The 121,896-nt window shown below is 45.4% G+C and overlaps 5 protein-coding genes, 1 long non-coding RNA gene and 1 pseudogene across 20 annotated transcripts; 2 read left to right on the forward strand and 5 right to left on the reverse strand.

Moving 5' to 3' along the window:
• Positions 1 to 4,624: 4,624 nt before the first annotated feature.
• On the reverse strand, positions 4,625 to 32,571 carry LOC120820839 (kinesin-like protein KIF20B). Of its 8 annotated transcripts, none has more exons than XM_078104782.1 (35): positions 32,394 to 32,571; positions 31,674 to 31,782; positions 31,312 to 31,401; positions 30,952 to 31,074; positions 30,580 to 30,718; positions 30,119 to 30,303; positions 29,407 to 29,461; positions 28,921 to 29,127; positions 28,383 to 28,494; positions 28,186 to 28,257; positions 27,897 to 28,043; positions 27,399 to 27,561; positions 27,094 to 27,249; positions 26,870 to 26,965; positions 26,339 to 26,478; positions 26,138 to 26,252; positions 25,500 to 25,617; positions 24,534 to 24,679; positions 23,700 to 24,134; positions 22,471 to 23,441; positions 21,786 to 21,924; positions 21,205 to 21,327; positions 21,051 to 21,105; positions 20,471 to 20,596; positions 20,051 to 20,184; positions 19,820 to 19,975; positions 19,426 to 19,602; positions 18,780 to 18,908; positions 18,439 to 18,546; positions 17,715 to 17,924; positions 10,879 to 10,920; positions 7,630 to 7,704; positions 7,255 to 7,372; positions 6,385 to 6,521; positions 4,625 to 5,651 (listed from the first exon to the last, which is right to left on the reverse strand). In XM_078104782.1, exons 2-35 carry the CDS (start codon positions 31,779 to 31,781, stop codon positions 5,571 to 5,573), a joined length of 5,388 nt encoding a protein of 1,795 aa, XP_077960908.1. In that variant the 5' UTR covers position 31,782; positions 32,394 to 32,571; the 3' UTR covers positions 4,625 to 5,570. The 8 variants fall into 8 exon arrangements, with proteins under 8 accessions (XP_077960908.1, XP_077960907.1, XP_077960906.1 ...); XM_078104781.1 differs by having other exon boundaries at positions 23,700 to 24,137; XM_078104780.1 differs by having other exon boundaries at positions 25,467 to 25,617.
• Positions 32,467 to 35,456, reverse strand: LOC120820840 (high affinity choline transporter 1-like; annotated as a pseudogene).
• A 954-nt stretch (positions 35,457 to 36,410) lies between these two features.
• On the reverse strand, positions 36,411 to 41,322 carry LOC120820710 (ankyrin repeat domain-containing protein 1). The gene is made up of 9 exons (XM_040178787.2): positions 41,039 to 41,322; positions 39,973 to 40,149; positions 39,478 to 39,606; positions 38,864 to 38,971; positions 38,638 to 38,736; positions 38,445 to 38,543; positions 38,250 to 38,348; positions 38,036 to 38,134; positions 36,411 to 37,919 (listed from the first exon to the last, which is right to left on the reverse strand). The coding sequence occupies exons 1-9, from the start codon at positions 41,063 to 41,065 to the stop codon at positions 37,842 to 37,844; spliced, it is 915 nt and encodes a 304-aa protein (XP_040034721.2). The 5' UTR covers positions 41,066 to 41,322; the 3' UTR covers positions 36,411 to 37,841.
• Positions 41,323 to 50,821: 9,499 nt separating this feature from the next.
• Positions 50,822 to 61,577, forward strand: LOC120820711 (polycomb group RING finger protein 5-A). 6 transcript variants are annotated; one of them, XM_040178789.2, is made up of 9 exons: positions 50,822 to 51,037; positions 52,972 to 53,703; positions 54,029 to 54,125; positions 54,477 to 54,532; positions 55,117 to 55,176; positions 55,418 to 55,596; positions 55,831 to 55,929; positions 56,813 to 56,902; positions 61,161 to 61,577. In XM_040178789.2, exons 2-9 carry the CDS (start codon positions 53,589 to 53,591, stop codon positions 61,206 to 61,208), a joined length of 744 nt encoding a protein of 247 aa, XP_040034723.1. In that variant the 5' UTR covers positions 50,822 to 51,037; positions 52,972 to 53,588; the 3' UTR covers positions 61,209 to 61,577. The 6 variants fall into 6 exon arrangements, with proteins under 6 accessions (XP_040034723.1, XP_040034725.1, XP_040034728.1 ...); XM_040178791.2 differs by having other exon boundaries at positions 50,859 to 51,083; XM_040178794.2 differs by having other exon boundaries at positions 50,915 to 51,160.
• A 9,169-nt stretch (positions 61,578 to 70,746) lies between these two features.
• On the forward strand, positions 70,747 to 101,193 carry hectd2 (HECT domain containing 2). 3 transcript variants are annotated; one of them, XM_078104787.1, is made up of 23 exons: positions 70,757 to 71,378; positions 74,550 to 74,657; positions 74,694 to 74,763; positions 77,937 to 78,075; positions 78,173 to 78,275; positions 78,510 to 78,599; positions 78,715 to 78,779; positions 78,950 to 78,995; positions 79,733 to 79,842; positions 80,865 to 81,013; positions 81,118 to 81,241; positions 81,672 to 81,768; positions 81,867 to 81,974; positions 83,232 to 83,364; positions 84,467 to 84,555; positions 86,369 to 86,433; positions 86,583 to 86,676; positions 87,933 to 88,007; positions 89,992 to 90,079; positions 90,438 to 90,544; positions 92,548 to 92,663; positions 98,474 to 98,617; positions 99,298 to 101,193. In XM_078104787.1, exons 1-23 carry the CDS (start codon positions 71,295 to 71,297, stop codon positions 99,416 to 99,418), a joined length of 2,325 nt encoding a protein of 774 aa, XP_077960913.1. In that variant the 5' UTR covers positions 70,757 to 71,294; the 3' UTR covers positions 99,419 to 101,193. The 3 variants fall into 3 exon arrangements, with proteins under 3 accessions (XP_040034845.2, XP_077960913.1, XP_077960914.1); XM_078104788.1 differs by having other exon boundaries at positions 74,706 to 74,763; XM_040178911.2 differs by having other exon boundaries at positions 70,747 to 71,378; positions 74,550 to 74,763.
• On the reverse strand, positions 93,117 to 93,641 carry LOC144409500 (uncharacterized). The gene is made up of 2 exons (XR_013467967.1): positions 93,525 to 93,641; positions 93,117 to 93,303 (listed from the first exon to the last, which is right to left on the reverse strand). It is a non-coding gene; the product is annotated as an uncharacterized LOC144409500 (long non-coding RNA).
• Positions 101,194 to 115,467: 14,274 nt separating the features above from the next.
• On the reverse strand, positions 115,468 to 118,154 carry ppp1r3cb (protein phosphatase 1, regulatory subunit 3Cb). The gene is made up of 2 exons (XM_040179225.2): positions 117,950 to 118,154; positions 115,468 to 117,601 (listed from the first exon to the last, which is right to left on the reverse strand). The coding sequence occupies exons 1-2, from the start codon at positions 117,961 to 117,963 to the stop codon at positions 116,566 to 116,568; spliced, it is 1,050 nt and encodes a 349-aa protein (XP_040035159.2). The 5' UTR covers positions 117,964 to 118,154; the 3' UTR covers positions 115,468 to 116,565.
• Between the last annotated feature and the right edge of the window lie 3,742 nt (positions 118,155 to 121,896).

A 121,896-nucleotide genomic window follows, 5' to 3' on the forward strand; every position in this document is an offset into this window, starting at 1 on the left:
TCACGTTGTCTTTGAAAAACGTGGGGACTCTGTGGGCCGTGGTGGGATTGCGGAGCGCTCGTCCCTCTGCTGCCGTGCAGCCCGTCAGAGAGCAGCTCAGAAAACGTCCTCTGAGCTGTGACAGCAAAGAACAGCAACGAGACACAACGTCTCGAGCTGCACCGTCCTCCGAGTGTCGCATCTAATAGTTTTCTCGCGGTGGCGGGTGAGCGGGGGGGGGGGGGTCTGCTGCTAAAGCTTCAATGACTTCAGGACAGGAACCTTCGGCTGTCTTCTTTCCCTGTACTTATATAGAATATATAGAATAGTCAGGCCTCCGTGTCCCACAGCTGGACATCATAAATGACCTGGTCGCATCTCTGATAAAAATGTGCACATGCATCGGAGACTACCGGAGACATCTGTGTCCTTTCACTCAGCCAGATTCCGTGTCATCCATTTCCGCTTCTCTTCTCTTTTCTTTACAGCCATTATTGAAGGCAAAGGCGATTTGGTTTGAGGGGCCAAAAGGTAGATTTCTCTTATCCTGAATGTCAACAACCGCGGTCACCAGAGAGTGACAGAGTTTACACGGACCTGGGGTCACAATTACACACATCACACACTGCGTGTTCATGCTGAAACTTTATCGTCCGGTGCGGTAAACTGTGAATAAAAAGAGCTGTTAGTTTGGACACTGTCAAGCAAATATTTGTGCGAGCACCTCCGACCTCCCCTGACAGCTACTTTCATCCTGTGGCTTCGTGCCGTTACTGCCGCTGTGTGAACCCGGTTCCCCTCCCCGGGGGGGGGGCGGCACGGCCCCCGCAGGGAAGATAAAACGAATTGGAAGGACATTGAGGTTTTTTTGGGGCAGTTTGGTCCAGATGGGAGCCGTTGGCTGTCTGCCGGTAGCCTTTAATCACCCGGGCTGCTGAGTGTGTTGACGCACATCTGCATGTGTGTAAAGCTGTTTATTTTTAAGCAAATCGCTGATTGACAAGTTGCAAACATTCATAATAGACAACAAAAGACACAATCAATGTGTGTGTAAAGAAAAATGGTTGACAGGAAATCAACAAATTAAGCTTTTATGGACAATACGGAATGCAACTTTTAGTATTTTGAATTCTGTGACCTATAAATGCTGATAATATCTTTTATGATACTGCTACTGTCAAAGTAAATATGATCTTAAGAGTCCGATAAAAGCAGAGCTTTGTAGAGGCGGTGTGATCGATGTGTCCTGGTGAAACCATCTGTGAGACCCGTCGAGCCAGAAATAATTCTACGCGACCATTCAGCGTCAACTGCTCCTTCGAATGCCTCAGTGGTGTCGCTCCCTTTAGAATAAATAACCTGCAGCGACACGCCGGCTGCCTGCAGAAAACAAGAGACGCCTCAAAAACTTGGAAGCACATTCAATCCAACGTGATTCAAGTTTTATTCCACATGTTTAGTGGCACATGTGTCACCCGGAAGTGATGCTCAATCCCAACTCGTGTTTTCAAAGTGAACCAAGAGGAGAATGAAGGACAGGGGGCCTCGTGCTGCGTGAGCGCAGTTAAGCATTTTAATCATCACAGCGCACATGATCACGTCTGTGCTCACGGAAAGCGCCCGCGTCTTAACCAGACAGAAGAGCGGGAAATAGAGCCCAGTGTGGAAATAATCCCTTGTTGAGGATCTTCTAAAGTAGATGATCTGGGTTTTTGCAGATACTTGTGATGCGGCAGGCGGAGGGTGGCTGTCGGGTTCTCCCTCTCGCGGCTTTCCCCCGAATCTTGAATCTGAAAACAATCCTCTCCAGCAGAACCCCTGGAAGTCCCTGCAGCTGCTTCAGCTAACTGCAAATTGACATGACAATTATCCATAACTCAAGCTGCCTCACTGCGGGGAGGTGTGTGTGTGTGTTTTCACTCTGGACTTCTTGGGGAATGTTAACAAGCTTTCTTTTGCATATTGGGACATTTTGTTTTGTCGGGGTGCTGTTTTACGTTGTTATCTCATATTGATCTGAGTCTGCACTGTTTGTTGTCTAATTGTGTTTGTGTGCTCTCTTTCTAATGATGCCGATTTGAGTCGGTTCATGACAGCGGTTACATTTTCAGCCACCGTTCGCTGTCATTTCAGCTTTTAGCTCGGTGGCGATCGATGAAAAAAGACCGGAAACACCACAAGTGATCGTTTTCCGGCAACGCGAGATGGACGTCACGAGCGATGTGAGGCGAATGAGATGATGCGAGATCTTGCAAGGAGACCCGATGCTGTTTGCGTGCACGTACAAGGACTATTTCTTCTCTAGAGTAGTGAGATATAACTACTACTCATGCTGAAAGGCAGCTATTTACTTACTATTTATAACTCGGCTGCGTGTCGGGCCTAACAACACCCTCGAGCTGTTACATTATTGGACGATAAAGTACAGCCTCTAGTACCTTATTGCTTAATTAAAGCTAATAGTTCCAGCCAAGTCAATACCTAATTCCCCAAAATCCAATCAAGTAGCAGGAGAAGTGAGAGAACGTTGCTGAGCACCTTTTCTTTGCTGTTATAACGGAGTAATATTCAACAAAAGAACCTGTTTGACTCGTTGAGGACTCCAAACTCGACTTAACGAGTGCAAAGACTCGATACTTAATTAGTACTTTGTCTCAGCTCTTGCTCTGAGAAATAAACTAAGCTGAGCTCCACACACACACACACACACACACACTGTCAGTATGCACTGTTCAGACAGCACAAAGGACCCAGCTGTGTGGGAAGTGATTTCTAAAATTGCATCACGGCAGCCTCTCCATCATTCACCAAAAACACGACTGCTTTTCCTTTCTCTGAGTTCCAGAGCGGAAATAAAACCAGAAAAGCAAAGACTGAGCTGCGTCGGATGTCTCCTTATTTGAACTTCTGCTGCTTTTCAGCCTCGTCCTTCTGTTTCCTGATTTGTTTTCCTCACCTCCCTTGTGTTTCCGCCCTGTTTTGTATGGAGATTATGACGCCCTGCTAATGATGTCTTTTTGGATTAAAGTCTTTGTGACACTCGTACGGTTTCTTCGCTCTGCTGCTTGGAAGGTTTCTGGCAGCACTAATGTGACACAGAGGCAGAAAAATGCAGACGGCAGCTCTATTAAACCTGGTATTCATAGATTAATACTGCAGGAACCACGTGCAGATTAATGCGTAATGAGGTCTGTGCTCCAGCCTCAGTTTCATGACTCGGCCGTTTCATTCTCCAGATGCCGAGTGTAACAAGCTTCATCCTGCAGTCGGATCGATTCATCAAACGCTCGATTAACCGTCAAACCAAGTCTGAGGATCTGAGGATGAAATCTACAAGACTTCTGGGATCTTTTTAATAGTGTTATGATAAATTGTTATTTTTATGATTTACAAAGCTTTCTATGATAAATTATATAAAATATTTATTTAATGTACTAATACTAATTCAACTAGGACCTGTTTGTGACCTTTTAGTAATGTATGCTGCCAATACTAATTGCCGATTATGGATGCAAATGTTCTATATGCTGCAGACTAACAACCCGGAAAAAACCTTTTACGCGTTTCTTTCCCTCATAAAAAACACCGACTAAATCACAAGTAAATAAACGGTTTATTCGTGTTAATGATTCATTTTTAAAATGCTTAGATCTGAGCGTACAAAGGCCACTGTGTATTATTAAACACAATTTCACACAGATTAATGTTAAACTGTGTAATTAATCCACGGCTTGATTGTGATTAATTAATAATGTAACTAATAAATGAATCACAGATGAGCGGCGTCCGTTACACGATGGAACGGCTTTTAAAGACGTCAGACGCGATACAGTGTGACCGGTTTCATGGCTCCGTGCGCTGACATTTAAATGGCAGTTTTTGGTGACTATATGATCTTAGTCACACATTAATAATATATTTCATGGCATAGTACACTATACTTTTATTGTTTTACGACTAAGAGCTGCCGGTGGTTGGAAGTTAACTAACGGCTGCAGAGAACTAAGGACAAACATTACACACAAACTCTGTGTCGTTATCCAACAGGTGACGATATACAAGTCGAGTCGGTGACCTCGCTGGTCAACACTCGGTTTAATATTGTTCCGTGAATACTTCTCAATACTTTTTAGTGAAATATGTTTACTTTCTTCACTCACAAGAGCAACTCAGCTGCAGTCCACCGACCAACACAAGCCAACGGGGGGGTTAAAAACCCTTGTTTTGCAACAAGGGTTTTCAACTGCAATGTCAAAACAGACAAATATAAGCTAAAACAAACAGCAAATGTTCTGTAACTAATTACTATGTTGATTTTTATTGTTATAATATTTAGGGGGTAAAAGATCCTGATGGTAATATTCTCAGAGCATAAAACATAACTTATCTTGTACACAGTGTGCGGAGGACCACCACTGTGTCCCTAAAGGCCGTGGTGTGAAAACGTTCTGGCTAAATGTGATTGTTGGCGCTTCAAACACATCCGTCACATGATGGAGGTGAGAGCAAAGAGCACGAGGACGGCAGGAAGAGTCGCTGGTTCAACGCCTTCCACGCGGTGGAATTCTGCCTCCAAGAGGGTCAAATGTGTGTAGTTTTGTGTTTAAAATACAATTAAAAGAAATACACGCTTTCTAGAGTGAACTTTTCATTTTAATTAATCGCGATTAATAGTTTATTTTCTTTAATCTATTGACAGCGCTAGTAATTGATCTTAAAATATGAAACAGAAAAACAGCATCAAATGTTTATTTGTAAATTACCAATTATACCTACAGAACAAATCAAAATAAAGAAAAACATGATGGTATGACAGTAGTAGTATGTATGTAGTAAATCTTTTGAAAAATAAGCAAAAAATACAAGTGCAAATTTCAGAAAACGGAGATAGAAAAAAAACTTTTTTTTTACTTTTGAGGTTTGACAGGATTTTCTTGTACAAAAGAAAAAATGTTCTTTGCTCTAATAGCAGCTTCAACAAACACTTTCTGAAAGAAAGTAAGTGGTGGGTTGAAAATCAGTTAAAAAAAAAAAAAAGATGGAGAGGATTGGAAGATGAAACTCAAATATAACTGTTGTAGCTTACATCAAATAAACACAAAACATTGCACATCCGAATAAAGAATCAGTGTATTTTGTCTATAAAGTGGAGAAGATATACAAACTTAGAGTGCCTACTATCTAACGGAGCCTATATAGTGCCTACTATCTAAAGGAGATTAAGACTCTTAATGTTTGTGCATTAAGACTGAAAGCAAAGGGAAACCGTCCGGCTCGGGTTGTACATGTAGGCAGAGCGCTGATGGATGAACTGTTTCAGCTTATATCTCCTCCTGAAGTACGAGCCATGGTTCAGTTTTGTTCAGCGGATCGATTTAGTTGGCGTCTCTTTAGCTTATCTTACATCGGGCCGCTCTGAGCCCACATATACATAAACAGTACAGCAGTGACTTTGAAATACATTTTTAGATTAAATAAGATAACCGAGTTCTAAGTTAAGTTTGGGGATTTCTCAGCCACCACGACACAAAAAGAAAGCGTGTAGGCATCTAAATGCCTCCTTCATTGAGTTATGATTGACACACGGAGTATCATTTCACCAGCCTGGAGCGAAGGCGCCTCTTAATGATGTGATGGTCACTCTCCTTCTCCTCCGGCTCTCTGCTGATTATCTACAAGGAGAGAAGCGTCTGTTTAAAATGTGCACATCTTCTATTAACTGTAGGCGAGTCGTACGATCACTGTTCTAGTTGGGATTAATAGAGCGAGGTAACGAGAACGAGGTAACGTAATGATTAGTATGTCATTTGACATACTAATCATTACCTTCGCTTGATGAATATAATGTTGTCTGCTCGTCCGGCTCTCATATTTCCCCACCGTGCACAACAAATCCGTGTGGAAATCGGCAGGAAGAGCGACAACAACAGCTAACGGCCATTATTATGACGGCTGTTCCATTCAGTGCCATTATGGTGCATTCATGCCTCGTTCGGTAAAATCACTACGAGGAAGCAGAAAGAAACTAAATCACTGCTATTGTGATGGGATTCAAATGTAATCTCGGGAAGAAGCAAATTTGACAAGAAACTTGAATACGGTTCTTGAAGGAGAGGTTATCACAGCAATACAAAACAGATATTAGAGATTTTATTATGAGCTGTTTAACTTGCAAACATTAGCTCTGAGCAGCGAATTATACATGATCAAAACGGAAAATGCCAAGATTAAAAACAAAAATACAATCTTTTAAATGATTTAACAAAGTAAAAGAGGTTAGATGATTGTAAATACTTCATAGTGTATCCATAATATCAAGATAATGATCTGATATTATCAAAATAATATACTCAGGCTGAGCATGTGAGTGCTGTGAGGACTGGACGCATGTTTAATGACACTTACTGGGTGGGGGGGCATGTCCATGGGCGAGGAGATCTCAGGCCTGTACAGTTTCTTTTTGTTCTTCTTTGCTCTCAGACTGAGCGACGAAGAGGAGGCCGCATCCCCCCGACCGCTCACCAGACTCATCATCTTCTTGGCTGCAGGGACGCAAACGATTAGAGACGAGCGGAACATGGTCAATACACGCTTTAGACGGCTTAAGATCAATATTTGTTGTATTCATGCCACGATTTCACATTGGTTAACCATTTGATGAAGATGTGCATTCATGTCTTACGGTTTTCTTAATTAGTTTGATTACTAAAGACAGTTCACTGCTCAAAGGACGAAACCAGCAGGATGGTGTTGATCTTTCCAGAGGAATGAAAAGTTACGTTATTTTATCCTTCAATATCCTGTTCACATGGCGGGAAAAGGAACAATCAGAGGATTAAAAGCATATGAAAGCGAGGAGAAAGAAGGATGACCAGTAGCAATGGGTGGAGTAAAGGGGAAAAGACTGAGGATTTTGTGGAAGTAAATAACAGAAATAGCCGACAATAACTGACAGCGGAGCGAGGCAGCGAGGGAGGGAGAACCCCAGGGCGACTAATAATTGACGGAGTGAAAGTGTCCCCCGTTGATACCGATATGTTTCCCGTCTTAACTTTCCCCTTCAGGACATCATTAGTGTCCCAAACCCGGCTGCCCTTGCCCGGTTCCTCTGTCCAACCTGCGATGGTTTCTAAATCACTCAGACAAAGATTTGTCCTGGTTTCTCCTCCGTTGTCTTTGCGCACAAAAGTTCTCTTTGTTGCCTAAACTTTTTTTTTTGGTTTGTTTGTTTGAAATTATGCAGCTTCAGATCAACGTGAAGAATCTCACACTGACCTTTACTTCCGAGCAGCGTGGGAGAACCCTGTAGGAAGTCTCCGATCTTCTGCAGAGTTCCTTCCTTTCTGCTGCGGATGCTGCTCTTGGAGTCATGGCGACCAGCTGGAGAGGATCTCTGATCAGAGACGGTAAGCTGTGGTTAGTCTCTTCCCATGTGCAGTGTAACATGCTGCACGTGGTCAAACAAGCTGACCTCACGTAGGAATACGAGGACTTCAGGATTGCAGTGACCTACTATATGTTCTCTGAAAGTCTTTATGATACGTTGAGGCTGTAGCTTGGGGTTATTGGTCTTAATACATGCAAAGGACATACGAGAGGACGTCTGCATGCTGGTGCATGAGCCGGTGTGTGTTACTGTGCGGTGGTCACCTCCTCTTGGTGTGGGGTCAGCTTCGGCGTCAGCTTGGTGCGCGTGTTCCTCTTGTTTTCTGCCTCCATCTCTTCCTGTCACACACACACACAGCACACACAGAATGAGGACCCACTCGCTGAGTTCATGGCACAGATGACTCAGTAAATACTTAGAGGGGTTAGAATAAGCGCCAATTGAGGGCGATTTACGTTCCTTCGGGGCTTAACTGCTACCTGCCCAAAAGCATCGTGTGGCTGTCTGAGAACAAGATCCTGAGTCAGTGGCGCTATTGTCGACCATGTGTGGAAGACCTTTCGTTAACTCTACAGGAGGGGAAACAAATGAGTGACATATTTGCTTTGTACAGCGGAGGCGTATTAATGAGATCATACCGTCCGGAAGCCGGCAAGGAATTTATGTAATTATGAAAATAAAAAAAAAGGTTCTCTTGAAAAAGTACGGCAGCGCAGTGAATCCCTGGACGGATTTCTGACTCACGCCTCGCCGGCGGGGACGGGAGGGCGGCTAACCGACCGAGTGGGCTCGCTGAACGCTCCACTTTGAAGGAAAAGGGTCAAAACACGGAAAGTCATCGGTGATTCAGTGGACGGTTTTAAAAATAATCTGAGGGGAGGACGACTGGAACCGAGAGGGACGAGGGCCCAAGAAGAGATCGGTACGGACAAACAGGTGTTTGTAGAAAGGGCACAATGGGGCGCCGGTGTGTTTGTGAAGAAGAAAGAAGCGCTCGGGTAACGAGGAGTCGTGTAGCGATAAAACTGGAATTGGAGTTTGAGTGCGGAGAAAGTAAACAGGATGAAGTGTCTGCGATGGAGGGATGAGAGAGAGAGAGATTAGATGAGATGATAGTGGGAGCGTGTGGAGAAAGTAAATCAGAGATAATGGGAATCAAGACTCGGGACGAAGTAAGATGCAGACAGATAGCGAGGAGCGGAGTTGTGCTGTGCGGTTTCTTTTTTGACACAAACTACGTTGTGTTTTTTAGATATTCACATATTTGCAAATACTTTGCGTAGTCGTTGCAATTCAATGTTAGTCCCAGGGTATTCGTTCTTTGGTTAATCTTTCTAGTCAGTCACAATTCTAATGATCCAAAGAAATGAAAACAGAGCCTTGTGTTTCCAATCAAAAAGGAGCGAGTTAGTCATCAATTATATCTTTGACACCTTTCTTATTAGCAGAAAAATGTACTATACAAATGTCTTGAAATAACCTCAAATATCCCTATATATATATATATATATATATATCACACACACACACGTTGCACAAATGCGCTGACAAGAAGTCAAAAGTTAGTTCTCCATATAATGTAATTGTCTAAGAAATGACACAGACATTTCTATGAAAAAGGGCCACAGTCATCACGATGAGTCATCTAAACACGCTGCGACTTTGCCCACTAGAATACAGGCGGAGAACAAAACGACAGAATGCTCTCCTATAAGAAGACACCAGCGACGCACAACATCCAAATCATCATCATCATCATCATCATCACTACAAATCCAGATGAAGACTTTCTGGGGTTACGGCCACGTCTCCTCTAAAGAAAAGACGCCACATTGTCAATAAATCGTTACGAAATGATCCGCTGCGAGAGACGAGGCTTTATGTGCGGCTGGAGGAAAAGCTGAAAGAGGTTAAAAGGACTGAAAGAGAACAAAATGGAGGGGAAGAAAAAAATGATTGTGTGCAAAGATAAAAGCAGGAGCAGCTGTTTTTTTTTTTTTTGCTTGCTTGTGTCCACAATGGGCCAGTTTACATGTTCCAGCCAACAGTCCATTATCTCAGAGGAAAATGGACTGGCTGATGAAATGGGTCGGCGTGTCGCTGCCTACAGATGTCAGACCCATCAGATAAGAAACTAATTCACCATCAAAATCGCCACCCGCTTTGTACACACATGAAATCCAAGCACTCCACTTGAAAGGGGACCATTTCAATCCACATTATTACATTGATTGACAATGTAATTACTTCAGAAGATGAGAGAAGATGTCGAGAAGACTAAAAAGTCTCCTTCACATAAAAGCAGGAACACTGCTCGTGTGGCATTTATGAGTAGTCCTAGTTATGACATTATGACTCATACTAAATAAGAGAAACAGATTACAGGAATCTTGTATTAATACAAATCACAGCAGGTGATCTCATCTTTTAAGAGTGAGCACCACATACTAAGCAGTGGACGCGGATGAAAATTAGCCTGCATGGTCAAATTTGGCCCATTTACATGGTTCCCCTGGGGAAATGCAGCGGTACAGGACTAATTGATTTCATTAGCTGCTCCCCACTCAGCTGGGAGTAGCGTGGTCACATCAGCGACCTTGTTATAATAATAATTTAACAATTTGACCCAGAGTTAATCCGCTCAAGGGTCCCTGAACAAGAACCTGAATCAACCAAAATGCCCATGCATAATCATGAGTGAGGTATGCAGACGGGAAAGAATCTATACTCAACTTCTGCCCCATCTCGACAACTTACGGCACAAAAATAAGGTTGGAGAGCAAGCTTATACCGTACCAAGAGGTTATAGCACATTAGCATGGTGGAATAAATGTGTTTTTGAAGGAGAACCCCGGAAGGCATCTGTGACATTGCAGAATAATTGTACAGGGTGTCAAGGAGCATTAGTCACTTTGCTCTGTAGGATGGAAACAGGTAAATAATGGAAAGCTCCAACATGCGAGGCCAGTAGCCATCCTCACTGTCTGATGTCTTATCGGCTATAATCACATTATAAGAGTAAATGTAGCCTCTCTCTCTCTCTACTTGAGAACGAGAGGCAGCGAGACGATTATGCCATCTGTTTTCAAATCATTTCTGATGCAGGGAAGGTCGGGCGAACACGTGCAGCTTCATGAATCATATCCCCGCCTGCATCCTTTCCTGCATCTACTGTTGGCGAGGATCCAATGAACAGGCTGGAGGGGAGAGACGCTGCTGAAGGACAACAAGTCTGTCTCTGGCGAAAGGTCCCTCAGTACTCTGCTGGGTTTTTCATTCAGGCCTGCGGCCCTCTTGCTAGAAAGACGCTCCGCGTTTGCATTCCTGCCGTACAGGAAGTTGTTGCATACTTTTATTCATAAAAATGATTTAACATATCAAGATGAGTAAGGACGAAGGTGGAACATTTTGAGGAGGAGATGAAAACTAAACTAGTTAAATGATGACGAATGATGACTGAGTCATTGACTGCTAACGGCTACGGAGGAATGACAATACGATGGTTTTTGTACCTGACGTGTCGCTGGTCGTTTACTCCTCCTGAAAATGGGAGACTTGAGAAAAAGAAAACCTCGTTAAAAGCAGTGCACTAAAGTACGCATTTGCAAAACCATTTACTGAAATCAAAACAGGAGAAAGGGAAATGGTGTGAAACGCATCGGTATCGTTGCTCTCTTTGCAAACAGAGAGCCCACTTTGCACGGTTCAAATTGCTGCTTGAAGAATGTTTCTCGGCTATAACGATTAGGACAAATATTAACCGCCCAAGCCTGAGCAGCAGCAGGGTGGCAGCGCCATCCTCTAAGGCCTAGTTTATGGTTGTGCGTTTTCAAAGCAACGGCACGCACACGCGAGCGCCCCCTGTATGCTTTTTTATTTATTTATTTTTTTATCCTTCTCGCGTGCGTCGACCCATTTTCTAGAATAGCGTCAAAAGCTACGCAGCCTCTCGCAGGCCGCAAGGCTGCGATTGGTCAGCAACTACATCCTTTATGGAGTCTCACATTTCCAGGTTTCACAACACAATACGCTATTTTTAAAAAGGAAGATTTTTGAAGAGAGAATGAATCAGATTGAAGAGCTTTTGTGGGAAGAAATGCGTAAATATGACCACTTCTACAACCCGTCATCGGCGGACTATAAGGACGCGCAAATGGCCTCCGATTCACGGAGGGGGATCGCCGCAAAGGTCGCAGTAAATAAACAAACCAACGACTTCCACACACAAAGACGGCATTCTCTAAATAAGAACATTATTCCCCCCGTCGTTCTGGCGGTGAATTGCTCTGCAACCCGCGGAAGCCTTTTAGAACCATGAATTGAAACGAGTCCATCGACACGTCAGCGCGAAAAGCCGCAGACGCAGAAGCACGCCAGCGCCTTAAGACTCACTCAGTTTGACAATATAATTACTTGAGAAAACAACAACTCCAGTAAACTAGAAGAACTTGCAGAGAACAGATTGCATGAAATGGGGTATTGGCACCTTCCTTGCAAACCCTCAATCATAGATATGCTGAGAGCTGCCAAATAAGCCCTTCAAGAAATAAAACAATGCAGCCATCTGGTTTAAAGGCTTTGGGTCGATGTGATAAACTAACATTGGCATTTTGTATTGACCAGGGAGGATAATAACAAGGAGAGTAGCAGTAGTAGTTTGTTTGTTCACTCTTTGCAAAGCACTTAACTTGTTAAGTGGGGAAACAAATACACACACACACACACACAGAAGTAACACTATGTTTTGGTGCTCCATTCACAGACCAACGACATGGTCTCATTGCTGTCATTGTAAACGTTTATTTAGCCATTTAGTCTCATTGCAGACATTTATTTAGTGCAGGTCCTGATGGGATTGGGTATGAAGTCTCTTCTTTGTTGGACCACCGGGGTCCCACTGCTCCGTGTTCAACGCTTAAAACCAACAGGCTGCGTGTGTTTGCAGACGGGTGTTGCTCATGTAAACGGTGCGTTGCAACGTATTCCCATTTACCGAGAGGTTGGGTTAGTTTTGTAATGTCTCCCCGTTCACCATCTTAAAGTTAATTCCATCATCAGTAGGTAAATAAATCGATGCAGTACGTTTTCAGGACGTTCCCTCACAGTTGGATTCACGCGTCACAACTGCAGCCAATCAGAAACGCACCCACTCTCAACTAATGAAGGGCGAAACGGATGGAGATGGATGGGTGGCGGTTTACATTTGACCGACATGAGAAATTGCAAATCCGCGCTGGCTGCTGCCAGCGGCGAGGACTCCAGTGTCCGTCTGTCTCCTCGGTCCCCCTGACCCGCGCGAGGCTCTATCAAGTGTCTCATTAATCAACGGGGAACCGGCTCCGTGCGCCTGCTGACTCTCGGTTGGATCAAGGATAAGCAAAGATCCTTCTGGCTGACAATCCCGCCCCCCGAGAGAAGGATGGACTGGACTTGGACAGAGACATGTTTTTCAGATTTAAAATGTCCTCTGGCCCACATTCCGCGTACCTTCAAATAACACTGGATTTGAGTAACTTAGTACAACATAACGTTCCCACTGTAGAAATTATTAGTCTCAAAAGAAGCTTTTTACGATCAGCAGGAACAGAAAAAGAAAATCGTTATGTTCCACTACGACAATAACTCGATATGACAGAACTACGATTATGCAGATTCTCGTCTTGAGCCAGAGGGCAGATGGAGAAAAGTAACATTGCTCTATCAAGCTGCATGTGACACTAACTCCACAGTATGCAGACAGATCATCCGTCATGTGGAGTCATATCTGTGTGCACGTGAACGACCTACGGCCAACGTTCACGTTCTGTGAGGTCGGGTTGGATTTTCCAAAAAAAAACCAAACCCTCCAAACAGGCGCAGCTCCTCTCTTGGGCACAAGTTGTGTTGGTGCATCTCCCGTGTTTTCATGTAGCATGAAAGCGCAGCATGTAGAGTTACTTCTTGCTGTGAGCTTCTGCTTCTGCTGGGCCAGTTTTATAAATGTACAACTAGTGTTTGTTATTCATTGTCGTTACAAAGTTATAACCACGACTCAATCTCAACACACGTCAGACGAGTAGCTCCGACCGCTGGACGCTCCACCAGGACGTGTAGAGAAATAAATTCTGCAGAATTTGATGGTGAATTCACTGTACTTATTTCTCAGTGAGCCTGCGTGACCAGCTGTGTAACGGCACGGTGGGAGCAGCTGGGATCCACAACATGCTGTTGATGGGAACAAGAGGTGTGAGTCAGCGTGGAGAGTGTGACGTCCTCCCGGGAGGTTCTGTGTGTGTACACACACACACACACACAGCGTATCTGCAGACTGCTCGAAGGTTTCCCATATTGCAATAACTGGTCAGTGCAGATATGTGACGGAGCAATACGCGTGGTTCTCTAACGAAAGTCTATGGCTACATCTTGTAGCAACCTACACAACAATGTGGCAAACTGGCCATGTGACAAGTTGCAGAGTTTCCAGCGGTTCCAATCATCACTCTTCATTTCAAAGGTGTGACTGGGTGATGGAGCGGTCTGTGCTCAGGATGTGCACATCAAGTGTAGGCTGTGCGGTTACACTCACTTCAGATCTAAAGTTCCCGCTGTGTGAGCTTCTTCCGCTCCCTTCTTCTCTCCTCCATTGCTTTGTATTGTCTCATCTACCCCCTAACAACATATCTGCTTCTCTCTCGACCCGGTTTTCTTCCCTCTTCCTCAGACCCTCCTCTTCACTGCTGTGCTCCCTCGGGTATCTTTGTCCATCCGTCCTACTTACCAGTCTTTCATTTCACCTCCCTGGCTGACATTTACTCCCTCTAACCCTTAACTTATCTCTCCGAGTGGATTCTTTACGTGCTGCCTCCACCTCCCTTGGCACTCGTTTCCTCAATATATTTTGGGCCACGTCTCCCGTGGTTGAAAGCTGCCTCTCTCGGTTTCTCTACACCTTGTCTCACTTGTCTCTTAATTCAGCCTACGTTACTGGCCTGCTACTGTGTGACGGCTGACAGGGTCACGGATGTGTTGACAGTCCTTTGACCCTCAGCTCGACACTTCAAACCCCCTCACGGGATTTTTGGTGACAAGGGGACCACTTCTTTCCAAACGGAAACTGGGTCAATGCGCCAATACGAGTAGAGGAATGTGTTGGGAGAACAAGATGCAGGGAAAAAAAAAAAAAATGTAATTTTGAGCATCCACATCGAACCTCTGTTCCAGTTCCCTGCTGATCCCAGGTCAGTCCAAAGAGCCGCAGCCGTTAGTGGAATTACCTTATCGCGAGGAACCCCCCCCCCCTCCGTGTAAATACCCCCACAGCTGGTTATGGAAAGACAACATGTTGTCATACCCGGCGAAGGAGCCTGGTCCCACTGGGGGGCCCGAGGGGCGTTCAGCTAATTGCCAGTGTAATAAATCAAAGTCTCATGAGGAGCTTTCAGAAATCTGGAATACAATAAAACCGAGCACAGGTTTGGAACGAGGGGATTAAGTGATTAGTCACATCATCAATGTAACAATGGCCTCCTTCCTGCTCAACAGCAGAAAGAATGAGGCACATTAACAATAATATTATAAAACAACTATTCCTCACGGCCTCTCGAGATCGACTCATTACGCTGATGTTAAAACAACTTAAATCAAAACCTAACTTCTAATTATAAAAAGGAATGTCAAGCTAATAATGAACTCATTTTTAATGCAGACTTGGCGCTTAAGTAGCCACAAATATCACAAACTCACAGAATTAAATGAGTCATTTCTTTTTTAATTTTTTTATTATAAAATAGTCATGGATGATCTGTTTTGGGGATAAATTCAAAGAAGTGGTTTTGTACAAAAAACATATTGGTATTCCTTAAAGTTTGATACTAAATAAAAGTGCGGACTCTAGTCTCTAAAATATCCCCCTCATATGAACCTTTCTCTTCCTCCTGCCTTGCCAACACAGTTTTCCTTTTGGCATCATCCCAAAATGGTCCTCATCTTTTATTCAGCGAGGTTCACCTTCCATCACTGCAAATTCAAGATGCATCTGGAGAACTGATGCTGAAGGACATTTACATATCGTCAGTAATTACCGTTTTCGGTTAAAAAATAAATAAATTAAAAAAAGGCGTCGTATGCCAGCTGCTGCAATCAAGATAACCAGCTTTCACTTTTCAAACTAGAATTTTCTTTGCAATCAAAAGTAGATTTTGACACTCTGATAAACATGCACCTAAATGGAAAGGGAACAAAATATTGACCTCATTGAGGAGCTTAATATTGTTACACTACATGTACAAAGGAAATATGCAAACAGTATTATGCTTATAAACATAGGACGATGATGCTCATCGGATTTAACCTAAAACACTTTCAACTCAATATCCGGACTTCCTTTGAACATAAACTTGAAACACCACTGTTAGATTTAGAATATAGATTCAATCTCAGCTGGCTAAAATTATAATCTGACCAAACATTTTTGAAAGGATAAAAGCAAAAATCATTCAAATCTTGTTATAGATTATTATTATTATTATATACATAACACGGTATATTTTGTTTTTTCATTAAATATCAAACAAATAACTAGTTTTCAGGTGAAACGGTTTGCAACATTTATCAAGCGATCACATAAGAGCGGCTACACTCGTCAAATATTGTCTCTGTCACAACCGTCGAGCATGCCGCCTCCTTTATTTGTCCCTCTAATATCTTTGCATTATCATTTCATCGTGCATGAAATTGTCTTGATGACTTGCATTGCAGTTTTCATCAAATTAACATCGGTCAATCACCGGTATGCAGCGTTTTCATGCCTAAGAATAATCAGCACATCTCAAGCACCTCGCCACTTGAGATTATGCGGAAACAAGGCAAATAAATAGAGTCAACAAAAAGAGTCGATGAGTGAAGCTAGTTTAAAATCCCCATTGCCTTTGGAAAATCTTGTACTTCACTTCTGTCCTGACAATTCCTATTTGGGGCATTTTGTGGAAACATGTAGGTGTTTGATTGCCAAAAAGAAGAAAAAAGAAAAAGGTGCTGAAACAGAGGAGTTGAACAAGCTGCAACCAGCATTAACCTTTGTAGACAGTGACAGAGGGACAGCGAGGTGACAAGTGAACTGCAGCCGACCTCGTTTCTCCCGACCGGGAAGCTTCAGTGTGTTCAGAGGGAGCGTGAGCGTGAGTGTGTGTGTGTGTGTGTGTGTGTGTGTGTGTCTTAAGTGAGCAGTCCTCCCTGTAAGTTATATTTATGATTGATGAACTGTTGCCTCACCCATATGTGGATGTTACCCCAGTGAGTGTTTTGACTGATTGTACTGTGTGTTTTATATCCAGAGGAAAATCCGGTGTTACCAGTTCTAATTTTTTTCAGGTTTAAATAACAATATTTCTTCAAAATTAAGGACACATGCACATGAAGCAAAAATATAGCATTGAATTATGCAAAACATCTTTTCTTATTTAAGATTAAATTGGTTTTCTGTCCACCCCTATTTAGGCTGGCAGGAACTATAAAATATCCAGAAGGGCAGATGGGTCTGTGAACTGTGTGATTTGGCAGAGGTCCTGTTATTGTTCCATGTATTACACAGAGTGTCAATTCCTCATGAGCACAACTGAAATATTCTTGTGTACAAATAGAATGGCTGCTAAATGTGTCCATTGAATGAGACAGCGTGCGCAAACTTTGGACTGGTGCTGTAAATCTCCTGTTCATCAATAGGAATTAAATCAAATCCAAGTGAGGCGGTGCCTTGAAAACTACCGTTGGCCCGTTATCTCTGCAGTGCAGTTTCACATTTCTGCGGTCCGTCTGAGTCGGCTCCTATCTGCCGAACCACTTGGCTAATCTGGGATTAGTTGAATACAATGCAGGATTTACAATTGGTTTAACAGAACATCCAGAGTATCGCCTAGTTCACAGGTTGCTTGTTGACATTGTGTTAGTAGCGCATCGCCTCGCAGGATGCAAAGTGCATGCGTCGTGTTGAATAAGCCAAACCAGAATTTTCAATCAGCTTGCTCAAAAGCGGTTTGTAAGAGAATCCTTCACTGCCTGTGCTGCATTGATATTTTGTGAAACATCTCTGAAAATAACTGAAAAGGCCAACATCCGAGGTGCCTGTGCGTTTTACTCATCCAGGGTATTTTTAGGAAATCTGAAGGGAAGCACTGCGAACAAATGTAGGTTCTTACAGTGGGATGATTCCACATGCATCGTTTTTATAGTTGGACAGATGGAGGGAAATCGATTCATATCTCAAACCTCCGCAGTGATGATTAACAACGTTCAACTAGCTCTTGCTTTGGGTGTGGAAACAACTTCAAGCTCCCTGTGGATGTGTGGTAACGCTGCTTCTCTTTGATCTTACCTTCTCCATCTCTCCGCTCTTCCTCTTGCGTGCCGAGCGTGTGATTTTGATGGTCACAGCGCTCTCCTCTCCCTGGCGTCTCAAAGCCATGCGGTTGGGCTGCAGAGGGCTGAAGGAGATCTCCATCTCCGGGCGGGGGAAGCGGCTCGTCCTGCCGTTCTCCGTGGAAATCTCAGAGGATTCGAGCACTGACGGAAAGCCAGCGGAGCCCTGTGAGACCACACATGGCAGCAGGTTAAAGGTCATCTCCTGGCCACTCAGGAGAGAAATGAGTCCAGGTGAGAATACAGGCTTGTGAAAGGAAGACGAGGTGGGGGGTGGGGGGGGGGGGTTGTAAGTGGCTGCTAGCGGGATTGCTAGAATATAAAACTGGCGGGCCGCACTAACATTAAACTTTCAAATTAAGGTAGGGGCCACAAAATATCGGCCTGAGAGCCGCAATTGGCCTGCGACTTTGAGCCCCCGGGTCTAGATCCATCGGTAATTAGTATTGTCCGGCAACAAAAAAGATCAGCTATCTATACATTTTCTTTTCTTTTGTGCTGATTTGATCTATGATGCCGAACAGGAATTTTGCATTGCACCACTACTTAGTAATGTAAAAAAAATGAAACTAAATTTGTAATCCAAAAATATGTTTTCAACCAGTGTTGAAAAATACAAAATTAAAGTTTTTGACCGATTCTCTCATCGCTTCTATTTCCATATCTTCTTGTGAGCGTACCTGACTGCTTACTGATGCCCTGGTTTCCCTCCTTCCTCCTGATTTCCTGTTAATAGTGTCACACTGTGGTTTCCCGACCACTGCAGCAGGGCTCGCATGGCTTTCAATCTGGCACAGGCGGAATTTGAAAGAAAATCACATGAATCATGATTACAAGTAGAATACTCTTTCACATGAAATTGCATGCCAACTGACAAAGTTGAATTTATCTCAGCTAACTCATTTAAACTTGTCTGCACCCTGAGAACACAGTAGGAGAAATACATGCAGGGTGACCACCTCTCTAGCAGGCCTGGGGCTTTAAATCCAGTGAGTAATTATGTGTTTGCCTTGAGACCGACCTGTGTGCCTGCATCCTGCGTGGCAGCGAAGGCCTGGAGCTCTTCCTTCAGTCGGAGGATCTGGGCCTCCCTTTCACACAGAGCAGCCTGCAGCTCTGCCACACGGACGCCATCACCAGCGCCATCACACTGTAACAGGCAGAAGGGACACTGAGAATGTTTCCTGTTGCCAGCCCTCCATTGTTATGCTCTTTAGCCAAAATGTGATCCAGAGCTTTAGTCAATTAATGCAATAGATTATGGGAATTTGGGGACCAAAAGTGGAATATTCTCTTGTGCTAAATAAACTGTTGTGCAACATTAGAGGAACCAGGTACCGAACTCTTATTCATCTTCATTGGTTGAATTATGTTACTAACTGGGTTCCAAAGCTGCCCTTTCCCTCCTGGGGTAAGGTGTCGGTGAGAGAAGTTTCAGAAAGGTCTGCTCTCCCCGTGAATCCCACCCAGGGGTCGATCAACGTGGAATGAAACGGGGCAAAACGTGTTGATGTGGTTCAAACTTCCAGTAAAGTTTCCCCTTCAAGGATTTTGCGGCAGATGTTTTGCCTCGATGGATGATGGAAACAAGTGGCCAGTAGCAGCCAGTTGTGACAGCTTCCCTCTTCAGTAAGTGGTCCCTGTATGCGTTGTTAAGTCATACTGACCTCTTGTGGTGGCTGTTTATCATTCTGTCGAAGCTGTTGGATGAGTTTGTCTTTCTCTGCTTGGCTGGAGAGAAGCTTCTGTAGCTGGACCTCCAAAGCTGCTACCAGGGCGTCTCTCTCCTTCCTCCATTTCTCCATGGTCTGCTCCTTCTCAGCCAGCTGGGATGAAGTGGACTCCTGACAAAGATGGAGATGACATGCGAGGGGACCATGTGGGGGAAATTCCAATTATGTAAAGTTTGAGTGAGGAAAGTATTCTTCAATATTAACAGTCAAACACCGCCAAGGCTGCTATGATCATTAAAACAGAAAAAACAAGCCTGCTACATCAATACATATGTGGGATTTGATTTTTAGGGTCATTAACCGTGTTTAAATAGGATCCTTTTCCTACCAACTGGCTCTGCTGTCGAGCGTGGCGTTCTCTGTTTTCGGCAAACTTCCTCATTTCCTGGTTCCTCTTGTCCTCAGCCTCTTTGGCTTGGCCAATCAGGGACAGCTTTTCCTCCAGCCACTTTTTGCGTTCGGCCTGGTGTTTCTCTGCACACAGCTGCACGCAAAACGGTCATTGTCGGTTATTCGGGAGCGACTACGTAAATCGACATTTGAAAATAAATTTCATTACCTTCAAGCTTTCCTGGACCTGTGCGGTTTCTTGCTTGGCAAGTTTGAGGTCATCTGATGGAGTATCTACCTCAAGGTGTGTGGCGTTTCCACGTCGGTCCTGCTGCAATAAGATCCCTTTCAATTTCTCCACCTCTGTAACGGTTGAAATCAGAGAAAAATGTGTAAATTAAAAATGAATAATTGGATTGCAATCAGATAAACGTTTTCCGTGTTTGCATCGTAGCTCGGTGTGTTGTGCTTCACACTCTACATTGATTGACTTACTGAATGTGTTATTCCTGTGAAGAAACACACTCACTCAAGTCTCAGTTTCATTAAATGTCTTCTATGAACATTTGGGTTTCTCTGCAGCTTTCAAGCACAAGAGGATTAGACTAAGCTGTCCGTGGGCTGAACCCCTTAGAAAACGAATCCTTACCGCTAGTGAGTTCCTGGATGAGGTTAAGTTTCTCTTCCAAGACCTGCTCCATCTGGTCCTGCGTCTCCTCCTGCTCAGTCAGAGCTAAACGCATGTCTTCCATTACAAGCTCCTTGGTTTCAAGTTCTACAAAAGGAACAAAAACACACACGGCCACACACACACACACACACACAACGGTACAGGTTTACACACAGAACGCCATAGTCAACCAGCACACTGTTGGTCTCCTAGGGAGGCCAGAAACGGGTAACAGCAGAGGAAGACGGCAAGTTCAGAGTTTGAGGACCTTTCAAAGTGAATATTCACATTAACAGCCATACCAGTATTTGTAACTATGAAGGCTGTGGCAAGTTAACAAGTGGGTGTCCTTTAGTTTTAAGTGTTATCAAGAAAGAATTAGCAATATGAAGATGTCACCTTCAGCTCTGAGAATTTTGGGAGATTACTATTTCTTAAGTTGTTACACACAAAATGATTACAATACCAACAATGTTCGTTTCATTAAGAATATTGTCTGGGATGATTTGAAAAAAACATCATTCCACAAACACCACAAAACGTTTTCCCTCTGGTTTACCTTTACAGGCCTTCTGGTAGAGCAGCTGGTCGGACTTTGTGTCAGATGATTGCTCCTACAGTAGGGAGAGAGATGAGCCGAGGAAGCGGACACATCAATAAACTAACATGTAGGACTTAGACTCATAACTTTTGGATTTGATAGATCATCTCACCACTTTGAGCAGCTGGATGGTTCGGTCTCTATTGGCAACGTCAGACTGAAGCTGCCGTTTGGCTTTCTCCAGGTCAGCCAGCTTTTGCCTCAAAAGCTTTTCTTCTTCTCTCATGGCAGATATCTTCAGAAAAAAACCAATGTTATCACATCTGCTGTTCATATCAGTGTCCAATTAGAAGCCAGTGATCCAACGTTTGTTTTCTCGTATCCTTTAATTAAATTTGTCTTGATCACTGAATCTACTCTACTCAAGCGAGGGTGAAAATGTTATAATAGTAGACTTATGTAAATACGTATGTTAATGATGAATATGAAGTGCTGTGTCAGTGGGCTCAGATATTCTGGATGGTGCGTGTCGGCTTCCGTTAACATCCTCGACGTTGTAGCAGTGTGTGTGTGAGGCATGAGGCCACAGTGTGACCTCTGCAGAGGCCCTGTACACAGAAGCTGGGGCATCTAAGGCAAGCACTTTATTTAAAAATGTGTAAAAGCGGCTATTGGCAAATTACGTGCTGACCTTGTCGGAAAGACATTTCTTTGGTTTAAAGTAGTGAGGCGAGACATAAATAAATGATGCACCTCCTTCTGGACTTGCTGGACCTGCTTCTTGTAGTCGGCTAGTTTCTCTCGGAGGTCTGAAGTATCGTCCTCCTTCCTCTGAAGGTCGCGGCTGAGGCTCTTTACTCTGTCAGAGTCCTGCTTGCTGTTCTCTTTTAGTCTGGGAGAGCGAGACAAGATAACAAGGAACTGCAACAAATTCTTTAAACTAGACAGGACAGAATATATTGGTCCAGGGCGGCACTATTGCTCTTTAATGCGGCGGCTGGATGGAGTGCTGGATTATTAAAGCACTCCCCGGGCCCAATGTACTGCTGGAGAGGTGACAGGCACAGTAATAAAGAGAAAATGTATTTACAGTGAGAGAATAGATCCAAACTAGACCCAAATTGTTTTCCTCCTTTATTATCCTTCATTACAGTAAGATTCTCATCTTCGGGCCGGACTCAAACTAAAAAGTAAAAGAACTCAACTAAAGTTTTTAATCGTTAACCTTGAATAAACCGTCCTGGGCGACAGATACAACAGCAAAATCAGGTTCCGGCGGAGCATAAATAGGAATACTGCATCCAGATGGATGTGGAGGTTTGATTAGATATCAAATTGAATAGAGTTGTGTAGCACAACGTCTTTAATAAGCTGGCTAGGATCTTCCATCAACAATTCTCATTATGATCTAATCTTCCTGCAAAGGAAACGGCCGTACCTGCTGATCTCCTCGGCTTTCTTCTCCAGCTCGGAGTCCTTCTGAGCAATGGCCTCGTGCGCCACAGCCAGCAGCTCCCTGCGCCTCTCCACCTCCCTGCGCCGAGCCTCCTGGACCGCCTGCATCTCCTCTTCCTCCCGCTGCTCCTGCGCCTTCTCCAGCCTCTTCTGCAGGGATGCTGCCTCTGCTGCCTTTTCCAGCAGCTTTTCCTGCAGCTCTGCAGACACTTTCGCCGCCTCGGCCAGCTTCTCCTCCGTCCGTTTGTTGTTTTCTTTTAGCGCCTCTTCAAATTCTGACGAGGCGAGCCGAGCTTCAGTTTTGCAGCGAGTTTCCTCCATGTTGCAAAGCTTTAACTTCAGGGATGCAATTTCAGTCTGGAGATCAGAGTTCAACCTCTTCAGATCCTCTTTGGCAGCAGAACTATAAGAATTAGTTTCTTCTACTTCGGCCTTGAGTTTTTCAGCTTGATCCTGCTCTCTCACCTTTAGTAGGAGATGTTGAAGTTTGCAGAGGTTTTCTTTTTGTTTGGAAAGTATGGCTTCGTAGTCTAATTTGTCTTGTTGTTGTGCCTCTGCCTTTTGTTCCTCTAGGTTTATTTTGAAATTCTCTAAGTACAAAGTTGGTTCCTCACGCTTTGCCCTCCACTCATTTACTAATGCTTCTAAAGCGTTTTCTTGGCAATCGAGCTGGTGGTGAAATTCTAGCATTATTCTGTCTTTGCTCTCATTTTTCTCCTTTTCCTCAGCCAGATGAATCCTTGGCGCCGACACTTCCTCTGTCAGCTGATCATTAACAGCGTCAGACGATGTCGCTGAAGTCCGCAGTTCCTGTTTCAGGCTTTGAACTTCGTGGGTCAGCGTGTGGATCTGTGAAGCTTTCTCCAGGACTTCGATAGAGCACTTGTCCAGTTGTGCCTGAGCAGTTTGTTGTTGGATCAACACTTGTTCAGCTCGCTCTGTGCTGCTGGTCACCTGTGGTTATTTACAAAAATGTATACCTTAATGTAGTCTACTAGCAGCAAGATGGTTTCATTAAAACACCGATAACACACCATTACAGGACAAATGCTCAACAACCTCACGGCAATACTCAAAACGCTGAGGTCAGTTCAGAACTCAAGTATCACATCTTGTACATACATGCTAGAAAGCTAAACAATTTAACGTGAATAGAACAGCTTGAGAAAAGCGTTGTTTCATAGTTCATGGGACAAAATCGTTGTTGCCCACCTGGTGCTCTGAAGCTTCCAGTCTGGCAGCGAGCGCTCGGACTTCCTGGCGAAGAGCATCGGTCTCCTGTTGCCTCTTCTCTCTCTCTGCCTTCAGAGCAGACTGAGCCTCCTCTTTGCTGCTCCTCTCTCGACCAAGGGCAGCAATTATGTCCAGTCTGCATTGCTTCTCTTCTGAATGGGCTGCCATGGACGCCTCCCTGGCTCTCCTTTCCGCTTCAAGGGCTGCCGTGGCTTTCTTGTTACCTTCCCTCTCCTCTCCAAGGGATGCTTGCACCTCCTCTTTGCTCTGCTGGAGCTCCCGGAGTTTGGCAAGGGCCTCCTCCTTTGCTTTAATCTCTTCCTGTAAGGATGCCAGTGCCTCCTCTCTTTCCAGAGTCCGGTGATCCAAACAAGATTCGGCTCTGGCTCTCTTTTCCTTCTCGACAGCAATCGCCTGCTGAGTGACAGAAGCAATGAGTATTTACTGTGGTGGAAATGAGCAGATAACGCCGTCGTGAGAAATCTAAAGTATCTTGCTTCTTGGCTTCAAGAGAAGGTTTAATACACATCAGAGAGGATTGTGTTGCCGAATGACAAGGACTTCAGCGGGGGAACAGGAGTGGAGGAATAGACACTTTGACCCCCACCCCCCTCAGTGTGGCCATAGACAATCCTTGTTTGATAGACAGATAAAAGACAATAAAATACTGGCTTTGTGAATCAGTTTGGTCCAGAATGTAGGTGACGGAGTTAATGAGAGAGCCATAGTGTGCATTAGATGAACTCTCCCCCAACACTAAGATGTAATTAGCGGTCCCACCAACGTGTTCTCCTTTCTCCGGCGGTGTCTTACCTGCAGCCGCTCTTCCTCACGTGAACTCCCCTCCTCCGGCAACTTCTGCAGGTCTCTCACTTGTTTCTCCAGCCGGTCGATCTCCAACGACTTCTCCTGGAGCTCAGAGAGAAGCCTTCTTTTCTCTTCACGCTCTAATCCACTGGCTTCACATAGGAAATAAGACAAAATAAATGCAGCACAATGTTAGAAGCAGACCAGAGGTGACATCGCTGGTATCTAACAATTTCGCTTATAATACCCATCAAGCAACCTTTGTGAAGAAACATGTGGACAAATCATTTTGAAAATGGTGCATTTCAGCCATGGATTCGACCACCTACTAAATGTGCTGAAAGACTATATTTAATTTATATATATATATATATATATATATATATATATATATATTACACACACACACACACATTACAATCTGGTGGCCATTTAAAGTGATGTTTATAATATAAGTAATGTATTAAGTATTACAATGCTCATCAACTAGACTAAAATATTTTCATATTATAAAACAAGAAACATATAAACATCAGACTCCCAAAAAGCAAAAGCTTTAAATAGGCTATTAGACTAAAAGGAAACTCTTATGCCATCAAATATATGCCAACATAAATGCCAATTACTTCTGGAATTGTTTCATGCGGCTCCGCTTTCTCGTCCAGACAGCTTGAAAGCAGCAGGAACTTGAGTGGGCTGAAGTGGGCTTTTTTCCTTTGGCCAGTAATTGGTGTGTGTGGGGGATACATTTGATGGTGCGTCAGCATGTTGAATCGGTTTATGGGTGGAGTGCTATTTAAATGCTTTCTAGGTCTAACAGAAGCCCTTTAAACTACAATGTGAAGGCAGATAAGCAGTTTTTCCACGTCCACTCGATGGATTCATTTGCGTTTGTGTGTTTGTGTGGCATCAGCCCTCGGACTTTCAGCTGGTGCTCACTCCGTTGCAGCAGCTTTCTCTCCAGCTCCTCACCCGTTTCTCCCCTCTCTCCCTGAGCCTCTGCTCGGACTGAACCCAGACGTGCATGAGGAGGCTCAGCTGCCTGCTTTGGGCCTTCCATTTCAGGCGAGTGGGAGTCCAGAGATGTGTCCTGAGGCCAGTAGGAAGAATTGAACAAATCAGTCACGGAGATTAGTGAGCCCATCTCCAGTTATAACATCCAGATGTGGTGCCATGGCACGGCTCCACCACACATACCTAAAGATATAATTGCTCGAGTAAGCAAATACTTTTTGCATAGTGATATTTCTTAGTGCTCATTTAGGGAGTCACTGTCTCATCCTGGTTGAGAAGTGCAAGGTCAGAGAGCAAAGCAGAAAGTGCCAACCAGGCAGACACGGGTCTGGTAAGGATGAGAGTTAGAGACACACCAAGCACCATACGACACTCACGCTTTGTTTGTTATGTTCACATTAATCTACCAGAACGAGAAAAGTTGTTTGGCTGAATTCCCCCAGACGTCCCAACCAGGCTTCCAATTTTGATCATTAGGTAACACATAATGTGTAGATAATCCACATAATTGTTTTTTCAGAAATCATTTTTAGCATTCGTAGTATTTCCTCAAACAGAATATATGAAGTGTGACCCAAGGAGTGGAATGTTGTTACCTGGGCCTCTAGACTGGGTCCAGCTCTGGCCATTTTGTCCATGAGGCCCTTGAAGATCTCCATCCTCCTTTCTGCTCGCTCCTCTAAGATATCGCTCTCCCTCGCCAGGCGGTTACTAAAGACACACACAGGCGCGCGTTTGCATGACCTCATTTTTCAAGCCCCAAGCTTCCCTGGTAGCATCATATGTGCGAGTCTCACTTGTAGTCAATCTGCATCTCGGAGAAGATCTCCGAGAACTCCCTGCTGATTTCCTCTCGGAGTCGCGCCTCCATGAGCAGGCTCTCCGCTCGCTCCTTCTTCAGCTGCATCTGCAGCTGCTTCAACAGCGCCAAATGCCTCTGAGGGATGGGACACAAAACGCTGTCAGAAAGAGTTTTCATGTACAAAAAATAAATATTCTACCACTGACAACATTAGGAATATATCCTATTTGTTTGAAGTTAAGAAGCTAAACCTATCTGTCAAAAGGAACAGGCAACAAAAACAATACAGCACCAGCAGGGAATTCAGGGTTGTGTTGACAGCAGCACACTGAGCATCCTGCCTTTAGCAATTAGATGAAAACAAATGCTCATTGCTCAGACAACAAGGCCTTGTGATTCAGACAAAATGACTAAATAGTAAAAAAGAATCTCACTCAATCTTGCTCATCAATTTAAGAACAATATAAAATAAAGTTTTGATGGAATTTTTGGCCTTAATGGGTCCTAACATTCTTTAGGGACCGACCTGGTTTTTCTCATCAGCTTCTTCTTCAATGGCTGTTTGATCCATTGTGACTTCCATCAGGCTGTTTTCTTCCTCATACTCATCATCTTCATCCTCCTGGATGAACAATTTAAACAATGTTGACAAACTATTTCAACTGATAATCCAAGTAAAAAGAGCACCAACATATTAAAGAGATGGTAATGAAGCAAAAGCCTCATGATGTGACTCAGACCCCGCCCCACCTGTACGTCTTCCAGGCTAGTATCCCAGCCAATCACAGAGCTCCTCCTGCTGCCCCGCGCAGTCTTTGTCTCAGCATTGTTGATGATGAAGGATATCTCACCAGCAGACCTCTCGGGCAGGACAATGGGAGGCGGCCTGGTAGACAGGACAACCACCTGGAAAGGGACCGGAAACAATTAAAAAATATATATAATATATTAAATAACAAAATGTAACATAATTCTAAACAATTACACGCATAGGAAAGGGGGGACTCCCAGAAAGCAAAGCACAACATAGAGAGAAGATGAAAACGTGTCTGCACCTTCTGTGCCACGGCGGAGAACTTGAGGACGTTGAGGGTCTCGTCGTACATGGAGGCACACTGGTTGATGTTGACGATCATGCAGGCTTTTCCTCGACCACGGAAGAAGCTCTGCAGGTAGTGGGTCAGCTTGCTTTCCCTGAAGGGAACGTGCTGAAGCAGCCTGAGGGAGGGACCAGATTAGCCGGCATTGATTCCTGTGCTTTGTGAACGGTTTGTGCGGCTACACTTTTGAAGTTAAATTGATGCTTAACTTGTAGAATTTGTAACTTGTGTAGAATGTTTTATTCAATGTTTCACCCAAAAGGGGCAGAATGACAAAAAAAAGCCACCAAATCCTGTATATCCTTATAAAAGTGTTACAACTAACGCGCTTCAAACGTTCGTTTCAAGAGCAATAATACCGGCAGAGTGAAGCAACACTATGGGATGACGCTTTTATATTCCACAAAGACTACTAATTCATTAACATGAGATGAGAAGAAAGGGAATACTCACTTGGCCTGCTGATTGTGTCGCAGTGCGTTGATGCATTTTCCCAGAATGAGCAGGGAGGTGTTGATGTTTCCGGCTTCTTTGAGACGCTCTCCTCTATTCTGGGTCTTAGCGCATCGCTCCGATCCAGCCAGGTCACACAGACACAACCTGAGGACAAGCACATTTATCCAACCCGGACCCATAAAGCAGGCCCGGAAAATCCACGTTCAACACTTAATGCTTCAAAAAACTAAATAATGAAGGTTGCACATATATAAACCATGTTTAAATGAGCCACTCAGACACTCACTCGCTGACTGCGTGGACCCGCAGAGACCCAATGTCCTCAATCCTCAATACACGAATGGAGAAAATACTGTGACTGCAGGGATAGAAAATGGAGCATTCATTCAGTAACTTTGTATTAAGATGGAATAAACATGTTCTCTCAGGAGAGAAAGAGCTCTGAGCGGAGTATCTGTGTACGCTTCTGGCTGACACCCTCACCTCCTACTGGAGAGCTGGTTGAGCCGGGTGGAGGAGAAGCTCTGGTTCTTCTTGCCAAGCTTCATCACTTTGTAAGCCTCCTCTGCACTACTCACCTGAATCCATCGCAGATCTAAATACACATTTGATAAAGCAGGAGATTCGTATGAAACTGAGAGGTCACAGCAGTCATTTCTTTACGGCACAGTAATAAAAGCTGATGAATACCAAATTGTTTTTAACCATTAGTTTGAGCAACATGGCATTCATTCAAAGTTTGCAAATTACATTTTTTAAGAGGTTGTAATGGGTGCCTCTGGTCAAAAAGAGAAAAGTACACCAACCCATAAGTACAGCACAGGGAGACATTTTAATCATGAGAGCTAGTGGTGCAGTAAATTTGGTGTGGTCCCTAAATAAAAAAATTAAAAAATCAATCAACTTTGATGGGAACCGATCAATCGACTACGAGACAACTTACTACACAGATCGAATTTATACCTAAATAATTTGCATTGTTTTAGGAACACATTGCCTGCTCCCGCCCGACCCTTCAGACCTCTGACAAAGGCGTTGCCCTTGACGTCCTGTGACAGCCGCAGCGCCGTCCTCCTGGTCGCTCCGTTGGGTGTCACCTCGAGGAGGTCGTGAATGTTCTCATTGTAGATTTCACAGAAAGAAACCCAAACAGAGAACTTTGTGTGGGGTTCTACTGCCAGGCTGATTTTGTCCCCTGCTTCTACGGTCATGCCCAGCGTGGAGGACCCTGGAACAAAGGCATACGAGGAAAGTCATTCCCCTGTAGTGACAGGCTCAACAGTGCATGGAATAACTCTATAATGGTATTCATTTGTGCTTTACTCTTCTATACAAGAGAAAGCAGTGAGATATCTTGAAATTCCTGCCCTAATGTTAAGCGGTACATTTTGATCAAAGTGGACGGGTGCTTTCAGTGTAAGATTTTAGGCTGCTGCATTTAGAAAAAAAGAAACAAAATGGCAGGAAAACAACCAATAATAGATCGAAAGAAAAATCTATATCTTGCCTTCAAGAAGAGTCTTGTTGGTCGAGTTCAACAGGCTGGAATTGCTCTTCTCACTCTAAAGAAAAAATGCATCAGTTTTAATAACTTATGTATTTATTTATTAAGTATATCTTTTTGGAAACTCTTTGGAGCAATGTTACAAAGTGCTTTACATGAGTAATTACTAAAAACAAATTGTATAGTCTCTACACAAGAGACATCCTCCATCCAGGTACCCTCACCTCAGTCCAGAAAAAAAATAGCCAAAAACCTGAGGAGAGGAACAGAGGAGGGATTCCACTCCCAGGTCATGTATAACGAATGAACATCATAACATATTTACAACACATTAAGTGCAGATGACAGAAATTATTCATACCATGTGATAAGGCTGTCAACGAATTCTATATTCTAATATATATATATATATATATATATATATATATATATAGTTGTTAAAAACAACTATTCGAATGTGAAAAATAATATTCAAATGTAAAAACATCTGCTTGGCGGTTGGGCGCTCATCTGACTACTGATTACCAATCCAAGTAGTTATGTCTCGTTGTATAAATCTATCCTGTTATTGACATTCCTAATGCGCAACCAGATATTCAAATGTGAGGGTTTTTTTGCTTCATGGGCTGGAAGTGACAGGGATCTTTTACGTGGATGTTAAATCTTTAACTTAAATGAACATGAGTTTAGCTTGGTACTAGGTTACAAGGGTCACCTCTTTAAATTGACTGAAGAAGTTTCTCTTGTACGTCGCTTCTTCAATCTGCTGCTCCCTGGTGAGCTTCGTAAACTCTCGGCAGCGCTGAGGTTTGACGCTCATCTCAGTGAAAACCTGTTCCTCAATGCTGCTGAAAATGACTTGGAGAGACCTGGGCAGGACACCAGCATCAGCATCTGGACCTGAGGGACAAGAGTAGATCATTAGAGTAGATACTCGTAGGGATGCAAGATTTAAATCAGGCCAGATAAATCCTTATCAATTAATAATAATTAATTAATTAACAGCTGACTATGAAAAATCACAGTAGGTGGCAATATGTACCTTCATTTCAGGTTCAGCAAAGGCAGAGCAGTAATTCAGTTCACTTACTTCTTGACAATAAGCCAAGCTTAGGTTGTGTGGTCCAAAGAAAGCAATAACTACAATACAATCTACAATAACAAAGAGAAGCCCACCTAAGAATGTGAATGTCTTGCCAGCGTTGGTGACTCCATAAGTGAAAACCAGAGAGTTCCCCCCTTCGAGAACCTCTTTCACCAAATCCTTTACTGTGCCTTGAAAAAGCTCTTTCTGCATTGTCTCAGGACCAAACACCTAAAAGGAAGATAAGAAGTGGGAATTTATTACAAACCAAGACTTTTTTTATGCCAATTTATGCCCCTTTCCTAGACCCGTTTTTCAGCTCAAGAAAAAAAATGGTGGCATGCCAAAATGTATTGCATACAAGTAACGATATATTAAAAAGAAATTTCTGATGACAATAAAATCAGGAAACGTTGATACACATCAAACTTTGTTGTCTCTCTCATCTGCCAGGAAACACCAACCTGAGAGAACTGAAAGCGCTGGCCCGTCTGTGGAAGTGACTTGTCAGCACTAAGCCTCGCCGAGAGGGACAACCTGGGAGGCCTCAGCAGAACTGTGTCTGGGGACTCAATGGTCACACAGTCCTGTTTAAAAAAGAAAGAGCAATGCAGATTCAATTTAGTGTTTAATGTATTTAAATGGACATACGCTGCATCAACAATGTTATCAGAGAAGTTCAGATATATTTACTGGAGAATAATTAAGCTGAAAAGCAAAGCCTGTTCTGAATCATCATTTTCTAAGTAACAGAGTTTTGACAATCACAAAACCCTGCAGATAAAAAGTATTCTGGCAACTCTGTGTACATTGTGCATTCTTACCTGTGACTCTCCATTATTGTTCTCTTCTGAGCTGAAGGGTCGGATACGAAGGTAGACCTGAAGGTGCTCTCGCTCCTCAATGCTGGAATGCTGCAACATCACGTCAGGATTTGATTGGAAGAAAGAAAAGAAAGAAAAAAAGTGAAGGACTACATTTGGGCAAAAAAACTCAGTTTTCAAAGTCTGCTCTGCTTGCTGTAAAGATTTCTCTGTAAGATCTTTTAGAATGCACTTTTAACATAAAATACGGGGGGTGGGGGGGGCCAAACCCCGAAACCACGTTCTGGGTAAAAATATATATTTCATATATAACGTTGATGTCTAAGTGACAATGTGTAGAAAATGGCTCTTGCAACACAGACCTGCAGGTCTGGTATTGGGCTGAATTCCGATGAGAGATCTCTCTTCAAATCGTCCACTTCTACCTGTTCCCGTGTGTCGGCCTTGTTGTTCAGGCATGATTCCATCATCCTGAAACAAATGGATTTAAGCGAATCGAAAAAAGTGACAATAATCAAACAATGCAAAGCGATCAAATACTAGCTCACATTAAAAAAAAAGCACTTGGTAAACGGAGAGTAACGTTCAGTCACGCCCTTCAAAAATCTGGCACAGAGAGAGTTGCATTTCATGTCAAAACTTTTGCAAACCTCCGAGGGCTCATCGTCAATTTGGCGTACGAGTTATTCATCAACAGTTCTTGAATCAACGTTAGCTAAAAGGCAAAAAGTTGGTTTAAGTGTAACCACGTCGCGTGTCCGACGTTAACGCGTCAGAAGGAAATGTCGCGAGGTGTCGACGTGGGTACGATTGGCTTCCAGCCGAAGGCCCGTTGTGTCGGTACTTAGTTAACGTTATTATCTGTGTTTAACAGTTCGTAAACGGTTGGACGTTTTTTTTGACAAACGTTTGAATCGTTAACTCTAAACGTCTCTTGGTTAAGCTAGCGGACGAGCTCAGTTAGCTACCTGGAGACGTTGAGATGACTAACGTCAGCGACCCCTCACCTGTCAACTTCAGACGTCAATTATTGTTACAAAGACCGTTTAGGAAAAGAAGTAAACGACAACCAAAACACGTACCTGGCAGTTATGTGTGGAACATTAGGTGAGGAACAAGTATTGGTAGCAGTATTTTTTGTGTGCTAACAGTTAGCTAACCTAAGACAAAAACACAACACGGCCGCGGTCTGAGTTTTGAAACGGACCAATCGGATTCGAGCAGAAACTGCGCATGCGTAGTTTCGTTTTTCTTCCTTCTTTGTTCTGGCCGTTGGCTACACAATAAAACATGGACGCGCATTACCGCCACCAGCTGGTGTGGAGTGTTACACGGTGGACAACTGTTATTCGCTTCAATCTGCATATACGTTTATCTGAAAGAAGCCAGGACGACGGGATAGACATGAGTTAATACATTAATAATCACAACAACGTACATGGATAGTGTTGTTTGTTCATTGTTTTAATTTGGATTTTAGCTAACTCCGATACTCAGACAGAGAAAGGCCACTTCAGGGTATTAATGAATAAATCAGCCCATCAGGCATTAAAAACCTCCAAAGTCAATATTTGACTGATTTCTTAATTTTTCTGAAAGATATGCCCAAAAATGATACGATAGCGTTGATGCTGCTGTGGACTAATTGGACTTCCAAGTTGTATGATTAATTGGGATTGCTGTCAAATTTGAAAACCTGTTATTATAAACCCAAACAACATTTTCAAAGCTTGACAATAAATCACTGGTTCCTCAGCCAAAAGCAACGTGATCACACCTGGTCCAGTTATTTTTTTTCAGTCCTCCTCCTCCAGGATAAGCTTTTATCCTGTTCATAAAAAAATAAAATACAGCAGCTTAAACATTCCAAAAGAAACCCCTTGCATGTCAATAATATTAATGCGGTACTTATATCGAATTGCGGCACTGACAATTTTTAACAAGTGGTGGTAATCATCGGCCGTGACGCGTCTCGGGGAGATTCCATTTCATCGAGTGTTTCCTTCTCTTTCGGTTCTCCTGTTGTGGTCGGCCGGTGTCGGCGTTCGGGCCGAGCTCTGGTCTTCCACTCTGCACACGTCCCACTTCTCGGGAAGAAGCCCTTTGTTGAAAAGCGCCGAGGCCAGGTAGGAGAACAGCAAGTTGGCAGCGATGGCGGACAGCACGGAGATGGTCCTCACTGGGGAGTACTGAACATAGATGCCGTCCTCCAGAGTGTAACCCGGAAAGTGTATGACTGGTGCTGCACCCACAGACGGCTCTCCACTCACCAACGGGATGATGCTGTTTTTAAGGTTGGTGAGCGATGCGCCCATCAAGCCGGCCACCACCACCGCAGCTCGGATCGCCCACTGGGTTTCTCTCTGCGAGGCCTAAATGAAAAGGAAACAGCAGGAAAATGTTTTGTCTGGAAATGTGAATTCAAGAAACCATCTTAGTTGTTCTCACTTGCGGCCTCAGGAGAGTCTTGTAGATGTTGCAAGTCGGCCGACGACATGGCGGCGGCAGAAATGGCGGCGGTTTCCGACGATGGAGACGACGGTCGGGGTGAGGTGGCTAAGGACTAGGACCGTGGCTGCCTCGCCACGTTCCAGCGGAGACGGAGAGCCGTAAGAAGTGAGGTTCCAGTCTGACGCGGCAAGCAAAGAGACGATGAAGCAAACGTCAGACCAGCTTTGCTCACCGGAATTTACCATTTGAGCTTTTTGCGTTTGAGTTCAAGGAGCTCCTCGTCCTCCTCCGTCTCTCTCCCTCTTCCACAAAGAGTCACAAAAACTCTCACACACAGTCTGTTTTACTAAACAATTTTCTTTTCTCCATTGACATGTGGCTTGTTTCAGTTATCTTTGGAAACACACACAATCAAAGTGCTTTTACTGAAGTTACATGCGTGTTTTTAATGAAGTTAAAAATGTTTAATATCTTCAGAAGCTCTTTTTACCAGCCACTGCCCCAAATAGTACGGGTGGTATTCCAAATATCAAGATAGTGAGAGCTGCAACAAAGCACGCGGTCCCTGCAGACTGAAGTTTCTGTACATTTTGGAGAAAATCTAAATGAATTCATTTTTGTGTGCCGACCTGTCAAAAGTCTGTTTGCTACATACATGAAATGCAAATTCCATGTTGGAGTTTGCTAATTAGTTGTTAATGGGCCGCTTATCTCTATTGTTTGTCTGCAGGACTTAACGTAAACCCTGGAAACCTGCTCTGTTGCAACAGCAGCTTCCAGCGTGCACCGCCTCATCGTAAAGATCCCGACAGCCTTCTTTACGCCGCGGTTCCCCAGCAGGGCCATCTCGATCTTGTCGGCTGCACTTCTGCTCGCCTCTCTTTTGTACTTGACAGAAGCCCAGATGCCGACCCCGAGCACCGGCAGGTAAAAGAGCAGCATCGCCGTCAACCCGGGAATGTTGACGGCCATATTGAACCTGAAGACAAAGGAGACTCTGCACTCAAAATCTGGCTTTAAAATGAAATTTTAGGTTTAAACTAAAGGGCTTTGCTGTAATAAGTAAAACAACAATGTCAGACAAACACATTCAATCACAACCCTTGGATTTAATGACATGAACTACAAAGTATATCACGTTACAAGTCACTAAAAAAATGCTTTTTAAGCATATTTTTAAAAAAAGAGAAGAAAGAGAACCTACCGAGTCCGTCACCGATCAGTTTGGCCTCTCGGGTCGGTCTCTTTGGGAAGAAAGGCCCAGGTGAGCTTCCACCCCGTGATATGGCCCTAATGGTCGGTTCCCTGCCTTCCCACGCCTTACATGTTGCTTCTCTGGCTTAGAGTTGGCTGAGAAGATGCATAATACTAAACTTTAACTACGAAGGAGCTGGATGGTGGATGACTTGTTGGGCAAGTCTGATGCGCAGGGACAGGGAAGACTTCCAGTCACTTTCCGCCTGACAAAAGAATTTTCCTCCATCACATTGCTCATAGCCGGGTGCCCCAGTGCCAGAGCTAATGAGCTGTTAGAGAACCGCTTAGAGCGACTGCACCCCTCAATCAAAGCGTCCACACGCTTAATGGACAACTTTACATAATTTAAATTATTTTTAGGCTCGTAGGTTTGCTTCATTTTCAGCACCGACGATCGCTATGTTTCATCAGTTAAATCCTCTCCCATGTGTTCCTTACTTACTATATATATATATATATATATATATATATATAGCGGTTGTGCGTCTGCAGTACAATGATGATGGCTGCTGATCCAAATCACTTGTCCTTTATTAAGAGCGGAATTCCACGTCGTGGTGTTCAAGCCCAACGTTGTAATTGGAGCAAATAAGTTACTGGTACTGAGTTATTGATCAAAACACTACTGCAGTTAATGCTGCATCGCCGTAAGGGATTTAATAAACATGGTCGAGGGACTGAAAGCGATGCATTTTCTCATTTTGGGCGTAGATTACATCCATTGACCCGACCTGCCACACAACTATCTGGGAAACCTTCATTGGAAACGGTTGACATTTTTGTAATTTTTTTGTAATAAAAATTAGTTTTCAGTCTGGAATTTTCCAATAGCTACTTACGCTCTCCTTAAAATCACTTGAACATGTTTACGGTTTTCATATTTAGAAAAAAAAAAAAAATCCTTCTCCAATTTCAACCTGTGCGTTTGTGGTGTGAGAGATTAATTACATGTATTGTTAATGTGTAATGCATGAGATATACCTTTCACATATGGTAACATTCAATAACAATGAAGCTCAAAACAAGAGACATGTATTTAAGGGGGTCTGGGAAAAATAAAAACCTCTTCCCATATATACCTACTTGTATTAATGTCATTTTGACATATCATTTTTAAAGGGCACATAAATGATTCATTCCTAAAAAATTGGCATAAAAGTAACTGTGCTCTTCTTTTTAGTATTTCATTCAAATGGATTGGTTTTTTTTGTCAGTTGGGATACATTTATTTTGGCTTGTTCAATCAAACTCGAGCAGAGATTTGGTACTTAAATAAATAGTTGAAATCACCAATATGAGAAAAAGAGGGCAATTATTCACTCAACTCCCTCAATCATTTCTCTTTGTCTGTCTCTCTCTCTCTCTCTCTCTCTGAATCAAAGAAGCTTAAATTGAAAATAGATTTTATTCAAACATCCATAAACACGAGGCAAATTGCACGTACGTCTTTGACCATAAAACATGATTCGTAAAGACTTCTTTCCCCATAAACACTTGTCAAACATCCTCTGAACCAACATTGACTTTTTAGCTTAGTCCCTCCCGCACTGTGTGTGTGTGTGTGTGTGTGTGTGTGTGTGTGTGTGTGTGTGTGTGTGTGTGTGTGTGTGTGATGTCAGCTGTGGCCAGTTGAGGCCTGCGTGTCCCTGAGGTGACCTTTGATAAGGTGACGCTCAAATTAAAACACCTTTAAAAGAAACTGGCAAAAGGGTTTGTCGGAAGGTCGTCTGGACTGAACGTCCAGACAAAACGTGAGGAGCGCAGATAACAATTTGAAGCTCTTTTTCACAATGAGGGTTTTTTTTAAATTTGAAAGGGAGAAAAAAAAGTAACTAAACTTACTTCAAGCCACGATTAAGATGAGTCAAAATACTTGTGTGTAGGTCAAGCGTTTCTTTTACTTGCTGCTCATTTCAAAAAACGCAGTAAAGGTATTTGGTAAAACTGCTGATCACACACATTAACAATTAATCAATAGTAAGTGGAGAGGTTATCCCATCCTGATCCAAAAACCTTCTTCATCGTGTCTCAACTCTCAATCTTAAAATTCATAAAACCAAAGAACTTTTAAAGAACTTGGTTAAAGTCTTCTGAATGTTTAAGTGTAACACGCACAACCTGCCAGCAAGGTGAGGCTCAGTTCCTCCCGTTGCCCTTTAAACAATTTACACCGAGCTGGAGCCATTTTGTACAAATAAAGGACTTTCTTACACTTGGTTCAATCCACAAACTGTTCCTATAGAACTGTGAGGGAAATGTGAACCAGAGAAAAACACACACTACGTTCCAGTTTGAGCAAATGAAAATCAATTAAATAATTAAATCTAACCATAAACATGAACGAAACCCTCAAACACTCGGTTCACCCCTACAGTGACTTGCTTATTATGTCTATGGTAAAAACACTTTAGGTTAATTGATTACAATGATCATGAATCAATAAATACATGATTTCTCGATGCACTTCAACCCAGTTTAAATTAAACATTAAGAAAAGAAGAAAAAAAAACATCTCCCTGTTGTCGGCCGAGACATTGTCCAGCAATATTTGGCAAACAGTTCATCTATCTCTGCTATTTATCACATTATAAACAACCTGATTAGATTTCACATTGTTGATCAAAGGCTCCTTCAGGGCTCTGCTGCCCACGTGGCCGTAAGATGCTCAAACATGTAGTGTGAGAAATGGAACTCGGCCATTAACATTCAAAATGCTGGAACCGGGTGAGAAAGACACGCGTGCCTCTTGAACAATAAATGGATCAGTAAAGATCTTCTGGGTCTCACGTTGATTCCCTGCCGTCGGCGGAATGCGTTGGATTCTACTGGCTGAAGTTACACAGGAGGCTCTTGGCGCCGTTCTGCCACGAATTCAGTGTCTCCAGTGGAGTTTTTCCATCCTGCGCAGGAGAAACAAACACGCCGGTCATCCAAAGGTCGCCCCTCGCAGACAAGTGAGGCCGCAGTGGTCTCTCATTAAGCACACAGAGAGGATGCCGAGCCGCTCTGAACTTACACAGTTCTTGCTTTTCAGGCTGGCCCCGTACATCATCAGCAGCTTGATCATCTTGAACCGGTTTATCCTCACAGCGTCGTGCATGGGCGTGTCTCCGTCCTGCAGGGGGGGGGATAACAGAGCACTCAGCATCACTTTGAGCGCTCGGGGGCCGCGTGAGGGGCGTGAGGGGCGCGAGGAGCGCGGGGATCCCTGCGCCGCGTCTGGTGCTCACCCTGTCCTTGGCGTTGACGTCGGCGCCGCAGTGAATGAGGTGCTCGGCGCACTCGCAGTGTCCCGTCCGCACGGCGACGTGAAGGGGAGTGCTGTGCAACTTGAGGGGGAGGAGAGAGACTCTCAGTTTTCTCAGTTCACTCCAGATGCCTTTTCTCTGCTGTGCATTGAAAAGCTTGCGTGCGTCCGTACCGACCTTGTCTCTGTCGGTGAACTTGGCTCCCTGGTCGAGGAGGAGCTGCAGGGCCGGCAGGCTGCCTCCTCTGCAGGCCCAGTGGACCGCTGTGGCCTCCAGCTGAGACACACACACACACACACACACACAGAGCCGTTAGACTGACGCCGTGTGTCGCGTGAGCTGCAGATGAGCGCTTTTTAATCCCCCTCACCTTGTCTTTTTTCCCGATGGAAGCTCCGGCTTCCAGGAGTCTTTTCATGACCTCCACGTGTCCTTTGAATGAGGCTTTGTGCAGAGCTGTTCTCTGGAACTGGACATTGAATGGATTAAAGTCTGTTTAAAGTCAAGTGTATTTAACTGATGATTAAATGCTTGGCTGAAAAGAGCTTGATGCATTCAATGCTTAAAAAAAGAAATTAGCATGTTTCAACACTCACGTGGTCGGCTGCGTTGGGGTTCCCTCCATCGGTCAGGTACTTCTCCACCACGGGCAGTTTGTTCTCCGTGGTTGCCGTCAGAAACAGCTGATCATCCACAGTCTCTGGCTAGAAAATACAAAAGAAAACACATTCAATTCAATTCATTTTATTTTGTGTGGCCCAAAATTGCAAATGAGAAATTTGCCTCAGAGGGCTTTACAGTCTGAACACACACGACATCCACCAAAGGTGAAGGGACAGTTTTCTCATTTCAAACCTCAGTGTGAAGCTTCTGACGTACAATTCAATTTCTTTCATCTTTTTTTATCACATTAGATGGCTTTTATCCAAAGCGACATTGGAAGAGCAAGAAAGGGCAATTTCATCAAATAAGCCATTTTACAATTCGCTATAGATTAGAGCCATTGTAAGTACAATTTAAGTGCTACAATTTGTTAGTCGTGTCTTTAGTTTGCGGTGGAAGATGTGAAGGCTCTCTGCGGTCCTGATGTCTTCAGAGAGCTCGTTCCACCATTTCGGAGCAAAGCGTCGTGATCTTGTCGAGTGTTCTGCTCTCAGTGAAAGTAGAAGTCAGAGAAAATAACACCTGCACTCCATCAATGTAGTCTCACCACGCTCTCCGGCTGCGGCTGCTGTTTCTTATGGACGGGCGCCTTCCTCTCCCTTCTCCTCTTCCTCAGCTGCAGGATGTTGAACAGGTCGTCCACCGTCTCCAACTTCAGCCGGCCGCTTTTATCCGTCTGACGGGGCGGAGACGTGACGCAGAGCACTTTAAATACAAACTACTCACATGTACATGTTCTGATCAACTTCAAACGCAAAGACCAAAATCCTAAAGGTTTAGAACGTTACACTCCTGCAACTGACTGCCACTGCCTGCAGGTGGCAGCGTAGACCAAGAGATCGATGAGGTGTGTGGTCCTGGCCATTATTTATCTTTCCTCCAGACCAGTGCTACTGCTCACTCAGTAATGCATCAATACTATGGATTCAATGGTAAAACGTAGTCCAGTCCTTATATTTTGTTCTTTGGGTCCATTTTGCTGATACTTGTTGTATTGGAGTAACCATGTCAAACAGTCGGTACAGAGGGCGCGTGTTCTTACGTGGAGATCTGCCACACTGACGTGTTCCTGCTCGCTGCCGCTGTCGGCCTCCTCTGAAAGACCTGCGTCCACCTCGTGGGACCGCCGGTCATCCCGCTTCTCTAGATTGACAGCCGCCTCGTACACGCCGCCTTGGAAGTCGTCTGTCTCTTTGCCCTCTGACCTCTTACCGGACACCTGAGGGCGAGAAGAGATGGAGATGTTGTACACGCCGAGCCAACTGATTTCTGTTGTTTTAATACTTTTTTTCCTATTGAAAGTTCAATGAATTTGCATTTTGAGAAGGGAAAGAAAACACAACTTTAAGATTTGTTGGGGGGAAAAGGTCCCGACGGTAATTTCTGTCAATCCGTGTGTACGCGTGTCAATAAACACACATACACACAGCAACACTTCACTGTTACAACTGTGTTTGTGTTCACATGTGATTGCAATTGTCCGCTCATGTAATTTTTTGAACTACTTTTGTTTGTTTTCGTGTTCTCTTTAACATTTAGTCATCAGGGATCAATCAGGGATTAACTGCAGCAACATCAGCGAGGGCTGAAGGACCTTAATGACATTCTTACCTTCATCTAAGTTGAATTGTAAATAAGCAGCCAGAAGTAGCTTTCAAAGTAAAAGGTAATAAAGCAGTTAAATGAGGTGATTTAAGAAGAGATCAATTAGGTAATTAAGGATTGCTGTATTTCCACATTAGTGCTGAAATGAGTTTCCCTAACAGAAGTAGGTTGTCTTCTTCTTGTTCTACCTCCCACCCAACGCCACGCCACATGGTACGTGGTATTAATACAAATCAACATGATGCACACTGTACATGTAAATAGCAAAACAATGAAAACAAACAGATGAGTTACTCTGAGCGTGGTCCGTTTCCATCACAGCATCACTAAACAGTATTTCAAAGCGCTCCTTTTCTTAAAAAAGACATTTGTTTTACAATTGCAAGCAGAGAAAAATTATTATTATTTTAAAATAATTCCACATATCATATCCTATCCTTTAGGGTACCGATCTGTTTTTTCTCCTTCCTCTCATATTTGCTATAAACTTAATTTACACTCACCAGTTCCTCCACGCTGTGCAGTCCCATCCCGCTCCTCGTCTCGCCGTGGTGGTTTATTAGCACTGTGGGTAACTGAAGGCCGCGTTAAGTCCCCTGGTGGTCCGCTGGGATGATCAGTGTCATCTGGTCAGTGTCTCTCCGGGTGTCTCCTCTGCCTGCGGTCGGAGCCTCGGCCTCTTATATAGATCCGTCACACCTCGGCACAAAAAAATAAAAGAGGGGCCCCTGTCACTCAAGCCGACCCCGCTACTGTCCTCGTGTGCTCATTTGGCCCGCTCGGCTCTACCGGCAACTGCGGCCCGTCTCCACCTCCGTACCCAGTCCCTCCCACCACCGGCTCTGCCCAGTATGGGCTGCTGGTGGGGGACAGCGTCTCCGTCCCCATGCAGAGACAAGCGGTACGAGGGGTCACTCTGCCTCACATTCGTGGGCTCTGAGACGATGAGGAGAACAACATGAGCGACCAGCAGGCGTTTAGGCGTATGTATGGTAAAATACACTCGTAGGAGGAAATTACACGCGTTATGGTTATTGTCCTCTTGAAGTGAACCTTTTTGGGTGTTTTCTATTAAGCTCAGAGTGATTCATCTTCCCAAACATAGAGCGTCCTCCGCGGTGTCTCGTCACGCCCGGCATGTGCTCACAGAAATGCAGTGATGTCACTGCGAGGAGATAAATAGTCACCCTTCCTGAAACATCCTCCCACTTCACTGTGGCCTGTCACAGCTCGAGGTCAGAGGTCGGCGGGCCGCCGGGGAGAGTTTGATTGACAGGTGGCAAGGGGCTGACGTCGCGTCAGATGCTTTTTGTTGCTGCCGTTAAATGCGCTGGAAATGTGACATCGCACATCTCGCAGTGATGACGGCTGACGGGCAGCGGCGGTCACACGCCGCGTGACCTCACCGTCCACCAATCAGGTGCCAGAGAATGATGATGCATAAAAAAACTACTTTTCACATTTTTGCTAAAACTATTTAAAAGAAAGCAACCCTCCGAAAGGGTTTTTCCAACAGACACGGGCAATAAAACAAAGTTAATTTTACAAAAATCTTATCAAAAAGAATCGTGGCCTCTCCAGAATATCGGGTATAACGGAAATAAATAAGCTTAAGAACAAGGCGGTTCCTTCAGAACTAGGCCACCACTCAGCCCTGTTGTCCACTTCAGACAGTGAAGTCATAGCTGAGAGCTATTCTTAAAACGGACCGTGTGACGGAAATAGGTGGTGAAGGGGGAAACTCTCGTGGACGGATGGAGACCTTGAAAGTTGTTGCACAATACTTTCACATCTCCCTGTGTTGTGCACTCGAGCAGGAAGGACACGGTGCAGCTGTGACACATTTAGAGGAATTAATGGTGAGCAGGAATACAGGAATCACCGCTGTCAGTTTGTTCATTGAGAAAGAGATAGTTGAGGTATACAGGCGAGCAGTTTCTGAGGCAATAGTCCCTGTGTGTGCTACTTTAGTTCACCAAGGTCAACATCTTGTAGTGAATTAAAACAATACGATGACCTCAAGAAGAGAACGGCCCCTCAGGGGGAGAACACGTGAAGCCTTTTGTGTCTCTCGAGTGGACTTTGCGATGTCCAATACGCCTCGAGCGATGTCACTGTTGGTTTGAGTCGAAAATCTAAGGCAGAAATATCTGGAGGTTTGGATTTAGAGAGACGTGAGCAAACCAAACCTCTGACAGCTGCTCACATCTGCTGCCACAGGCTCCAGGCTGCACTCAAATAAAACACCCCAATCTGTGACACAACTATCGCCAGTCAAGCTGCATTGTGGGTAATATAGGTGCACGTTATTGGGTAAGGAATGGGTGCAATAAAGAGTGTGATATCTGTGATTCGCCTGCATGGATTTTAAGACTTTTGGTTTTAATATTGTAAAGGTCAACAGGGGCTTGAGGCAGGAAGACGTCTACCAAATCTATAATATTAACTGTTTGTTGCCTAAAGCTAAAGGCGCCAATCCAATATTTACCCAGAAGCAAATTCTAGCTGTTTGTTGCCACTGAAAGTAATCCACATACCAAGTACATTTCTTTCAAATGTACTTGGTAAAAGAAATAAGTGGAATACAAGTGTCACGTCTAAGCGACAAGTTGCATTACGACTGTGTTACTTTCTCTCCACTGGTAATAAATCTTAAAATCAGAACCTGTAACTTGACATTTTATTGAAAAATGTGAGGACGGAGCCGAACCGAGGTGCCACCCTTTCAACAGGGTGACGGACCGTCGTTGCGTGTGGCAGAGATAACAAATAAGGTGTAATCTTTTCAGAGTCAGTCACACAAAAACAGCACTTTTAACATCCAGCACAGGGGATGTTTTACACACGAGGCCTCGTGTTCTGCAGCAGCCACTTAACCAACCTTTGCTGTACTTTCATTACACTCGTGGCGCCTGATGTTGCAATTGTACAAAATAATTGGATGCGCAGCAGATTGGAAACACGCTGTGACCGATTTTCAAACTTGTTCCCGTATCTGACAAAAGAGACAAAAAAAAATGTGTTAATCTGAAGAACGTTGTGAAAATTACTGTATTGGATCACAGTAGTTCTGAAGTGCGGAGATCCTTTCTACCTACAACCACAGAAAACTAATTGCACTCAGCTTCAACCCGATAGTTTTAAAAACATGTTAGACGTTAAACAGCATGCATGTGTGATTCAAACTTTGTATTTATTAAGGCCTGTTCCCTACGAGCATGAGCACCCTGACTCTAAAGTCATCTACTCGCGTGATCAGCAATACCTTTTGATTCAGCTATTTCAGTGCCGTCATGGAGTCTGTGACTCGCTTGCTGACAGCTTTCACATCACGGTCACGAACAGAAATATCACGTTGCATTCGCTCGGCACCAACAGAGAGCCCAAATAAAGAAAGGTGCACATCGGCAAAATAAAGTACCGTGGGCCTATTTCAGTGGCCAGTCCTTCTTGGACACGCACACCTAATAACCGTCCCTCTTGTTTGTCAGATGGCTAAAGGAGAGTGTAAAGGCATCATCTTAAAACTGCATGTGTGTGTGTGTGTGTGTGTGTGTGTGAGTGTGTGTGAGTTCCTTTTGCTCAGCGACTTGTCCGACATTTGGCTCTAAACCACGAGAGATGCCTCAAAGGCTTCTGTAATTATAAATAGTCGACATGCAGAATTCCTTCTCTGGAAATAAATCAAGTTTATTATTAGCCGAATAAATCCTCCTCCCACCCGACATCCCGAATTGAAGAGGCACTGTGTCCCCCCCCCCCCCCCCCCCCGTGCAGCACCTCGCAAACTGTTTATGAGTGTGTCATCAAATGAAGATAATCCTTCACTCAGAGAGACGATCCGTCCGGCCGTAACTCACGAGGCTGTTTGCTTTCCGAGGAGCGGCCGCGGGCTCAGCAGCCCTCAGCTCAGGCCCCAGCCGCCCCCCCCAGACCGCCCTCCATCCGTCTGCCTGGGGGAGCTGTGACTGACAGCGCTGAAATTCAAAGGTGATTTGTCACGCCGCTGCAGACATGACAGGGGAAACGAGATGAGATTAAAAGAAACTTCTGTTGGTAGAAAGGTAGTGCTTGGTCTTCATGTAAGGTGCTTTGTGTACTCGTGGAATATAACCCTGTAACCCTTTAATTTATGATTAATGCGTGTTGTCCCTTAACTCATAACTACAATGCAACAAATGATTTGATAATCAATGTTCACAACATTCACACCTTTATATCGGTCGACACCTCAACCTGGACGACTCAAACTTATTGAATATGAATAAATACTAAATGCATATTCATTATTGTCTAAGGCTTGATTTGGCTTTTTACTAACTTGTTTTAATTGGATTCAATTAGTGAACTATTGAATTAGAACGGGTGGTGAAGCTTTGGTGGGGGGAGGAAAACGGGGCACAGATCCTGGTGGTTATGAAGGGAGTGACAGCAGACGAGAGGATGACATGTGATTGGTTTTCAGGAAGCTGGTGCAGAATCTGGTTGGTTGATATAAAAGTCCACGTCAACGATGAGCTGATATAACAAAGCCAGTAAACACTCCCGAGAACTCGAGTCTTCGTTACTTCTGACTCACATTAAAGACCTCGGCGTGATTCAGTGCCCGTCGGCTCCTTCAACTCCGTTGCTGACGCATGTTTTACCGGCTGGTCGTGCAGAGGTGTGAAAGTACATCTCCCTTTGTTTCATTCTTCACACAGCAAACGGCCGAGTGCAACATCATGATCGAGGAGTGACTGCAACGTTATTCCCATTCAAACGCTCTGGTATGATGAGACTTTCTTATCTGCCGACAACAACGGCCTTGATTTCCCTCTTTTTTTAATGCCACGCACCCCACAAACGAACTTGTTCTGTGAGCTCTGGTAGAGTTTAAGCATTTAAAATGCTCCCGGACGGGCTGGGATCGCTCCGCTGCTGCTCAATGTCGACGTGTCCTTGGACGGGACGTGTTTGACTGTGACTGAGGGGCCGGTGGTGAATGATGCCGTGAAGTGTTTAAAGCGCTTTGAGAAAAGCACTGGTTAACATTAACACATCAGCGCTCATAGAGGTTGACTCACTGCTGGAGGGTGAATGTGAATGTGTGTGTGTGTGTACATGTGATCATCCTCATAAAAGTGGGGGGAAAGGTCAAGTGCAACAAACCAGCACCTGCTGTAACCACACACACACATGCTGCCACACAATACCCTACACGAGTTATTTCCGTCGGACACGTCTGATTGTAAACAATCCATAACCCGCCTCTAATCTCCCTCACGCCTCAAACAAAGTTCCACCCAACACGCAGCGGATGAACACATGGACGTCCAGCTGTGGAGGGAAATACATCAGATGATCTCTGGGAGAAAAGTCTTTATGTGAATCCCTTTGCAGCACACGCAGAAAGCTGCGTGGACCAGAAGATGTCCGGTCTATAATATAAATTAGAGAGTAATAAAGAAGAATGTCTACAGGGCACAGCCCTCCCACACAGTACACGCTGTGTTAAGCTTGTCTTTATTTTTAAACATAATGAGGACTGTGGACTCCTCCAATCTACATTTGGGGACACGAGGATTGTTTTAAGATAGATGTGACAGAATGTGAAGCTCTCCTTTAAAAACTTGTCTTAGTTGTGTCTGTGTCCATGTGCATGAGTTTGGCTGTGTGAGTGTGTGTTTTCACTGAGTGCCAACTGCTCGCCAGGAACAGGTGGAAGCGGCGCAGCAAACGCGGCGCCGGAAGGCCGCGAGGTGCAGAAAGGCTCGCCACCGGCGAACGGGAGCTCCAGGGGGATCAGTGCGGATCGCCGGGTTCAAGGTTAAAGACGGGGAGGGAGGGTGGGCCGAGCTAATGGGCGGATTAATAATGTAATACGCTGCCAGGGCGTCATGTGACACGCCTCTGCAGCGCCGTCAGCGCCAGACCATCGGAGGAATAACACAAACACAAACTTTGGTTTGTTTACACTGGTTTGTGATCATCTGTTTTTCCGCAAAACAATTCAAACTTTTAAAAAGTCACAAAAAACTCCAAGGAGCACCTTTGATTTGATCCGAAAGCCTCCCGAGACGATTTTCATTGTGACGGAGTGAGCCGACTCCTCCTGGAAAGGTTTATTCTTATTTCACTACTCTGATGAAACAGTTTGATGTGATGCATGAAGTTGACATTAGGCGCCATAAACCACCTGTGTGATCATGTAAGAATGTGGCTGCAAAACCAGTTTTGTTTGTTCTAGTAGTGAACAAAGGTGTGTTTCCAGTTCGATGTGTGACGTATGAACAAGATTCAACCGTGTCGTCTTCTCCTCAAAAGTGACCGAGGGAAAGCGTGGAGGACAACGTTCTGGGAGCAGAGCTTCAGTGCTGAAGGAACCCGTCGCACCCTGAAAATAATCCCAGTATATTTTATAAACTGGGACTCAGCTGCTGTCCAGCTGCCGCTGGCTTCATTCGAAGGGTCGGGCCTTCATTCGACAACACGACTCAAAGCTGGGTTTAAATAAGCTTCGAACCAAATGAACACAATACACATACATTTACGTGGCAAAATGACTATGAGGGTTTAAATAATGAGTCAATCCAAGTGCAATAATGATGAGTCAGTCAGGCAGTCGCTCACCTGCTAAAGGACAGAAAGTAAAGATGGATGGTGGATGAAGAGATGGGGATTAAAGACATGGAAAAGAAAAACAATTATTTTCAAATTAGAGGTTTAGATTTTGAAAGATGAGGAAAATAATGGAGAAGATGCAGCGGGACAGAAGGACGAAAGAGGAAACGGTAGCAGGGAGCATGAGAAGAAAGAGACGGGGGCCAAATGGGCTGAAAGAGAAGAATGAGGAAACCGAGTTCATCCGAATGGAGAGGAATGAAAAGAAAGATGATCCCGGTTCCTGTACAGTGATGATATGGAGCAGCAATGGCTGCCGGGCAAAGACACTCCAGACGAGAGAGATGAGGAGGACCGATTCTTCTTCACTATGTACTCGTTTACATTCCCCCCGAGGAAGGTTGGCACGTACCAATACGTCCATACTTTCTTCAATCAGCCATCAGCCTCCCTTTGTTCATCATCTGGTCTTTTGGCAACATGTCTCGCAGGGATGTCAGCGTGGGTCCATTGGACACTTAGATGTGTAATATTTGACAATGTACATACATTTAGCTTCTGTATCCATGTAGACTAGCGTGCCCGTTGCACAATAACGTGTGACTGGGTGAGATTTAAATAAACAGATAAAAATAACTGGTGAAACTGTTGCCATGTTATAAAGCATCCAGAGTAGACAGCTGAGTCTCTGCCACACACACACACACACACACATTCTATCTGTCTTGTGGAATCGTCTCTTTTTCTTTGCAGCTGTCTTCTGGTGATATCCAGCTACTGTATCTGTGTCCCGTCACGTTCGTTGTCGTCCTCCGTCTGTCCCACTTCCTCTTTGTGTTTTTTTCTTCTCTTTTCAACAGTTCCGCCCTCGATTCTTTCACCACGTTTCAGCTTTTCCGTCTGGTTCCACTTCTCGTTATCGTAGACGTACAGTATAACATTTCCCTGCTGTCACTTTCCCTTTGATTGTCTCTCGGTTCCCTTTCTCTTGTATGTCGCTATGTCTTACTATGTGTATTTTCCCTGAGAACCGTCTCCTGTCTTGTTCTCTCAGTTGTAACCTCTTGTCTCTCCTAATTCGGACGGACATGAGCTTCGCTACTAATCCTACGAATTGGCACTAATTTGTGTAATGAGAGCACCAAGAACCAAGAACAGCGAAACATTACATCATTGGTATTAAACCAATATATTTTAAACATTTAATTATTGCCACTTTTGCCATAATTATTCTCCATGGACAGTGTCACAATGTCCCAGATTAACAACCATTGTTTTTGTTATTTTACTTTCAGTTGCCCGTCTGTTATTATGAGAAAGCTTTCGTGTTACCACTTAATAATAATAATAATAATACATTTAATTTGTAATGCACTTTATATTTAAGAAAATCCCAAAGTGCTACATGATAAAACAGGTAAGTGCTAATGACTTATGCTTTATTATATTCCTATTTTAACCTATATTCCTATTGTGTGCCAGATCCCTTATGGTTGCTATGGTTTCCCTGTGTTCCCGTGTCCCTGTCCGTGTCCCTGTCTCTGTGCTTGGGTGGTCATCATACTCACCTGTCTGTAATTGGCTCACCTGTCCCTCATCAGCTCTTCGTCCTGCACTGCAGACCTTTTCATTGCTGGGACGATAAAAGCTTTGGTCGAAGTCCAAGCAACTGGAAACCTGTAAGGCAGAGAAGGCGCATTCAGAATGTTCTGTTATTAAGTTGGAAAGGGGTACCCGTGCAGACCGGGCCCCTTCATCCCCAAAACAAACACTCTTACTTTAGAGCCTCTGTCTGTGTGGCTTGTGGCAATGGAAGCGTTGCATCAACAGTTACCATTCATAACTTCAAAAATGCCGCACTATTCATCGGGGACGACTCGCGAGTCACTCTCTTTGGTGAAAAGTCGTTATTTCCCATTTAGTCAGCTCATTTGGCAGGTAGGAATTAACGCATGGCGTCCGCGGGCGAGTTTGATGGGAGCGATCTGCGCCTCCGGAGACGGGCGGGAACGGATTCATCAAACCATGCGGAGTCGTTGCCCCTCGAGAGCAAAAGAAACACTGTTTGCAGGGAAAAAATGTCATTTGGGAATTTACAATGCAAAGAACTGTCCGGCTGTGTGAAAGGGAACTGTGTTGCCGTGGTGATACATTCCACTTCCCAAAACAGGAGGTCGTATCCCACAGGGTGATGTCACTGAAGGCTCCGTTATCCCGCCAGCGGCCCCTCGCTGGATGCGTGTCAGTGCTGCACCAACGACTCTGCTAAAAGCAAAGTAAAAAAAATAAAAACGTCAGGCATCGCTACGCTCCTTTTGAGTCAAACTCGCACAAGAGGAAGAAGAGAAGGTTTGTACTCTGGATTGCAGGCCAACAAGACGTGGCGTCAGGTACGACGTCACGTGAGGCCTGCAGATTGAACCAAAGATGGTAAATACTAAAGCAGCGCTATGGGCTACATGCTAACATCAGCGCCGTCATTGCGAGTATGTTTCGATGGCATTGGTATTTAGTTTAAAGCAGAACAGAGCCGTCACATCTGCAGACTCATCACGCCTGCACTTAATCTCTCATCAATTGACCACAGTGGGGGAAAGTTCTACATGATGACAAACGCTTAATGTGATTTAGTTTTGAGATTTCACCCTCAAAACTGTGACGTAATGTTCTCAAAAACACAAACTGGTGTTTGCTCAAATATTTAGCAAGGGGAGCGAGAGAGACGGTTCAAAACAAAGTCAGGCATCAGCACGGCGAACTCTCCCATGAAAGATTAATTGGGTAGCGCTTTATTTGATATTGGGCCATCGCGTGTTCATTGGGACTGTGAATAATGTAAATACTAAATGGTAATAAGGCATCTCAGACAAGTAGGTTCTTCCATAAGGTCTGAAGTCTGCCTATTATTTATTTTTTCTGCATCATTAATACTTTTATCATACATTTTTGCTTCTCATTCTGTCTGTGATCGGATGCTACTTGTTCGCTTCCAGGTCTCTGAAGCGAGCTAAAAAGATGGTAGCCGACCCCTCTCACCCCGGACAAAACCTGTTTGTGCTCCTTCCATCTGGCAGGAGGCTGAGGTCCATCAGGACTAAGACCTCCCGCCACACCAACGGTTTCTTCCCGTCGGCAGTCGGGCTCATGAACAGAGCCCAGTCCCCCACTGACTGACTCTCGACCGGTCACTCCCCTTCACACTGCACATGTCACTTTAACTGTCATTTCTCACTTTGTTCTCACTCCTCACTTTGTCACTTGTTCGATAGTGCACTTTATTTTTTTATATTTTTTAACTTTTAAATATTTTTAATTTTTAACTTTATTCTTATTTCATACTAACCCATAGCCTTATTCTACTAACCCATTGCATTAGCATTTTATTTTATTACTTGTGCACTGCTGTCTTGTTGTCTATTGTCACACTGTCTACTGTCACGCACCAACCAAGACAAATCCCTTGTATGTTTGACATATTTTGGCAATAAATGTTTCCTGATTCCGGATGAGGACCGGTGGTAGGAACATGTGTATTTCATGTTAATGACACGTACCACATGTGCAACGTTTCAAAAATGAAAATGAAACCAAACCCAACTTGTTTGAGCTGCCCGCGCTGCGTCCCTGCTCATCACCACACACACGACAACGCGTGTGTGCGTGTGCGCGCGCGCGCGCGCGCGTTGTAGGCCAATAGTCACCGAGTTACACAACCGCTTTCAGTTTCCGAGCCCTGCTTTGGCTGCCTGGTGGCTCCCCGCCCACCGCCGCTCTCTCTCCCCGCGCCGCCCGCCCGCCCGCCCGCCCGACCGACCGACCGCCCGCCCGCTGGGCGGACCGGGGCGCATCCGAGCCGAACAGTTCCGCGTCCTCCCTCCTCGGCCGGCGCACGGACCAGAGTGAGCGCACACGAAGTGTCATGGTGGACATTCCGGCCCATCCGCGGTATCCGTAACTCCGCGGGGTGGGGGGGAGGGGAGCGAGGGGTGCGGGGGGTTAGAAGAGGGAAAGTGTGGGCGCAGGTGAGGAATGTGGTGTTATCTCTTTATTGTTCCTGCGCGGATGACGAATTCATCCGCGGCGCGCACGTCGGTCGCGAGACGTTACGGCCAAACTTTGACGCTGCCGGCTGGACCTCCTCTCTCTCTCCCCCTCCCTCTCTCTCTCCCTCCCTCTCCCCCTTCCTCTCCCCTCTCTCTCTCTCTCTCTCTCTCCTGAAACGCAAAGTGCGTCGCCGCGCACACTCGCATGCGGGATCACGGTACGTTCACGCAAACGGCGAACACCCCCGCGCTCGCGGCGCGCGCTTCCCGTCGGTGCCTCTTTAAAAAAGAAAAAAAAAAAAAAAAAAAAAAGGCCGTGAGACGAAGCTCCGCAACTTTTACCGTCGATACGTTCCGCGCGCGAGCGTAGATGAGGTGGAGCTGCGACGTCGTTTTAACGCATCGGCGTATGTCGCCGTAATGTCCGCGTGTCGTCCATTGATGTTGTTTTGACGCGGGTGACGTAGGCGTGACGCGCCTACGAGGCGAGGCGACAAGCGGATCGGCTGCGCGTGATTAGAGGACCGTGCCCCGGTGACGGACACCGACCGGAGGGTTTTCAGAGCTGCGCACTTGGGGATTATTTATTTTTTTTTCGAGCAAAAAAAAAAAAAAAAAAAGCAGACGTCTGGAGCGGAGTGCACAACATTTCCTCCGTGTGTAGTTTGTTTGTGCTGCGGGTAAGCCGCCTGAAACCACATCCCCGCGCGCTCAGCGCTGTGAACACACCTGACGTGCTCCGCTCAACGTGCAGCTCGCGTGACGTCGTTTCAAAGTAATAGAAGTTGCACATGAGAATCAGGTATACCCTCAATTAAAAGAAGCCAGTTCTGGTGTTAGGGCAGGTGGATATAAAGCCAAATACATACAGGGAATAACATTTGTATTCATTTGGAAATGTTTAATTTCTTTAGTTTCAGCATGGATTAAGGGACAGGTGAGTCAGTCTCTGTTGGGGTTGCAGGAACTTTAAAGATATTTCCTCATTTGACAAAGAAGTGTTGACATCTGTCAACATTTTTAAAGATGTATCACATAATTGGGGAGATTCACCCATTTTGGGCTTTTATTTTGTTTAGTATTCCTACTGTAACTCGTATCACTGTCCATTATTGATGAGTTATCCCTGCTGTATTGTGTTGCCTTCTGGCTCAATTAAATATTGTGGCATCCCCCTACTACTAATCTATTAATACATTAGTAGATTTTAGTATTATAAAGGTGAACCCACCGAAAAACTAATTTAGTCTATTGGTTGCATTCATTGTGAAAATCACATGCGAACTCCATCAGAATAAAAGGCTTTGCACACCAGAGACGACACTTCTGAATGGAATTTCGTCCACCACTCTGAAGCTTAATGTTGTATTGTATTATGTATTGTATATTAAGATGTTTGAAATAGGGCAGCCAACATTCATTCAAATCCATCCAAATGGGGATGGATTTGGATTCATAGGGGTGGTAATCCAGAGACTAATGCATTTAAATCAAAACCGCAACAATCCCATGACTTTTTTTTTTACTCAGAATTTTCAATTGCGGTCGGAGAGAAATAGTCATCCCTCGAAAGTCACTATACAAATATAGGTCTATTTAATGGGTGATGTTATTCAGTTATATGGGACTCTAGTTTAAATATTCATTTTGATTGCTTCTTTTATTGGGTCTTAAATTGTTTAATGTTGTGTATGTGTCTTTGAATATCTGCATCTTTCAATTCATGTTTTTTTATGTGTAGATTTTAATCAGGACACTTCCTTATGTTTGATTATTATTGTCTCTACTAGGTAACTTCAGTTTGAGGTCAAAAGGTCATCAAACAAGAAGAAGAAGAAGGAAGACGTCAACAGCACCATGAAGACGAATGAACTGACTTGCGAAGAGGCGGACTTCGCAGAAGTCTTTGGCCTCAATGTCGTCAGCTGACCTCTGACCCCTTGTGGATTAAAAATGGCACTTTGGCCGGGACAGGGAAGGAAGCGCTACATCTCACTCACCGGGAACAAACGTGGTTGTTTGAAACAGGATTACACAGACTAGACAAACCTGTGGTCTTTGTTCGATGGGAGAAACATGTTTAATTGAGGATGCAATAAGATCTGTGTGGGAGACGTTGCAAAAGGAAAACTGATTACAAAATAGAAATCGGATCAAGGATGGAGCAGGATTTCACACAGCAGGCTCTCTCGTTTCTCTCGTAACTTGCGGATAACGGACATTTACATCCACTAGCCTGGACTAACATTAGCCGGTGTTGGTGAAGATACCTTGACACGCAGCTTACGTCCCTTCCTTCCTGTCTGTGAATGCACTGACTCTTCTAAAGCCACACGGTGACCTTTAACCTCAGCTTTGAACTGTGACTCCTGGTTAGTATACGTCGTTAAAAAAAAAGACTCCAAACATGGCTGCCACGGGAAGGAAGCACTTGGTGAAGGACTTTAACCATTTCATCACCTGTTACCTGTGCCGAGGTTACCTGATAAAGCCGACCACGGTCACCGAGTGCCTGCACACCTGTGAGTGAAACCACAAACGCCTTTTTCTTTGTGGCACGACACATTTCAACAAGCTCAAATCCACCGAGGCAGTTTGACACCATGTAGTTTGTTTAGAAGTGCCCCACAGTGCATTGTGGGAGCACAATAATAGCCCGTCACCTTGAAGGCTAACGAGTAAGCTAACTTGCTAATGAGCAAGATTGAACGCTAACTAGCTTGTGGCCGGTATTGTTTCTTTTGTGCTTCGGAATCGTTCAACAACGTGACGTTGAGCGGTCTTGACGAGGAGCAGCCGTTACTAACCGAACCCCAATAAATCCTGTTCATGTTGTTTCTCCTGCAGTCTGTAAGAGCTGTATTGTGCAGCACTTTGAGGACAGCAATGACTGTCCTAAATGTGGCATTCAGGTCCATGAGACAAACCCCCTGGAGATGCTCAGGTACCTCGTCCTCTCTGTTATTTGAATGAGCTCATTTCTTATTTTTTTCACTGGTTTCTCTGTTTCAATGCAGTGCCACACATTTCACTCCATTCATTTCCATTTGATTTGCTACGTTGTGTTCTTTCTACTTTTTAACCATCTCATCTGTTCCTTATTAACATATCTCAGTCTTATCTTCCTTCTGGTTGTTTCTTTGTGTTATTAACAGCGATTCTTCATTCATTTGTAACTACTCACCTGTTGAACCAACGTATCCTCCTCTCTATTATATCTTTTATTTTTCTCTAATCTTTTATAAATTCTTGACTTTCTGCACAGCTGATCCCTCTCTCCTCTCCTATCACTCAGGTTGGACAACACCCTGGAGGAGATCATCTTCAAGCTGGTGCCTGGACTCAGAGAAAGTGAGTTTTCCAGATGGTTCGATTGATCTTCTCGGTTTGCAGCGCATGTTTAATTATACAACACTTCGTGGGGGGGTGGACTTTTCTTTTAGTCAATAACAGTACTCTGATCACAGAAGAGAAGCCAAGTCGAAACGTCCAACTAAAGCTGTGACGGTGCCAGAATTTTACGACTCCATAACTCCACCTCCGGTGACGGAGCGCTCCGGCAGCTGATTGACACCATTTTTATTTCATTGTTCATTAGAGGCTATAATATACTTTAAACACTGTGTGTAATAAAATGACTCAATCATTGACACGTGGCTCACTAAAACAACAAAGATGATTGTTTAAGTTGGACTGTAGTTGTAGTTTTGCTATAACAAAAAAATATATTAGCCATATGCTATGCAGTGCTTTATATCTTTTATTGTCAAATGAGTGAAGTTTATAGCAGAAAACACACACGGTTTAACCACACGGTGTGTGTATTACACAAGATATCAATCAGTGCACCGGCCAATGCAGCATCTTCTTTTTAGAATCACTTCTCCGCGCTGCCTCTTTATATGTCCTTCTTCTCGTCTGTTCGTGTGAACCAGGAGAGGAACAGCAGGAAGTTGAATTCTGGAAGAAGAACCAACCCAGAGAAAACGGTCAAGGTGAGCTTCCCGTCACACTTCAACCTTGTGATCCTGCACATGATACAATAAATAACCCCCTCGCTGGCTTTGTAGTGGAAGATCATTTAGTATTCTCATACATCGATGACATTTTAAAACTTCAACTTATATTCAAATCAACCTTTTCTAATTTTCAAAGAAGATTTGAGGACGTCACGGGTCACTTATTTAGGCTCTGTAACATTTGCCTGAGCGCGTGAACGCTTGTCTCGTCCCGCAGCCGAAACTGTGGTGTGTCAGCGCGTCGGGGGGCCTGATGCCGGAGGCGATTACGGTGGCGGAGGCGGTGATGATGGTGACGACGGCGACGACGAAGATTACCACAGGAGCGACCCTCAGATAGCCATCTGTCTGGACTGCCTGCGCAACGGGGGACAGTCGGGGGAGAGCACTGTCACGGTGTGTGTGTGTGTGTGTTTCCTTGTGTGCAATGTTTTCATCAACAAGTCTTTGGATAATCAGTAAGTCAGCGTATTGAATGCAGCTGTGTTTGTAAAATGGCTCAAAGCTTTACAGACTGCGGGGATCTTAATCTCTCGCAAAGGTTGGAATCTGTTTTGGGGTCTTTTCCTGGAAAAAAGTACAATAATCTTTCGGGTTACAGTCTAACGGCGTTGTCTCTCGTCCGTTTAGGATTTGATGAAGAGGTTCATCCGCTGCTCCAGTAGAGTCACAGTGGGAACGATTAAGAAGTTCCTCAGTCTTAAACTAAAGCTGCCGAGCTCTTATGAGGTAAGGAACAGATTCAATTACCATCTAAATTAGGGTGCACGCACTTGAGCTCCCTTAATTGAAATTTATTCGCAAATTAACAAATGACGTTCACGCATAAACAACAGAGACGCCGTCTTTGAACACATCATACAACTCAAACAAAAAACCTAGTTATGTTTTATTATTGGGAAATGCACACATATGATGTGTGTATATGTTTATATCATATCTGTATATATCTCGATTCAATTTGATAAGTTGCATCAGAAACTATAGTATAATTTAAATTGGTTGGCTGGTTATCAAAACGCAACATCTTTCAAAGCTTGGAAAACTACATTATTACTTTTACAAATGAAAATTCCCATGAGTTCTATGCTGTAATTAACATCTATGTAAAGTTTCTAGAGCCAGCGCTTGTCCGTGTTGTTTTGCTGACTACTGTTTACACAATGCAAAAAGATTGTTATTCAGCAGGAAGCAAAAAGTTTTATTATTATTTTAAGCCACAGAAAATTCAGCATTGGTATATAATTGATAACACAAAAATACAAATAAAATAAAGTATAAAGTATCCCACTTTAAGAAAATAAACCAAACATCCAAAGAATGAAAGTCAGCTTGGATTCTAAACTGACGGCTTCCACGTTTGCTTGAGCCGGAGCTTCAAACAGTCACCGCGCAGCCTCCCACTCAAAACCACAGAGAACTTCCCTTCTTCTTTCACTGTGTGCAACTGGATTTAAGATTTCTTTTTCATTTCCTTTGTCAACGTATGTGACACATCATCCTTTCAGGCTTTTGCACGGCATCTTGCTCTGTCATTTTGAGCCTTTTATTAAATTAAATAGTTTATCTGATTGTTCTTAAATCTTTTTTCTCCTTCTTCTGCTGTCTCCAGCTGGATGTGCTGTGCAACGGAGAGATCATGGGAAGAGATCACACTCTGGAGTTCATCTACATGACCCGATGGAGGCTACATGGAGAGAATGTAAGACCCCCTCACTTCCTGTTTATGTGTGCGTGCTTGCATGCTCATGTGTAGATGCACGGGGGGGGGGGAAAGAAACGTGCGTGTGTGTGTGTGTGTGTGTGTGTGTGTGTGTGTGTGTGTGTGTGTGCGCCATGCATTCATGCACACATTGTGGGTACTCAACTCTACACAGAGGCACTAAACGCAAACCACAGCAGAGGTTTAGAATTAGGCTCAAGTAAAGATCAGCTGTGAGGTTGAAGCGTGTTCGTTTAGTGATAAGAATGGAAGTCTATAGAATATTCTGTGTGTGTGCGCGTACAGCGACTGAGGAGCGTGGACAGGTGGCATCCGATAGCAGGTCAGAGCAAGGAGAGGAGGATGATAGGAGGAGGAAGAGGACCAGGGACGAGTAGAGGGGATTAGTTAGTTCTTTGATGGTTGGTTAGAAAGTTCATCATTGTTTCAATGGCTACATTTTAATCAGTATTTGAAATACAGGTGTGATGCTGTGATGTTATTGCAGCCTAAACCTTTAAAAAAAACCTTTAGCACAGTATCCCAAATGTTTACATGTGCTTTGAAATCCCCCGTCAGTCTCTCTCTCTGGTCTGCATGTACCATACGTGTACCATATGGTGCAGGAATCACATTGACTGGAGGTTCAGGTTTTGCATTTCAATGTATTTGAAGCACTGAATTTGAAAGCTTTTCGTCATGCAGCTTCTTTATTAGAAAAATCTTTCCTTCGCTGTATTTCCTCCACCCCCTTTTTTTCCCCCCGAGCTCCCACGCTCCTAAACAACAAACATAAATCAGTCCGTCAGAATTATTTATGTTCCCCCCCCTGGTGAGTCAGAAGGACGAACACCAAGATCTCCTGTCCGGTTAAGGATAAAGTAACGGGAGAAGAGGAGTGACAGACTGATTTAAAGCATGAAAGTCAGGAACGGAGGCCGAAGAGTCAGAGAAAGCAGATCCGAGTCGTTCATCAGTCTCATCCTGCCGTCTGCTACGCATGTCTTGATTTTCCCTCCAGCACGCGGCCACTATTACCCGCTCCGTTTACTCTGTTCAGACGAAGGTCAAATCCCTCTCAGATTAGATTAAGAAGAGCACTCACATTGTTTGGTTGGATCGGGATCAGACGAGGTCTCCCGTTGCATCTGTGGCAGTCGTTCCATCCGCCCCTTTTATTTCAGTAGCAGGAGACTCAGGCCTCTTCAGAAGCGGGACCATTTTAAGGGAAGGAATAGTTCCTTGACTCATTGATGCACCTGAAGAAATGGAATCTGCAGAAATGTGAAAAGAAAAACTCGTGAGATAATGCTGAGGTTTTCCCACTGAAACAGAGAAAACCACATATTCTGGGAGCTTAATATGCATTCTCTTTCTTTTGAGTAGCGATACAAAGTGGGGCGAGTGTGTTGGCCAGCGTTTCATTTAATCATGTAATGTCCGTTTCACATATCTGTTCAAATCCTTTTCTGAATCTGTTGCTTTGTCTCCCCTGCTTTGCTCTTACTCATCGTTTCGCCATAGAAAAAAAGCTCTTTTAACCGAAAGTTGGATGAGGTCCCGCAACGGGCTTTGTTGTCATGAATCCACACAGACCTCTGACATCACTATACAACTCTTGCGTAATGTACCTTTAAGCGGCCGTGTATTCCTGGAATGAGGAATGAGAAGCCTGTCGTGAATCACGTCCCTTCGCTTCCCGAGAAAAGAGAATAAATAACTTTTACATCCAGCGAATGATTGTTTGACCTGACAGCAGGTACAAGTTGAAATTATTAGAGGTTGAAAAGCTCTGCAGGATGATTCCCAGTGATCACTCCTAGCCTCTTTCCTTTAGCATTGATTTTTTTGTGAATTGTCATGGTCCCCAGTGGAAAAACATTATATTTAGATTAGATTAGATTAGAGTGTGTGGCAGTCAAGCCAGGGTGGAGGGGGGAAGTACAGCCACTGAGGGAGATGTGGGGGTGGGGGGCAGAGTTCAGAGTTCAGGGGCGGCAGAGTTCAGTAGAGTGACAGCCGCAGGGATGAAGCTGTTCCTGAACCTGCTGGTCCGGGAACGGAGCACCCTGTAGCGCCTCCCAGAGGGGAGGAGGGCAAACAGTCTGTGGCTGGGGTGAGAGCCGCGTGCCCTCCGCAGACATCTCTTGCTCTGGACGGCCTCGATGGTGGGGAGTGAGGATCCGGCGATGCGTTGGGCGGTTTTCACCACCCTCTGCAGTGATTTACGGTCCGCGACAGAGCAGCTGCCGTACCATACTGAGATGCAGTTTGTAAGGATGCTCTCTATGGTACAGCGGTAGAAATTCTCTAGAATCTGAGGAGACAGATGGGCCTTCTTCAGTCTCCTCAGGAAGAAGAGACGCTGGTGTGCTTTCTTTACCAGGGATGAGGTGTTGAGGTTCCAAGAGAGGTCCTCAGAGATGTGGACACCCAGGAACTTGAAGCTGGCGACACGCTCAACCTCCGTCCCGTTGATATGGACGGGGATGTGTGTGCCAGTTTTCTTCCGGAAGTCCACAATTAGCTCTTTGGTCTTCTTGGTGTTGAGGGCCAGGTTGTTGTCGGCGCACCACACCGCCAGATGCTGGACCTCCTCTCTGTAGGCCAACTCATCGTTGTCACTGATGAGGCCAATCACCGTTGTGTCGTCTGCAAACTTGACAATGGTATTAGAACCGTGTGCAGGTGTGCAGTCATAGGTGAAGAGGGAGTAGAGGACTTAGCACACAGCCCTGTGGCACGCCGGTGTTCAGGATGAGGGTTGAGGAGGTGTGGTTCTCTACCCTAACAGACTGGGGTCTGTTGGATATATTTACATTGAGTCATACCCACATGCTCACGTTGGAAATGTACAATAGAAAAGTAGGTGTAGGGTAATTCTGTCACTTCTGGCTGCACCAAACAATATTTTACAGCAAATTTAGCTTTCAGTATTTTCCCTTCCTGGAGCAGGTCGGAGAGTCCTACATTCGACATTTAACACTTGAACAAAAGCCCTCCAACGATGCTGACAGAAGAAAGAATGCGTTTCTGCAGGATTATTCAAGTGTTTTTGGAAAGCTGAATGCCGAGTGAAAGACTCTCGGAGACACAAACGGCTCAGTGAGAAGCTGCTCGGGTCGGATACAGCGGCGTCCTTTATTTCCGAGGCATGATGCAGCAAAACGCAGAACGCCAGAGGAGACGACAGCAGCTGTGCTCTGCTGCAGCAGCAGCCTCCAGCTGCCAGAAACACTAGACGGGCTCCAGAAACAGGAGACAGAGTCTTCCCTCTGCACCTGCTTCCACAAACACCCACTCTGTGAATTCTCCACGAAAAGGGGCAGCTCACGTCACTCGACCCTTTAGGAAGCACGTCACGACCAAAAGGAGGCAACGTGCACCTGATGGACATTTCTGTTTGTCATCCAGAATGACGGATTACTTAAAGGGCCGCCAGGCCACGCAGGGACCTGAGAGGTCAAGGGTCGCCTGCGCCGAGCCATCTAAATACTGAGTGTTGACTTGTGAGAAAGGGACGACCTGATCTTTCATCGCCAGGACGCTGCACGGCAGACGGTGACGCGACGTTCGGTTCGTCGCAGTTGCACAGATTGTATTATTTGTGTCTGCGCTCATTACCCTCATTACCTGGTCGCCTGACAGCGTTCTAAAGAGTCGAGGAGAAGCAACGTCGTGAACAAGCTCGGACAGCCAAGGAGGGATCCGGGAAACCAATCAGTAACGTGTACCGACCCCTCTGCGTCGGCCTGGCTTGTTACACAGCTCTGTGTATCGCACATACGTTGAGCGATAAACCTTTAAATGGAGCGGCAGCAGCGCGAGCCACTTGTGGCTCCTGCGCATCCCGGGCGGCTCAATGGAAAGGGGCGCACATTCTTCTTTGGCTACGTAGTGTAGGAAAAACCTGCAGTTTGACGTCAGGCGAAATGGGAGTCGGTGTCTCGCTCCGCCGGTCGCACTTCTTATGGCTGAAAGTGTCGCTGCTGCGGATTTGTGCGTCGTGTGGAATCGGGTTGGAGATGCATGTTGTTATCGTTACGACTGTTCTTGCACCCTAAACGTAAAAAAACGCTCCAAAAGCCTTTTACAATAAACGATGACCTACGCAGAGGATGTTCTCTCTTCAGTAATCCAGCACTTAATTCTTCCCCTCGGGGCCCCGGCGGCCATGTGGTGAACGTTTACGTCGTGGAGACCAAAAGGCCGATGGTCTTCTCTGAAACGCTTTCTCCTTTTTCTCTCTCTCCCTCAGACGTATCCCATGGTTCTTGAGTACCGCCCACGGATCGACTTTGGCTGAACCACAGCTGCAAGAAGAGGACCACACACACACACACACACACAGACACACACACATACACATACACAAATGCAGACATTCATAACCAGTATGGAAAACATTAGCAGCACCTACATTTGCGTTTGGACAAAGACAAATACAAACATGATGTGCAGAGAAAGAAAGATTAAATGTATTTTTGTACAGCCAATGATGAAGTGCATACGTTGTCATGGTAAAGAGGTTTTATGCTACATAGAATAATATATGCTATTATATATATGATATTTTTAAATGTTTGTCCCTGTGCCTAAAAACCTGTTTGAATGAAGTATGACCATATCTTCACTTTGCCTGTCTAACTAGAATAAATGTTGATTTTCTACTGTTGATGGCTGTTTTTTTGTCTTCCTGTGGCGTCTTTAGGGCGTCTTTAGATGAGAACACACGGAAACATCATAGAAAATATTATATGTTTCCCATCAACCAATGCCAGAAATATAAGACGCTACCTGGACATATAGAATATTTTTGCAAAGTTTAAAACATATCTGAAGGGAGAACAATTAGGTCCAAATGAACGATGCACTTACAGTTTTTCTCATTTTCTCACCCTGTTGGTAGATGATGTAACACTTGCCATGAACTGCATAATGCATGACCTCATTTATTTAGTGACATCGTTTTCCATCGAAAAAACCCAAATCATTTCCATCCCTTGTTCCAGCGCTCACTGCTCTTCCTGTTCATCTCGGTTGTGATGACTCACGGCTCAGTGAGTGACTGACAGCATCTCTCTGCAATAACGTGGCACCATTTATCCACACGGGCATTTTGATAAAGGGACGGCAAAATATTCGTTTTTACCTCGGGATGAATGAAAATACACACACACACACACACAGGACGTGTTTTAAGTGGGCCGGGTGAGGCGGGCAGTTTATCTGCTCACTAAAAAAGTCACAAGGTGAATAAAGTGTGTGTCTACGAATGCAGAAAGCACAGAACGGAATCTGAGTACACACACGCACGCGCGAGCACACACACCTAAAGACGACCTATACACACACACGCACACGCACACTGCAGTAGATCATAGCTTCCACCCACATGTGCCATCTTCACCTCGCACTCGCCTTTTCATGTCCGTTGTGTAATTACAGTATGTTTACACAAATAAATGATCTACTTCAGACTTGTCTGCTTCGTCTAAACCGAGTCCCACATTTCCCACAATGCAATTTACAGTACGAACAAGGGGGCCTTGTGATCGACACGTATGCAGAGTGAGAATGAGCTTCATCGATACCGAAAGTAACAAGAAGAAACCAATTAGTGTTTCCATCTGTGAAGAGGAGAAGGAGGGGAAACACTTGCGTCAGTTCTCAGAACACAACCTGGTTCAGGGAAGCTGCAGTGTCTGTCGCCATTTTCCAGCAAAGCATTGAACTACAGGACTGAAAAAAGCAATGAATTAACAGGTAGATTAAATCACGCGCAATTAGAGAACAAACAAATAAAACCCCCATGAAAAAATAAAGCGATTAAATAAACTATTGATAGTTTAGCATTTAATAGTAATAGGATGCAACTAACTGAAGAAAGACTGGACCTTCACTTAAGACATGTTTGTCACAATACATCATCAGGTCACTCGTACTTGGTTCAAAATATCAAAATGTTACTGTTTACTACACAGCGGGTTGAAGCATCACTCTGTGGCAAATTAAAGCCATTCATGCCAGATAGTTAAATAATCACAGCACAAAAAAGCAGCCACAGAAAGGAATGTGTTATTTTCTCGCATAAAATTAACCAGTAAATACTTTACTAGAGTAAATAAACTTTGACTTAGAGAAACTAAAAAAACGGGGTGATCTGAAAAAAAAAACTCCATTGATCAGTTACTTTTAATTGAGTCAGATATCCTTTGTCACGTCCCTCTGGAGGCTGAAGCCGAGTCCTTCGGCTCTGGACTCAATTAAAAGTAACTGATCAATGAAGTCGTCGGTCAGAGAGAAGCGACGCATCAGTGATACCGAAGGCACCAGAAAGGACCTTGTTTCAACCTCGAATCCAGCCATGTGAATATATTGTCCTCAATGTGTTAAATATATATTACCCTCAACTGGTCTCTACTCAAACACTCAGTGAGGGTAAAAGTCTTTTCTTGACCTTGGATGCTCCCCTCGACTTCCTCCGTACCAAAGCGTCAGAGTTTGTTCGCTCATCTAGTTGATGGAAATGCAGAAAACAACCAAGGTCAGAGAGAGAAGGCCGCCTCAGCTCCGCCGTAGAAAACCTCCGTTGCTCAACGGTTCACATGTGCGGATCACCCAAGTTGAATTCCCGTCAATCATCCGATCACTGACGTGGCCTCCTCTCCAGCACATTCCACCGGGGCGAACCCGAGCAGGCCTGTGTGGTGGTACCTCACCCCGAGACCGTCCTGCCGCCGGGCGTCGGCCCTGCACACAGATATCAGTGGGTGTCAAAGGTCGGGCCCGGTTACAGCGCAGATGTCCCGGCAACGTCCCTCGGTGAGTCTGCTCGGAAGAACAGCAGTCTGATGCCAGACAACAGTCACGGGCGGTTATAAATATTCATCTGCTCTTGTTTCAAGTCATTTTTTATTCTGAATTTAAGTGAATGAATTGTGAAATAAGTGGATTCAGATTGAAGGTCGAACAGAAGATGACTATGTAAGTTATTTTCACATAAGTGACATAAGGATGTGTCCCTTGTACTTTGACTTTTAAAAAGGTGACGCGGACGTTTTTGGAAAGTGAGGGGCGTCCTCCGGCATGTTGTCAGGATTAGCGTTGGACATTCGTGTTTGATGTATGTTTTCGTCATGTGACATTCTTTGTGACACGGCTGCAGTATGTATGCCACGAATGCGCGAATGCGAGTCAATGTCAAAGCTTTGATCCACGAATAACCGCGAGACATGCGTGCATGCAGATGTTTGTGTGCGTCTGACGTCACAACACACCTGAGCTCAAGAGCAACCAAATGACTGAAGGTGCTCTTCCTTCAGTTATGACGGCCTGAGTCCGTCGCTTTAAACGGACGTGACTTCATCTCGCCCCGTCCCGTCTGTGGGTACGTCTCTTTGGACATAGCCGGCTGAGGATGCCAGAGGAGTGACTGCATGGCTGCAGGCGCGCTGCGGGTCAGAGGTCGTTCTGATTTTTTTTTTTAAACGGGGTGTGACGACTCAGCAGGTTTCAGGCTGCAGTGGTGACGGTGGGCAGCAGCTCACAGGTCAACTTTAACACTATGCATTGTGTTGCGTGGAGAACAGCAAGCTGTTATCTGTGAGAAAGGTGGAGAAAAGAGGCAAAGAGGAAAGCAGGCGCCTCATCACACGATCCAGATGGGGACGGTTTGTTCTGCCTCCTAATGAGCTCTAAATCGCAACGAATACCTGGAAACCCTTTACGCACACTTATTGGTCCTCTGGCACACGCGTACGTTGTTGTGTGTTTACCGTCCCCGAGGAGTCGCTATCTGCGAGAGTCCGAAATAAATTATGCAAAAGCGCTTCTCTGCATTCTGCTCCAACGTAATGGGAGCAGCAGCAGCAGCAGCAGGGTGATTTAAAAACGAAAGCGGTGCTCTTTCTCCCGGTGAGTTTGGAGTGGGAATAAAGGGTCTGGTGGCAGATTCAATAAAGAGCTGTCCTTGCAAGATGCAAATGAGTCTGGCCCATGAACCTGCTGATTGGGTTCTGGGCTGATGCCTCCGAAGGGCTCCTGCCGAAAGATTGACTTTGTTTGCCCATTAACTACAGTTAAATTAAGCCTTTTTGTTATTCTCCATAAATGTACTTTTTGCTTCATGTGTTTACTCTGGTTTTTGTTTAAATCCCTATTTATTTTCCTTAGGTGCATCATCACAAGTAGAAATGTTCTGCATATACAGTTTGGAATATTTAGAGAGTCCACATAATCTGTGACGGGCTGGTAAAGAACATAATGCTCTGACCGGCGGCCTGATGAAGACGTGTGTGTGTGTGTGCGTGTGTGTGCGTGTGTGACATTTTAATGGCAGCAGGTGTGTGACAGCATGTAGTGTATATGTGAAATATGCTGTTACTTCCACGCCCATGTAATTCTGTCTGCGCTGGCCATTGTGTGTGTGTGAGTGTCAGTGCGTGTGTGTGTGTGTGTGTGTGTGTCAGTGCATGTATCGTGCTTTTAGTAGTCAACTACACAAAGATTTAACATTTAACACATTTAATACACGTTTTATTATCAAATAATCAAGATGAGTCAGTAGAAATAATAATAAAGTTATTGTGAATCATAATGTATTTCAGTCCATCGTCTTGTTTGGAGAAATGTGAATTACAACTAGTATCTTTGGACATTATTACAGAAAATTGGCTTAGATTATTCTGGACAGCCCATGTGAACATTTCCCGAAATATCTGAACTTGTAAATAACAATAAAACAAAATAAAGTGAGCTAATTAAAGGTGTTTTCATTTACACATCATCACATATTTGAAAAAGTGCGACAAAGCTACAAATTAGCTACAAATTAGCATTGATCATGACTTTACACATCAACGATGTGCTCATTGATGTTGTTTTTTAACAATTGTGGTGGAAAATGTGGGCATCCGCTAAAGTGATCCACTGAAGTGAATTCCATCCATTGCCTCAAGCCTTAACACCCCGAACCGACATATAAAGCACCTTAAAAGGGAGTGTGGATCACACATGCCGACTGGTGATCGCGCCGTCTGCCGTACTCGATGACTTTGAGTGAGCTGCATCTTTTACACCGTCGAGATGTTCTCCTTGACGCATGTCTGTCACCTCGCCGAGCGGCAGAGATCTCTCTCCCTCTCGCTACGCGATCGCCTTTCACCGGATTGCTCTTCAACATCTCAGCCCCACATACCCGGCAGTGAGTCATCGTCGCCGTGCACATTCACAGCCGAACACGTGCGTGACATCAGCACCCAGGAATGCACCTTATCTCCAAACTCAGAGGAAACGAACCGGACAGAGGGAACGAGTGAGTTAATGTACTGAAATGTACCCAAGTTGTCCCTTCAGGCGTGCAGATCGTTTTGGTTTGGTTGGATGAGAATAAAAAGGAACATTTGTTATTTCAGAAGCCGCTTCGGGATCTCACACCTCACAGAGATTTTATTGTCACTATTTCAACGTGTGGCGTTTCCAGGCATTTTTATTACATGCAATGTTCAATCAATGATCCAAGGGCCCGAAAACGGAGAAGCCTGCGGACACCTAGCCTCCCACGGTATTTACGCTGTGTTGTAGAAATGTTGAGGTCCAGTTCACCTCGAAACACCGATGCTGCCGACCTGCGCCAGGTCCAAAGGGAATCATTTGAATAGCAACACCAGTTTAGACCTCCAGAAGCAGAAATGTCCCACGTGATCTTGTCAAATTTTGCCGCTCGGGCAGAAGCCTTTTGCATACTTTCAGAAACAGTCTGACTGGCGCTGCTCATCAGATACCGAGGATGTCTTACAGCCCTGGCTTCAATCCGCCACGACCTTCCTCCACCATCGGTTTTGGACATGTCAGCGATGGGGTGAGAGTCTATTCCAGTTCACTGACGTCTGATGAGATGAATTAGATCAGGGTTTAGGCAACAAAAACACCCTCAAATGAAGTAATTGAAGTTCCTTTGACGTTCCATGAGTAGTCCAGTGTCTTTTGTCCCCTCACGCAGACCTCCCGTCCGCCCTGAGAGGCCTTCGCGTACTCACTCGTACGTCTGACGATGAGTTCAGGCTCCGCTGAAGGGCCGCTGCCCCTCCGGCCTTGTGCCTCGCTATCAGGACCCAGAGGTAAAGTGCTGGTGCCTGACGTCCTGAGAGGGAGACCAGGCCGGGACGTTGCTTGAATTGACATGAATTAATCATCCGATCAGGGGATGTTACTGTAAATTTGGCTATAATAGAACTTAGAACTCAAAGGTCCAAAAAAATTTGAAACCGTTGACACTCAAACGCATCAGAATGTGAGACATGGCGAGGAGACGTATGGATGACATACAGTCACTCGGCGCATGTTGACGTGGGACAACTAAGCGCAGGGCGAGACGGCCATAAAACGTATACATATCCCGCTATAAATACGCCTTCCATACAGTGGAAAACATCATGAAGGTTTACGGTCACCGGCATGCGTTTCAGTCACATGAAAAGCGCCACAATGACATCTGAAGGTACAACAGAGACACTTTAAAGAAGATCAGGAAAGCGGGACTTTGAGTGACGGCAAAGAAATGTGTTTATCTGTTAGAAGATCTAGCAGAATCAAAATATTTTATGTCAAAAGTCATATTATTGGCAGAAGGAATACTTCTTTAATTGATTGTACAGCCTTAAATCTTTAGCTCGCGTCAACAAGTTTTAATCACAAGTGCAGCAATATAGTTTCTACTAATAAGGACACACACACACACACGCACGGCTTTGGTTCTAGTACACTAGAATCCTAGTTGGGACACTGACCTTGACCCTGAAAAATGAACCATTCGTCAAATGTGTGTTAATTCTGGAGTCCTTGGCAAAGACAGTGTTTTGTAACCATGGAGGGCGTTTCAATGGTCTCGTGGCCTTGCAGCTTGTCATCTCAGGAACGAGACCCTGTGCATGATGGGTAAACGGCGGCCTCTGGTGGAGACGGAATTGTTCGAGTTTAACGACTTGGACAGATGTTAAGCCGGTGGAACCTCTTGACCCTCATTCAAATCTGATAAGAACATTTTTTTTAAAAGGGACAATCACAAGCAGAGGAATCCTGCGGATGTATTTTTATTCTTTGTTTCTCCTTCAGCTTCACATTTACTGTACTTTTTTTCTTTTGATACACACATTTGGAAATACTCTCCCCCTGTTTTACTTTCACTTATTTCCCCATCTTCATTTCTTTAGACGTTTGTGGGCTGAAAGGTTCTGAGCGGATACAGAAACACACCCTCCAGTGCAGGAAATGTGCGCAGCATTCACCCTCCTCCTCCTCCTCCTCTCTCCCCCTTTCTCCCTGTCTCTCTCTCCCTGTCACACACACACACACACACACAGACGGCTCTCGGTTGAACTAAAGTAACCTCTGTGCTTCTTGAGGAAAGGCGTGTGTGTGTGTTGCTGCCAAGCGGTCTGAATGGAAGATTCTTCTTCTCTCTCCCAGATGTTCTTCTCTCTCTCTCTGAGTTTGAGGGCGTTGCTATGAATAAAACCAAATATTCCACCTGACAACTGATGCCCCTCCCTCATCAGTTGTTCTGCTCTCCGAGTGGATGAAGAGGAAACGTGTTACTCAGTTTGCTCATGTTCTATTCGGCGTTCTCTCCCCCTAAACGTGTCACACCGTGTCACATAAATCGACGCCAGTTTTGGTCTCGACATCGAGACTCCTTCCTGGCGTCAGACGGGATGAAACTTAATTCATTACGTCTGTAACGTCTGTAAACTGAAGATTTATCGTACCCTTTCCACAGAGGAGCACGATGGAAATAAAGCCTTTTATCTTTACTGTGTTTTTCATCCTTATCACTCGCGATCACTCGAGGTTCAGTATCCGTCCTGCTGAGGCGATTAAATCTTAAAACTTTTTCTCTCGCAGGGCCTTTCTGCAGGATCGTTGTGGAAAACCCGAAGGCAGGGTTCTGTTTTTCTTTTCTTTTTTCCTAAAGGCAATTTTCTCCAGGAGTGCCCAGGCTTTTAAAAAGTTGTGTAGGTCAGCAGCTTTGATGCTTGTGTGGGTTAAAAATACTGCAGAGTTTCCTCTGTGCCAACTGGTTCCATACAGTCCCTCCAACCACTGTTCAGCTTGAGGAACGCTCACTGTCACACAGAGGAGGAGATGGCATCAAAAGTGTGGATGTTATCCATCTGCATCCTCCACGCCTCCATTACAATTTGTTTTTATTCATAACGGCCTGATTCTTGCTTCTTAAATATTCATTGTATGGTTTTGTTACTCCTCAGTGGCAGCAATCAGAATAACTTTGAGTTGTGGACAATTGAAGACATCTGGGGATTAATTACCCATAAAAACATGTATTCCTTTTTCCTTCCATCATCTCTTTGTCTGGTGTTTCCACATCAGGTGCACGGGGCTGCAGAGAGGCTGCACTGAGAGTTTGAGGCCCAGACGCCATTAAAAAACTGAAGCAAAACACATCTGCCGCTACAGTAACACACTACAGTGCTGCTGCAGAACAGACTGAGCTGCAAAAACAAACAGCTCAACGCGACGGCGCCAATATTAGAAACGCTGAGCTGTGATTTTTTCAATGAAGAATAAATGGGAGCGTGTTTTCTGTTGCTTTTCCCCATTGTGCTCCAAAATAAACCATTCGAGCTCATTAAGTTGCTGAGGCCTTTCTAACATTTGGTCTCGATGTTTCGAACAAGGCAGAGAGGTTAAACTTTCCATTTGGCCTTAAAATACGACAAAAAAAGGAAAGCTGTCATTACGAGAACGTAATCTGTCCTCCAGGACCTGCAGAAACACTGAAGCTGAGTTTAGGAAACCAGACGAGAAAGTTTAGATGATCTCAACTTTACCGAGCAACCACACACACACACACACACACACACACACACACACACACACACACACATCAGCAACATCAGGGGCCCTTTGGTTTCTTAATGTTCAGTGAGAATTGGCCTGCAGCCCGGATCCTGTTGCTCACTAATTATGGACAGAAGTTAAATTGCAGCTGTGACGCAGTCAGCAGTCAAGACAGAATCGATCACCGCTCATCACTTCCTCACACGACTGTCAAAATAAAAGTCCTACTGAGGGCGGGGGAGTAATAGCGTGAAGTTATTTTTTTTTAAAGCATTAGGGAAACACGTTGAAGATTTTGAATGTATGATCTATGTTTGTCCACAATCCACAGCTCTGGTTGGAGAATCAGTGAAGGATTCATTCAAACCAAAGCGTCAGCAGCAAGTGTATTTTATTATTATATAATTATAATGTAATATTTCTCCCAGCAAGAGCTGACAGGAATGTGAGCTGAAACGTACCTTTGACACATTTCTGAAACAAATAAAAGGATTTTCTCTGCGGTTAATGGCAATGGTTGTTATAACCTTGCCCAAAATATTCTATTATCTTTGATTATTTTTTGATTAATTAGTGTCAGCAGTCAATGAAACAACTATTATGACAAATAAATATACAAAAATATTTTGTCATGAGGGAAACAAGTATTCAGATAATAAGTCACGATCAAACTCTGAATTGTTTTTACTGTTTAAGTAAAGAGTACATGACATCATATTCTTAGTTAGATTTTGAAGTCATTATTTTAAAAGTTTTAAAAGACAATGAAATGACCATGACGTTTTTTCATATTTAGGGAAGAATATACTTTTATCATTTGTATTTGTATAATTCCCAACATCGCATTTATTTTGTTTTTTTTGGGGGGTTTACTATTCCTGCACTTTTTTCCCTTTTTTTTTAATTCCCCACTTTTATTGTGAATCCAATACTCGCATTTCCCGTTATTCACCCCCTCTCTCTCCCTCTCTCCCCCTCTCCGTGTGTGTGCGCGTGTGCGCTCCGCCGTCTCCAGGCTGTGTTCTCCAGGCGCCTCCTCCTCCTCCTCCTCCACCTCCTCCAAACATGGCGCCGCTCCGCAGCATTGCAGCTCCCCCGACGCGCAACGCAGAGCGGGACCGAAGGAGGAGGACGAGAAGCGGCTAGCGGTTCATCTCCAACGCGTCCCACACACTCTTTTGACACCGACACAACTCTCTCGCTCTTTTCCACGGAGACGCAACGTGGAGCTTTTGGAGACGTTTACGCGTCAGGCTGGGCGCGGAGCGGAGAGCCCACCTGTCCGACGGAGGTAGACCTCAGTCCTGTGGATGAAGGATGTGAGCGTCTCTGATTCCTGTGAGACAAGGAGGCACACCGAGCGGACACGCGCGCGTGGCTCGTCGTCAGGCGGGCTCCGGTAAAAACATGTGCGGCCCCGTGAGGAGCCGAAACACGGAGGCTGTAGAGGACTGAGTCTTTCCAGGGGGGGGACGGGGGGGGGGGGGGGGGGGGGGGGCACATACTTTTTCCTCTCTTCCACTACAAGAGGATGGATGGAGAACATTACGCGCTGTCAGGAGTCGAGAGGGAACGAGAGAGGCTTCCACCAATTTACAACAGCTCCGCTCCTGCTGTAAGAAAACTGCATTTCTCCGTATTTATTCTTAATATATATATGTGAAGAAAATACGGACGTGTGTCTCTGTGTTGAAAAGTACTGGTTTACTTCACAGTGGGGAAAGAAAACCTAACATTGCATACAATATGCAACTTTATATTTTTATAGTAATAATAAATTATAAAGTTATTAAACCAAATATTGGTAAAAATTGCCAAAATTGATCCTTTTAAATAATGTAATTAAATATTTTTTAAGGAAACATATTTTATAACAAAAATAACATATTTTATAGGAAACATAAATGATTAAAAAAAGAAGGAAAGCACCATAATATGATTTGATACAAGCGGCATACGGTTTATTAACTTTTAGTGTGATAAGTATCCTGTTTTTTCAGTATAAAAACACATCATTAGGGAGTCGGGCACAACTGTACTACATGATCATATAAATGTGCATTTTTATACAAATTATGAATCAAATGTGTGTCCCTCACTCGACTCCAATTCGACCTTGCGATTTAACCGAGCCTGCTGCTGAACCTCTGAAGGATCGACTTGACATGAAGCGACGGCACACTGAAGCAAAACGGTGCTTCTCTCCCTGTGGAAAAAGTGATGCCGCCGTCTTACGTAACGCCTTCTGACATATTCGGCTGTCCACCGGTGTTTCTTTAAGTGCATAGCAGCGGTGGGCTGTTTATCAGAGCGATTTGGCTCTCGGTGTTCCTCCCCGGAGCAGACCGGCGGCCTACAGGCCGGCCCGTGATGTCATCTCCATAGTGTCAGAGGGCAGGAATGTGCGGATCAGACGGTTTTGACCAATAAACAGTCTGTCATTGCTCAGGCCCACTCTGGTTGTGTCTGGAAATGCAATAAAGTGGCCGCATGCATTCTCCGCCTGCAGCTCGTTTCCCCGAGACTTCAGTCAGGCTGATTCTCTGATTCCTCCGCAGAAGTCTTCTGACTCCGTTGAGATGATCCCAGGAGATTCAGGCTTAATGGTCGGATAGAAGAAAAAAAAGGTCCAACACTGGATGCATGTCCAATAAAAAGAGAAGAATTTAAGTTTAAAAGATGTCAGACCAGAGCTCAGGCTGGATCTGCATTTCTTAGTGGTATCATTGCCTCGTAGGAAGATAAATATGGGAAATACGAAATGAAAGGAAGTGAAGAGGCTCGGCAGAGCAAGGTGAGCTCGGAGCGCCTCAGGTGGGGATCTTCTCTGGGTGACAGCATCTCCTCTCAGACTCAATGACTGGCCAGAGGTACGAACATCACAAGACTCAGACAAAAACATTTTAAAAAGTGCTGCTGAAACTTGTCAGATGTGAGGACGTAGTGTGTGTTTATGAGCTGCGTGAAATCTATGTCTGCGGACGACTAAAGACCAAGCTGTGACTTATTTGGATTCAGCCTCTCTTGTTCACTTCTCCCAGAGATCGCCTGTCAATCATCAGCTGAGGGCTCTTGTGTTGATGATGTGAAGCAGAGAGAAAAAAGCGAGAGAGGAGAGTAACGATCCTTATAGGTGCTGTATTTTGGCACAAAAAGAGTTAAAGCAAAATACTAAACATCAGCCTGCTAATATATGTTCACACAACGACAGATTCAGTCAATACTTTTCATTTAAACCAAAAGCTTTTAACCTCATGATGTGGCGACAGATTCAAACTAACATGGATGATAAATCACATGAAAGCGAACAACTTTCATTTCCACCAGTCGAGATGGTGCAATGAGTCATTTCCCGTTTACGAGAGAAATAAGGAGTAAGCTTAAATGATGACAAACGTGGCTCTTCTCCTCGTTCATCATCTTTGGATCCACCCGGCTCTGCGTTGACCCCACAGATGTTGTTCATCTGTTTAATGAAACCGTGCATTCAACAATGCATCCCTCTAGTGCTCTGCAGACAGATGGCTTCTGTTCGCAGACACAAAATGCATGTGCGCTCGTGTAGCTTATGTCTCTTTCGCGCGTTGTGTCATAACTGAAAACACAACCTGTTACCGCTGAGGTCGCTTCCTCTAAGACAAACCGTCCTTTGTTTTCTCTCCGTGTGCTGCTGAGAAAATAATATAATGTCATGGAAACAGTAGAAAGCATGTGTCTGTCGTGTCTGTTGTGTGTCTTGTGTGTGCGTCGTGCATGTCTGGGTGTGTGTGTGTGTGTGTTGACGCCCAGGTTGGGATTTTGCTCAGATTCTTCCTTGAGGTCTTGTTTCTTTGGTTAGTGATTCATTTCTAACGGCAGAATAACGGTCTCTGTGCTCCTTCTGTCCTGCAGCCCCTGAACACATCGCTGCACGAGTGTGTGTCAGTGTGTGTTTGTGTGTCTTTGCTGCAGTCAGAAGCGGCTGCTGTGCATCTGTTGATCTCTCCACCTCTCATCCCTCTTCCTCTCCTCTCGCCTCTTATGTTTTCTGCTCCTTTCATTGTACTTTGTGTTCTCGTCTCCTTCAGTCCTTCATTTATTTCACTTTTCCCCCTTTTATTCCTCCTCCTTTCTCTTCCCTCTCTTAATTCTCCCTCCCTGCTCTCCTCCCTCCTTCTCAGCAATTGTCCCCTTCATCTCACTCTCCTCCCCTGAGCCCTTTTATCTTGTCTTTGTTTTATTTCAACCCTCGTATCTCCCTTCCCGCCTTGCCTCATTCACTCTCTTCCTTTTGTGATATAATTGTCCCCGTCCTTCCTCTCCTCCTCACCTCCTCCTCCTCCTCCTCCTCTGGGTGCACTTGTGGCTCTTCTGCAGCTCGCAGCGTTCAGAAGCTGATTCAACTCAGGGCCCATTCAGTAAATGTTGCGTTGGATGCATCGGCTCACTTATCATTATGTTGTCATTGTATATTCATGCAGCTGAGGGACGGATTGATTTAAGGCTTTAAGGCGTTTCCACTCTGTGGAGATCTCCACATCTGAGAGTGGATATTTTAGTATTAGGATACATTATATTAGTAATAGTAGCTGATTGGTGTTTGTTGAGAATCTCATGTGTGTATTTAAAAAAGTATTTAAAAGATTTGACAATGTCATATATACATGAAACAATTTTGTTGAAATGGAAAATTGGAAAGTTTTGCTGTAGTTGTACTTAATATAATAATAATAATAATAATAATAATAATAATAATACATTTGTCTTCTCTGTTTCCCCTGGTGTCGATGTCGTCCTCCTGCAAAAGGCCTTTGGGCGAGGAGCTAAGCAGCCGTTTCCTTCTCTGGGCTCCTTCATCTCCACTCTGAGCCAGCGGAGGGAGGCGGGGGGACGGGGCGTTGCTGGCGGCATGACGGGCACCCTGAGCGGCACCCTGAGCGGCACCCTGAGCGGCACCCTGAGCGGCACCCTGAGCGGCACCCTGAGCGGCACCCTGAGCGGCACCCAGTGGCTCAGACATGGTGAGCGCACCGCATTCATTTTTTGTTCTTCAATCTAAATGAGCTCATTTAAATGTTTCCTTTGTGGTTACCACACGCATGCTTGCTGCACTCATTCTAACATTCAACATGAGACCCGACGAGGTTTTGTCCTTCTGTTTCTCTCATCTTTGGAACTCGCCTGGATCAATATCGTGTTTATTGGTTTGGCTTTGGCTGTAAGAGGAAGACGGGAAAGTGTACCTAAAAAAAAAAACCACGCTAACGCCAGCTAACATCTGGCTTTTATCCTCCGTGGGAAAGGATACAATCGGCATCATTTCCCCGGGACAAGCGAGTGATGGAAACGTGACACCCGGTGGACACCAACTCTTTCTCCGTCATCCAAGCGACGACTTTGTCCGTCTTTCGGTGAAAAAACACTATCGCCTAATTAAAGTAGATTTTACCGCATTCAGAGGAGTATAAGTTTGTAAATTCTCAAACCCAACATGCTTTCTTATTGGCCTCCGTAGAAGTTCCTTTCCAATCACAGCGAAGCTGCTGATTGGCACCAGACTGTAGCTTGAAAGTCAGCGGTTCCTCGTGCTCTCCGTCTCGTCTCGGAGGTAATGACGTGTTACTTCCTCTATTTACAGTACGCTTGATGTATGTGCTCAAACTGTTTACGTTGAGCCGCGAGCATCGACATCAGCGCTGGCGGCGACTCTCTCCCCCAAAATGGAAGGTTTTCGGAATAAAAACCGAGAGGAGAAGAAAAAAAGAAGAAGAAAAAAAAAAAAGCGGCCCATGTTTTCCAGTCGAGGCGAGGGTGCAGTTAAAGAGTCTCTCAGTGTGCAGGAAATGACAGGATCACACTTCTAATTAGAAAGCAACAGGCGTTTTTAGGTCGCAGCTGAAAATAAGCTCCTCTGTCATTTCACCATCGTGCTCCCAGAAGAAATGAAGAAAAACACACACACACACACACACACACACGCTTCACTGAATGCGATGGAGCTCAGAGTTCTCTGTGAAAGTTTGAGAGAGGAGACGGGTAAAAAAAAAAAAAGAGTCAAGATGCACAACCAGTCCCGGGCTTGTGTTTTATTTATTTGTCGCCAGGGTTTGAATGCGAAGGGAACGCCGCGTCCTGTTGAACGGCGAGGTTATTCCTGACTGCCGTGAGAACGCCGGCCCGGCGCAGCGCTCACCCGCCCGCTTTGTCACCACGGCTACCGATGCCAGAATAATTATGCAAACCTCCGCCCCAAATGAAAACCATATGAAAGTAAAAGCAATGAACACACACACACACAAGATAGTGCAGCATTCATCCGGCCCGCCGGATAATTGCCACAATTCGCTATTTCATCTGTAAAGTATTAACGGAGGTTTCTAAATCCTTTTAATATTGTCAAGTTTGGCGTTGTGTGCCGAGGGCGAGCTGAGCAGCGATCTGTTTCACTTCAAGATCAAAGAACAACTGACACCTTTTTTTAGAAAGTTGTTACGGCGAAGGATTCAAACGTAGCAGGAGAACTGAGGCGCTGCTGCCGGACGGAGGGATTGTAAAGACAGAAGGATCTGTCTTCTCTCTTGTTCCTGGAAGAAGATCATTTATAAAGGAGGAAAAACACCTGACATCCAGATAACATGTCCATGGGCCTGAATTGCTGTTAATTAATAAGTAATCAGGAACATATAACACATACAGACCGATATATTACGGAACACTTTGTGCTTACCCTCAGCTGTGAATTCTCACTTAATTAACTGGATTTCTTATAATATATATTTTATGTTTTTAAACTGCACAGGATGGATATTCAGGGTTAACCGCTCATCTCCAGTCTGATTCATTCATTAAGCATCAGCTGGAAAACTAATTAATGGACGGTACTTGAGGCAGACAACAAGGTTGTCATCGTCTCACCTCACTTTGTCAAAAGACATCAAAGGACTTGTTGGTGTGGACTTGAATGAAAGAGGAGGGAGGAGAACGTCCTCAGAGGTCTCGAAGGTGACTCCTTGAACTAGAAGGCCGTCGTGACGACCGATACTTGTCTGTCAGGGCGAAATTGGGTGACACACAAACTGACAAAGCAGAGGTCATTATAAAGCAGTGATGGAGGAGGCGAGAGGACACGGGGGCAGAAATGGGAGGAGGGAGGAGCATTTCTTCCTCTTATTAGTCTCATCGGTCTCTCTTCGTGTCCTCTTGAGGTCGTGATCTGACGACACTTTTCCGCCTGCTTCCATCGGCTAAATTGTTGAACACTTTTCGTGGCCCGGTTGCTGTGACATGAGTGGAGTGCTCGTGCTCCCCAGAGGATTATTCACGGTGGTTCTGACTTGTTTCCTTAACTGGCGCTTTGATTGAGGAGGTGGTGAATCCAAAAGTAAAAGATGCATTTGCGTGAAATGACACCAGAGGAGGAATCTTATTATATGAAAAGTCATATAATAGACACATGTCAATTGACATGCAATTCATAAATGATTGTATTTATTTAGGCTTTAGATTAGAAAGGCTGTATTGATAAATGGAAATCAAACAGCCCAAACATTTCCACGACCTTACGACCTTCAGCCTAAAGCAGGTCCACAAACACGAGGGGCCCTGTGATGTAACACCTGCTCTCATTGTCATGCGCCCACCCGCCTCCGTACCCGTGTCCCTTTCATCTGCATTCATGGCTGCAAAATGAGCACCCACAATGCACCTGGACAGGTCTGCTCATGGGTACTGTTGTTACCGTGGAGACGGAGACAAAAGCAGGGGCTCATCATAAACCGAATGAATAGACGGACCAAGTGTGTGAGGAAGCGACATCATCAACGCCGTCGCTGTCTCGGCCTGAAATATCTTCCGCTCCCATTTGTCTCCGACCACCAAATGTCAGAATGATTCCTCCGTTTCGGCCTCTCCAAAAAGATACTCATCCTTGTTCAAGTCCAAACAAGAAACTGTTTTTTTTAACCTCTCAACCGCATTCATTACTGATTAACAATGATCTTTACGCCAATGAAATCATGCTAATTAAACAAAAACACTCAATGGTTGTTACACTCAATGGCTCGGTTCAGACTCCAGATCTATTTCAGAGAACCTTTTATTTAAAGAGGTATTTAAAACAAGCCGTTCTCAATCGGTTCCTCCTCCATGTCTTAGTTAATCGGCGGTTTGTGTGTCTGTTTTTTTCTCCCCCCAGGGAGGGAGCTCCCTCCCATCTGCAGCGACGTGCGACAAAAGCATCGGCTCTCCATTGACACTCTTCCCCCGGAGGTCAAAGCTCCGTTCCCCTCGGACCCCATCCTCCCCCCGCGCACCAAGACCACCAAGGAGTTCCAGTGAGTTTCTCCTCCCAGGACACGGGTCGCGCGGCCGCGTTGGCGCCCGGGGTGTGGTGTCTCTTTTGCAGCTGTTTTGTGCGTTTGTGTTTGCCAGGGAGGACATGGAGCGAGCCGTCCAATCGGGGGACTGGAGGGAGGTCCGAGAGTTTTACCTCACCACCTTCGACTCCTTCATCGAAATCAACGCCGCCTTCAAGGTAGAAGACACACACACACACACACACACACACACGCGCACGCAGACACACAGTCTGGCTCTCAGCAGAATGCCTGTTGGGAGAAAAAACGTTTTAGATGCCGTTAAAACGTCGCCAGGCGCCTGCAGCCTTTTACTAGGTGAAAGCTTATTTTGTTTTTCTGCTGTTTTCCTCCCTTGCGCTCTTTCCTCGTTTCCTCGTTGTGGTGTCCTCCCTCCCTCGCCCGATACCCAGCGAGAGGCGAACGGATCCTTCAACACCATCGACGACTCGGGAGTCAACGCCAAGTTTGTCAACGCTGTTTACGACGCGCTGCTCAGCACAGTAAGACCAGGACGCCTCGTCCGCAGACACACATCCGTCACCGGAACACCTTCTAGATCTGCTCGCCCATCGACCTTCAGAGCTGTTTCTGACGTGTGTGTGTGTGTGTGTTTAGCCTCAGGACATCCAGAAGTCGGTGTTGAAAGGGATCATCAACAGTCTGCTGAGGGAGTGGAAAGGGTGAGAACTCAATCTGCATCTTATTTTTATTCTTTTGACTTTAACGTGATTCAAACAACACAGATTTGAGTGGGATGGGATCGATTGCCCAGCGGTGAGATGTGAGTTCGGTTCTGTCGTGCGTGTCCTTCTCTGTCGTGTGACGGTTTGTGTGGTTTTTCTGTCTTCAGGCCTCGGACGAAAGACGACCTTCGAGCTTATTTCATTCTCGTTCAGGTGAGTCTGAAGGTCAAAAGGTCCCTTTGCTGCTTTTAAAATGAAGACATGCAGCAAGGCAGCGTTGCTCACAGTGACGAGCTGTCAATAAATCCACATCTGTTGGCAGCTGTGGAAACACAGGAATGAACTCTCTCTCCTTTCTGATCTCCATATGTGTTTTTGAGGTTTTAAATCAGATGAAGACCAGGATTTAAAGTAGCTCCAACAAACACACACACACACACAACAAATGTCTGATTTGACTGTGAGGACTCGGCTCGTCTTCCAACTCTCCTGAGAACACAACCGCACACGCACACACACACACACACACACACGCGCAGGCTGGGATTGGGCGAGGTCACGGTGGAGTTGAGGACTACTGGTTCCCTTTCTGGTGACGACTCTGCAAGCTTCACGTTCAGCTCTTTTCTTTCACTACTTGGATGTTAACAGCCAGTGAAAGCTGAGCGACGTCCCCTGGATTATCTCCCTCATTATTCCATCTGTTGTTATTCATTCAGCCATGTGTGCTTGTCTGAAGATTTGATCCGTCTGGATTTGCTTTTAAGTGACTCCTCTCTCTGTTCACTGGTCCGGCTGTTATTTCACAATTTGTCCTCGGCGGTGTCCCACTTCTACCATTTAAAGACATGTTCTCATCAGTATTGATGAACGCTTTTTGTTCAAAAATATAATGCAAAGAAGAAATGGGAACTCAGTCTGTGTGTGTGTGTGTGTGTGTGTGTGTGTAGAACCCGCAGTACTCAAGCACCAGCACCTATGTGATCTACGCTCACCTGCTGAGGCAGATTGCAGCTCTTTCCGAGGCAGACCACCACTTCCTGGTTCATTGGCTCAAAAAGTAAGTGTGCGTGCGTGTGTGTGTGTGTGTGTGTGTGTGTGTGTAGGTGTGTGTGCGTGTGTGTGATGTGATTTTTATGTTGGCTCGCAGCCAAGTTGCCACAGCTTTCTCTGTCCGTTTGTCTTCCCCTCCATCAACCTGTGGTCCTCTTTGTGTCGTCACTGTGTGTCCATCAGCGGGATTAAAGCAAAGGCCTTGGGGGGGGGGCGGGGCAGGGGAGGGGAGGGGGGCACGGGAGGGGTTCAGGGGGGGACAGGGCAGGGGACGGGGCAGGTGGGGTTTCAGAAGAACAGATTGTAAACTCTTTTAAGGGAAATATGTGCTTTGCGTCTCCGTCCTGTAACCTCTGGGCGTGTAGGCCGGTGGCCTCTTGTCATCTGCTCTCTGCAGCAGAGTTCTCTGGTGATGGATTGCGTGATAGGAAGGTCAATTTAAAGTGTTCTAGTGTATCTAGAAATATTTTGCTCTCGTCGGTTCGCCGGTGCATTTATCACACTTAGCTTCCACTGGGGAGAAATCTCTCGTCATTCTGACAAACTGCAGCGGCTGCTTTTTATTTTCCACTATTGATGTCAAAAGCAGGATGCGTTTTTTTTTTTTTTTGTGCAGCCGCCTGCTCGCTTTAACCCTGTTAAAGTTATTTAACTTCTATTTGCAGCGCCTTAGTTTGGTACATTACCAAAGAAACATCCTGCTGCATCTGCATGGGTTTTGTTTGGAGGAGGTCAATGACTGCCAGACGGTTTTATCAAACCTTAGAGCTTTTAAAAGTTGACATAAAGCCCTCAATCCCAAACCCCAGCCACCCCCGTCTGAAGTCAGAAGGATACGTCCTCTGCTTGGTGATGATTTACAAGGGAGCTGCTTTAAATTACAAGTTGTGTTCAGTTCTTCTCCCTCCAGCGCCGCTATTTCTTCCCTCGTGAACAGTCTATTTTTATGCATTTCAGGACGTGTGCAGTTGATGCTGTTTCTTTCTTCCTGTGTGCGTGTGTGTGTGTGTGCGTGTGTGTGCGCGCCAGGCTGTCGGCGCGGCGCTTCAGGCAGCCGGTGGAGCGCCTCCTGCAGTTCATCTCCACCCGACTGTTTCCCGCAGAACCAGATGAACTTCCTCCTCTGGCCAAGTGCTCCTGGTGGATTCCCTCCGCCACCAAAGTGCTCGGCCTGTTCAGTGAGTCGCACACACACACACACACACACACACACACACACACACACGGGCGCAGAAGATCACGTTGTCACATCCGACTCTCCTTCTTCCGCTGCTGTCTTCAGACGCAGCCAACAGCGTCTCCTCTGCTCCCATCATGCCCTTCACGGACTTCTACAACATCACGCTGGAGCACATCGACTTCATGGAGGAGTACCGGACCTGGCAGAACTACGGCAACTCAAACAGGTCCGATCACGTGTGTCTTTCTCCTCGTCTCTTCAGGTTGCTTCTCTTGTTCGCTGCAGCGTTGCTGGTGGACGCTGAGCAGTGACCTTTTCCAGGGAAGGCGTCCCTGTTCTTAAGGAACCGGGGGGATGCTAACAGGCGCGTGGGCTCGACTCACTGCCCAGACGACCCGGGGCGACGCCTGACGCTCCCCGAGACGTTTCTCCGCCTGCGCAGGGACGAAGTGACGTTCCCACTCAGGTGCAGCTCATCCTGAAGGGTGGAAGCTCTTCCAGAAGCTCGCTAACGTCTGACGAAGGAGGCGGATCCAAAGTGCACACCTCTGAAACTCATTTTATGGATCGTGTTGATTGTTGGTGTTGATTTCAGAGCCTGCTGATGCGTTTCCGGTTTATTACCTTTCCCATAATTCCACCCGTCCTTTCTTTAGGTTTTCCTTCTGTCAGTTCCCCTTCATCCTTTCAACAGTGGTGAAGAAAGCCATCATCCAGAAGGACTCTGAGCAGCAGATGATCAGCCAGGCCAGGGTGAGACAACACACACACACACACACACACACACGCGCACACACACACACATGCACACGCGTGTCCACACGATTGAAACGTGCTCATGTGTTTCACAGCAAAGCCTCGTCAGCAAGGTGTCTCGCCGGCAGAGAGTGGACATGAACCTTCTGTTTCTCAACATTAAAGTACGACGGGCACAACTCCTGAGTGACTCACTGGATGAGGTCAGCGCACACACACACACACACACACACACACACGCATATATGATACGCTGTACTCATTAAAGCTCTATTAAATAACAAGGGCTCCCTCTGTGTATGGAAAATAATAAAGAACAAAAATAATCATGTTTCCTCTGCAGGGAATCAATTACTGTTTGAGGACTTAATTCTGTCCCTCGAGGCAAACACGAGCGCACGAGAACCGCTTTAAACGTCGAGACTTGTGCGAACATGAACATGTGTTTTTCTTTTTCAAACTCGCCCCCCGAAAGAAAGCTGGAAAAAACAATTAACATGTTTGAGATTTAAATACCGGATAAAACTTTTTGTTGTGAGTAGAACTGTGGTGGTTTTGTTAAATGTGTTTTTGAGGCCTCACAGCCAATAAACTGGTCCAGTGCCAACTAATTATTTATTATAAAAACCTACTTTAATTATCCGTTCAAAGTTCGTGAAACAAACCCCCAAGTCTCAAGATGAATCTGATTTTCTCCTGTCAAGTCTTTTATAAACAAAACATTATATAATATATTTATATCTAGCATTGTACATTTTCCAGCTGTATGTTATACAGACCTTTCTGTGTTTATATGATACGCAAAAGACCTCTTTCCTGTATAATCGACCACACAGGCACCGCAAGTCTCCACGAGGAAAAAACAAAATAAAACAACAACAATCTTTTAAAAAACAGAAAAGACAAATGGCTCGATGCTGGTTGGAACGGGACTGAGATCATCCCAGATGTTCTCTGGGCACATCTGCCTGTTGGTGGTGTTTTAACATCTGTCACATGCAAGCGAGTGTCTTGGGAAACAAATGTAAATTTGAGGACGTTTTTGAGGTTGTTTTTTTTTATCGTGATCAAAAACAGTTAAAAAAAAACCTGCAACATCGTTCTGTCTGTGAACACGGAGATGAACTGAAGAAGCATTCATGAGGACGGGCGAGTGGCGAGCGTTTAATGCCCCACATTCATGTGCGAACCTCAGACTCTGAGTTAAGAGACCTAAACTGTAAATCTCACGTGAATCCTTAAATCAATGTGACTTTCCTCGAGAAGGAAGATCCAGCCCCAAACGTCTCCCGTTTTACAATTGTCCTCGCTGTTCTGCCCTTTTTTTCCTGGACAAGTTTTAAGAATGAAGGACCTTTTATGAGGTTGCGATGAACCGTAAAACGTAAAATTTATTTAATTTAAGATTTATTTTTTTTGCTCAACGGCGCTCAACATCCCCCCCCCCTTTGGGCCCGTAGTTGACGAGGAAGCGGTGCGACCTGAAGAAGAAGCTGCGGGTGACGTTTGTCGGGGAGGCGGGGCTGGACATGGGCGGCCTGACGAAGGAGTGGTTCCTGCTGCTGGTCCGACAGATCTTCCACACGGACTACGGTGAGACACAAAGACCCCGCCGACGGGAAGATGAGGCGGAGGCCTCCGTGGAAAAAGCTCTGTTAGCTCTCAGGCGCGGCAGCAATAAGTGTCGAATGGCTGATGCGAGCGGCCAGTGTTGTTTTTTGGAAACTGGAGCAGCTCCTGTTATGACTGTCTTCTTCTCTCCATCTGTTTCCCTTTTCAGTTCTCCGCCGCCCGCCTCTAGTTATCTCCACACGTGTGTCACTGTGACGGTGCAGCCGTGTCTCTTTTCCCCTCGTCGGCCTTCTCCAATCAGGATATTATAAAAACACAACGCTGCATCCTGTCAGTGTCGAATGAGACTCGCTCATTGGCGGATCGGAAACTGAACATACTGATGATCATTTTGTAGTTTGGTAGACGGCGGCCAGGGAGCCGTTATTCGAATCCAAATCCAAATTGTGTGTTTCCACCGCTGTCGGTTCAAAACGTCTTTTAAACTCAATCCCTTTACGATATTGACGTGGATTGTTACGCTGCATAGAAGGACACTTTTTTATCTCTCTCTCTCTCTCCTCCGTTTGTTATTTCCATCGTCTTCTCCATCTTTCCGCGGTCGTCTGTGTTTCTTCGTGCCAGCGGACGTCGGCCCAAAGCAACACACTCAATGAAAGCAGTGTTCCCCTCGTTAGCGGCGCAGGGAAAGCCCCGGCTCTGCCCCACACACACACACACACACACACACACACACACACATGCAGGTGCACACACACACACACACCGGCTGTGTAATGGCTGACGCGGTGTCAGATTCTGGCGTTCAGAGATGTGAGCGGTCCAGATGTGTCTCAGAACAGACCGCTGCTGTTTCTCTCTGTCGGAGCTGGAAAGCTTCAGCATCCTGCCGAGTTTATTCTCCTCAACTACCTGCTCCTCCCTTTTTGTTCAAGTGATGAATCCCCCCCCCCGACTGAATACATTACAACGGAAATGAACGATAAAACATCATTTCTTCATATTAGTTCACGTGATCTTTTCTCATCTCGCCTCGACTTATTTCCTCTCCTTCCTCCGTGAGTCCCGTCTCATTGACTTATTGACCAGCAGAAATGGGCTGAACCTCATTGTCTCTTTCCAGGAATGTTCACCTACATGAGGGACTCGCGCTGCCATTGGTTCAGCAGTTGGAAGTGTGACAACTATTCAGAGTTCCAGTTGGTCGGGACCGTATCCTTCAGTAGAGCCTGTTCCCGACTCCTCGTCTGAGAAGGAGGCCGGGTTCACTTTCCGCCGGTAGACGGACCGCGTGGGCCGGAAGCCTGCGGCCTTCATAGAATGCTGACAATAACTAGTTAAAAGTATAGTTGAAGTAAGTATAGTTGTATTTAAGACAACGGTTGATGCCTTCAGCCCTGCACGGATCAGTTTAATGTTACTAAAAAACACGTTACGCCCGGCAGGGGGACATTTGCTCCTTATTATGTTAGTAAAAACACAACCTGGTGGTGTTATTTTTCTTCATTAAATAGTGTTTTATAATTTATAATAATAAAAGCCATTTCTTAGTGACAGCTTCAGCACGCGCTGCCTCAGACTGCTGCACATTTTTTCCTCCACTTGCAGCTTGTTTAACAGGAAATGAGTCTATTTCTACCGACACTTACAAGAACTCCTCTAAATGTATCTATTGGGAACATTCACACAGGATTCTCTCTCAAATACTGCAGGTTAACCGCTGTTGTTCTTATTTAAATGTAAAATGTGTGTGTGTCTACAGTGCATGTGTGTGTGTGTGTGTGTGTGTGTGTGTAGAGAGAACGATCCAGCACTTAGCACTTAGTTACTGGCCAGCTGGGAACTGTCAAAAGGTTATATAACCTAATAGCTGCCTTTTCCTCGCCAGGTTATTGTGTGTCTGTGTGTGTGTGTGTGTGTGTGTGTGTGCGTGCTCCTGGGTGTTCCACATGTGTGCTCGTGCTAAGAGCTAATTTATCAGTCGCCGTGGTTCCTGTTTGGTCGCCATGGTAGCTTTGCGTCAGCATGAGGATGCAAAGGGAGCGGCGGAGAGACGCAGCAGAAAGGACGACAGAAAGACTGCAAGCAGATGTAAACAGAAGTGAACAAACAGCCATGAGAAAGTGGAGAGTTGAGATTGAGGCATTGCGGCTGGGAATGCGCAACATAAACGCACGATAGCACCTTTTAATGAAGAAGAACTGGATCCCAACATTAGAAAGCACGAAAAGAAGGTAAACTACCCGATGGACGTAGCGACAGCAGAAAAGGGAGAGTGAACTTCAGGCTTTTGGGGCCTCCGGGGATTTCAACAATAAACAGGAGAAGGTGACGGGAAGGTCGAGAGAGAGGGAGAGAGAGAGAGAGAGAGAGAGGGAGCTTTATTCATGCCTGTCTCATAAAGAGGGAATATATGAAGCGGGACCTCTAAATGCTTTTCTACTCTCTTTGATATCTGTGTGTGTGTGTTTTGACTTCATAAAGACCTTGCGGTAATTGTATGGGTGGATATTTATTTTCGTGTGTGTGTGTCACCCACCTGAAGATGATATCTGATGTTGATTTGTCATCGTGGAAACCGAGTCAAAGTCACTTATCGGGTGGAGGACGATGCTGTAACAGAACGACAACCTAACAGAGATGAGCGCTCCCCTCCACCATCGGCTCTCCAACAGCGACGTCCCAAGAGTCTAGTTCCTGTTAGAATGACGTCATCTGTTTGTTTTCCGAAGTCCAAAGTGAAAGCCGAGCCGGTGGAGCGTAGGTCAGTGTGCGGCGCCGCTCCGACAGCGTGTGACGGGTGTTGTTTTCGTCTGGTGAGCCGTGTGGAATCTTCGTCATGACGTAATGTGGTCGAGTTTGAAGGGGTGCGGTTAAAGCAAAAGGCACCAAGGTGCCGACTGAGGAAACGACAGATCTGTGGTCACACTCACGTAAAAGCTGCTTGACACAGACGCACAAACAAATAAAGGATAATCAAATAAGAATAAAAGGTGACCATCTCCTTAACCTGCTGTGTTATCAGCTGATGGGCTTAGCCGTTTACAACAGCATTGCTCTGGACATCCACTTCCCCCTCTACTGTTACAGGTAAGAGAGTGTGTGTGTGTGTGTGTGTGTGTGTGTGTGTGTGTGTGTGTGTGCGTCCCTATAAGTACTGCAAAAGTCAAGATACGGGAATATACAATACATGGAAATTTATAAATGTTAAAAAGTGATCTTTGTGTGTCCTCTTACAGGAAGCTCCTGACTCCGCCCACTGTACCGTGTGACCAAAATGCCCCTGTCGGCATGGCAACTGCCACCTTGGACGACCTGCAGCAGATCATGCCGGTATGTGTCTCAGGTTGACATGTCAGTGTTAAAAAAAAAAAGTTGTGAGATATGATCTTAAATGTGTAAAAATTCTTATCTTTGCTAAATTTCTATTCTGCTGTTTGAGGCACATTTTATTGGGGCAGTAGGATACTCCCCAAAGCACATTTACACTTGGATTTCTCTTCACTGCCACCAGATGGAGCCAAAGCTCAACTTTTGATGCCTCTTTGAAAAGTTTGAGATTATGAGTGTCTTTTTCTAGAATAAGTTTTCTCATCATTGCTGCACGCTCATATTTGGGTACATTATTCTCTATGAATAAATTTGCTACAGATGTCAAACACGCTACAGCTTTTTAAAATAGATTTCTGTATTTCTTTACGTAAAGTCCCCATGTGATAATAAATGGATTTAACAAAGAGTTACAATGTTTAGTTTTGATCGTTAGGTGAAATAAATATCGTTTTAATATTTTTTTGATTTAAAGAGCTGCTTTCATGGTACATAGATGCATACAAACATACATACACATACCCGATACATGCGTACACACACACACACACAGACATGATCATTGCGATGCTGCTACAGAGCCACCTATCGGCAAAATGCCACATCGTCGGTCATGGACTCACATATCTACATATGGGCACCAAATGTTGTCGACAGCCTCGCCTCCACCATCTTAACCGTCAGAACCATCTTAACCATCATAATCATCTTAACCATCATAACCATCTTAACCCCCACACACCTGCTGGAGGGTCCAAAGGTGCAAATAGCGTTTTTCACTTTTTGTCTTTGAGTGACAGATGGAACTCTTCTGCCTCATTGAGCAACAGAGGGGAAGGTCACTCGCCCAAAGTTACCTGATCCTAAAGCTGTTTCACATCCACAACCTTTCACACACACACACACACACACACACACACACACACACACACACACACACACACACACACACACACACACACACACACACACAGAGGATAGCCTGACCCAAGACAAGCTGACAACATTTTTCATCAGATACATACTGTACGTCTTTACCACGTAGTGAAGCTTTGCCTCCTTGTATTCACTCATCTTAAATAGTGACATAAACAGGTGCCACATGTTTGTTCCTCGTTTAAACGGACGATAAAATAAAACCCTGACTTGCTCCTGTCTGTGTGAGAACGTTCGCTTTTTCAAATGTTGAATCAATTAACCTGTAAATCCTGTCACTTTATTCGGTATTTTCCTGAACTGTTGTGTTCTTTGCTTTGCAGGAGCTGGCTCATGGTTTGGGAGAGCTGCTGAGCTACGAGGGGAACGTAGAGGAGGACTTCTACCTCATGTTCCAGGTAGAAAGGTTGATTTAAAGTCTGGGGTGGAGGGTCAGGATGCAAGGTCGCTTTGAATTTGGCAATAACAAAGTAAACAGTTCATCCGTAACACGCTTTTTTTTCAAATTCATAAAAGCACAAACAACATCCACTGTAATGTCACTTAACTGTGTCTTTGTGGTCATTTTATTTCATTATGTTGGTTGTTTATTCACGGCGTGATATAATAAATTAAATTCTACACCAAATGGCAATGTTGATCAGCCCCAATTTGATCATACAGCTGATTGAAAACTCCCCAGATGAGGCTGATTCTACCAACAAATGACTGGGATGAATGAAGTACCTGAATTAATAACTGAATACTAAAAGGATCCTTAATCGATTTCCAGAGCGCTCATGTGGCAGCAGAAGCCTGTTGCACCAGAGCAGAGAGAGTGTAGTAATGTCACTCTCACTGTGTGCGTTGTAACCCGAGCATCCCTCCGCCTTGTTGACACAGCCTGGCGGTACGTGCACGCTGGCTAAGAGAGGCGGCGCTCTCTGGGTGGTGTTACGGCTGGTCATTGAGGCCCCCCCCCGCCCCCCTCTGTCCCCTCTCACGTGAACACTGGCAGCGCTGTTGTTGTTTTCACTGTTTGCAAGCCGCCAATTAGCATCTCTGCGCTTCTTGTCTCAAAAACTGTTCTTTATAATGCTGGACATTTTTTAAACAATATGATGACGACCTTTGAATTATGCCGATTGTATGAGTTACATCTGTACAAACTATGAACTGAAAGCTTGAGCTAAAATCGAGATGCAAACAGGCGCTGCAGACTGAATTGACCTAAAAACGCTCCACTTCCTGGTGAGACTTGTGGACTGATCATCATCTCCGGACCAGCACAGGAATGCCGACCGACTGCTCGCCTTAGCCGCCCTGAAACTAAATACACCACGAGGATCTCTGGCCTCTCGGAGCCATTGTGGGTTTGTAACCATGGAAACAGATGTTGACACTGTCTCCTCGGGGGCCAATCGCCTCGTCCCGTAGCCCTCCGGCGTCCTACTACACGCTCGCCTCGCCAGACTGGTTTCAGTCGGTTGCTTAACCCCCCCCCACATGCTGGACCTTTTAAAGCTCCTCGCGCTGGGTTTTACATTACATGACATCGGCATGTTTGATGTACAAGCGCTTCATGTTGCACGTGAAGCTGGAGCACATATGAGGAGAGACGTTTGTGTTGGAGCTCGAATGCAGGTGTTATTTTTTCCGTGGGAGCCGACTGTGAGCTGCAGGCGGGTGGATGAACCCAACGACCTCCGTCCTGCTCCCAGCAATGCATGTGTGTGTATGTTTGTTCATCAATGTGTGTCTCTTTTACTGCATGTACACGCCACTATTTCTTGAACACATAGTAGTTTGTACTGCTCACTTAGAAAATGATTCTCTCTAAACTTAACTTAATTATAACCCTCAACCCAAACTTTATTTACTTTATAAACCGCATGGACTCATACTTTGGGAAATCCGCTTTTTTCCTTATTTTAGTCAAGTTAAAGTTTTGTTTCCATAGTCCAATATCCAAAATGTTCCTTGGTGGGCTTTTACAATCCATACAGCCCACAATGCACTCTGCTCATAGATCGTCAGTGGAGCAAACCCCCCCCCTGACAGACGGCATGCCATGAGATCAATACAAAGCTCTAAATAACAATCGAGAGCACATTTAGGGCGGGGCTACTGTATGATTGATTTGTTGCTACCGCGTCATTATCCGGTCTGTATTTTCAACTTTAGTTGCCTTTACAACGGTGGCACTCGGCACGCCACCGTATTCCTGCTGACGGTCAGCTGACCCTCGGTTGGGGGGGCGTGCTGCCGCTGGTTAATGACAGGCTCATACATGTTACATTGCTTTGGGTAAAAGCACATTAGAAACGCAGCAGCCGCTGCCTGAGAGGATAAGAAGTATTTGCGACTTGCCAACCCACCGTGTGACATTCTTCTGTGTTGCAGGTCTTTCAGGAAGAAATGGGCGTGGTCAAGTCCCACAACCTGAAGCCCGGAGGAGACAAAATTCCCGTCACCAAGCACAACAGGAAGGGTGGGTGCGCACTGTGATTCGCGCTCGTTGCCAACGATAAAGAGCAGACGGTCCCAAGCGGAAACAAAGTGCCTCTCACAAACACGGCCGTGGCTCAACTCTCAGGCCCCGACCAACGCCGGCGACCTTCGTCCACGTAGCGGTTTGAGTCAATGAGCCCTTTAACTTCACCGAACACAGCAACGCACCTCGGCTGAAAAGCTTCTGTGTTCTTTTTTTAATTATTTCCCCCCATAAAAGCGCCGTGTTCCAGGTCCCGCTCTGTGCGCGGAGCGACCGGGCCGAGGCTGGAGGGCGAGCCGGTAAAGGCTCGTAATGGAAAATGTTGTTAAAAGTGTTTTTCCTCCTGTTTCCACAGAATACGTCCAGCTCTACATCGACTTCCTGCTGAATAAATCCATCTGTAAACAGTTTGCGGCCTTCTACCACGGCTTCCACAGCGTGTGTGCCTCTGACGCTCTCATGGTGAGTGTGTGTGTGTGTGTGTGCTTAATGAAACAGACTTGTTTATTACACAAATATTACACTACATTACGTGAACTTTCCCCGCGGCCAAAAATCCTCCTCAGTGTTTGTCAGCAGCAGCGTGCACTCGTTCAAAATCAAAACGCAGTGGCATCCGTTTGCATATCTGCCAAATGGACTTTCCTTCCTCCCCTTCTCGGACGAAGACGTTTGCTCAGGCAGTAAATTCCACATGTCTTCATCCTCAGTCAAAGGTTATCGCTCCCTGCTGGAGAGCAGCTGATTGTGTTGTTTTTATTGACCTCTGATGAGGGTCAAAGGTCCCAGAGGGACGCAAATCTTTACTGTATAGAAATCCACAAATAGAACGTAATTCCGTCATTCCTTAAAAGTAATCACAAAGAGTTTTCATCTAACCTTTTTTTTCTTGTTATTTGCTCTGCTGTTTTTTCTCAAAAAAATTGTTTTATTTTGTTCTAAAAATGATCATAACGAATTCATTTTTTGGCATTTATAATGTCTTGAAAAACTATAAGTAAGTTATATTGCAATCAGTTTGACAGTTTCACGAACACGCATATTGTTGTTGTAGTTGTTGTTATTTTCAATAATATTACTAAGTTAATTTATTTCTGCATTTCCTTTATAAATTTGAATTTGGATTTTTCTGGAATTACTACCTTTAAAGATTTTTTTTTTTTAAATACAGGATTTCTAAAATGGTCGTCATTGTTTATGATTGAAGGTCAAAGGGTCAAGTTGGCGCTGATCCATGCAGGACTGTGTGCACGTTTTTTTTAAAGAGGTCGATTGGGCAGCGGAGGCAACGCGGTGAAATAATGTCCGGCTGCAGCTGAGTGGACAGATGGACAGTTTGTCTGCAGGTTATCAGCTGAAAGCACGATTCAGGGTCAGAGGCGGGACGGGCTGATCGGAACATCTGGGACACTGAAGTCTCGCTCTCCGCTGTGCAGATAATCACTCACCAGCCCACACCCCCAACACACACACACACACAACTTTCAAAATCATGTTTGCATTTTGAGTTGATTATTAACTGGGAGACGTTAACATTGAAGCTCAAAATAGATTCATGCCGGTTTGCATTTGATCATTCAGTCACGTCCTGGTCTGGGGCCCTTGTCTCGGGTGCTGGTTTCAGTCTCGGGTCCTGGTCTCGTGTCCTGGTCTGTGGCCCTGATTTCAGTCCCTGGTCTTAGGTCCTGCTCTGTGGCCCTGGTTTTAGTCCCTGGTCTCGGTCCTTGTCTCGGGTCCTGGTCTGTGGCCTTGTTTTCAGTCCCTGGTCTCGGATCCTGGTCTTAGGTCCTGCTCTGTGGCCCTGGTTTTAGTCCCTGGTCTCGGGTCCTGGTCTGTGGCCCTAAGATCATCTCACCATCCTGTCGGAGAAACTACACAACAAGTGAAATTCTATACATGTCCATGAATATAGAACTATATGCTGTTTTATTAACTTTTTAACACTTCTTAATATACTTCTCAATACGTTTGACATTAAGTTATTATAAATCAAATCCATCATACGGTTTCATTCTCAATGACTGGACGTGACAAAGAAAACCCCCCATGAAGATGCCTTTTTGACACACAACTCGTTTATCAGCTGCTCCGCTGAACCACAACTTCCTGTCGCCGCTGCTGTTTACTGGTTGTGACGCTCTTGCGCGTTTTCTTTCGCAAATTGATTGTTGCCGCAGACGGCGGTTGTGTAGGAGAGGAAATTCTCCGCTGCGACGTCCATCTGATTTCACACTGCCTGATTTACAACAAATGCCCTCATTTTGTAACTTAGTTAGTCTAGTTAGTTTAGTTATGAACACCAGTTTGAAGATGTGTGTGGTCCCATCGAGGAGGCAGGAAGTAGGACATACAATGCAAATCTATAAAAGTCATTTTAAATTGAATTGTACACCAAATCTGCACCACACACACAGACACACACTGCGCCTGTAGCGCGCGTTCCATGTTTTCCCTTCTTCTTGCAGCTGCTGCGGCCGGAGGAGGTGGAGATGTTGGTGTGCGGGATTCCGGAGCTGGACATGAGCGCTCTGCAGAAAGCCGCCCAGTACGAAGGATACGGCAAGACCGAGACCACCGTCCGGTGAGACGCCCGGGACGTCCTGTCCGCTCGCTGCGGGACACTGAGCCGAAACACACACACACTCAACAAACCTCTTCTTCTATTTAACAGACCGATCCCGCCGTGTGGGAGACGGACAGACGGCTACTGTTGTATTTCTTAGAGTGTATATATATTTCAATAAATGTGTGCGTTTACAAATAAGAGGCAGAAAAGTATACCATTTTTGAAGTTTTCTGAAAAGTGGCCCAATTCAAACACACTGTGCAAATCTAAGTATTGCTGATAATAATAATTATTATGGCCCATTCGGTTTCTCTGCTCAAATGAAGGTCAGTGATAATGACGACTGATGTTTTTCCTTTTGTTTATGCCGCAAATATTTGCATGGAAGGCATTCATTTCTTAACAGGAAATAGCTCTCTTTCTCTTTTACACACACACTGTCAGGTATTGAAACACGGAACAGAGGGGTGAGTTTCAAATGCAGCTTTATTGTTGCAGACGTCGAGAGGAAAGTAGGTTGTAAGACACGGGGTGAATGGAGAATCTTAGCTGAAAGGCGAGGAGTCCTGCTTGCTCTGTGACGGATGAAGACGCCGATGGAGGTGGTGAACAGCTGATGATGACGCATGGAGTTTCAGGAAGCTCAGGAGGGTATCTGGGAAGACACGGAAGTGAGCTCGAAGAGTCTGTAGTCATGGAAAGACGAGATCAGACAACGGGTGAGTGATGCATGTTGGGTTATAAAGGAGTGCTGGTGATTAGGCTCAGGTGAAGGTGATTAGTAGTCAGGTGACCGGGTGATTGAATGAGAGGGAGGAGAATGGAATTGAGTGGGAGGCGATGTTGAACGGGATGAGGGTGGAATCCTGACAGTACCCCCTCCTCCCGAGGCGGCTCTTGACGCCTGCGAAGGATGTTGTCGGCGACGAGGTCTACCCCGACCTCTGGGTGCAGGACGATCCGGATGTTCCTCGTGAAACAGAGAGAGGAGCGTCGGATCTAGGACGTCATCACGAAGTACCCAGCATCGTTCCTCAGGTCCGTAATCCTCCCAGTCGATGAGGTACTCCAGTCGGGGACCTCGCCGCCGAGAGTCCAAGATGGTCCGGATCCCATAGATGGGTTCATCCTCCACAGGCACCGGAGGAGGAGGTACATCCACCGAGGGGTCATCTGAGGGACAAGGGGAGACCGGTTCAATGAAGGGTTTTAACAGCGAAACATGAAATGAGGGAGATATACGATACTGTCGGGGTAGCTTGAGTCTGTAGGTGACTTCGTTCAACTGCCTCTCGATGGGGAATGGTCCAATGAACCGAGGATTCAGCTTACGACAGGGCAGTCTGAGTCGAATATTTCTAGTAGAGAGCCAAACCTTCTGTCCTGGTTGATAAATAGGAGTTTTTAGTCTTCGACGGTCAGCTTGTGTTTTGTGCCTTCTGACTGCCTGTTGGAGTTGAACGTGAGCCGAGTCCCATACCCCCTCGCTCTGATGGAACCAGAAGTCGACAGCTGGAACCTCCGAGGGCTCACCCGACCAGGGGAAGAGAGGTGGCTGGTATCCTAGTATGCATTGAAATGGGGTGAGCCCGGTGGTGGACTGTCGCAGGGAATTTTGGGCATATTCCGCCCAGGGGAGGTATTGGTTCCAGCTGTCCTGGTACTGGTGGCAGTAGGTCCGCAGATATCGACCAATCTCTTGGATCTTGCGTTCAGTTTGGCCATTAGTCTGTGGATGGTATCCTGATGAAAGGCTGACAGTTACCCCGAGGAGCCGGAAGAAGGCACGCCAGACTCTGGAGATGAACTGGGGTCCCCTGTCCGAGACTATGTCTTCTGGAATTCCGAAGTTCCGGAAGACATTATGGAAGAGGGCTTCTGCGGTCACGAGTGCAGTAGGGAGGCCAGCTAGCGGGATTAACTTGCAGCCCTTTGAGAAACGATCCACCACTACTAGTACACACGTGAAACCATCAGAAGGAGGAAGGTCGGTCATGAAGTCGATTCCGATGTGGGACCATGGACGACGCGGAATCGGTAGAGGCAATAATTTTCCCTCAGGCAGTCTCCTCGGGGTATTGACGATGGCACAGACTGAACATCCTTTGACGAACCTTGCGACGTCCTCCGAGATGGTGGGCCACCAGTACCGTTGACGGAGGAGTGAGAGGGTCCGCTTGCTACCCGGATGTCCAGTGCCCGGAACAGAGTGGGCCGAGTCCAGAAGGGGGGTTCTCAGGTGTTCAGGGACGAATTTGCTCCCGTCTGGCCCTCCCGGCGGAGCAGGATGGAGAAGGTTTTCCTGATTGATCTGGTCGTCAAGGTCCCAGATGATCGGACTAATGAAGAGAGCTGGAGGGAGGATAGGAACCGGTTCGGCCTCGTCCGAGGAAGCATGATGGATTCGGGAGAGGGCATCTGCCCTGCAATTCTTACTTCCAGGGCGATATGATACCATGAAGTCGAAGCGGGTGAAGAAGAGAGCCCAGCGGGCTTGTCTTGGATTCAGTCTTTTAGTTTCACGAAGGTATTCAAGGTTTCTGTGGTCAGTAATTACCTCAAACTGGTGATTAGCCCCCTCCAGCCAGTGTCTCCATTCCTCAAGGGCTAGCTTGATGGCGAGTAGCTCACGGTTTCCAATATCATAATTCTGCTCCGCCGGGGCAAGTTTCCTGGAGAAGAAGGCGCATGGATGGAGTATGGGGGGTTCGCCCTGCCGCTGAGACAGTACTGCTCCTACACCAGTAGATGAAGCATCAACTTCCACGATGAACGGAAGTTCTGGGTTGGGATGAGCTAAAACAGGTGCAGAGGAGAAAGAGTCCTTTAGTTGTTGGAATGCTTCCATGGCTGCGGGTGTCAAGGACAGGGACTTGGGCCGGCCCTTCAGAGCAGATGTGAGGGGAGAGCTGAGGTGACTGTAGTTTTGGATGAAACGTCTGTAGAAATTTGCAAATCCTAGGAAGCGCTGGAGTTCTTTAATGGTGGCTGGCATGGGCCAGTCCTGAATGGCGTCTACCTTCCTCGGGTCCATTTGGATTCCCTCTTGGCTGATGATGTATCCCAGGAACTGGACGGTTGAAGTGTGGAACTCGCACTTCTCCAATTTGAGGTATAGTTGGTGTTCTCGTAGCTTTCGTAGTACTTGAAGGACATGATTATGATGCTCAGATCTGGAAGAAGAATAGATTAGTATGTCGTCGATGTACACAATGACAAACCGGTTGAGGAAGGGCCGGAGAACTTCGTTCATGTAGCTCTGGAAGACAGCAGGAGTGTTGGATAAGCCGAACGGCATTACCTGATACTCGTAGTGGCCTGAGGGGGTCACGAAGGCAGTCTTCCATTCATCGCCATGACGGATTCGTATCAGATTGTAGGCACTTCTCAAGTCTAGCTTGGAAAAGAGGCGGGCGCCACGTAGCTGTTCCAGAGCGGCAGGGACCAGAGGAAGGGGATAGCGGAATTTGATGGTTTGTGAATTCAGGTGACGATAGTCAATGCAGGGCCGCAAGCCCCCGTCCTTCTTAGCCACGAAGAAAAAGCTTGAGGCGGCCGGGGAGATGGATGGACGTATGAACTCTTGCTGTAATGCCTCTGCCACATACTCCTCCATGGCCCTTTGTTCCGGGATGGACAAAGGATATATTCGGCCCTTAGGAAGTGTAGCTCCGGGTAGCAGGTCAATTGCACAGTCCCCTGGCCGATGAGGTGGTAACTTGGTTGCCAGTGCTTTACTGAAGACGTCCTGGAACGTCCGGTACTCCACTGGAATTTCACATTGGACGTGGGTCTGGGAGCTGGTTTCAACTGCAGATAACACAGGAACCGCGGCCTCGGAGTCGTCTGGCGAGGAAGAGGAAGAAGAGATTTTCTTAACAGACTTCAAACAGGAGTGGTGACAGTCATTACCCCATCGGAGGATTTCGCCGGTTTTCCAGCAGAGTACGGGTTGATGTTGGATCAACCAGGGTCGTCCCAGGATGAGTTCAGCGGTAGACTCCTCCAGCACCATAAAGGAAATTTTCTCGGAATGCAGACATCCTATTTGAAGAGTGATTACGGGGGAGCAGTAACGGATACGACCTCGGCCTAGCGGTTTGCCTTGGATGGTGTTAATAGAGAGATCGTGATCTAGTCGTTTTCTGCTGAGATTCATCTTCTGAAGGCAGGTGAAGGAGATGAAGTTCCCCGCGGAGCCTGAATCGATGAGGGCTTGCGCTGGAAAACACAGTTTATGGGTTAGGAGATGTACTCGTGTTTTCACTAGATGTTCTACTGGAGGGGCTACAGTAATTGAACTCACTGCTAGGCGCGGAGGTCGAACGGGGCAGTTGCTGAGCATATGCTGGTCAGAAGCACAGTATAGACATAGATGTTGTTGCATTCGTCGCAGGCGCTCAGAAGGGGAGAGATGAGAGGCGTCGACTTCCATAGGAATTGGAGCCGGAGGAGAGGCCGGGGAGGAGTCTGTTGCCGGCAGCGGGGAAGGTCTCATGTGTGTGGGCCGATCGCAAGCAGTGAGTAGTTGTGCAACTCGAATGGTTTTCTGGATGAGATTTTCGATGCCCATGACATCATCATACACCACAATCAGCTGACGAACCGTCGGGTTTAACCCCTGGCGGAATGCGGTGATTAACGCGGGCTCGTTCCATCCACTAGCTGCGGCGAGGGTGCGGAAGCGAAGAGCGTAGGCGTTCACGGAAGAATTCCCTTGTTAAAGTTGGAACAATTGATCGTGAACAGATAATGAAGCCACTGTTTGGCCAAACACCTCTTTAAAGTGACGGAGAAAATCAGGGAGAGATTTAATTACCGGAGAATCGGATTGCCACAAGGCTTGAGCCCATTGAAGAGCGGGGCCGGACAACAGTGATATGAGGAAGGCCACCCGAGCAGGATCGCCACTGAATTGATGTTCATTCATGGTGAAGTATAGAGATGTTTGTAAGAGAAACCCACTGCAATCCTCCGCCTCACCGGAGTAGGGCGCGGGCCGGGCCATGGGACTCGAAGAGGCAGAGAACAAAGCTGCGGGTGTACGCGGGAGGGACTCCGCTGCCAGAGGAGCTGAAGCCGGGGGAATTGGTAGCGGTGGATCCTCTCGTGCATCCGTAGAGCGTTGCATATTGCGGTCTGATCTTCTGTCAGGTATTGAAACACGGAACAGAGGGGTGAGTTTCAAATGCAGCTTTATTGTTGCAGACGTCGAGAGGAAAGTAGGTTGTAAGACACGGGGTGAATGGAGAATCTTAGCTGAAAGGCGAGGAGTCCTGCTTGCTCTGTGACGGATGAAGACGCCGATGGAGGTGGTGAACAGCTGATGATGACGCATGGAGTTTCAGGAAGCTCAGGAGGGTATCTGGGAAGACACGGAAGTGAGCTCGAAGAGTCTGTAGTCATGGAAAGACGAGATCAGACAACGGGTGAGTGATGCATGTTGGGTTATAAAGGAGTGCTGGTGATTAGGCTCAGGTGAAGGTGATTAGTAGTCAGGTGACCGGGTGATTGAATGAGAGGGAGGAGAATGGAATTGAGTGGGAGGCGATGTTGAACGGGATGAGGGTGGAATCCTGACACACACACACACACACACACATGTCCCTTTGTTTCATGCAGCAGAGAGGAAGATGTCTCGCTGTCACCTGTTTCTTTCTCATCTATCATTTAGCCATTTGCCTGCAAACATCCTGCTTGTGTTTTGTGTTCCTCGTCCGCGGTGCAATCTGCAGTTTTACTCTGAATGAGAAACACTGGGGGTCATGAAGCGACTGCAGTCGCTGCAGAGCTAATGTAGAGCCCGCTGGTCTGTGTTGCACCAGGTGCTTCTGGGACGTGGTGCTGGCCTTCCCTCTGGAGCTACAGAAGAAGCTCCTCCACTTCGCCACAGGAAGTGACCGCGTCCCCGTGGGAGGAATGGCTGACCTGAACTTCAAAATCTCCAAGATCGACGTTCCAACGGACTGGTATGTTCCAGAAGTTTGGAGCAGAACGTTGAGTAACCGGGTGACACAGTAGTAGAAGGCGATCGTCCCGAAGGAAACTGGAGATGAGTGATGCACGTACATGGAACACATCCAAGTGTACAAGTGTACAAAAATATACGCAGAAGCTCGGGTAGCTCATTCGTTCTTACCTTTCACAATAAGAGACCTGTGCACCGCGTGGCCGTTCACTAGTGGGACCTCGAGTTCACTCTGAGGATTTCCCTTGAAAGGAAAAGTCCATTAAGGGGTTTACAGTCGCTTCGGCTTTACAATAACAAACCTCAGACTGGCAGGCGGCCGCGGGTCTGAGGTTTGTTATGTTCACTCGGCGCGGGTCCTCTACTTCTGAACTAACTGCAGTGGATAAAAGCCCACGGCTGAACTTTAACAGGAAGGACCCCTGAATCTGGGTCAGGGAACGGACCGGCGGCCCCTCTGCGATGCTTCCACGCACACACACACACACACACATACACGTTTGTGTTTCTATGGCTATTAGGGCCCCTCATCAGCATAACACATTCCGCAGCCCCCAGACCAAAACCTTTTTTTTTAACCCTGAAAACACTAAGCCGGACCCTTTTCCAGTGACTTTGATGTGTCCAGAAGTTGTGGTTTCATATCTCACGTCCCTCTTTCTCTCCTTTTTCTCCGTGCAGGTTGCCGATCTCTCACACCTGCTTTAATCAGATCTGTTTGCCTCCTTATCGAACCAGGAAGGAGTTAAAGCAGAAACTCACCATCGCCATCTCCAACGCCGAAGGCTTTGGCCTGGAGTGACGCGCCTGCACACACACACACACACACACACACACACACACACACTGAAACACACACAAACATGTGTAGACTGTTGTGATGTCAACTTTATATCACAACTACCACAACACATGTGGCGGCTGGTTAGATGAACTGGATGTCAACTAATGGCTCAAACAGTTATTGTGTTGTTATTTTGTTGAACCCGTCCGTTTGCCGTTGTCATGCTTTGTTCATTTGCAGCCGAGAAACACAATGTTCTCCCTTTTGATTTGCACCGTGTGAGCTCTAATTTAAGGCCACGCCGTATCGAACACGGTGTCATTCTTTATTTATTTGTCGCCGTCTGTAATGTCATTTAAAGGAACATGTCGTTCCGTGTCGGCCTCCCAGAGACGTAACCGGTGAAGCACTACTTCCTCTTTGGTGACTTTTAGATGTCGCTGGTCCCGTAGCGTTAGCGTGGGTTGAACGTTGTGTCACCAAAACAGTGGACTTTTGTGGAATTGTAACAGGATGCTGATTTACTCAGGAAATGATTATGTTACTGTTTGTTTTCACGGACTTACAGGGGTTCTCATTGGCATTTCATTTTGTGAAACTTAAATTAAACGATCCAGAGTAAACTGAGCGTAAACGCCTCCATAAATGAAGAAAGAAAAGCTCAATGATTTTGAGGTAAAGGATTAAAAGAGAGAAGTCATTTCATGCCACAGAAAACAAACGTTTCATATTTCCTGTCATGTGCTCATTCTTACTTACACTGCATTGGTAACTTTTCCAATATATGTTTTTGAATGCATAGGAAACATGTTGCGTATCACTCCGCTTTGTGTGCAGCCCACTGTCAGGATATTAAGCTTAGCTGGGAGAACAACGCTGGTGTTTCTTCACGGGATAAAGATCGTCTTTGTTACTGTTGTTTCTTTTCGACGTTGCTGCCTGTGTTATTGAACAAAAGGCTTCAGCAGAAATGTTTTGACTTTGTTTCAAACGTCGTGACTGCGGTTGGTTTACGATAACTGTCGGTGACGCATCGGCGAACCCGCTGGACGCTGACTTGCTGGCCGTCGGTCGGAGGATGAAGCAGGTTGTCGTGTTGCTGCACCCGAAGAGTCAGACTGCTCTTCGCGAGTATTCGATTGCACCGAAGATCCGCGTTTGGGCCTCCCCGGGCCTCCTCTTTTTTTCAGACACTCGGCGCTGACGCGTGTAGCGTTTCCATGGCGAGGCGTCTGGAGCCCCGACGATCAACTGACAAAAGAGCCCAGAAGTTACCAAGCAACAGTCACAGCATCTCACACGGGTCGAATCCGGGCGCCTCCTTCCACAACAGAGGCGCTTTGAGAAGGACCTCATTCCACATTCACACCACGAATTCTGGGTCTCCAAATGGGACGGGAAGCCTTCTCGGTCGAGCGGGATAGCGTGAGGTCAGAAAAGTTGTTGCTTTTGATGTGTGGATACCAGCCCGGCGTGTTTGTGGGACCAAACTGTGTCAGGTTATACAGTGGGACGGCGCTTTGAGAATAGCTCAAAACCGCTTCAAAAGAATTCGTTGAGATGTAATTATTTTCACTCGTCCGATGTCACGAGAGCGCGTAAAAAGTCAAGAAAGGTCACGTGTTTCTGATGTGTTTTTAATTATTAATATTTAATGGTGGTTTATCATGTTGTGGACACGTAGTTCTGTTCTGTTTTACCACTCAAAGACGTGTGTAATGCTTCTCTGTTGTCTGTTTATACTGCAGCTTTTCCACAAGTAGGTACAGTAAAAAGTGGAAGAGGGCTCATCACTGCTGACTGTGCTTGTTTTTTTTGGGGGGGGGGGCACGCACACCCTCACATTCACGCTGGAAGCTGCACCGTTTTCTCAGCAGTATTTAGAGAAAAGCTGCACCGAGCAAAGCACGAGGAGCAGGATGGAAAGTCACACCAGAGAATATCTTTAGCACTGAATCCAGCTTGTACCGACACAAACGCATCCTCGGTTTCTTTCTCCGGTGATGTTTACGCCACTTGAGGCTCAACAAAAGTCTGTTTCCCTTTCGGCAGTGAGCACTGAGTTTACTTGAATGCAGGGGAGAAGAAAGTAGGTCATGGCCAGTGCCGCTCGGCCACTCAGTGACCCGCCGACAGTCCACCATTATCCGCCCGTCTCTAACAGAAGAGCCGTCTGCTGACGGAGCAAATTCCATCTCATTAATTCTCTAAATAATCACCCGGCAGCGCCAACTGACCCGACGGCGACGCTTTCTCCATTCGTCGTTGTGGTTTTAAGCGTCGTTTAAATCCTCGAAGTGTTCATTCGCATTACGGCTCACCCGCGTATTGATCCGTCACGTTCAGTCGGGGGATTTGATATTGACAGATAACACATTCCCGCAAACACACTTTCACTAAAGGTCAAAGTCCCTTTTTTGTTTTTGTGTGTCCTCTGGCCTGGAATATGGATCCTGTGGAGGGCAGCCAACCTTCCACCACAACACAGTGAGGCATCGGCTTCTGTAATGTTCGTGACCGGGATTCCAGCCAATTGTGCATTTTGGAAGATGATCCCGGCTGTAAATAAATACTGATATAAATTGTAAGGATATAATATCTATAAGATCTATAAGGGCTGTCAGTCTTATTGTCAGCAACAACCCTCATCAGTAACTTTGACTTACTGCTTATTTTACACGCAGGTTTGTTAGGATCGTTCCATGAAACCGTGAACAACGTTCTTGAAAACCTCGATACGTGGACCAAAGCGGGAGTCTTTGTTGATTGTTGCAGATATGAATGAATGATGCCGTTCTCTTCAAACACACGTCACTGTTAACACACGTTTATGTGTTTTCACTTTCTCCTGTAGCCTTTCATTAGAACAAATATTGATGGTTCTCAGCGGAATTACATAATTCTTCAATTGATTCTGTTTCATCTCATTCTGCCAACCTCATTCGCACAACTTCTCAGTGGAAATTCGTAGTTGATTTAGTGGAAAGTTGGTCCACAGTTGATAAACAGTGTACGTTCCTCGAACAGACGTTACATACAGTAACATAATCAGGCTCACCTGGCTACATATGTTTTGACACGTAGCCTGAATTTCATGACATGGTGCAACATTGTTTGCTTAAAACCTCCATCTGCCCCCCCCGGCTCCCCGAGGACAGTGACCCTCTGGCTCCGGCCTCCAGGCCTCCAGGCCTCCAGCACCTCGCTCTCTCTCCCGACCCGTCAGATATAATCTAAACGTGACACGCAGCCGGCAGCACATGAGGGACGGGTGGACAGGTGGTGGTCGGGTCCAACAATGTTTTGTCTCATTCCGCTCCACTTCAGCAGAAGACATGAGCTGGTTATCCTTTTCCCACAATTCTCTTCCTGTCCCCCTCCCCGTCCACCAGGGGATCCGAGTATCTCTTAACATCTCGACATTCCCACGCTTGCGGTAGAGAGGCTGCGAGGCTGAAGAGCGCCGTGCCTCTCAGCGGCTCCCAGCGTGACGGCGCTGGCGTTTGGCGAATGTGTCCTCGGCTGCGGCCCGCCGGGGCGACACCAACGCGACGGCACGCGGCTCCGCTCTCTGCTTAGGAAGGTGACACTGCCTTTGATCTCAGCCTGATGTTTTTGGTGCTAATGCTCACGGCTCCTTTGAGCGTTATGCCAAACATCTGGCTCTAAACATGACCCGACTTGATTTTGAATAGTTCCCTGTTCTATGTGTCAAGGCCTATTATTAGCCTGCGCAACACGCCGCATACCTGATAATCAGATACAACAGACCTGCTGTTGATCACGTAGAGAAACCTTAACAATTCCTCCTGCGTTATGATTCAGTGTGACCTTCCCTGTCCAACAATACTAAATACAATACGGAAAAAGGTAACCTGATATATGACAGACTTTCATTCTCTAGGTAATGCACATGTATCCGCTTACATTTTAAATAATGAATATAAAGAATTCAATAATTAAAATGATATTAGGAGACTGTTTCTGTTCACTGATTTCTAACAAAACTTGTTATAAATGTTGTTATAAATTGTTTGATCAAAGTTTTAACTCAATTAGTGATACAGATTACAGGGACATTAAGGTCTTCTTCCCATTTCCCTAAAATAAAGGGGTCGTATTGCTATTTCCGAGCTGCACACAGATCTGTACAGAGGGACAAGAGTTTTGTCCTAAAAAGGACGTTTTCCCTCCAGGGCCAATATTAAAAGGGGGGGTAAATACCATCGGTTAAATCTTCCTGACGGCTGCTCTCTTCCGTCTTGGCTCCATGATGCAGGGGTGGCGGCCAAAATAAATAAAACAAACTATTAGTCAGTTAGTTACATTCTCTGCACGTCTCTTCGTAATGCATGTAATGCATGCAAACACTGATTCACACGACCTGTCACGCTTTGCATAATATTGTTGTATTTGTTATTCAAAATATTTCTTTAAAAAAACCAAATGTATTCAAAAAAATCACAGTTTTAGGGCTGTGATAGAAAAGTGACGCTTTGAGAATTGTTGACTTCACGCACATGTTTTTAGGACGGTTTGACAACACAGTTTTTGTCTCGTTTTGGAAATGGGAATGTTCCTGTCCTATTTGTTCTCATTATACTTTCCTTTTCCTCGGGTCAACTTCACTCTTTAAAACACACCCACACCCACATCTTATTGGACACAATGCATTCCCTACCCGCTTCAGACTCAAATTAGTCCAGACAAAGATAGATATGCAGGTGTCACACACACACACACACACACACACACACACACACACACAAGCATTGACAGCCCAAGAAGCTGTTGTTTCTGCTGCAGATGTGAAGAATGAGTCTTTGTGAGCCGGTTGGCATCTGGAGGAGTTTCACAGCTTGACTCAGCAGATTTATAGACTTTAACAACCTGGTTTTGGGCCGAGGGGGAAAAAAAAAAAGACTTGGCAGAGAGCGAGAACAGTTACACAAGCAGCTTTTTTTCTATTTTGTTTTGCCTCGTCCCAAAGCTCCATCCTCACACCAACGGTATCTACTCCGCTCCTCCTCTTTTCCATATCCTCATCCGTTATGTTCTCCCAAAATAGCCCGCGGAGGATTATGCTGGAGGACGACCCGGTGGTGACGGAAGTCCCACGGGTCCCAACCAATGCTGTTCCATAAGTAAAGCTCGGCGTTATCAGTTCCCCCAAATCAATCACTGGCTGATGATCCACGCCGCGCGGACGCCTCAGCCGGCTCGTGCGTCCTGCTCACGTTGTCGGCGTTGCTCAGCGTTTTTTGTCCTGCGCGGCTCTCGTTGTGTTGCTATGCTACATCCGGGGCGCCATGAAGGAAATAATCCGCTCTCTGCCCCTGATGCCAAACGCGTGGAAGCTTTTGGAGCAGAAGACGCAGCTTAAGCTGATGATTCTGCGCGACCTCATTCGCCGCACCCAAACAGGCTTTCTGTCCACAAGCGGACACCATTGACCTAATTGTCTGATGTCACTGTCATCTGGACGTCTCCCTGCTTATAAACAACATTAGATGGTGAACTGTTCTTCGTGGTAGTTATGTGTGTTCTCTCAACACATGAGAGCGGTTTGCTTCCCATTTTCCTCATTGTTGTTGTTTTTACCACGACGCTTAATCCGAAAAGGTTTCCAAACCTGCGACCCGCCATCGCCCCGTTACAGTGATGCCACGAGATTTTTTAGTCTTTGTCATGCGGCCATAACTAAACTTTTGGCAAAAACAAACTGACCTTCATCATCTTAAAAAGTGGGACTGCGATTAAAAACAATAAGAAATCCAAATGATTTTTGATGAAGCACATATTTAAAAGAAGAAATGCTACAACAAGAGCAAACTTAATGGAATTAATCAATTTTAGTTCATTTTTTTTTTCTTTTTTTCCCTTAATATGGCCTTTTGTTTCATATTCTAATATTTTCAGAGGACGTGATGCTAAAACGACCAACGTGGTGTTTAAACTTGCATCACTTCCCTTCTGCAGATCACACCTCACCAAGACAGAGAACAACATATTGCACATTTCTCTCCATTTGTTACATTTTGTAATTATCTTGAATCGACCTAATTGAAAAACAAAAGATGACGCAAACCGGTTTCCTGTTACACATTTGCCAGATGCTATTTCTTCCATCTGTTTGATCTAAAACTGTGACTCAAACCCGAGAGCAGGTCCAGTCCAGTTCAGTGTGCATCTATATGTGCGACATTCCTCATCGGACACGCTGACGTCCGCATTCCCCGCAGGACCGACGTCCCCCTCCGACAGTCGATATCTGTCACCTCAACCTTTCACAGAGGAGCACCGAAGGGTGCCGCGGGCTGAAATAAACTGCTGTAACCACGGAAACCAGGGGCCCGTTTGGGGGGTGGTGGGGGTATTTTTGTGCGGGGTATAATCAAGTTCAACTTCGATCACAATGTTGTACAATAAGGTGATTTCAGTTGGAAGTGAAGCGTTTCGTGGTTGGGCCTCATTGACATGGTCAACCTTCATGTTGTTCAAGTGTTGATAAATGAAGACTATTATATATTTACCCACAAAGAACCCCGGAGAGATGTAGCTGTGACTCAGCATCCATGGATCTCGGCTGGTAAAGCAGCAGGTGAAACCCAAAGTAAGCCAGAGGTCACAACCTCAACGGCGGACATTTTACCCCACGAGTCACCGACACGCTCTTGTTTGTTTCTCTCGAGTTTTGCACTTCTGCCTTTCGCCGCAGTGAACAAGCGAGGGGACCTCAGTTGACCTCACGTGTGATTTCAATGGTTGGTTTCTCTTTTTTTACCGCCAGCACCAGGAAGTGTGTTCGTGTTTTCATTTCCTATAAAGCAAAGTGAGCACACGCGCTCTTTCCCTCTCTTCTTTGTGATGCTGTGCAACATCAGTGTCGTCTCCACCCTTCACCTGCTCGTTAAACGTTGCATCACCCAAACAAACTTGTGCAATTTTTGTTTTTTTCTTTTACTGTGGGAAAACAAGCAGGATGTGACACGTCGAGATCAGGCGAGAACTCGATACAAAACCCATTTTGTTGGTAGCGGCGCACCAAAAAAACACAAACCGCCGGCTAAGCAGCGTCTTCAGACGGGCCGATCTGCACGTACTCCCTGCTGGGGACTTGAGTGTGTGAATGTGATGTCATCGTTTGAGAAGACAATTCTGTTTTCAGAGTCGCTGTTATCAAGTGAACATGCATAGAATGTGTATCCGTCCCTGATATTCCTCTGTTCAAACTGTTCAGATGAGACTCCTTCAGAAAAACTGCAAATTGAAATCCTGTTACATTACGTTGCATCACATGTCATTTAGCTGACGCTTTTATCCAAAGCGCGGCGAAGTTTAGGGCTCTTTGTGGTTCTGGTGTCATCAGAGAGCTTTCGGAGCCCGAACAGCAAAGAGTCAATTAAGTCAATTAAATATCTGTATCTTCATTTCACTCCTTTCACATTATACTTGTTTTTAATTCACTCTGTAGCTTGAGACACATTTGGAACTGTTTTAAATGATCCACTCAAGTGCATCAGGGCGTGTCTGTTTCCTCTGTTGCCCCAATTAAAAAGTCCATAATGATTATGTGCCATTTAACTAAAGCCACTTATGATTAATTAGTGTCCTAATAAATCAGTTGTATATTTTACTCCTGGTATGTCAATATATCATTTATATAATATAATATTAATACATAAATACAGAGTTAAACAACATTAGTACACATGTAGAAAGAAAAAGCGGTGCAGCATTTAAACATTGATTTAGATTCTGAATGTCATCATTGTGAATGAAGCCTCCAGCTATTCGGTCTGGAGGGTCTGGAGTTGTCTTATATTGACTAGTTTAATATTTTGTTTACTGATTAGAAAGGTCCTCTGACACGAAAAGACGATAATCCGAAATCTACGAAAACACACTTCAAAACATAAAGAACACAATGGATCAGTTCAAATGTCGACGGGTTGTTGCGATATGATATGACTTTCTCCCACCGTCAGACCAGCAGCGTTTCTCATAATCAAGTCCATCTAAAGCAATAAATAAAGCACGTCGAACAAATGTACCCAAATGCATCATTTTCAAACCCGATGTGCAAATCTTTGCCACGGCTGAAGTTGACAGTATTTCGTTTATTGTGCCGTGTTTTCATCCTGTGAAGGAGTGGAGTGACGTGGACTCCCACCCCGTGAGAATGTGTGCGTCTCTCAGTTGGGAAACTTACGGGAACTATGAGTCTCAACCTGCTGAGCTGAGCGCGGTCCGTACGTTAAAACGCGACGAGCCGCTGAATCACTCGCTGTCGTTGCCACATCGCGACTGACTGACTTCAACTCTCTGGAACTCGGCTGACAAACTCCAATGGCATTTTTATGATGCCACATCCGCCAATCTCACCTTTACATTGTTGAGATGTGGATGCTATTCAAACTGGACCCACGAGGGTTCCTGAATGTGGCTTTCACTGACGCGTTACTCGCTCTGCTCTGACTGGGAGGGTGATCCGTGAGTCCTAGAAGCAGAGGTCAGGTTGGCCACCTGTTGGGTTTCTCTCTCGGGCCTCTGATTCACAGTAAGCTGAGGATTTGGCTTCAGCTCTTTCCTTCTGTGCCTTTCTCATCCCAAACCTTCTCCTTTATTCTTTCTCTGTGGCTACAATTTCCCCTTCTCCGTTTTTTCTTTTGCTCATCGCTCGTTTTTTTTCTCTCCAGCCCTCTGACATCCGATCCCCCCCCGTTGCTCTGCTCCCCTCCCCCCTCCCTGCCATGTTATACACACTATTTGACCTTTACCCCACATGCCCTAAATCCAGCTCACATGTTCTGCTAAAGCTTCCATCCATATCTCACACCCATCTGACGTGAACCCGCTGACCCGGGGGGCCGACGGCATCCTCCGAGATGCCTGATGGATTTAATCACTCTGTAACCTTGAAATTCATAAGACCTATTTGAGGACATTAATTGGTAAGTTTTATTTTATTCATTTTACAATTTTTCTCCGTATTATTGTAACCTTAAACCTATTAAAATGTGTCAATACAATTAATGGAGATCTCAATTTTGTCACTCACTCTCCCTCTGTGCCGAGTAACATTTTGTGTGTGAGTTGTGTGTTGGCGCCGCGTCGTGTGTCTTTCAACGCCGTTTAATCCGGTCTGCACCTGCCGTGCTTTGTGAATAGAAGTCACAATGCAGTAGTTGCCCTCCATCCGCGTTATGTGTTCACCGAGGCAACAATTAGTTGAATCTGTACCCAATTTTGTGACCATCCTTCGTGTTTCCTCGTTGCAATGTGTCGGAAGTTTAACTGTGAAGATGCTGATCATCAGCGACAGCAGCGACAGAAAAACATCGTCATTAGAGGATTAGAGGATTTACTTTAGCGACAGGCCGGCCGCCTCTTTAGCTCAGAACAATGAAAAGTGACATTGAATTTCCCCCGTGACCCATTTTAAACCTGCTGCAAATAAATCAGAGTAAAACGTCGTAATGAATGACTTTCTTATTTTCCCCATGTGTGTGTGTGTGTTTCTATTTTTGTCGAGTGAAAAGGATGTAAAGACCCCGAGAGAAAACCCCTCCCCTCTCATCTGTGCCTGTGTGCGTTGCCTCCATTTGCCTTTGTGAGAGTTTGTGCAGTTTATTTTTTGTGTGTGTGTGTTTCGTGTGTGGATGCGACGTCTTTATAGCTTGTTCAGGAGGCTCGTGCGTGCCTGCAAAAGTGGTTTGATGAGTCTTCTGCTCTCTTTGTCCCTTTGTGTATTCAGAAAGACTCACGTGGATGCTGGTTCCTTTCAGACCCCCCTCTTCACATTTCTCTGACAGCGGACACAACGAGACCCCATTAACATTCCCTGGAACCGGAGAGAGCGCTGCTCTGCGTGCTCCGCGTGCTCTGCTGCTGCTAACGGAGGCTACGCTAACTGTGGTGCCACTTTGTTCGAGGCTATTCAGTGATTTTATCGTTGGTTTTATAGGATGAGCTTATTACAGAACTGTGTTTTCTGAACAAAAGAACGTCAAAAGTGTAGTAAATCATCACCACGCTAATTGCTAATGAGAAGCGGCGGGTGAGGGCCGGTGACCTCCTGTGTGGCGTCCGAACCCGAGAGGACAAGCGCACCGAGCTGTTGACACTCGGGTCCGGAGTCGCCGAGCCCGCATATCCCCCCCCCCCCTCCGCCCCCCCACCCGCGGGGACCCGCCGGGGCCGCATTAGACCGGCATCGCAGTTTAAGCTGCACGCCGCTCGGCGGAAGGGCGTCAGCTGACACCGCTCGATGCAGGGACAGCTGCTCCTGGTTCCTAAACGTGGCCACATGACAAAAGATAGCGTGAAGTGAGAGTATCTCTTCAATGCAAAACAGTTTAGAAGTCAAATGTACGTATGTGCATTTACTGGTCCGAGGTGACTTTTTTTTCCCGATGTCAGACTTGTTTGTTTACAGGCCTCAAAACTGCACCCACATACTAAATGACAAATTACATAAGCTTGGTTACTTTTTAAATAGTATTTCTCAATCTCGGGGGGGGGGCCTACGCCTCTTATCAGCTTTACCTTTTGCCTGCGGCTTCTAAAGTGGGGGCTTTAACCCAAATACGCTGACCTTCAACCGATAAGATCTGAAAAGAAATACTGAACTTTGAACTGAAGTTAGCTGTGATGTGTAACTGGGAAATGCTCATTATCTCAACATCTCCACCCATTTTCCTTCACAGCTAAGTTATCTCCTGAGCTGTTATTATTGGCAACTTATCACCTCTAACAGCTGACTTTAACTACATCAAGTTAAAGGCTACGTAAAGACTGTAGATTTGTTTCTAAATTCAGACCATTATCACAGGCCCATCCGTGTCACTGCGTACCTTCGCCGCTGACGTGGCTTTCATTTACACTTTAAAACAATCGTACTGCAAATTTTGAGAGCGCGGCTGAGTTTGTTCTCTTGCACGTCGTCTTCTTTAGCGCTCTGCTTGCCACATTCCGATCCATCACATCTACTGGACGAGCCTTTTAAACCACCTCCTAATGTGGTCTGGCTCTAATTAGCTTAAACAGCGTTAATGCTGTGCAGACTTAGTTTCCAATGTTCATCAACCGGTTCGTAACAGAAGCTCAGACGGCTCCCGTCTGCTTCTGTTACTGCTGGATAAGAACCTTTTACAAGTATGGGACCGCTAGTAGGACGCTTTGGGCACCACTGATATCGGTACAAAATGTCATGGCAATCCATCCAATAACTGCTTTTCACAAAAAAGCAATATCACCGATATTATCAAGCTTCTTATTCTCAGCCTTTGGTTAATGGATGCTTTGATTAGTGCATTTTTAAAGGAACTAGACAGTTGTTTGGAATAGAGAATCCAACGTATATGTATTTCCGACTTTTAGGTCCAGGGTTAATTTAAAGTGTGTGTGATGTGTAGGAACTGGACTTCCACATGGAGAAATATGAATACAGTTTTCTAAATGTGTGGCGTGGTGTGGCTGGGCCTGTGATCTTCTGCGTTTTGAGGTCAGTGGAGTAAATATTTCCATGCTGTTTGACCTTTTAAGTCTGAGCCGGCATCATCGCTCACACATACACACCATGACGCACGTGCTGCTCACACGACACAAACATAAACGCACACACAAAGCTACAATTTTTTTGGTCTGTTGTAAAAAATACTCATGACCTTAAAAAGGGAGCATTATCTACAGCTCCCTGTATTTAACATCAAACAAACGCTGCAGGCAGGCGACAACTGGACGGAGGAGGAACGAGGAGAAAAAGCTGCTCGGGTACAATAATCCCAAATCCTAGAAAGTGGTGGATGCAAACAGAAAGCCGAGTAACACAACTTTCATTCTTCTTTGTCTCCCCGAGGATTTCGGTGCTTTTATCAGTGGCAAAGGAGTGCAACTTAGACTAATGCAGTTTACGGGGCGCTTCTCACATCTCTGATTTTGCAGCGGGCCCACAAGTCTCCCAGGCAGCTGTTTTATTCCATTAAATAGAGTGCTGCTGACTTCAGAACTTTTAAGAAAGAAGCTCTCACTGTGCTGCCGGGCAGCAATCCTCCAGTCTGCTTTCATCTGGCGCACAAACAGACACAAAGGTCCGCATGTAAACGTTGATGAAGTAGGGTGAGGCTGAAGCACATGCCGCTATGTTTACACCTGCAGCAGCAAGCAAAGTTGTTTGGACTTAAAAAGATGTGAGGGGTCCTCAGGTCCTCGTTGAATCCAGAAACGCGGATACTCGTGTGATATTCGGCTATTCCTGAGACAGAAAGGTTCGAATGCCTCTTAAAAATGTCTTCTTTTCTGCAGCAGCTGTGGTATTTAGAAGCTAATCTAGTAGCTGAAACAGCACTTTGTCCTCAAATATGATGTTGAGGCCAAGACCACAAACCACATGCAGCCCCGCTAACAAGACCGTGACTCGAACGCTGCTTCATGACCTCCTGTGTGCATGACTCTGTCGAAAGCAAACGATTTCAAAGATTCAGGCATTTCCCCAAATGACTGAATCAGTTCGAGGCCGTTGTTCAGGTTCTGATTCGTAAAGTTCAGCCGCAGGAAGTCGTGTGCAGGTTGTGTGCAGGTTGTGTGTCCACGCGTGGAAACAAACCCAACTGAACAGCACAGAGCTTCTGTGTTTTTGCATGTTTGTCGTGTACAGATCACATTCACTTTAGTTCTCCAGTAGATACACGCTGACTGACTGAATCAAATCATAAAAAGATGCTTAAGAAACACAAAGTAAGCACAACCGTGCAATATTGGAGAAACCCTGTAATCGACTAATGGCCTAAAAAGTACAGTTTTGCAAAATAATTTATTGCAAATTATTATCATTATAGAAATTATATTAAAAAATATCAATTTTAAACAATTGCTTCAGGTCATTACACTCCCTCCAACAACACAACCGTGTTGCCCGCTTCTCATTGCATCGCCTGCACACGTGTTCCCACCCCCCCCCGATAGCCGTACACGAGACTCTGGCAAATCATTCACCAGAAGATTGTTTCATGTGTTTTATTATGACATTTGTGCAACATTTGTAATGTTAACATGAATTTGGGCCAAAACAAACACTCACACAATCACACTTTACAGCAGTGGAGTATTTTTACTCGAGATAAGGCACATTTCTTATGAGCATTATGCTTCTGTTTGTTGCTTTATTGGACCAATGGGCTTTGTGAACAATGTGAATCCAGTGGGACAATTTCTGGATGAACGAGGGTTTCTGGATGAAGGCCCAATGGAGGAACCAATGTGAGGGAATGTGGACGTGCTCTCAATAACACATGTCATGTCTTATTGGTAATCGTTAGATTATTTTCTAGTGCATGTGTGTATATTTTTGGCTCACTTGCCTCCTTGTGTACCTACATGTGTCTCTCACGCACAAACGGCCGTCTCTCATCTAAGTGAGAGTTCGTCTATTCCCATCCTGGTGAACCAGCGTTTCACTCCTCCCCCTCAAGGGAAAACAGAACGTTTGTGCCGAGAGACACGTGTCCTCCAGCCTGTGAGCCTAAATAGTCTAAATACGTCTCTGCTGGTGGACTCTCTCCTGGACAAATCTGTGTTCCTGAGAGGCTCCTTGTCCCTACGGTGCTTCCAACATGGTTGTCCTGTTACCGACCCTCTTTTATCAAAATAGCATTAAAAATCCAACTCTCTTTTTAACCAGTGTCAGTTCAGTTTGGTTTTAGGATAATTTATCTCATAGTGTCTTCTCTTCTGCCTGGGTCGACATATGTGGATGTAAAAGACAGAATGTGGCCTTTATTTATTCAAGAAGGTGCAAATCTCCTGTAAAATTACACTGAATTCTTTGAGTTGTGACGTCGTTTTAACTGGGAAACTGTGGAATCAGAGCCTCGTCCACTGTTGTTCATAATAAAAGGAATCCTGTTCTCTGCCCGATTATGCATCTCCGCTTGTTTCTCTTGGTTTGTATTCACATGTACTTCAAAGCATGTGGACATGCGTTTGACTTCACATGTGAGCAAAGGTTATCAACCTCGAACTCACAGAGATGTTATAATACAACGGAGGTGAACAAAATGAGTTTTTGTGTTTTTGTGAAAATGGATTCAGAACATCCACCATTCAAAAGTACTTCCAATCATTGGAAAACAAATCCTAAATAATACATGTATAACCAGTATCGTGGAGAAGTTTAGTTTGCACCTGCTCACACTCTTGATTGACCCTCAGGGTCGATACAGGATGATCAATTCAACCGATTAAACACATCGCAACAGATAAACACACTCAAATACAGTGTCTCCTTATCTATCTGGTCACATGCCACAGAAAGAGCCTCCAAATGACCTTTGAACTGAGACAACATGCGCTGAAACACACACTATAAACACACACATAACGTCAAAAAGGGCACAAACAGTCACGTGGCCTCGTGAAGGCCAAAAAAACAACAACACAGCCATATTTATGTTCTTTATAGTGAAAATGTATTTGTTTCATGTTCAAAATGATTTCACCATATTCATCGATTACAACTATGTCGCACTTTTTGTTCCTGTTGGTTGCGCGAGTAACTCACCTGGAGGACACTTAAACTAAAACAATGGTGCTGTTTCGTTGTTTTGTGAAGTGTTTCTCTTTTTAACACGTATGACCGTTGGTGGTCACAGACCTGCTAGCCGGCCGTAGTTTAGCAGATCAGCCAAAGTTAGCATTGTTTTTTCTTGTGCGTTTTAGTTTTACATGCAACATGCTCTCTTACTTCTTCTATTTCCTTCTCTCTGTTACGCACAGACACACACAAAATACTCTTTTCCGTGCACTTTCCATTCCATCTTCCACGTTACTGACACAGTAAGGTAAAAAGTCTGGCATTGATGCAAACGGCATTTCACCTTTTCTATAAAAACAGCAAAGTGCCCTAAAATGACTCAGAGTTGACTTAACTCGGTACATCTCACAGAGGTGAGTTTGTTTTTGTGACCTCACGATCTCTGCACGGCCGCTTTCTGTCCTTCTAATCGCATTGGAACATTACGCTCCAGTCATCCCAGGCCTACATTAATGTTTGACTGGACTGTGAGCCACACGTACCTCGGGGGTGGGTTGGGGTTGAGGGGCGAAAGGCATCGTTTTGAATTTGCTCCAAAAAATGTCAAGGAGAAAAACAAAAGAGCGAAGAGGAAATGAAAGTTTAGGCCCCGTCTACACAAGGAGCGTGAACGCTGCTGCACGCGTACGCGGAGGGGAGTGAACACCATAAAGATGGAGGGCTGGACAGATAGTGGCTGGTTTCTGTGATTTATCAGGAAATTACAAGTATTAAAGGAATGTGTCGGCCAGCAGGCGGAGAGTTCGGTTCCCTATGAAGCAGCTTTTCCATCTTCCACAAATATTGTATTTGTCGAAGATCCAAACCGATAAACACAAGTGATGCATCACCAGTGAATACTTAGCGATGTATGTCATTTTATCATAAAACAAACAAAGAAATTCAAAGTTCTGCGTGTAGTTAAAGGGTTAAAACTAATAAAACAGGGATTTTAAAGCTCAAGACGACCGTCCTCGTCCAGCCTGAGGCCTTTCCTCTGTGCACGCCACAGGAAGGGAGTGAGCTTTCTTCCTGCTCACTTTCAATCCGTGCACAGCGGCGTGGACAATTGAAAAGAGTCAGTAAACTGCTGCAAGCGATCAAGGCTTTTTTTTTCTGCTCTCATCTCCATTCCAAATATGCAATAAACCGAAGGCTTTGCAATGTGTTTACTGTTAAAGTGACTTTTCCACTACGGATGAGGGTTTAATGACTCATTTAAAGTGTCTACAAATTGGCTGTATTGCTGACTCCTGCGTGCAGGTGTGCATCATGTAGGTCAGTAGAAGCTGACCAGCTGATGATTGGTCACATAGTTTTGTCTGATTTAGTTGTGATTTATTTATTTTTATAATTTGGACAATGACTAATGACTAATACTATTAATTCTGCTTTTGTATGTTGGTCCATTGGAAAAGGCATTATAAAAGTAAAAATAAGGTAAAGGTAGTCTTCTAAAAATGTGTCAAGAAGTAAAAATAAATTAGAAAATGTATTTACTTTTTACTTTTATTTCATATTAACTGTTATTACACATTAACACACTTTCATAAACCACCTGGTAGGTTTATCTTTGTCATCACAACAACAAAAAACTACCAAAACATTCATGACAAGGGTCAGAAGTCATGAATTTCTATCACAAATAGAAAAATTTATTTCTGCAGGGGAAATACACCACACACACCTTCAAGTGAAACAAAATACTGGGGCAAAGACTTTTCTTTACGTTGAGAAAAAACAGTTTGAAAAGAGAAGAATCTCACTTCCAGCCACACATACTGTACACTCATCACATAATTGCACTTTTTAAAACAGGCAAATAGAAACATTCATCTTCATTTCTTTTATCTTCACATTCTTGAACCATCCAAAATCCCCAAACGTCTTCCTTGTTAGAGACAACCAATAACCCGCCGCGTCTCTTTTCCGATACCACAGTTCCTCGAGAAACCTCAAACTTACATCTTCCAAACATTGTGCAATTTACATGGAGGGAAAGAAAGGGTTGCATGACTCAACACTTGAAGGCCATTTGAATCAGTCTTTGAAAGTGAAGAAAGTTAGTGTGCAATTTTCATTAGAAATTAATCAATTTCATTTCTTTTTAGTAGAGAAGCGTTGTGTTGCCATGCACTCCCTGTACCTTCCCTTCAATATGAAGGACTTAATCAGCATCACCATTTCCACCTCTTCAGTTTACAGACGTCACATTTACAGGAACATCGCAATCAGTGCATATTTAACCGTTACAGCCGGAACCTCAGAGGGGGCTCAACACTAGTGGGCTCTACAACTTGTCTGTCTTAAAGTGGGCGGGCACTCTGAGAAGGCACATTCATATTTTACAGAAGAGCAGAATGTGAAAAATTAAAAAGATTTTCCCATTTATTTGTCCTTCCACCCCATTTCACGAGGTCCCTCGGGCCTAAATGACCACGTTACAACAGGAATCAGGTCAGTTGAGAACATTACAGTTAGGGTTAGGACTGATTTGTACACTTCCTTTGCTAAAAAAAAAGCAGAGGTTCTTTGCTTCAGGTTCGTTCCTGGCTGAGAACCAGCCGTACGCACGGCCAACAGCCTGACGCTTTCACCAATACGGGACGGCGTCATCGACCTGGCCCCAGCTCTGCCAGCCAGGGAACAGTCCACTAGACATACGTGGACTGCCGAACTGGTCGAACTCCATCTCCAGTACCTTCACACCCCCGTGTTTGTGCCCTGACGCCTGCTTCTGTTCAACGGAAGTCGGGGCCATGCGAACGTTCATGTCCTCCCTGTTAAACCCGCCGTGCTTCAGGACGTAGTTCTTGCCGTCGTTATTGTCCCAGAAGGTCTGACCCTGGGACTTGAAGCAGATGCAGAACTCGACGCGGCTCCGGGGCGGGATGTGGACGGGCAGCTCCAGGACGAATGCGAAGGTGTCAGTGTCCTGGCAGCTGTAGATGTTGTTCATGAAGGTGCATTCGACGTCCGCGAAGCTGGTCCACGAGTCGAATGTGGCGCGCAACTGCACCGACTTCTCGAACCCCGTGTTCCGCACCTTGATGGTGCCCGTCAACGAGCGCTCCTGCAGCGAGCAGTTCTCCAGACACACCGAGTTCTGGATCAGGCGGTTTCGGAAGTCCAAGTAGTCGGCCGAGGGCTGTTTAAAGTCCAGTGCCAGGCTTCGCATTGAGCTGATCTTAAGATCCATCGTGGCGGTTTCCAGGTCCGCCATGTCGAACTGCAGCTCCTCGCTGATGCCGCCGTTGCCGTTTTGATACGGCTCGTCGTCGAACTTGGAGAAGACGTGTATGGCGGTGAGTGACATGCCCTTCGTGTCTGCGAACACCACCTTCTTCTTGCCGGCCCTGCTATTGTTGTTCCAGCCCTCGCAGCCGCCGCCGTCGCCGTCCGCCGCCCTCTGCAGGGTGCTCAGACACGGCCGCAGCGGCTTGTAGTGCTGCTGCTTGTGGCTGCGGGCGGCGGACTGGTTGACCCGGTTCTTGGCCCGCTGAAGCTCCTCGTAGGAGCCGAAGAAGCCTCGCAGGGGAGGCGAAGAGTGGCTGAGGTAGAACCTCATAGCCACGTCCATGGGCATTACGGGACCAGGCATCGCTGATGGACTGAATGACCTGAGCAGGCTGAGGGAGGGGGAGAGGGAAAGGGGGGGAGTTTGAGAGATATAGAAAGAGAGAGGGGGAGGGTTTAGAACGGTGCCTTGTCTTTTCTGATTTAACAAAAAGTCGTGTTTCTCTGCTTATTTGGATGCAACTTGACATTTCCGCAGTGACCCAAATTCCACAACTTTGCCATTTCTATTTCCATGAAAAGTTCCCATTTCACTGCTTCTTTATTCTGCAGATTAAAACTGAACTAGACTTGTGATCTAAATCGATCAAGCTAAAACTTTTACAGATGTTCAACCTTCTCTATGTTGCAGCATGACATACGTCATCTTTGCAAAACAACAGAAACGTTCTCGTCCTTACCTTGCAGCGCTCATCGAATAGAACGAATAAACAATTCCGAGGAGGAAGTTTAAAAAAAAAAAAAAGTTCTCTGTCCCTTTGTGACTGCTGGCAGTGTTTCCTAAAATGTCATGCTGTCGTCACGCCTCCCTCCGCCTCGCAGTGCGCTGGTCCTGCTCACCGCTCGGGGATTTCAACTGCCACATAGAGCTCATTTGCATACGCTGTCATATGGCTCTCCGGGCAGCCAATGAAAAGGCTCGTGGAATCCAGGGCCAACCAATCGGCGCAGACGCAGGCCGGCTGATGGGGGGGGCGTGTCGGCTGCATGGGCCTCATAGTTGGGATGCCTCGAGGCTGTTGCCTCAGCTGCCATGCGAGAAGCACGATGGACCCCTGCTGGTGTTGGAGATGACCTTCACCGTGCTGCATGAGACCTCCGGCTCTCCATGACGGGGGTTAGTTCTGTCCCTGGGACTTGGCTGAAAGCAGACTGACGCATGGAAATGATTTTGCTAGTTTCTAAAACAAATCACTTTTTTGTTGTATGTGATTGAACATTCTGATAATTTCATTTGGATTATTTAATTGCCTGAAAAATGATAATAATAACAATAATGCAATAAACGTCATCCTTAGTCTCATCTGGCTCATGTGTTTCCATCCCTTGTTTCTGTAAATAGCAACTCCTTGGCTTGGAGGGGAGTTTCCTTTGAATCAGGACTGCTTTCGAATCTTCCAAAACATCCAGGTGATGTAAAGATCTTTCAATGGTTTCCCGCTCTGTAATGCCTCTGCGTGCCCCTGGATCAGACCCAAAGCATCAAACAGCCACTTTCGCATGTAGAAACAACTGACTTGTGCGTCTGTGGGTTAAAAAAATCAATGAGGCCTCAAACGTGACCTCGGGATTGCAACGGAAAAATGTCTTTATACAGCATCATTTACAACCAAATCAACTGAAAAATTAACAGTAAGTACTGATGAAAGCTTTTATTAATGAATAAAAACTAGAGAATATTGTTTTTAACTATGTTATATAAAAATAGTCTACAGGTATCATCAAAGTTACATACTCAGTTATACTTTTAGTTAGAATGATAGTTTCCAGTTTGATTGTTTTTCAACATTCAAAAACACGTTATATACTATTTATGATATATATAAACTATGTGTATGTATGTATGTATATACTTTACTTACATGCATATACATGTTTGAATGTGTGTAAACAGCAAATAAACACTGTGATGTCATCAAGCACATCATTGGTATCCATCATACTAACAAATCTAAAATTACCTTTACAAATAACAAAAGTACTTTCTGTTTTGTTCTCTCTTTTGAAGCTTTTTAAATATAATTTCAATCTCTATTTGCTATTTTGCAATCCAGATTCAGTGACCTTTACTGGCTCACCAGCGCTGCTTGTGTACATATTGCTAAATTAGAAATACAAACACGAGGATAAAGACATTAGTAATGAATACATAAGATGAATATGTATATACATTTGCAGCCGGTGACAGATAAACATACACCTGAAGATGGGTTGTGGCCCTTTTGGTTACAGAGCGAGTGAGCGATCGGCGCCGTTGGCGCTCGGGGGCAGACGGGCTGCCAGTTGGCAAGGAGACTGTTCACTGGACCCCCTGCAGCCGGAGGGGCTCAGGAGAGGCTACCGGGCACCGTGATTGGCTCACAGCTGTTGCGTGACTTAGATTTTTTAAATGATGTTGACGGCATCAAACTTATGTTTGACTTTATTGCCCACGAATACTTCCATCAGAGCAGAGTCTAATACCAAGCATACCTGCACGATAGCCAGAGCGGAAATAGTCAGGATTCTTTCCATTTATTATATAATGTCATCTTTGTCTTTATTTATCTGTGAATCTGCAAAGACAGGGCAGTGATGGAGAAGTGGAGCGGTACGTGAGAGCTCCATGAAGGTTCTGATTTACATCCTGATCGGCGGCCTCGATCAATGACACCAGCGAGTGAGCGAGCATGCGTGAGGAGTGACTGGCCGATGTAGGAGTGCATCCACGGGTTTAGCTTCATTTGCATCATTCACCATCTTAATTTCAGACATTAAACTCATTACATGTTTTTTTCTTTACTATTGCCCATCAAATTACAACAAAATACAAATCCCACCTCCCACGTCCCAATGTTGGTGTGCTGAGACCTATTTATAGCTGTGTCTACCATGATAAAATAATCACCTTCTCTATTTCATGAGCTCTAAAGGAATGTATCCGTCTCGCAAGATCAGTGGAAAGGTGACTCCGAAGAATCTGGGTTTACAAGTGGACTCCATTCAACCCGGGACACACCCCCATGTTGAGACTTAGTCCACAAACCAACGGGGGGGGTGACGTCACGGTGACCACTACCCCTCATTGTAGTCTCCGCTTGCCGTACCTGTATATTGCAGCAGGAGATATGTCTCATAAAACGTTGTGAAACAGCGTGTAATCACATCCGCTGACTCATGTAATCTCAAAGGTTCCTCCCTGGTGACAGGTGTGAAGCCTGAGGCCCCCGTGCAGGGCCGGATTATCAGGAACCTCAAGCCACCTCTGACTCTAAAGCGGTCAGGTGACCTGCGGAGGGTTTGAGCGCAGACCATTTCTTGTCCATGCGCTCTGTCTGCGGCAGACAGGTGGGGAAAAGGGGATTTTTTTTCTCGCTTGTTTGCTTTTTTTTTTCTGCTGCTGCAGTCGATAAAGTTAAAAGTCAAAATTGTCCCTATCAGTCACGCAGTCCCAGCGTGCCGAGGTGTGCACCGCTAGTCAACCCTGCACACTTGGCACACCCGAGCGCTGTGGGGAAATGGGGTCAGCCCTACCCACACATGCACTTTGAAACGGCACAGTGAATCAATCAATTCAACTTTATTTTAGACTCCGTGTCCAGATCCGACCGGTGAGCAAATAGCTCTAAAATAAAAACAGAAAGTTCAAACGGAACCCAACACGAAAACAGCGCAGGGCACAGGCCGCGCTGTGCCGTACGGAGGGACAGCAACCATTCACAGGACAGTCTGGAAAGTATTGACTCCTGCAGCGCCCGAGCATTTCACTGCCACTTCTCCCTCCGGCAGCGTCCCAGACACAAAGTGTTATCTAACATCCATTTATATACAAGCTCACAGTGTGTTGAAAGCTTTTCTTGTCCTTATCTGAGGCGCATAGACACACACACACACACACACAGATTGTGTAACCCCGGGCTCAGCTGGTCTTGAAATAATCAGGCCTCCGTGGTTATCTGGCTGAGGAAATAAGTCGTCACGGCGGCGTGAGAGAGAGAGAGAGAGAGAGAGAGAGACGGCGCGTGAAGCGGCCCGTTATCAGCGGTCGCTTTACTCCGACACCGGAGGACGACCCGAGGTCAACGAGTCCGTCTGAATTCATATCAAGTGGGAGTGTGCGTCTGTCTTATGATTGTGTCAATGAGGGCCCGTACACACATCCTCGCAGCCCTCAGCTTGAGTGGCCTGCAAACGTTCCCACACACAAAGAACATTTTTACAATTGTTTAATCCAGGTGACACCACTGATCCTTGCACAAAAACAAAAAACTAAAATAAAATGATATTTGCTACGTTTAACACAAGCTTAAATACGACTTCTTTGCAGCACAGAATACTAGTGATGCATGAAAATGTTAATTGTGCGTGTCAGAACGCTAAATCAGTAACTTGCTACCAGTCAGCATTTCCACATCTTACATCAGCCTGCAAACATTCGATATTGCCAAAAATGTTACATAATAAATAAATAGAATTTCACAGGGAAACGTTGTGCAATTTCTTTTACTACTTTGGTATCTATTTGACGCTGGAGTAACCTGTAATTTCGCAGGCGTTGAATGTGATGCATCATGGTGAGTTGGCCATTATGTAAAGTAGTTAGACCCGTTAAAGCATGATGGCCTTAATTACAAATGTAGTCATTTTA

The sequence above is a fragment of the Gasterosteus aculeatus genome, chromosome 6 (genome assembly GCF_964276395.1).
Source record: "Gasterosteus aculeatus chromosome 6, fGasAcu3.hap1.1, whole genome shotgun sequence".
NCBI classification, from domain to species: Eukaryota; Metazoa; Chordata; class Actinopteri; order Perciformes; family Gasterosteidae; genus Gasterosteus; species Gasterosteus aculeatus.

What these genes read in the sequence shown, in the direction of transcription:
- LOC120820839 (XM_078104779.1), bottom strand. Translation starts at nt 31,781, where the DNA reads ATGATGGAATCATGCCTGAACAACAAGGCCGACACACGGGAACAGGTA. An exon ending in GGGCATCAGTAAGCAGTCAG is followed by an intron (nt 17,925 to 18,438) that starts GTACGCTCACAA and finishes GTGGTCTCACAG; the next exon opens with GGCTCCGCTGGCTTTCCGTC. An exon ending in AACGACCAGCGACACGTCAG is followed by an intron (nt 7,705 to 10,878) that starts GTACAAAAACCA and finishes TGTGTGTGACAG; the next exon opens with GAAGAGATGGAGGCAGAAAA.
- LOC120820710 (XM_040178787.2), bottom strand. Translation starts at nt 41,065, where the DNA reads ATGGGACTGCACAGCGTGGAGGAACTG. An exon ending in TCAGTGTGGCAGATCTCCAC is followed by an intron (nt 39,607 to 39,972) that starts GTAAGAACACGC and finishes CCGCCCCGTCAG; the next exon opens with ACGGATAAAAGCGGCCGGCT. An exon ending in AGCCGCAGCCGGAGAGCGTG is followed by an intron (nt 38,972 to 39,477) that starts GTGAGACTACAT and finishes TGTATTTTCTAG; the next exon opens with CCAGAGACTGTGGATGATCA.
- LOC120820711 (XM_040178789.2), top strand. Translation starts at nt 53,589, where the DNA reads ATGGCTGCCACGGGAAGGAAGCACTTGGTGAAGGACTTTAACCATTTC. An exon ending in CGGGGGAGAGCACTGTCACG is followed by an intron (nt 55,597 to 55,830) that starts GTGTGTGTGTGT and finishes TCGTCCGTTTAG; the next exon opens with GATTTGATGAAGAGGTTCAT. An exon ending in GGAGGCTACATGGAGAGAAT is followed by an intron (nt 56,903 to 61,160) that starts GTAAGACCCCCT and finishes TCTCTCCCTCAG; the next exon opens with ACGTATCCCATGGTTCTTGA.
- hectd2 (XM_040178911.2), top strand. Translation starts at nt 71,295, where the DNA reads ATGGATGGAGAACATTACGCGCTGTCAGGAGTCGAGAGGGAACGAGAG. An exon ending in CAAAGTGCTCGGCCTGTTCA is followed by an intron (nt 81,014 to 81,117) that starts GTGAGTCGCACA and finishes TGCTGTCTTCAG; the next exon opens with ACGCAGCCAACAGCGTCTCC. An exon ending in AACTACGGCAACTCAAACAG is followed by an intron (nt 81,242 to 81,671) that starts GTCCGATCACGT and finishes TCCTTTCTTTAG; the next exon opens with GTTTTCCTTCTGTCAGTTCC.